Source organism: Tinamus guttatus, unplaced genomic scaffold, assembly GCF_059628265.1.
Source record: "Tinamus guttatus ecotype Peru unplaced genomic scaffold, ASM5962826v1 Tinamus_guttatus_pri_ptg000052l, whole genome shotgun sequence".
NCBI classification, from domain to species: Eukaryota; Metazoa; Chordata; class Aves; order Tinamiformes; family Tinamidae; genus Tinamus; species Tinamus guttatus.
Window position 1 is genome coordinate 9,617,123 of NW_028288586.1, and position 144,179 is coordinate 9,761,301.

The 144,179-nt window shown below is 39.8% G+C and overlaps 2 protein-coding genes across 2 annotated transcripts; both read left to right on the plus strand.

The window, feature by feature from the left end:
* The first annotated feature begins 52,579 nt into the window (after positions 1 to 52,579).
* GPR78 (G protein-coupled receptor 78) lies at positions 52,580 to 59,187 on the plus strand. Its single transcript, XM_010218376.2, has 3 exons — positions 52,580 to 53,340; positions 53,691 to 53,804; positions 57,782 to 59,187. The coding sequence occupies exons 1-3, from the start codon at positions 52,673 to 52,675 to the stop codon at positions 58,017 to 58,019; spliced, it is 1,020 nt and encodes a 339-aa protein (XP_010216678.2). The 5' UTR covers positions 52,580 to 52,672; the 3' UTR covers positions 58,020 to 59,187.
* A 14,847-nt stretch (positions 59,188 to 74,034) lies between these two features.
* On the plus strand, positions 74,035 to 106,392 carry CPZ (carboxypeptidase Z). Its single transcript, XM_010218375.2, has 11 exons — positions 74,035 to 74,135; positions 85,147 to 85,170; positions 86,420 to 86,794; positions 87,483 to 87,695; positions 89,351 to 89,547; positions 90,511 to 90,672; positions 94,816 to 94,974; positions 98,585 to 98,720; positions 99,683 to 99,822; positions 103,089 to 103,188; positions 105,844 to 106,392. Exons 1-11 carry the CDS (start codon positions 74,048 to 74,050, stop codon positions 106,188 to 106,190), a joined length of 1,941 nt encoding a protein of 646 aa, XP_010216677.1. The 5' UTR covers positions 74,035 to 74,047; the 3' UTR covers positions 106,191 to 106,392.
* Positions 106,393 to 144,179: the final 37,787 nt, after the last annotated feature.

Below are 144,179 nucleotides of genomic sequence, written 5' to 3' on the forward strand. Positions count from 1 at the left end.
GGAGTGTTTGCAGAAAAATGCCTACTGAATGCGAGAGCACCTTCTTTCCTGTTTGCATTTTGCTCCCTTTTGCAGCACTTGAAATTTAAATGCCCTAGTGACCAGGTTGGTTTTTGTTTTGCTGGAAGATGTAATTTCTCCCCACCAGCTTGAAGCAGCTAGAAAATTACAAGTAGTTTCATTACAAAAGAAGGGAGCAGTAGCTCTTCTCTCTGATACTTGGGCAAGAAGTAGCACAGACAAATGCTGCTCGCTTACACAAAATGACTGTGAGGGGAGGGCATGTCTTTGCAGCATGCAAGCAGCCTGGAACAGTGACTCTTGTCACTCCAGCACTGTTACAAGATATTCCCTCTCTGCATTGGCAGAAAGGGAAAGGAATGCAGCAGCCAAGCACACCATCCTTCATTTCTGTAACCTTCATGCTGGAAAGCATGCTAGGAGCATGGTCGCATGCACTCCTTTTTCAGCAAAGGGAGGGAGGATACTTGTGGCTGTGTTCATTCGAGACCTCATAAGAAATAAAGATTCTTTCTGGAGCTCAATTAGTGAGGGTCTCTACTCCAGCATCTCACATAGCACTTGTAAGGAATATCTGCGTGTTGTTTTTATGCTGATTCTGGGAAGACTCTTTTTATGAAAAGAACAGAGAAGCAAAAGGAACAGGAGAAATACAGAGAGGATAGGAACAAAAAAGGCCAAGAAGAACAAGTATAGGTAGGCCATGATTATGCTTGCAATGACCAAAATCAGTTTGGATAGAATTCAGTGCGCAGCTAAGTCCCTGGCATGTAGGCATCTCCGGTGAAGTAGATATTTAAATGTCCATTAATGTTAATTCAGACCTAATGGGTCCACACAGGCAGTCCAGAAGGCTGTGCAGCTGACCAAATATCAGTGTCTGGGATAAGTCTTTGTCTTAGAGTTTCACTGCCGGGAAAAAAAAAAAAAAAGCAAGTGAGTCTGCCATCTCATTGAGTACGTCCTTCATCTCCCTTTTCTCATTTTCTCAGTTTTTATTTGATGCCATATAATAAGTTTTAACTTTAAAATAATTTAAAATAATTTAATATTTTTATATTACGATTGTTATGTTTTGACTCATTCTTCTCTAAGCTAAGCAATCACATTTGCTTCAATTGTTCCTGACAAGGCATGTTTCCTGGAGCTCTGATTATCCTTATTACTGTGTTATTGACACCCCATTTGCTCCCCATCTTTCATTAATTATGATATTCCCGATGAAAGATACAGTTCTAGCTGAGACATTACCAGAAGGTGAAAGTAGATGAAGATTACTTTGCATATCTTGCATAAAATCTAGCTGCTTTCTATATGTTAGAAGGAGATAAGTACATATAATTATGGATGACATTGCTAACTCATTACCATATTCAGTTTCCAGGCCTTTTCTCAAAAAAAAAAAAAAAAAATGCTTAGCCAGTGCTTCCCTATCTTGCAATTTTACCTTCTCATCTATCCTTGCTGTAATGCATCCTGTTTATTTCATCTTCTTAAAGAATATCCCCCTCTGTTGTCCTCGTTGTTAATGGAAATGCTGAGAAATACCAGAAGCAAGCTGAATTTTTGCAGAAATCCACAGACATCCTTCCTTGCCAGTGAACACTGATAAATTTTGTTATATATATTTTTTTTTCAAGCAACTATATATCTTGAAGTGTTTTAAGCTAGGACAGACATTTAGAAAATACAGTATAAATACTGCCAGTTTCAAAGTAGGTTATATTCTATGAGATAGAGAAATGACTCCTTTGCATCTGAATTCTGCCCAGCAGAGCGTCAGGGACTTGCTGCTAAGACTGTCGGCAACAGGAAGCCAGGCTGGGGATCTCAACAGGACATTCTTCTAGCTTGTCTGAGAACATGTTATATTAGTAGGCCTTCTAATGGTGTTGCAAGTCAAAACACAGCACATAACATCAATTGCTTTAAAATATTTTTGCTCTGTGGTAGAATTAAATTATTATTTGTCGTTGGTTGTCCTTGAGAAATCCACATTGGTGTGCCTGGCTTCTAAGGGCTTGTAAATTAATGTCTTTGTTGCTTTGCTTGGGGAGTGTTGGAGTTAGGCTGACCAGATTATAGTTCTGACGCCTCTCCCCTCTTACTCCAGGCTTTGTTTTTAAAATAGATATGACACATAGTCTTTCTAAGGTTTCTGCTTTCACCTCTTCTCCGTAATTCCCAAAGACAATTGTGAGCTGCCTGAGATTGCATCGCCCAACTCCCCATGTGCCTTGGGGTGAATTCCTGCAGGTCAGCCGGACGCAAAAGGTGCAATTTATAGAATCACAGAATAATTTAGGATGAAAATGACCTCTAGAGGTCATCTTGTCAGTTCAAGCCCTTAAAGGAAGATTATAGTGGCTTTCTGCATTGTCAAATGAAGCTTAATCTGTGCCAAAAGACTTCTTTAAAAGAAGTTGTTTATTGAGAAATATTATTTTAAAAGATTCTAAACAAGGACTTCAAAAACTTTAGAAATATTGAATATCTGTAAGAAGTGTATTTAAAAGAACTCTGTTCAGGAGATATAGCATGTTAGTATGCATCAGTTATCTCTTAATTTGGCATAGTCATATGGACAAAGATGTATTTTCATATTTTTCAAAATACACAAAAGTTTTTTCCCTTAAATAAGTCACGTTTTGTTACAGGGCAATTCAAAGTTACTTATCTGTACATCTGTAAAGTAAATGCAATAAATATATTTGTCTTGTATTTGGATTCCGCCCTGCAGAAACATTTTGTTGTTTTTTTAGCTAAGTGAAAATGTGAAGGATGACTGGAAATGAATGCTGGGGTATTTTATTGTGCTGAATTCACTCAATTCAATTTTCTAAGGGAAAATATTGAGACATCAGTATCCACTCTATGCCTTGGAGTGCCATCTAGTCACATAGAGGTGTGTTCTTTTTTTTTTTAATGTAATAGAGGAAAATGTAGCTGCATTCAGATCTTAAGTTATTCATAAAACTACTTTATTTTCTAAAGCAGAAGATAAGTGGAAACCTGCAGAATAGTGGGAAGTAAAATCACAGAAAATGCCATTTTCCTGTGGTCATGCATGTCAAAAACCATCAGGGAAGCCTTGCACTATAGAAATACACCATAGAGAGAAGAGTGAGTGGGTAGTTCAAAAGCAGCCTGAAGAAACAATGATTACATTTTATCTGCTAAAGACATGTACAAAATGGTAGGTGGATTTAAACAAATAAAAGCTTATGTATGTGCTCTGTATTGCATGCTTTGTTGCTGTTGTTGTTTTCCCAAGGAAGTCAGAAGTGACCATTTCTTGACCACAAGACTTCAGCTGCTTCAACTTTAAGCATGAATACAAGCATCAAAGGAGCTGTATGAACAAAATTATCTTATTGAAACCCCAGCATTTTCAATAGGGTAGAAGCAAGCTCAATTACACACAACCCAACCTGAAAGGCTGTGGTTGAATGCAAACAAGACCATGCTTATGCAATGGCCTTGAAATTTGTGCTCAATGCAATGGTGCATGCAAATGTAGTTCCATATGTTACATGAAGCCCTGCAAATCCTATCAATTGATTTTAAACAGTTATCCCCACTGTTTCCAAGGATATAGTCTATCTTGGAACAAACAATTGTAAAGATATTAAGGCTCTAGGAACCAAGGTAGAGTAAAATGCTCTCATCAAACATGTAACTGGAGAAACTAAGGTTGAATCTTTGCCTCTAAATTTTACAAATTTGCAGTTATGACAAAGGCTCTGCTCTATCCATGACACATCTCCACTACATGAAGAAACTGGACAAGTTCCCCAGCCATGGAGGCCTTCATAAGAAGAAGAGGCCCAATTCTTCATCTCCAAAACATGAGCAACACCCACTGAATTTGAAGAGTGCTGCTCATATTGTACAATAGAAGAAAGTGCTAAGATTAAAATAAAAAGTTTTTTTAAAGCTTTTTATTTTTATAACAATAGCATAATGATTAAATTGGTGCCCATGCGTGGGAGTATAATGTTGTAAACATTACAACTATTCTACTAGCCATTCAAACTATTTTTTAATACATATCAGTGTAAACATTTTGTCTTATTAAGTTATAAAGCCATGCCTCAGGTTTTATCCAGCTGGTAAAGAAGCATTGTAGGAAGGTGAATCCAGTCTCCTGGTTGCAGCTGGAAACAACTGACAGTTTCACATTTTCTGTGTTTCAGCACTCAAGCCAACTAATAAGGTTCTTTTCTTCCAAGATATAGTAGCGTTTTTGCCTTGTGGTAAAGCGAATCTTTACAGCGTTTGCACTGGGACTTCTACCTTTTTCTTTAGGAAACTACCTTGAGTTTTCAGAAGTTGTGTTTTATTTGTGGAAGATTATTCTTGACCTGTGTGAAATTTTTCATATGTTTGTACTTCCTTTGCATTTCTCTCAATCGGTGATGTAGAAGCATATATGCTTCTATTCATTGAATTTACCCATCCTTATTCAACAAAATATGGAAGTAAGGACAGATGCTGCTGCTGCTGCTTCTTTTTTTTTTTTTTTTTTTTCCCCCTACAGTTCCAGACTTTTAGTTATTGTTTTGATTTTGGTGGTTGTCCTACAGCTTTTAATTGGCTAAGATTTTCCTGGATTTCAAATTGTAGTCTGGATAATTGAAAATACTTTTCAAAATTATCTTTTGAATGTCCTGTCACCAATCACCTCTGATTGCTGTCACTACTTTCTACTTTTCTGATGAAGTTGATTGGTTGCTTTACCATCTCTCTTGCCTATATAGGATGTTATTTAGGAGTAGCTGTTGCATTGTATTGTCATTAATTTAACTTCTAACCTTAATCAGAAACTATCAACTTTAAACAAGTCCATGTTAAACACTTTACCCTTAGCAGAATTTGACACTAACATTTACAGAAAGATGTACCAGGACAAGACAAGATGCAGCAAGAGCATACTCAGGCATGCTAATCACAGAGCATTTTGTATCAGGGATAATTTAAGACCACAAATTGCAGCTAAGTGCCTCTGTCTCCTCAGTTTTGTGTCTGTTATGTATATCTAACACTTTCTGTTAGCCTTTCATAGAAGATTGCCTCAGACTCGAGGTCTTGTCCTTGTCTTGAAGAGAGTACGGGCAGGATCCACTGGACCAGGGTTAGACTCCTACATCTGAGTGAGTCATCACAGGCTCACTGTATTGTCAGTAAGAGAAATAGGTGTTTGATGGCAGAAATTTTCCCATTCTGAGGTCAAAGCCTAAAATAGTTTAGACAAATCTTACCCAGAAGCGTATTTCTTTTGGTTGACTATATTTAGGTAAGATGAATTCTGCCCACACGCAACTGAACTCTCTGCAGCAGAGAAAACCTGGTCTGCTGGCTCTAAATACCAACTGGATGAGCATAGAAGGCACTTTACTGCAAATATTTCCCCTTTTTGGACAGAGTGAGTGAACAAGTGACAAACATTACGAGACTTAATGAATGTTAAAGGAGATTTCTGGCTGCAGGAATGGATGGATAAGAGCATGCACACTGGCTACATAGCAGGAGATACAAGAGCAACTGCTCTTCCTGGTTTGGTAATCTGCCATTTGCCTCTTTTTTATCAAAGTGTAAGTGCACTCCTGTTCAATGTAAAGATATATTTTGTAAGTCACTCACATCAGATTCCTACTCCTCTTCTAAGAACAATTAAAATATTTCATATTAAATCAGTGCATATGTTATTCCTGGTTATCGCTGACATCATTTAGTGCTTCATATAGGCCAAGAATAAATAATTGGGGCTGCTTCCTACAGTGAAAAATCCTGCTGAGAAGTGAATCTTTTAAAATGAAGACTTCTGTTTTTAGAATTTGGTTCTCTATCAAGCCTAGCAGAGTGTGTTTTCTGACTTCTGTGGCATGGAAAATGTGCTTACTGATTATCTTTCTCTGTAGAGCTCACTGTTACTCGTCAAGAAGAGATGTATGTTTCTAGGTCTCCTCAGAGTAATATTGAAAGATAGTACATAGGGAATTTCTTTCCCTACTTAAACAACTTTTGCGTACAAAATAGGATATTACTATTCTTTCTACATAAGCTAGAGCCCTTTGCAAAAGTGTGCTGCTGTTTATGAAAACATGTCTGTCAATCTAATAACTGAGCAGATATCAACTCTCATACAGTGATTCAGAAATAATGTACAGATTATGTAATGTTATATTATTTTTCAGACTGATTGAAAGACAAAAGCTGACTTCAAACTGTCCAATTTCTTTCTTTTACATTAAAATAATTTTCCGTTTAGTCTTTTTTTATTTTGGTAGTAATTGGTGCTTATGGTTTGTTACCACTGTTATGCAATCTGTGACAGTACTGGGAATTTTGTGACTTTTTATTGTTACATCAGTCTGTATGGTTTTAAATAAATGACATTTGTCAGGATACGTAAATTCTTAACTAATCATAATAATATATTTAGCTTAAATTGGTAGAACTCAAGCTCTTCAGATTTGAAATGGTAAAACTAGAAGTACTTCCATAAGATACTTTGATGCAAAACTTGTAAAAGGAAGAGGAGAACAGGAATGTTCTGAGGCTAAACTTATCTTGGTAAGATAACAATGTGTGAGGCATTGAGGCTGTTCATGTAAGAGAGCCATCCAGTGGACTAAACATGGTGAGGTTATGGTGAGCTGAATGAGCTGAATACCTCTTTGCGCTCAACACTGACTACTGGGGACATTTAGACAGCAATACCAACATTTAGGTACTCAGATTTTCATATCTACAGAACAAACTCAGTCCCCTCTAAGGATACCGAAAGGCAATGAAAGCTTTGAAGCCTGTTGGGCCATGGACCCAAACTCTTTGTTTCGTATTTTGTATGTACTCTCCTCAGTGAAAACATATGCAGGCTGAAATTTTTGAAGAGAACCATTTCAGGAAGGCAGTGATTTGAAGATGCCAACCTTCAGGAAGCTGAAGGACATGCATTTTTACAATGGGCCCTTCCATAACTCAGGGAATAGCACCTTTGACCAGGTAAGGTAAGGCACAAAGGTTGTATAAATCTATTTTATGCACTTGCCATAGTTGCTAGAAATGTTGTTGCTGTGTTTTATCTTGCCTTTCTAAGGATGATATCTTCTTTATGCTGTTCTTCTAGACCTATGCTTTTCCATTTTGAGGTACTGGTTGTTAACATCTCAGAAATAACAGCATTCATGTGCCACAAAGTGGAAACAGCCTTCAGTGAAACATTTGACATATCTGGCCGACAGTTGACTGGAGATGATGAAGGATGGGGGCAAAAATAAGATCTCCTCACCCCAAAAATGGCCGAAATGAATTCACTGCTGCACTATAAGGAAGATAGGACTCATTAAAGCAGTTCGCATTACTAGGAGTTCAAATCTGAATAGTGCTAACTCAGCCTCTACAGTTCCTATGGATTTGGAGTGGGTGCTTTTTACGTATTAAAGGAAGAAATACCTGAGAACTATAGCATAAAAATATGAGTAGGACTTTCAGAAAATGCTGCTTCCTAGTGAAGGGTAGGAAATCTTGAAGATAAACTACTAAGCTAATCGTAAAAGTGTAAATATGTGTCTTAGGTTGTTTTCCATATTTTAACTAAAATAAATCTATTTTAGAGAGAAACCTAATACAAAATGAGATTAAGGATGCATATATTTCTCTAGATATACAGCTATATGTATATTGTTTAAAATACACATGCATGATGTAATAGTAATTCCAGAGCTCATAACTGACTCCCAAGTATATTTGGGAAAGCCTATCTAGCTGACGAACATATAATATGTTCCCTAAACTTGTGAAACAACTTCTTTTAATGAAAGGATCCTAAAATTACTCAAAAGGCCCAGTACCTGTGGCAGAAAATGGGACTAGATTAGATTAGATTATAAAAAGCCTTGATGGGACTAGACTAGACAAGATTAGAAAAAGGTGTTTAACATTCTGTTATTCTGAAAGGAGTCAAAGCTGAACTTCTCTTATTGCCCTAGAACTGAGCAACGTCGCTCACATTATGTCAAAATCTGTTGATGAAAGTACCCTTATGGAGAGATGCCCTCGTAGGTGAAACCTAAATAACACCTGTATTATTCCATTCTGGTATGGGTATTGCTTCTCAGCTCCAGACCAGACAAACATCTCAGTCCTAAATTGATCTTAACCTCGAGATATTTTTAACTCCTGCATCTATAAACTTTCCACTGTGCTCTTACTGGCTATACTTGCAGAAAGAGACTGAATGACATGTCAGGCTAAATGGTTGTTATCAGATATTCCCGTAGAGCTCCAGGAATAGCTGGTGAGCGTGTCTGGTAATTGCCAAGCTTACTCTCTGGGTAGTTCCTGGTACTTCTACTGAGCTAGTCTGCTTATTCCTTGTTGCACATAGGTGTGAGAAGATTCAACTCTGTATCTCCTCATCCTTTCCTTCCTCCTTATTGGCAAAAAATAAACCTGCAGTATCAAGCTTGTAAATTCTAAACATCAGAATTGATTGTGAAGCGTCAAACATTCAAATCCAATCAACATAGTTCAGCTCCCATTCCTATTAATATGGGGTATTATATTTTAATTTAATTCTATATTAGTTTGTCATATCACAAGTATCTGTTTTTAAATTTTAATCTGTTGGCAAGCACTTTTTCTTGTCACTTACAAGAAGAAATAGCGCAGCTTCTTCTGCCCATCTCTGCTGAGGAAATATTCTTAGCTAAATCATGCCCTAAAATTTCAAGATCAGAGTATAAACACAAACATTTGAAGTGAGATTTACGCAGAATTGAAGCTACAATATCCAGAGTACCTCACTCAGCTGCTGACAAACCTATCTATTTGTAATGCTCTCTAGAAACCCATAAATCTGTTTTTGTGTATGTGCCTGGAAGAGCTCTAGCCGATTCACTGAGTCTCCAGTGAATTGGCTAGAATCCTTCCTTCAGAAGGTTCTCCTTAGCAGTACAAGGGAATGCCAGAGAGATGTGATCAGAAAATGTTAAGCAAGTCAGGGCGTGAGAAGCGGTGCTGGCATTTAGCAATAACATTATTGTCATTGTATTTCCATTGTGTTTCCTAATTTTATGTCCCAAGAAGCAGGTTTGATTTGTGTGATTGGATTTTTTTTTAAAGATAAAATAGCTGTGATGCTTTTATTACCTAAAGTATGTTTTCCTGTGTTAATATCTATGTACCTTGTGACCTGTAGTCATACCCTGGGAATTTTTCACCTCTTCTCAAAGGGACCAGATCAGCTGCTTAAAAAGTTCCTTCTTATAATCTAATTACAGTAATTTGGAAACCTGAAAAGTGACAGTGCCTTCTTTAATAAAAGCGTAATTCTTAGAGCAAATCAAGCAGTAAGACCTCTGTTCCACTGCGTCTCAAAAGAGGACCCTAGATTTGCCAGAGTAAAACCAAGGTTTTGGTGAGAGAAGATCCATGGTTTGCAAAAAAAAAAAAAAAAAGTCATTAATTGAAATTTGACTTGAATACATTCCCAGGTCTACTGTTCCCTCTTTGCACTGGAAGTGTCTCATTTTTTAAGTTGATGGTATTTTTAAGTACCTTTCTAAGGCATCTGACCTCTTCCACTCCCAACCAAGGGCTTATCTACCAACTCCATGCTGAATTCCTCTTCAGGAACCACCTTTGGGGTGCCTTATTCAGACACTAGGCCTAATTGTAGAACTTTTAGCAAAGATAGTGACTTATAAGATGGTCAACATTTTGCCTTTGTATGAAAAAGAAAGTTTTATTATCCTGAGGCCTTCATTCTTTTTTTTTTGTCCACATTATTTGTAAAGAGGCATGAAATGAGATAATCTACCGAGCTAAAATTTCCACCTTCTTTTTCCCGAGAGGAACATTTTTTAAATTTATTTATAAATTTCAATAATCTAGTTTCCTTGCCCATGTACTTCTGTCAGCTGCTGAGTTTCAATAGAACGCGTTCTAAATGTCCGACATTTAAAGCCTTTAGTTGAGCTTAATGTCTAATTGGAGAGAATTTTCTCAGCAAGTACAAAGGGGCACTGTATATTTCCTTCGGTTGTGTTAGTTTTCAGTAATAAAGACAGGTATACTAATCCTTTCTTTCCAGCCACTCTGTTCTGAAAATAGGCCAGTTCCCATTGGAACAAAAGATGCTCCTAGAAAAGTCTATAATTAGACATCTTCAACTGTTCTGCTCAAATACCTCATTAAAGTTCCACTATGATCAAGTCTACTGATGCATAAGACAGACACAAACATCTCAACTGAAAGCAGTATTTTCTTTGATTCATTCTGTAAAACAGATTTTAGTATTCATATCTTTAAGCAAATAGCTCTCTTATTTCATGCGTAACCTAAACAAATGCATACTTCAGATTATGAAGTATTTTCCTATAGTTCAGTGGGTTCTGATCAAGATCTGATGAAGGGTAATGTTTGGCTTACAGAATAGACTCCTAGTACCACTGATTTCATCTATCTCAAATGGTAGTGTAGCCTGCGGCAGTGCCTGGTCACTGACTCAGAGTTAATGAAAGCAAGATTTTTGCTTAAAGTTTATGTCATATACCAATGTTGAGCTGGATATTTCAGAAAGTAAAATGAGGCTCAATGTCTAATTCAGAATGGAACACAGAGAGGAAGAGGAGATTAAGGTAATTTTGCATGTTTTTCTAATTTATTTGCAGTATTCTGCATTGTCTGTGTTTTTTTTGTGAAACAGCTGTCTGCAAGTGAAACTAAAATTATCTCTTATTAAATGTAGATTATAGTGTCATTTGCATGGACTAGAATCTTAATCTTCAACATTAGTTCTTTATTTTACACATCCTACCCATGCACAGAAAACCTCTTCATTGAAGTCAATAAATGGTTTCCACTGAGCACAAGAATAAGCAGTCCTGGTAGCTTGCTGCTCCTGCGTGGTTCAGATTGAAAAATCAATTTTCCCCGTTTATAGAGTGATGGTGTCAACTTCTGCCACTACCTTATAACGAAGTTGCATGTCTTTCAGTCAGCAAAGAATAGAAACCTCTCTCTCTGCACTTTGGCTAAATAACCAGCAATGCTTGAACGTGTTTGTTTTTCAAGTCAGTAGTCTCTGGAGGCCCATGACAGGTAGTTAAGGAGAATATGATTTGTTTGCGTTATTTATTTTTCTTACTGCTACGTAGTCAGAGAGAAACATTTGTTTGCCTCCTAGGAAAGAAGCTGGACCTCATTAAAATGAGAGGGGGAAGATGGATGTGAAAGGTGGAGATAGAAGCTTAAAATCTGATGTTTTTCTTTTTTTTAAGATATCCAAAGATAAAACATATGATTACGTTATCAACTACAATGATTCAAAGAAATTTAGAGGGGAAAGACAAGCATGTGCGGCAAAAAATGAGAAAAAGGAAAACAATTCCATATTTTATTTTTAATACACTTCTCTCTGTGCTGTGTCTAAGCTTTTTCTTCTAGGTGTTTACCCATGATTCTTGATCTCCAAGGCTTGTTTAGAAGCTCTTTGCACTGCAGTTTGCTGTTACAGACCTGAAGACTGACAGATGCTCTGATCCTTCTTGATTTGATGCCAGTGGTGGCAGCAGGTAGTGAACTACTCTGTTGCCGCCAACCCATATGGCATGTCCACACACTAATTAGTTCTCGACAGTCAGTCCTCCTGAGCCCACCCATTTTTTGCTTTCATTGACAACTGCCTCATCTCATTAATCAATATTCCTTTCTGCAAAGTTCTTGTGAAGTCAGGTAGCAGACATGTAGCATGTAAAACTAGAAATGTGCTTTTTGTAGCATTGAAGTAGCAGCCAGAAGTCTTCCAGATAGCATGCTGGTATTTTTTCTTTATGGATTGTTTCATGGATTGTTTCAAGACAAACTTCTATCCCTTGGGGAATTTCACACACCTGGGGTCATATTTTTGCTTTCATATAAACCTTTTGGCCTAGCATGCCCTACTCTGTCCAAATCCTGAGGAAGCTCTCTCTCCTAAATCTCAGTTTCTGTTATGTGTTTCTGAAGTACCTTTCCTAGACTTGGACAACTTTCTAGACATTGTGTTTTATTTTTTTATTATTTTTACGTGAACTAGATTGTTACTGTATACAGAGGGGAGTGTTTCAAGCCTGGGACACACAGTTTAAATACAATAATTATCCACAGGGTCTCTATTCCAGTTTCATGAAAATTACACAGCAATCACAAAGCAACTGCACAGCAATGGCTCTTCAGAGCAGTTAGTTATCTTACACCTCTCTTATACGTGTGCCTGTGACAGGACAGCTCACTGGTATTATCCTTCTTCTAGGGATACCTTCTGTGAAATGAATGTTTGTTTAAATATCTGAAGAGGGATATTAAACAGCAAGATATGTGGTTTGCTTTAGCTAAATCCAGAACACATATCAGGACATCACTACTGTGTTGTTTGGGAACCATATTAGCACCAGGGCGTAGCTCAAGCACCATGCCACTAACTTAGGTATGTTCCAGAGCAGGGATGCCTTGTGTCCAGCCAGCTCTGGGTCCTGGGGAGGTGAACCGTATCTATACTAGCCATATTTACATACCTTTACAACTGAAGGGATATATACCCTATATATATAACTGAAGGGATATATACCTATATATAGCACATATACCTAGACTATCCTTCAGCCATTCTCACTGCCCAGACTGCTCTGCAGGGACAAGCATGCTGCATGGTGCAATGCAGCAAGTTTTAAATGGAAAAGAAATAACTATCAAGCTATATAAGTCCTGATGTTTTGCCAAACAAGTGGGTGTTCACAATGGACTAAGGAGAGTATAAGTGATCTTGCAGGTGGTCCTAGGAAATGGAGGAGAGCCTGGGGGTGGCAGCCAGGGAAGCGGATGTGCAGAAGTTTAGGGAACTTACTGTGGGCTTAGTAAACATAAGAAATGTTCACATGCACTCAAACATGCTAGAGATAAGTTCCATATGTTATTGTGGTTAGGCAACCACTGTAAGAAAGCAATAGCAGAAGACTACTTCCTTATTTAGAGTATTTTAAAACAACAGTGAATGTTATTGAAACATAATGAGCCCAGAACTAAAGGCTAACCGAGGATGGAGAATTTCCAGTCTCACATCAATTTGTTCTAACAGTTAATTAACCATACCTGGAAGCCACAAATCCTTTTTTCTGCCTTGAGTTTTCTGAACTTTATTTTCAGATACCAGCTATTGAATTACGCTGTGCTTTTAGCAGGTAGTGTATGGACCATCCCAGGATTATTTTTGTTTGTTTGTTTTTGTTTGTTTGTTTTCCGGTAAGTTGACCTCATGCAGTGGGTATAAGCAACTATTTCCTTCCTCTGTTTGTTTTGTGGATTTCTTTTTGTATATTTTTGTTACCTCTAAAAAGCTACTTTGTTCTATCTTAAAAGTAAGACATTTTCATATTTCTCAAAAGTGGATGGCTATGAAGCAGGGAAACGTAGAGAAAGGTTGATGTGATGTGAGCTGTATGATGATGCTTGTCATATCATATAGTACCATACTCCAAGACAGTAGGTGCCAGAAAACCTGGTGCTAGAGATGGCCCTCCACACTGTTGTGCTTCTATCTGCTCCTGGTATTAAAAGCATGATGGAGATATGAACCAATAAGAGTTCACTTTTTACCATGAGTTATGGTTCAGGAATACAACATAGGCCATGAAGTAAAAATAAAAACTCTGAAAATTCTGAACTGATCTGGATAGCTTTTGCGCTCCAGGGCTAAAGCTTAGTGAGCTGAGTGCATTTACTTGCTGAAAGCCTTCTGCTGAAAATGATTTGATGTTGAGCTATAATTCCAGATTATTACTGCAAATTCTGCCAAGAGAGGAAGCAGAAATTGGCTATTTATTTTTCACCTGGTCTAGACTAAATGAGAATGACAGGCGCTGAGAAAAGAAACATCATTTCACACACCAGGTGCTATTTCGTGGGAAAAAAAGCAGAAATAATTGATGTCTAAAAGAAAGCTACTCATTAGGGTAGACGTATCAGAGAACCTCTGGATGAACAACAGGGTTGACTTTAGTCAGTTGAGGCCATTTTTTTCTCATTCGTAGTGTGTAAAAACATCAGCACTGCATAAAATAGAACTATCCTGAAGCCAACTTCACAGGCCACCCTCTGGGTGAGATAATTTTATATCCAGGTTTTCTTGGGAACTAGACCAAGGTAAAATGCCAGAGCTTTTTTTTTTGCAGTTCCTCTGCTTGTCCTTCCACTGGGACAAGACCACTCACTAAATCTCAGCAGAGGTGAAGGTAAGGAATATAATCTCATTCGGCCCAACCAGTGTCATTTTTGTTCATTATTAGCTTGTCTGTGTCCCTGACTGTTCATCTGAATCTGCTTTGGTTTTCTTCTCTGTCTCCTATGCAGCGTCTTTGAGCTCTCTGACCACAAACAATACTGTGTGTGCCCACAGTGGAGCAAGGCATGGTACCCAGTCATTTAAAGCAAAGAGAGGAGAAATAAGTACCTACATTTATGGATCCTCTTCCTTGGCTCCTGTCCCAGTGTAGCGAAGACTGGCTGCTCCCTACAGCACGGAGAACCCACAGGAGCCCGGGGCTAGCAGGACTAGCCACGGTGCTGCTCAGCTGGCCATACACCTCAGCATCCAAACCCCATAGCATTTGATTAATGCAATTAATTTATTTTACAGTCCCCCCTATTAATTATGATGCTGTGCAAGGAAGCAGGGGCTGTAAGAACACCACTGCATGTGCCTTTGCATCCAGAAGGCAAGGGCATTACCCCACCTATGTGCACTCAACCAGGTGAAGGTACTGCTGAGATGTGTTGTAGTGAGTCCCTGTGGGCAACAGATCTACCTAGGTAAGAAGAGTGGCCACTACAACAGCCAATTGCACATTCTAGCCACTGTGTCCTACGTTTTTGCTCCTGAGGGGGGGGAAAAAAAGAAAAAAAAAAGAAAAAAAGAAAAAAAAAATACAGACAGCAGGTAACAGTAGACTAGATGAGGAACCTGAGAGCAATGTTGCCTTACCTTTGCAGGTAGCATGAATGAAGGGCCTACACACTCGTATTTCCCCTATCTCCTGTATAGGGAAGGAATTAAAGCAGTTCTCTCATAGGCAGAAGTTACAAGCCACAAAGTATGGGAATTAAGTAATTCTATTTAAGCAGAAGCATTTCTATAAACATCTGCATTTAAAAATGGCATGCAACTATTCTTTTTAATGCTCTAGCTGCCTTCCCACTCACACATGCATTTTTCAAATCCATTAAAAAAAGCTAATTGTGCACCCCTTCAAACTCAGGCATTACAGGTACAGATGGGTTCTCTGTATTTTGAAAACTGCCATAAATGAATTATGCAGGTGGACAAATAGGCACTCTTTCAGAGCTGTGATTGCTTATTATTGTTTCCAGGGAGTTTATTTCTATAGCAAGGTAGCGATTCATTCACCTCACACTCTCTCAGTCTTTCAGTAATCTCTTCAGTAATCATTGCAGTCAGATTTATATTTCAGCTTTTTTTGATTTAGGTGACTATGCAGCGTATAAATAGAATGTATTACTTTGTAATTATTAGACCCTTTAAGATTCTGATCTTTAACTCAAAAGGAAGGTGTAGAGTGTTTATTTTTTGTGGACAGGACTATCGCAAGAGTAACCTTTGTGTCACCTCCTTGGCTGTGTGTTGACAGACATGGCTGTCTATTCTGAGCTGTTGTGAGGATGACAGGAAGAGCTCGATGAAACTTCTGTTTGGAATGGAATTTCTGTTTAGTGGGAACTGTGACATTTGGAAACTTGTTTTCCCTCTAAAACAGAATGATTTGCAATGCCTTTGGAAATCCTGCAAGCATCTAGGCCGTTTTAAAAAGCATCATTCTACCTTCTAGAGAATCTCATATGGCACAGAAATGATGGGAAAATCAAAGCGTCACCAACTTTCTGATAGGGTTTCTAGGTAAAGTCCTGCCTAAACGAGCAAACATCCCAGTGTCAGCCTCAGTGGCTTTTCTGTGTCTTTGAGTGGAGAGTGAGCATCAGGGCAGCTACTGCTTTTCCCTACAAAAAATCTTCCTTATGGAGCTGGAGAAAGGCTGGCTTGTCCCATGAAGACAAAGTTCTTTCTGTTCTCTGTCTCTATCAAGGCGATACAGCCGCAGGGCAGCTGCATTTCAGCAGTGCCACTAAAGTGGCTTTAGGTTTTCTGCAGGTTCAAAGAAAAATTTCTTAATAGTGAGGCTGACAGAGCGCTGGAACAGGCTGCCCAGAGAGGTTGTGGAGTCTCCTTCTCTGGAGATCTTCAAAACCCACTTGGACGCAGTCCTGTGCCACGTGCTCTAGGTGACCCTTTCTGTGCAGGGGGGTTGGACTAGATGATCTCTAGAGGTCGCTTCCAACCTTAAGCATTCTATGATTCTATGATTCTAAAGATCCTGAGGAGCAGGAGATGACACAGGTGGAGTTGGGGTTGGGCAGAAAATCACAAGCTACGGTAGCAGATCCAGGGCTGGTAGGATGATGGGGGTAAATGAAGAGAGAAGTAGTGGAGCTATGTAGGGATGATACTTAATGGGAATGGAAGGAAGTAAAGGCAGCTCTAATGAGGCTGCTGTCAGAATGATGGGGGGTTGAGCTGAGATTAGTTGGGATATCTCTAATATTGATTAGTAGTTTCTGTCCTGTCAGGGGTCCCTGGACATGCACATTACTCTTAGGCTTCCAGGAAAAAGCTGGCTTGTCCAGAGATATTCTCACCAACTGCGACACTGCCAAGGGCTTTGCTGCTGTGGCCTCTTAGGGAAATGAATTCCCTGAGGAGACATCTGTCCTCTTGCCGATAACTTTGACAAACCAGTAGCAGATTTCAACCTGATTTGTGTCTCAAAGGCAATGGAATTCCAACAATTCTTTTAGAAATGGATAGCTGGAGGAGGGCCCTGGGGTTTCAAACATTTCCAGGTTTGTTCCTATGAATTTTTGTCATTATTCTCATAAACTCTGATTCTCAGTTGCTCAGGCGAATTGCAACCACTGACAAAATGCTCTGAGAGGGGAAGCAGCCTGTATGCAGAGACCCTTGAAACAGAAAATCCATTTTAGAAGCGACTGCATAGCTGAATGAACCCAATATTGGAAACTGGGCTTCTTTATTTTTAAAGGCTGCTAGCTGGATGCTAAATCCTAGATGATTTGTTTTGCCCATTATATCTTTTTCTTCTTCAGCGACATTACTTTGCAGAGAAGAACATTCACTTTGCCTCCCAATGAAACGAAGCCTTCTCAGGCAAAGAACATTTTGCAAACAGTTCAAGAAAAGACTGATAGATCGTCCCATCTTCCAAAGGTGAGTGGGAGAAATCATACTAGAGTTTGGCCCAACCACTATGTGAGGCAGAGCTGCTGCATCTCCTGGTGACACTTGGGAGACAGGAGATGCCTGACCACTATCTCTGGCCATGGTGATATTTCCTCTTTTACTGACTTACGGCTGAAAATTATATCCTAAAGTACTTTTGTACTTCAATTCCAATATCTCTGTTCACAATCTGTATCTGATTTTTAGTGGTTTTTTTTCCATCTGCTGTCAAAAATACATCTTTGTTATTTTAGAATAAATTAAAGCAAAACTCACACCAGGACACACTTATCTTGGCATTCTGCTCTGGGCATTTTCTTTCTGTCTTTCCTTAATCCTAAAAATATTGAAGTTTTCTTCTTCCTGTTACTTATGCAACTTTTAGTACTGCCATGTCAGGTTCTGTCGTGAAAACTGATAATGAAAGTACCACTTTTTTTTTTTTTTAAATCCTCATTCATTAATCATAGTGACATCTCATATTAACTAGTTAATGTAAAAAGGCTTCGGGCATTTATAAATCTATCATTTCAGAACTAAAATGAAGCAGTAGTATTTCAAGAAACCAAAAGAAAAATTCATCAAGAGCAATTTACTCTTATGTAACTTTTCCAAAAATATCCACTCTACATGTAGAACAATACACTTTTTAAAAGTAAAATTCAAAACACCCAAGAGAATTTACATATGAAAGCCTGGCTGCTTTCTAGGCAGAATGTCAGATCTCTATTGAATCCTTCTCATTCCGTGGACCTCTTCCATGCAATCAAAAAATCCTTTGGACTAAATAGGTAAAGACCCTTGCAATAATTTCTCTAATGTTTTTGAAGGCAGTATGCATAGTTGCTTGCTAGCAGTTATGTTGTTGAGCAGCAATACAGCATATATGATATATGAATGATATATGAATGATATATATGAATGATGCCTTGCCCAGTATTAGTCCTCAAAATTAAGTGGGGTTGGGTAGCGTAACATGAGTAAATGTGGGGATCTGAGTAGTTCTTATCAGAATGCAGACTTACTAGATGGCGTTTTCAAACTTGTGTATTTTTTGTCACCATCATTAGGGGAAATTCTGTGCAGTATGTTCAAGATCCAAATGCAACAATAAAACGTACTAAAATGCTATGTCACCAGGGAAACCCCTTTTGCCAGAAGACAGTCTGGTTGACAAGCCTGAGATAATTTTTTTGAGAATAATCAAGTAAGTGGAAATATTAAATGTTCAAAAGAAGAAGACAAATAGACAAATCTTCAAAAATTAGGGCTAGAACAGTGGCTCTAGAGTTGGACATCTCAGGTACATCTATCCTGGAAACATCTCATTCTGAACAGAGTTTTCTTGTAGAATTGCTTCTACAGAATATTTTGCTGCCATTTTTTTCGGGGACAGAGAGAAATACCTCTTTTGACTGCAGTACGTATGAGGACAGTTTTCAGACGTACCTTGCATCTGCATGTTGTACTGCTGTACAATAGCAATGTATTGTGGCAGTGAAAAAGTTGGATGCCATTAGTAACTTCCAATCCATGTGACCCTTTACCAGGGCACCTGGCTTCCTAGCATTGCTCCTTGCCTTTGCTGAATGTGCCTGTGCAGTCTCGGGTACTTGTCCAGGTGCATATTAAAGAGTTCATTACAGCATTACAGGTCAAATTAATTATTTAGTCTGTGTGAGTCTCGAATTCATTGCCTTATCTTCACTGAGAGCAAGAGGATGGCTACATGAATAAATTACTACCAGACAAGATAAGCAATGCACTTAAAAAAAAAAAAAAAAAAAGTGCCAGCTGCCTCATGGAGCTTGTCTATTTGCATGCTTTCACTCTTGAAAGATATGAAGAAAGCTGAGATAACATGCATTTCAAGGTATGTAAGCTGCCTTGCATTTCCCTTTTGGCAAAAAAGGGTTCCTGGGAATGGTTCCTATGAGGTAGCTGACATGTTTTAAATCTACAATCTTTTGATATCTTAATATTTTGTGCAATGACTCACAGAATATGGGAATGAAAAGAGCTGTACACTGTTCTTGCCCCAATTAATGACGTCTTTCTTAAATTACAGCTGATTCCTCAAAGAACTGAATATTTGGTAAGAGTAGGGCAAGTTGGTGCTAATAATCAGGATGCTCCATATTCATCTCTTTAAACTGTGGATAATAGATGTGAGTGACCTCAAAAGGTTATATATGATGTAATTCATTCCCGGCCCATAGACAGGATCAACAATAGTTTTGTCATTCTTTAATGTTTATCTAACTTTTCAATGCCCTGTGCAGTGTAACTTTCACAAACAGAGCACTGTAATTCATGGTAGTTCAGTGCTTGTAATTAAAGTTTTCATAGTGTCTGATCTGAATTTTCTTTGTCCTGTCTACCATAGATATGAAGAAGACATAACTTTTTTTTTTTTTAGAGGTTTTGAAAATAGTCTTGTGAGACTTGAAAGAGTCTATGAACTCAGACTATTTAGAGTTGCCCTTCATTCTTCCAAAGAACTTTGATTCCTTCAGTTTGCCTCACAGGCAAACAGGCAACAAGAAGCAATATTTTCTACATGCCTGTCAGTCTCATTGCTCCTCTCTGGACTTTTTCCACTTCTGCACTCTATTTCTGAACCACCTTTTTTGCAAAACTGCTACATAATCATTTGTTCCCCATCCTGTTCGCTTGATTACTCCTCTTTATCTTCAGAACCTTTCACACCGAATTTCACTCTATTTTGGGAACATTTCTCCAGCTTGTCAAGATCTTTATTAAATTGTTAGCCAGTCCTACAATCTATATACAGTCATTTCTAGTTTTGTATTAACTGCATTTTTAATAGGCATAATGTGCATCTATCATCTACCTTATAAATTAAAATGTTTTACAGCCTTGGAGGACCCTGCTTGACAGGTCTTTCATTTTTGTCAGTGAATCCAGTGAGTTAGTCTTTGGATATGATTAGCCAAACATTTTTTAGCATTTTCATTTAGACCACATTTCCTTGTCAAACAATCCCAAGGCAAAATTAATAGACTTACCAAAGCCTAGATATGCAGTACGTACTGCCTCTTTCCATCCACAGAGACAGATGGCCCTGTCATACAAATTTCCTGGTAAGATCAAAACAGATTGTTCTTGACAATTGACTGCTATTCACTTCCTTTCTTAGAAGTTGTTTTCTAATCAATGCTTTCTCCGATTGCTCTTCTTTTCCTTCCTTTTAAAGACAGAGGCACAATTTTGGTTTTACAGAGTCTTTCAGTGTTGTATCTACCCTCTCTACAGAGTCCTGTAAGCGCAGTTAGTTGTTCTTAAATTGCTTCAGACAGTTCTAGTTTCCAAGGTGCCCTTGGAGAATGAAACCCTCAACTTCTATGTTTCATTTCAAAGTTTAATGAATAAGACTATTTGGAATGAATTTGCTCTTTCTGATTTACGTTGAACAAGACTGGAAACACAAAATTTGTTTCCTTTTGGGTGGTATTGTTTTGACTCTTGTGATAAAAAGTAACAGTTACAAAAGTGATACAAAAAGCATTATTCATTTTCAAGATAGTGCCAAGATCAAATTAAAAATGAAAAATTTATTCCATGGCTCTTTCTGTGGCAATGTCCTCTTTTCCTGACTGATTGATTGTTTTTATTCATTATTTATAAACTAGTTTAGCTTATTTCTTATGCACACCAATGCCATACAAAAAAAAAAAAAAAAGGAAAGCCAATCTGTCTTTGGTATGTTATGTAGAGTGTAGTCTGCAGCTTACTTCATTAACCTTATACTGAGAAAATGTGAGAAATCGCATATAATTCCTTGATTCTCATAGCCAACCGCAGCTAAAATTCAAGATGGACTTTCTCTAACATGGTTGTCTCCTTTGTAGATCTGCTCAATGGCTCTTTTTCCAGAGTTTTCCACAACATTCATGGGCAGAAATGATAGGCCGTGTATCCAAGAGCTGATTGTGGCGTATCTGCGATAGCAGAGGACAGTTTTTGCAACTGAATTCTCTGAGGGAAATTTGGGTCTTTTTTGTTCTTGTTAGTTCCAGGTGTTAGCTTTCAGGTGGTCATTATGGTCCATCTTCTTATTTCATCTTTCATATGGTTAGTAATCACAGTAAGTCAAAAGACAGTACTTAATTTCTTTAAAATTTGTGTTGGCTTTTTTTTTTTTGTCTTTTCTCTGATATATTTCAGCATTTGAAATATTCAGGTGGTTCCTTTAATATATTTCAGTCCATGAGAACTCCTGATCAGTCAACCTGCTGCATGTATTACCAGTCATTTCTTCTTTCATGGTATATTGCCTGATTTCCTCTGTGTTTCTGTGATGGATGTGCTTACCTTTGATCAACATCCTAGCTTGAACAATGTCAGAATTTCTCATAAAGTTGTTTACTCAACATAAGCTTTAAAAATTATGAGTGCCCTCTCCACAAAAATTGATTCACTTATAGGAACCTAAGGATAGGTATCTCTATCCTTACAAACCAAGGGGTTTTTTTTATTTGGCAGAGGTGAACCTGTGGGAGATGTCATTAAACTGATGCTACAGTGAAAGACTGTGAAAGTGTTTAAATAATTATGTTGGTTGGAAGGTCAATAAAAACATAAATTGAGAGAAATCATATAGTTTTTAGTAGATCTTGTTAATCTTATGGAGATACAAATAAGCTATTTCAAATGAGAATTTCTTGTGCAGATATTCTACCACCTTTGTCTCATCAGCCAGCAACAGCTGGGTTTGCTGAGGCCTGCTCTGAGTTGTGCTTGGCTGTATCAATGCACAAGTTGTTCTTCTGATAGTAGTAGGTAGTGAATCAGTCCAGGGTCTACTCTTCTCAGTGTATCTCTATGGGTTGCTATTATGATGACTTCACTTCCATCTTGAATGGGTGCTATGTGGAGGGCTAAGTTTAATTTGTCATAATTCTTTTTCACATACATACAGGCTTTTTAATTGATATTTAAGTCAATCTTATCCAGGAGAGTAGTGAAAAACAAATTTATGACTCATGGCCTGGTTTATGACTTCAAGACTTGACTTATTTATCCTACTAATTCAACTACATAAAGATTGAGAGGGGATATTAGAAATTAGCTCAGTTTTGAAAAGGACTGTTGAATGAGATCTCTGGAGGTTCTTTCCAACTTAAATGTTTCTATGATTATATATAGTTCTCCTTACAAACTAAAAATAGCTAACTGAATAAAAGAGGTTTCTAAGGAAGCTGAGAATTTTGGCTTTGTTTTTCATTTCAAGAGAAGGAACTAGTTTCTTTATTTGTTTTCCTTTCTGTCTTTTGCATATTAGCATTGCAGGCAGATTCTAGCAGATGTGTTTGTTCTGGGAGAAGAAGTAATGACAATTATGGTCTAGTGGGGTCGTATCATCCAGTACTGACCAGAGCCTGTACTCTTGAACATGGTGTGTGCATGCCGATGCATCCCTGTAGACTTTATCAGGCTGACCTGTATACCTGAAGCTATTCCTGAGGTGATGAGCGGGAAGATAAGATGATTCTCCTGGTTTTGTGTTCTTCCAGTGGTTCATGGGCTGATTTCTAACATAGGCAAAATTCCCAAAGAAGGAAAATAGAATGAAACTTGAGGAAACTGAGGTAACGATGTTAGAAGATGAAGTTCTTACATAGTGGTGGGGACACAGTTCTGCTATGGTTACCATCTATATGGTATGTCTAAATATGTCTAAGGACAGGTAAGATGCAAGCATATCTTTACAGTACAGGTAGTAGGTAGGATTCAATTATTATCTGTCTTCTAGGGAACTTAAGAGGTAGGTTCTTGCTGGACTGACCAAGATACAATGTCAGGAAGATGCAATGGAGCTGGTAGTATTTCAGCACTGAGTCTTACTTGATTGTTTTGACAACCTTATCCTCATACTAAAACAGCTGTCTTGCTGGGTCGGGGGAATCTAAAGCAAATGTGATCCTATATCTTGTATAGTTGCTCTTAAGATCTCAAGGAGATAAACTGTATTTGTTCTGACTACATGTCTGATGAAGTTTCTGGGGGAATGTTTTCCTGGTGAACTGAGTAACTGGCACTTTCTGTGTCATGCTCGACAATGAAATTAGTGCCTTGTACTTTCAAAGTATGTCATCAGTCAAGTATAAATCACAGGTGAAGTGCTCCAGTTTATTGCCATTATTGCAATAAGATTTATTTATTTATTTATGTATTTATGCAGCTGGAGTCATCTTATTTGTTTTGCTGGTATTCAGCTCTGTTACATTTGGGGAAAGTACATGAATTTATATTTACTTTCTGGATGGAAATAAATTCATCTGTAATGGCTTGGCAAGTAAATAGCATTTCATTATTTCTACACTTTGTGTTATTACATCATGTTAAACATCTTATAGAGGTACAAATAAACATAAATTCAATACTGGAATAATATGTGTTGAACAAAATATTCATTTTGGAGTACTAGAAGTCACTCTTCTTGAAGAAAGATCTGTTTCCAGTGGACATGAGTTTTCAGATAAATCCAAATTTTATAAGGAGCTCAGCTTTCAGACTTAAATAAAGTGGGAGTTTAATAACATCCAACTTCTAAATTTCCCTCACATGTGCCAAAGGATAAACAAAGGATTTCAAATGTCAAACTCTTTTAAAAACTTGGACACTCATTTTGTTTCATGCTTTTTGAAAATTATGCCTACAATGTACATTCTTTATGGTCTGATCAATGTGCATGGCATCACATCTGTGGACTATTATTTTCATTCATAACTATAAAGCTATTCTGATAAAGAGCTTAATGCCTTTGAAAGTACATTATGTGAACAGACATTTTTGAATAGTTTTTCCAAGACTAGAAGTAGAAATTTGGAATCTCAAGTATTCATTCTCATTATGTCATTTTCTCTAATGAAATCCTCCCAGGACTGACATATTTGGAGATAAACAACAATTAATAACTCACAGTGGCCAGAGGGAAGCAACGGCCGGTTGCACTTCATTGCACAGATATAACAACTAATGGGTACCATGGACACAAAATTGAAAGAGCTAGCCACTAGTTAGTTCTTCATAAATTCAATCTCAGTTTGACTAAAATTTGTCTGCAAACATGTCTTGCTAATGTAATATAAAGATACTGATTTCTCTAACCATTAGCTTAAGAATACAATCTAGAATGATCCTGTTCTGCTATGCACATTGGTAGTTACTTTGCTAAAATCGATCCATTCTCTGACTCTTCAGTCTACAGCTGTTTTAACCATCTTGTATGTAATATAAAGAACAAAACATTCTGAATTCCAGTCTCTTCCACATATTTTTGTCTTCCTGAGACTTGTTGTGTTCAGACACACAGTACCCTCATTTTATTTCTCAGATTTTGCCATCATGCAAAGTGACCATTAGATCCATTTAGTAATTGCATATGCAAATGCAGTACTTCCATACTCAATATCCAACAACTTCCCTATAGTCAGGCTCTTTCCAGTTCCCACTAAACTTTACTAAAATGCAGCTAAGGAAATTGAAAACTTCTTCCTTTCTTTGACTGTTCTGTGTCTCTGATCTCTTAATACCTTCCAGTTTTCTAAAGATCAACTAAAAAATCCCTTTAAAGGGCATGACCATATTCTCATTGATCAATAGACTGAAATTATTGTCCTGATTAGTTCAGTCTCACAAATCCATCCAAATTTGTCCAAAATGCTCTGATTAAAAATCATTACTTCTTGGACTACTCAGGTCACATCACTCCTAGAATTGCTTCTTCTGTCTTCACATTAAACTCAGGTTTAATGATCACATTTTCCAGGTCCTTTCTATGCTCAACAGAAAATCCTATCAGAACAAGATGGACGTGCAGTGATGCTGTCATCTCCAGTGATTTGCACTGTCTTTTTTTCTTGAGGTACTGAAGTAGTTTTCTTCAATGAATTTGGATAGTGTACTCCAGCACCAAGATGCAGTTTTATCAGTTATGCTGCTCCTTTACAAGGAACTCCACAACTTCTGTTAATATTGCTTCAGAGGATTTTGATCCTGTCACCTGTACTTTTCATTTAGGCTTGGTATTTTTACTGGGGTGAAAATGAGCATCCATACTCTATTTACTTTTTTCCTCTCATTTGACATATATGCTTCTATATCATTTCATGTCATGTCTTTTCTGATTTATAGACTCTTGACCTACCTAATCCTTCTTCTTGCAGAAGCTGTACTTTGATTTTCATTAACTTTCATGATTATATATTTTCCCTGTTTCTTGTGCTTATTTTGAAATGCATGACCTTCCAGTTTCTGATATGCGATATAGATACATCCCTGTACAAAATTGGACTGCTCATGCACTTTACTTCAGCAGACTAATTTTCAAAAAATATGTCTACCTCTGAAAATGTTGACTGACATCCTTGAAATATGTGTCTATCCATGTTAGGCTATAAACAATATGGACCAGGTACTAATTTCTATTTAAGTACATCTATATTAATGTTGAATAATAATTAAATAAATATTCAACTAACATTCAAAAGGAACATTTATCATAGATAAATAGTTATCATAGAGAATAACTACAATAGTAGTCAAAGACCTCTGCAATGGAAAAATCAGTTTAATTTATTGCATATTAGCAATTTTGAGCAGTTGATGAATTTTTTTAACATAGTGCATCAATTTTTGGAGTTTATCTGGAGTTAGTCTAGTGTCTAACAATAAGAATTTAGAACATTTGGACTTTGGGAAAAAAAATGGAAACTTCTTGCAAGAGTTCAGGGGGTTGTCTTAGCTGTGGTTCTTTGGTAGCAATTTAAAGTTGATTTTTGCATGACTTGGTGAAAAGAGCTACATTTGCTCTAAATACAAAACTTCACAAAGTTATCAATGTAGATTTTTTTGATGTATAATATGAGCTGTTCCAGTTAGTAGACTATGAATACTTTATTTTGGGGTTTATGACCTTATACCATTCAATATTTGCATACATTTGATAACGAATCTTTTCCCATTTTTTTTCTTTCTTTTTTTTTTTCTTTTTTGTCGACAGGTGTTTCTTGTTCCTTGTGCATTATTTTCCCCTAAACATGCATTATTTATTTTTATTTGTCACAAATCATCTTATCTTGCAGTGTGCTGAATTATAAATACACTGGAGAGTTAGTTGAGCTGCCTCCAACTGCCGTGAGATTTTTATCTATTCTCATCCTATTTCTGGAAACTAATAGCATACAATTAAGGTGGCTTTGGTGAAACCTAAAATCAGCACCCAGGACATGAATATATTTTTGAAAAATATTGCTGGTGAATAGGCTGAAAAGTATCCCTAAAGGATGCTGGGAAGAAGAGATGGAAAACACTTTTATAGATTTTTTTTTTTTCTCCAGAGGAATGAATCCAGAGGAATGACATCTCCAGGAGTCATTGAGTGGAGAATGAATGTTAAAATAGATTGAACTTTAGCAAACTCTGTGAAATTGCAAAAGTGGGAGGGTCTGTGACCCGCAAAATAGCTTGTCTGTTGCATTGAAGTAGAAGCTTTTCTTAGGTAGTGTCTTTGAGTCTTGGTCTCCACCTGAACTGTGCATAAAACCGCCAAACAGCATATGGAGTCTGTAGTTGTTTGTTTGTTTGTTTGTTTTCCTTTGGTATTCTGACACTGTTTGCTCAGCGTAGATTTAAATATACAGTGAAAAGTAAATACTAATTTTGCAGATAAAGAACCATGATGAGAATCCAACATTTTCAGTTCTGAGGGAGTAAAATACATTCTGTCTAAAACCCCATAAATAGAATTAAAACTATTTCAGAGCTTTTCTCAGGCCATATAAAACCAAGGAAGTGAAGGGGTCACTTCTAAAATCCATTATGTAAATTCTGTGGGGCATGTCATGAAGGATGCCGTGAAAGTGCTTTAGACTGTGATAGCAGTTGTTGAAGCTTACTGACTACATGTAAAAGCCACAAGCATCTCTCTAGTGGTGGGGTATTTCCAGCATACATTTCCTGGCATATTTGTTTTAATATCTTGTAAAATTCATGCTAGTCAGTAGTTTTCAAATTTGCTATAATGTGGATAGCATCTTAATAGAGTTTGTAGACTGACCTCTTTGTAAATGTACAGTAACTCATAGCAATGACAGCTGTTGAAAATGTAAGCAATTATTATTAACTATTTTTGGGATGAAGTGCTGGCATGTTTCTGAAAAAGTATAATTTTACTCTTTTCTAACCTCCATCCATCTGCAGCATTTTCTCTGCACTGTCTTTCCTGCTATAAATGCTTCTCTGCCATTTGGACTACTGATTTGCCCACCTGCTTCTACATCTTGGTTACCAAACTGCTTTTTTTGTCTGTTAATCTAACACTGCTTGGCATTACTACTTCCTACCTCTCTGCACTTGTATTGCCCTATAGTATCTTTGGGAATAATCCCAGGTCCAGTTCTGCAGCTGGATCCCACCCCAACAAGCTCTCCATGTCCTTTCCTCTCTGTGTATTAGAGTCTCCAGGGAAGAAACTCGATTTTCTTGTTCAATTGAGAGCATAAAAACATAGGACTGAACAGAACCACAAAAGTCACCGAATTGTTTTCCTTGTATACTGATTGTGTAGCCCAGGGATGCACAGCACATCCAGTCCATCTGCCTCTACTTGCCAGAGGTGCCAGTGTTTCCAACATATTTTGACAATCTGCAGATACAGATTCCTGGCTTATCCAACCACTACACCTCAGCCCAGATATTTGTAACCCACTGAATGACAGGGAATGGTCATTTAATAGTTGTGGTTGATGAAGATTGCTTTGTAGGGCATTTCAAAATAAATGGAAGCAAGAACTTGTGGGCAGATCGATGGAGGAATAGTAAATAACACTGGTGATATTTAGATTTACTGTGCACACCGGAAAAGCAGTCCTGCAAGAGGATCAAATAAGTGTTTTCCCATTAGATGCCAGGTGCTTCTGCACCAACTGACAGTGGTAGAAGAGGAAGATGCTCAGCACCACACAAGAAACGCTCTGGACAGTTTTCCTTTGGTTTGCTGACTCTCATCCACATCAAGCTTTCAGCTTGCCTCCTTTCTTCTTTTGCAACAGTCCGTACAGAGCATCGAAGATTATATTTTGACTGCAGTCAATCTAAGTTCCTTCATTATTAGATCAATATTTTTAGCACTGTTCACAACTCTGGTTATTTTTAAATTTTTCCAGTGTGGATCTTACAGGCATACTGATTAAAAGCTGATTATAAACTGTCTGAAACTGGATTACTATAAACCAAGAGAAAAAAAAAAGGTAAAAAAGGAATGATGAAAGAGTAAAGAATCAAGCAGTTCTGAATTTCCTTAAATTTAATAAATCAACAACATTCTCCATAATATGAATGACAGCATTTATAAAAATACATATTACTTGCAACCAAATGATGCAGCTGTAAGTGGCATTGTCTGTCAAAAGAGGAGTCACCACATCTCCATAATTTGTCACATTTTCTTGTGGTCTGTAGTAGAGCTTGGGAAAACAGGGGAAGGCTGGAGAGTGGCAGACAAGGCTGGTGCTAGCAAGGAGAGTACGTGCTGACATGCTTGTCAGGACATAAGGTGTGTTTATGTGTGTTTATGTGTGTTTATGGGGGTCATGCTTTCCAGAGAGTCCAAGGTGGTATTCTCCTGTGTTTAGCATCCACATGTGGGACAGGTTCTCCAGAAAGCAACAGCTTTGCAGAAGCAAAGCAAGAGTTCCCTCAGCAAACCAAGAAGTGTCTGAAGACAGAGGAACACAATAAATTGAGCTTCTCTGTAAATCTGAGTCAGACAGTCAGCAGTATTTAATCACAGTAATCATCAAGCTAAGGAAAAAGTATGAATTAAAACACGTGACATTGCACCTGTGTATCTCTGGCCATGGCTTTCCTTTATTTATTTATTTTTCTAAGAAAGGCTTTTGTGGTACTGAATTATTTGTATTCATTATTGTTCTTATTTCTCGACTTAGGAGTGACTAGTTCATTCAGAAATTTTCTCTGAAGTGCTTTCTATGAAGCAAAAAAAAGTTAACATGTAAAGGCTTTGTTTTCTAATGGTACTGCCAGTGAAATACAGTTTAGATACATTTGTTTTTTTAGAATAATGTAACGCCCCTTCATCAGCTTCTCTTTAAATTACTTTTCCCTTGTTCCCATTACCAGTGCACTTCTGTGAGTCTCCATTTCCAGAATATATAGAGCCAATGTGAGACTGACAGAAAAAAAAGCATTGTTTTCTGAAGGAAAAGTGAATATATGGTAGTTTTTACTAGCATTCTCCCTGATTATTGTGCTGAAGGTGTGAGCCTATATAGCTGAGTGCCCAATTCATTTTTAACAGCATGACCTGTAAATGTGCAAAAGCCCCAGATCTGCTTTTTGCTGTTGAAAGTTTGGGGAATTCTGGGGCAGAATAGTCTGAAGTATATCAATATTTAAAGATAGCTAATGATGTTTCATGAGTCGAATCCTGTGGCCCTGTCATCACTGTTCCTGACCTCTATAGTTGTGGGAGTTTTACGTGAGTAAGGAAAGTGGCAGAAGATCTCTGATAAAACAAGTGAACAAGCAAGCAAACCAAACAATTTTTTTTTAGGAGATGGAGTCCAGTGAAGCATGAATTAAGGAACTAAATAGTAAATTAATCATTTTGAATACACTGATCAGTGTTCCCTGTTTTTACTGGGTTATAAGAAATATGTAGCTATTTCCTCTTCTTTTAATATTTGGATTAATTGTGCTTAAGTAGCTTTTGAGAAAAAAAGGCAAGTGTTAATTAAAAAGTGACTAATTAGATTTACTAGAAGAACAAAGTAATGGGCTTTCCTGGGAACCCAGTTCCCCATTAAGTTTTTATGGAGAGTTTAAGTGTCTGTCTGCTATTGAACTACCGAGATTGCGTTGAGAGCAGACCCTCATTAGCTAGTATCTTGAAAGAAGGTAATAATTTCTGCCAAGTAGAGAGTAGCATGTTTTCTTGAATAAAATCTTCCCTATATGCCACTTTGGCCACTGGTCTGTGGTGGCATTTAGGCCAATAAACAAGACCACCTACATGGGTGTCCCTGAGGTACCAGGACCTGATGCAAGACTTAGATGCTCTTGAGTCCAAAACAGAGTCTTAGGCTGTGCAGTGAACCCTAATGCTATTTCCTGTAAACTGTGAAAGATTAGTTTTTCAGTAGTTTATTGAAACTTAGGTAATCATTCGTTTTGAATAAATAAATTATTCTATGAGAAAATTATAAAGTGCAAAAACTGAAACATTTTACAATGACAGGAAAAAAAATGGCAAGGATTATCAAAAGGATTTAAGAGTTAGCTACTCAGAAAACATTAAATGTTGCAGTGTCTTAGCTATGAGTTTGCATTTCTTCGCCTTTTTTTTTTAAGGATTTCCATTATAATGTCAGATTTGCTCATTCCTAGTCATATCTTAAACCATGCAGGATCATCGTGATCACCTACTCTGATTTCCTGCATTAAAAAAATAAAAACAAAATGCATGCAATAAGACATTAGCAAGTAATTTCTGTATCAAGCTCACAGATATCAGAGGGGTGTTTTTTCAAGAAAGAGATCTAATCTTGATCCTAATATTAAAAAATGAATGCACAAACTAGACTGAAAAGAGGCTGTATTTACCATGCCTTTTGCAAAGCCTAACTCATTACTACTACAAAATTTGCAACTTTAGAGTGTTCATTCACTCTATATATTATAACCTGTATATAAATTATACATCTGATTGTATCTGACAGCTGAAAAATGTCTTGTCAGAGAAAAACTCTCACTGTTCTTCTCCCAGGGCATTTTTCCTGGTGAATAAGAGGAAAGGTATTAATGAGATTTATTTCACTTTTGCTGATTTTTATTAGACTTCTTTCAATAAGGACGAAAATATTCACATAGACTAGAGAGACTGCTTGTTTTTATAAATATATATCATTATGCTTTACTAATCTTTGCTTATAAGGAAATAACAATTGATAAGTAGAAGTGTGCATTGTATTAAGGGTAAAATCTGATAAAAATGTCAGACTTCACAGTACCTAGGTTTTAAGCCAGTCCAAATGCAGAGTTAGGCAGGTAGGAACATTACATATTTTTCAGAAATCCTCAGGATCATCTCAAATCAACCTGCATCTCTTCTTTTCCGATAAGAAGCTGCCTGAAGTTAGACAGTATGAAAAACTGAGAACAGGAAGGTCACACAAGTCTTCCCTTTCTTCAGAGGTTAGCCTGATTCAGGGCTCAACTGTCTTCAGCCACCTGGCCCCCTTGCTGTGTTTCCTATTGTGCAAATGTACGCACAGTGGTTGCTTAAAAGAACTAAGGAAGATTCAGGATTTTTTACTCTTTTTTCTTTTTCTTATGATACCTTTTACATCACTGTCTACGGTTTTATAATGGTAGTATCTCTTAAGTGACATGTGAGATGCACGTTTATTGTCCTTAATAAGTCTGTGGGAGAAAAAGCCCTCCAAGGCCACCTGTTTTGTCCTCAAGATTACCATGTATTTTACTGCTATTGACTGCATGCCATCTTGACAGGATACACAATTTATTTTATAATCATCTTGTGTTCATTTGGCTTCATTTAATTTTACAGTTTATTGAAGTACACAGAAAAGCAGGAATTCCGGAAACAAAAAATATATTTGTGCCTCAAATATAAACAAATGCTGCTGAAGCTCATGCTTTGGATTGATTCAGCCACGCCAAGCTTCTGCCAGGAAAGCTTGCCTATGCCCAGACTCAACACGAGCCTCGTTGTCTGGCTGCTGCTGCTGTAAACAAAGTTACTCATTGGTGAGCAGCCCAGAGAATATTCATAGGGAATGCAGGCCCTCAAAAAGAGAAAAAGTCTGAAGAAACAGATGATGAATTGGATAAACTGAAAGAATGTGATATGGATAATAGAACTGGATTTCATTTTAATCCAGGACTGTATGTAGTTCATTAATGAACTGTAAAATCACCTGAAAGGACCAAATGTATATATAATATATATTATTAAAAAATGAAAATCAACAAACATCTTTTCAATAGTTACTTGAGCAATGCAAACTTCTTTTAGATTGATAGGTTGAGTTATATGTCTTGCTCGTGGATTTTGATGAATAATATTATCTGGGAAATAAAAAGAATCAGTCATATTTTATTGGACATGAATTAGTTTTATAACTTAAATTGAATCACCAGTCCTAGAGACCCTTCATGCCTATAAGTCATTTTAGTGAAGGCGAAAGAGTCACTTGGGTGCCTGGAGTAATCACTGGTGTATTGAGGAACAGGCTTTATTCTTGAGTTTCATACCAGACTCTAGAAAAATAAATTCCAACCCGTGAGCTATTCAGACTGGTATTTGCTGTACCTAAATGAGGGATCTAGGCTGTGTAAATGGATAATGGAGTGAGGGTACATTCCTGCAGAGCAGGAATCAGAGCACCTCATTTAATAGCCTCATTTAATGGATTGGCTCATCTATATGCTCTGAATGCATCGTGGGGATGTCTATCTCTCTGTCTCTCTATCTCTCTTTGATTTGTTCTCTAAAGAGACCAGAAGGGTTCCACATGTTGGAGGCCCTGTGATAAGCCTTTCCTTTGTGTCCTTGTAACTCAGCTCAGGACTGGGGCTGTTTGGTCTGAAGCGAGGTGAGTTTGATGTAAAAGACTATTAGATGGGAGAATGGAGATGCTGTGCATCCCAAGAAAAAGTATTATCTTCATTTGGAGGAGACACTGCAAAGAATGCTTTCCAATTCTCCCTCCAGCATAGGAAGACAGTGTGGTTTAGAAAGACTCCAACTTCATCCCAGCTCAGAGTTCCAATAAAGCAAGGGGCTTATTCAGTTCTATGTCTGCCAGTCAGCCTCCTGCTAGGAGACATTTCCTCGGCCGACAGCATCCTACTAGATCTCACTTGGGTAGACGAAGGTGGAAATCCTTAAGGCAGGTGTTTGGAAACCGCTAAGGCTTCTTCAGTCTGGGCTTTCTTTGGAGTGCTGCAGCCCCACCGGGCAGCCAGGCCATAGGAATCCAGGGCGTTTCCACACAAGACTTTGACCTTCGTGACTGTAGATTACTCTCCAACTTCCATGAGATAATCACTTCATCCTGGAACTTAGATTTTGATTTGTCACATGTAGCTGTCACTATTAGAGCATCAAACCATTCATCCTCAGCAAGTGGGAGGCACTTTATTTCTGCGCTCTCTTTTCTGTTAATAGCAAAACTACATTACCCATTGTAACCTTCCATTACTCATAACTGTTCATAATAAGCCAGTGGGTGAAGGCATTATGCTTCCTTCCTTCCTTCCTTCCTTCCTTCCTTCCTTCCTTCCTTCCTTCCTTCCTTCCTTCCTTCCTTCCTTCCTTCCTTCCTTCCTTCCTTCCTTCCTTCCTTCCTTCCTTCCTTCCTTCCTTCCTTCCTTCCTTCCTTCCTTCCTTCCTTCCTTCCTTCCTTCCTTCCTTCCTTCCTTCCTTCCTTCCTTCCTTCCTTCCTTCCTTCCTTCCTTCCTTCCTTTCCTTCCTTTCCTTCCTTTCCTTCCTTTCCTTCCTTCCTTTCCTTCCTTTCCTTTCCTTCCCTCCCTCTCTTTCCCTCTCTTTCCATCTCCACCTCCCCCTCCCTCTCTTTTTCTTTTCCTCCTTCACATCTTTTAGTGAAAAAGCTTTACAGTGTGACTTACACTTGATACTGATCACTGTTGGGAAAAGTATTAATTACTAAGAAAGGGGAAAAGCATTCCTTTGCTGCAAAAAGAAACTGAGATTTCTTCTTTTAAATCTCTCTTATTTTGCTGAATGTAATGGTATGAGCCTTTTTTTTTTTTTGAGTCTATAAGGAAAAAAAGGAAAAAATAAGGGGAAAAAAAGCAATCTGTAAACCACATCTAAAGCAAAGTAATCTTTCTGGGGAGTATATTTTTTGTCTGCCAGGTTCAGCCTGATTTCTCAACAGGTCTGATGAGGACATGAAAGGTTTTATCCAAAACTTATTGAAGTTGAAGGAAATGCTCCCAGCGATGCCTGAGTTCAGCTGGTGCAACATGAATTATTAGTAGGCTAAAGTTATTTGAAATTATATTTTTCTTCCAGTAGGCAACACAAATGAATCAGCCACATTTCTCCCATTCCTGGACTTCTCTGTGATTTTTTGTACCCTTTCCTCTTGCATGACTCTTCCTTCAGGACTTCTTGCTTTTCCTGACTGTCAATGACGTCAACCATAGCAGTCGTCTTAGTGAAGCGATAGCTACAGTGTCAGACCAGGGCCACTGGCCCCCTGGAGAGGGTGGGCTACCTGTCACTGCTTTGATCCAGCCATTGCCACTGGGACCTGTGTGCTACTCCCACACGGGTCATTCTGGGTGAAAACTTCTGTGAACCACAATTGTGATTGATAATAGATATTTTAAGATACCATTTATATTTATGGCTTCAGCTGGCATCCCTGAGCAAGCAGCTGTGGAGATTTAAGACCTTGATGCCCCAGGACAACACAGCAGAGCCAGCAGCATGGACTCGGAGGTAGTTTCTGAGCTCTTCCTACCTAAAATCCTCTGTTCAAAGTGTATTTGTGCAAGCACACCTGAATCTGCTAAGTGGGCAGTAATGACAGAGAGAGGAGAAAGCCAGCACAGGGGAAAGTAAATTCTTGTAACGTCACAGAAAGTTTATCAGAGTCGTTCACCTCAAACAAGCTTTAGGCTTTCATTCTGCTCTACCACTGTGGACGCAGCGTGGTGCCAGCTGAAAGTCTTCAATGACAGTCTAATTGAGGGATCCATAAAAAAGCAAGTATTCAGGCTATAAAGAATAAACTGGAGGGTTCTAAACACTGTCCTTTCATTCAGCCCAATATTTTGTAAAATATTTGTGCTAGCACGGAGCTGCAACTTTTATGTAAAAATCCTATTTGTGTGCATTTCAAGGTGACTGCGCTCTTTATACCGAAAACTTCTGCATTACTTCATTCAGCTCTGCAAACACTTATGGAAAACATGCTCTAAAAATAAATTCCTTTTGCACTTCCCTCATTTAAATTGCTTGCAGGAAAATGCTGATATCAGGAAAGAGGCACCCACATCCATATGTTTACATTTATAGCAATTCTCAGTCACTTTTCTAATGTTAACTAGGAGATTATGTTATTTGAAAAAAAACTGTAATTACTCACAGAGCAGCACTCTGTCTTCTTATTTACTGCTCTTATTAATGTTTATGGAACCTACAAAAATTGCCCAAATGACAGGAGCTTGCCACAGCACTCGAACAGCCTGTATAAATAGCAAAAGGCGTGCTTTTCCCTCCCGGTGACCACAGGTCGGCGTGACCACTGCTGGCTGTTTATAGCACAGGGAAAAACAGGCATTGTATGGTGAAAGGTGCGCTCGTCCTGCAGAACCACACATTGTCTGCTTCCAGCAGACCTCCTGCTCTCAGGAGCAGTTACCTTGGCAGTGTGAGAGCCACTGAGGGGGTATGCTGCCTTGAAGACTCTCTGGGAACACATTTTCCCGGTCATTCGTGCTGAAGGGTAGGTCTGCGCTGGCTTGCACAGTGGTGGCTGCTCAGTAGCATGGGCAGCATCTTGGTGGCCCTCACAGCATCTCCTCTGAGGGCAGGCTGCGGGTGGAGATGAGAATTTGAAGTCCCAACAAGTTCTGAAATGGAGAACGGAGCTGGTTGTACATTGGGACCTTCCCAAACCTTCCCAAACCTCTCAGCTGTTTGGGAATAAGATTCTTGTCAAACTACTGGGTTTCTAGCAAAGTCAAGGTCACCTCTATTTTTCTTTCTTTGAAATAAGCACAGAGGCTACTGTGAAATTCAGATGCCTCCTGCATAAAAATCTCCCTAAATCCTTGTTCTCCTCAGGCTGATCAATTGCTAACGTACTTACCATAAAGGTTTCAATCTGCCAAGAGCCCTGAGTAAGACATTGTATATACTGTATGTATATGTATATAAAAATACACTCCCCTTCAGCAGGTCTGAATAGGACATTCACAGCCTCCATAAAGGCTGCTGGGTTGATGATCCTCTGCACGAAGAGCTGTTTCTACATCAGGTGGCTGTGGTCTCTCTTTCAGGTCTAACCGCTGTGCATACGCATAGTACAAAGCAACCTGTGCACCAAGACGTATTGAAGGGTTGTGTGGTGAAATTAAAATGTTTATTGAAAATCAAGACATTTTCAAGTTTGAAATATGATTATACACTTGAAGGAGGAAAAAAAGAAAAAGGTTGTTCTTATCGCTCCTAGTTGTGCGCAGTGTTTGAAATACACCTTGTATTGACTAGATGGCATCTATTGTGTCTCGGTGAGTGAGGACTTTTTACAGAGCAGCAGAATAGCTGGTTCTTGCTGTACAACCCCTGAGTACATCAGAAATACAAGGTAGTCACCTAATTACAGAGCAAGTACAGTGTTATTAGTGAAGCTTAGTTCAAAATGGAGCCATAATTATGCATGAAGATCACTCTAAGAAACACTTAATTGCATCACTTATTGCTAACAACTTATAGCTACCAGCGTGCTGCTGAGTGATAAAGGCAGTTCTTCCCCACATATTTCTATTTTATAAAATATTCTAAATCTGTGCCAGGACTGAAGTTGAAGAAAAGGGTGTACTTGTATGAAAGCTTCAGACAGTGCTTTAAGAGAAGACATTTTGTCTAAAGTGGAATGGAAGCACCCGTTTTGCTCAGAAATATCCTTTCCTGAAAACAAAATTTATCCCAATAACTGCTGGTATTTTCTTTTTTCCCTTTATTTAACAAATGTTAAGCATATAAAGCAGATTATGGAACAGTGCAGTTCTAAAGCAGATTGTAGACTTTTAAAAAGGCTTTTGAACATTTTCATTGAACATTCATACACTCATATGTTCATATTCACATATTTTTCTGGATTACTGTAGTTTCTTACCATAAGTCATATTTTAAGAAAGAAAAATATTAAAATTTTAATGTAATATTTATGCAAAATTATCATATACAAAACAGATCCGTAATTAATTTTGTTATGTTTTGAAAAAAAAAATCCTTAATTTTTTCAGTTTATGTTTCAACATATTTCAACTCTGCATAGCATACCAAGGTAGTTATATAAACCCTTGAGGCATAGGATAAACATATTTACAAAAGAGCTTGGGACTGATTTCCAAGTAAATATTTTACAAAAAATCATATCTTAAAAATTAAATGAAAAGAAATGGATCATGCATACACTCTCATTCTCTAATGAACTTGATATTAAAACAAGAAATTTCTGTAGGTGAAGCAGAAGGTATAGAATATGTATTTTTGGAAGTTCTCTTTTTTCTTTTTGTTGCATCTCAGCTCAGGATTTGCAAATGCATAACAACAGAGACAGGCCTATGTGATAAGGCGAGCTTCAGTTTCCACATTGAAAGGTAGAAGATAGGGGCTAGGCTGTATATCTGATTCAATTAGAAACATGAACTCCTTTCATGAATTTAAACTAATGTAGCATTCTCTATCTATTTTCTCCTGCTGCTTTTTTTTCTGTTATGTGCTTGCAAATGTAAACTAGAACCCTTTCTAAAGGCATTTTGCCGCACAATGGAGGAAAACAATAAGGACAGCGCTTTTGCTTCCTAGCTTTCAGAACAGGGGAATTAGACACCTTTCTTTCCAGAATTGACAGTTTCAGTTACTTTTCTTATATAGTTGATATCCAAGCCTGAAACTGAACTTTGTCGTCATGGGCCACAGCAGCAAAATTGTTCTATTTAGCTCGGTTCATCTCTAAATTCTTGCAAATTAAGGGCAATGAGACATGCTCCACAGGCCCCTTGTTGGATGCTAACTCCAGTGGGCAGGTGTCAAGCTGTGACAAATACCCACGTAGCAGCATCTGCTCCCCAGGCAGCTGCCTGCAGGCTCGGGCTTTGCCTCTGGGACTGCCAGGGGGGTCCTGTCTGCCAGATTTGCACTTGCTTCGCTGTTCCATTTGCTTTCAACCCACAAGAAATGAACATAGCATCTGCCTTATGGGAAGGGGAAGCCTCAGGAATTCTTCAGGATTTATATAGTTTTATGTATTTTAGGATCAAAGCCCACAACCCCAATTGTCAGTCTATTCTGGAAGGTAAATGGCGTCTTGAAATGATTGCCTGGGGAAATGAAAATAGATAAAGAGAACCCCAATGGCTCTGCAGATGTAGTCTGAAAAAGTCTGAGCAGTAGAGAGAAACTCCCTACACAGCTGACAAAATAAATGATCCAACGGCTGGAGTTCTATATTTAGCTATCTGGGAAAATACTGTGGGTCATGAGGCCCCACAAGCTCTAGTCCTGCATCTATTTGGAACTCAAAGGCATGGGAAATATGGGGACAGCTCGATGTTTGCTGCTGGCCTGCAGCCAGAGTGTTGGGAAAAGAACAAGATTTGAATGTGAAATTGCAGCAAATTAGCCTGGGTAATGTAAGGAGTAGCAAAGTAATAAAGTGAAAGCATTTTGAATTTCTTAAAAATAAAAAATTGGTTAATTCTCCCCAGAAAAAAAAAGATTCCTTGTGAACTATAGAATTTATTTTCATATAGCAGAAAAGTGCGTTTACAGCTAGGAGGAGGTTTCTGTATCTCTGAGGAAATGTGCCTGATGATGTATGATGCCAGGAGTGAAAAAAAAAAGTTAAAAGTGAAGCTCTATGCAAGGAACAGAAGAGCAGAGCAGCCCCTGTCCACGCTGCTGCACCAGCGTGAGCCTTTCCAAGCTCCTCAGAGTCTCCAGGTATCAGCGACCCAAGGATGAAAAGAATCAGGCAGCTGACTGGAGCTGGCAGAGGGAAAAGTGCCTTGTAACGAGGGCAAGAAATGGGTTATGGAATTTTGCTGTGGCAACGTGTTTTGGGCATTTTCACAACTAGGGGAGCACTACCTCCCAAAATGGGAAGCATTCCTTCACTGTGCTCCTTTTTATGACCCTTTTCATGACTTTTTAAGTTCCTTTTCCACTCCTTGGTGCTGGCCTTTGGCCCCTTAGTGTCCAAATGAGATGATTCCCTCTCACTCAAGGCTGAGCCGTGGGGCTCCTGGAGCTCCTCTCATGGGACTGAGCCATGGGGCCATCTTGCAAGGAGGTGGGAAACCCCTGGCTTACCTCCTTGCTTGCTTGCTTCTCCCAGCGCCTTTTTCTCTGCGGCCATCAAATGACAGAATAACATAAGGAAAACATCAAGTTTTTACAACATGTTCAAAGCAACATTTTTCCCTACTTCTGATATTTTACCTGTTTTTTGGAGTGATTTTTTTTTTTTTTTTACTAATACTAATACATTGCCTGGTTTCCTAAGGAAATGCTGTAATGCTGCTTCTTTCCAGTCCCATCTAATAACTTGTGCAACTCTTGGCCAAGTTTCTACCAAAAATGAAAGCCTCAGCCAATAATTAGGTTCCTACTCATTTTATTAAAGCTGACAACAGACAGGCTAGAAAGAGATAAGCTAAATTAATGTCACTGCTGAAGGAAAGAAGGGCAAAAGGTGTCTTTGCAGTAGATAGGAGGCCACTTGTCACACTCATACCCCCCTGACTGTCTGCAGCTTCAGCTTTTTGGGGCAGAGATTGTTCCTTACACAAAGGAGAACATGTGAGCTACCATGTACACCTAACATAGTGGGATGGATTCATAGGTAACCAGCTTAGGACCATTTGTACACACTCATGTTGACAAGCTCTGACATAGCCAAGAAAAACCTAACAGATTTTAGTATAAGTGTCTGAGAAACAAAAAAATGAAAAACCCCCCACACAAAAAGAATATTGAAATCTGCTGGAAGGAATAGAAATTAGTAGTGATATTGAGTAAGAAAAAAAAAGACAAATTAGAGAAGCAGAAACATTATAGCTACAGCTCTCTTCACAAGGCCATTCTCAAATTATTGATTTTAAAAGACTAGTATTACTATCCTAAAGGATGCATGATTCTTGCCAGTGTCTTTGAAGTGCTCTAAAACTTTCAGTCTTTGAATGACTAACAGAAATCCTTGATGCCAAAGGCTACTTTTAGAGACCAGTCAGACACCAAGGAGTGTGCTTATTGTTACAGAAAAAAAAAAAAATAAATGAAGAAATAGAAGTGCTAAGGATCTGAATATTAAAAATGTTTTCATGGAGTTTGTGATATGTATTCAATGGAGGCTTCTCTCTTTCAGGGATAATGACCACTGAAAAATATCCAGGAGTCTGGAGTCTGGATCAGTGAGGATGGCACAAACTGATTCCGTAACCCTGAGACAACACTGTCAGAAGACTCTCTCTAACTTTAGTAATGACTTTAAAACATTCACTGTGGAAAACCAACAGCATAACACAGAAGGAGAGGAAGTAAGAGTAAGAATGTGTCTTAGATTCTTGCAATAGTAAGAAATGTGTTAGGGAACTAGAAGAATGATCTCAGTAAATGTGTCACTTTTCTTACTACAGAGCAAGGCAAAAACCCCAATAACCTGCTGTCCTGGTTTGTCTGGCCTGAGAGGAAATTCCTGATTCCAAAATGAGCCGCTGGTGTGAAAAGAGTAATGGACAGATGTCAGACAAGTTGTCCACTGTGACTATTATAAGAGTGGGCAGAATCAGTATAATATCTATCAGCACACAATGTTTCAAACAAGACTAAGTTTTGTTTGAGTTATGGCTAGTCATTTCTATATTTATTGCTTTTCTTTTCCCTCAGATGGAGACTGGGCACGAGTCTCCAAGTATTTCCCCAGGAATCTATGTTCTGTGTCTTTACACTGCTGAAGCAACTAAAGTAGTAACGCGGTATTCCTCAAAGTCACCTTTATCCAAAATGTTGACACAAATGAGTAGGCTTCAGGAGTGCCATGTGCTTTGCTGAAATATCTCAAGTCTGCTGACTTTTCATGCTTGGTTTATACTAACTATAATTTTTGTATTTCTTTATTTTAAGTCCTGACTTCAGGTATATTTCTATGAGATATTAAAATTTATAATTTGATTCAAAAGTTTCTTTTTCTTTTTTTTCTTCAGCTGCGGAAATACAGAGTAAATACAGTTTATGTGATAAAAATGGGGACATGGATTCACAAAGTGAACAGATAATGCTGACCTACAACAGTTATTAAATATTGTAATGAAAACATTCCATTGAAAATGCAATGAAAATTTACTGCACTAAATATGGAGATTAAATTCAGCAGCAATTAGCATATAACATAGAGTTCTTATTTAAATGGAAAGCACAATGCCTCTAATTAGAAGGTCATGAATACAACTGACCAAGAAACAAATATCTCTCAAGCATAAATTGAGGTTTCAGTCTTTGTCTCTATTCTGGCTGGGTATGAAAATAAGTATTGTTATTTGTTTCTTTGTAAGAAAAAGTGAAAGAAAAGAACTTTACTTATGGTAGTGATTTTGACAGGTGAGATACATGATAAATCCTTATCCTAAACCAGGCAGAACAGAAATCTCCTTCTTCCCCATCCAGTTTGAGAGTACAGTCCCAGAAGGGCAGGAAGAGGATGAGCTTTCTACTCATAAGAAGTAAAAATAGTGTCTCGATGACCTGCTCAATAGGAAACTTTATCAAAACAGATACAATTCAGTAAGAAAAAAAATGCTTTAGTAAATTGATGCTTTCTGGTGGTCATATAGTTCCTGCCTGATCTAATCACCGCTACTGTCTCCATAACATTTTGCTTCCCTTCAAAAATAGACTGGTATATACAAAAATAGAGAAGAGTATTATTTCTCATTCATGTTAAAAGCTCTTTCTGAGGCTTTGGGAAACTGAAGAGATCTTAAATGACTACTTATACATTTATTTTAAAGCCCACCTTCTTCACGCTGCCAGAGTGGTCTAAAGGAAATGTAAATGAGAATTAGGTCCATTAATTACATGCCGATTATGAATCACTGATTGTAGTTAGTTATGGTAATTTTAAGAGACAGAGTGTCTTAAAAGTTATTGTTGCTTATATCTTTGTCTTCTCTATCTCTTCCTCTAAGAACATCTTTCCCAGAAGGACTGCAGGAGTTGTGACAATCTTCTCAGAGGTGTTACACACAAGAGAAAAAAAATATATTTGATTAATGGTTTCTGGCCCCCCGCCCCCAGCATTGATCCTAATATTGATTATTACTTGTTTGCACAGTAGATGGAAGAATTTTCTATTGGGAATCTTTTTTTTTTTTTCCTTCCAAAGATGATACAAATTGAAATATTTCCAGGATCTGCTTGAGAGCCCATTTTCTTCTTGTAGCCTTGTTGGAAAGGCATTGAAAGCAGAAGATTAGAAACCCTAAACCTTGTTTAGGAGATGCATTTACTTTTTTGGATGCAAGGACAGTATTTTCTAAGCCACAACAGAATATCAGTGGAAACTGTGTCCCTAAGTGCCCTTGTAAATCTAAGTGAAAAAGTTAATGGGTTCCATGCTTCAATATACAAGTCTTTGAAAATTTACCTTACCACCCATTTTAATATAATTGTGTGAAGGAAAAAAATGAGGGTGTTACATATTTAGAGTTTGGTAAAACATTTGGCACCGTGTTTCATGAAATTTTACAGCTAAATTAATTCAGATTGGCTTGGATAGCAGCATACTCATGTGGGCTGCAAACTGCCTGACAGATTGCAAACATGTGGCAACGATAAAAAGCCTTCCTTCCACAACATTAAAGGTATACGTCTAGTGCCATATACTATAGGGATTGCAACTAATCCAATCTCATTGTATCATATTAACAATGTAAACATCTTCAATAGTAGCTGAAAAGATAGGCCCAAATCTGCAGAGACTAAAATATCTTTATCTTTGCAGAGGTCTGGGGGCTTTTGAGTTTGAATCTCTAGAGTAGAAGATTTTTTTTTTTGTAAACATAAACCAATAATAAAAAGAAAGAAAGAAAAAAAGCTAAAAAGAATGCCTAGGTTAGTTCATTGAATAATGCAGCATGCATTTATATAACTACATTCCTATTTTTTTTTTATTTAATATTATTATTTTATTTTTTCCAACATGTGGGCAATAAACACATACATTGGCCAAAGAGACAATTTGCTTTTAGCCTGGGCTGGCAAAGCAGAGAGGTTTTCTGGTTGATCATCATCCACTAATGCTTAGCCAGCTAAAAAGAATGCTGAATATGACACCCCTTGCCTTCTCACACTAATGCTGCAAATTGAGAATAATTAAAGGCAATCAATGAGTGAAATAGATGCTGGGATGGTGCAGTTTATTCTCAATGTGGCCAAATATATACCTACCCTGGAAAGCAAGGAGAGAGAAGGCTTACTATTCTGAAAGTTTTTTTCTGTTACTAATATCTGTTCCAAGGACAGAGCTAACAAAAATTATAAGCCAAACTACAAAAAAAAAAAAAAAGTCAACAAACAAACAAAAACTCCCAGCTCTTTAACTAGATCAACTACACACTTTTTTTCACAAGTTAATGAAGATTCTTCTTCTAATGCCAAAATTTTAATTGGAAATAAATTTTGTTTTATTTTATTTTTATGTTTGTTTTGTTATTTACACCAGACGGAAGCACTATAATTTACCTAGAAATGATGGATTGTCGTTGTTTGTAGACCAGTTTGGAGAAGTAGGGTATGTGCTTAGTCACTCCAATTTAATCTTGCTGAGTGCCTTTGGGAATGAGGAAACTGAGGCTTCAGCAAACCTGCTGGCCTAAGCACTGCTGGAAGGAGCACAGGCAGCTGAGTCCGGAAAAGGAAAAGGGAATTGTTATGAGTTGATCACCTGTCTTTTGAAGAGGAGAAAACACTGCTTTCAGATCTGCACATTATTTTGTTGTAAACTAGAATCTGGGAATTTCATCTGGTTAAAACTTGCAAAATTGTATCAATAGAAAATTCCAGAAGGAAAAGCAATAAAACTTACAGTTCAGTAGGCCTTGCCATGCTTCCAACAGCCATGGAAATTCTTTTTAACATGCTAGTCTTATGCAATTGCATGCATTATTTTTATGAGATTACAACTCTTGCTTCTGTTACGCAATTGCTCCCTATAACCTACTAGAATTATATGATGTGTTACGTATTCAAAAATATCATTTGGGGATTCTGAACATATAAATGGCCAGATCTTGAATTGGCTTCATAAAAATAATTTTTATCCAACATTCAAGTAAGGTTGTCCATTTTTATTTCTGAGGTAAGTACTGTGAAATCAGCTTACATAAAACACAATTCTGAATTGAGAAATACCATCAAATGAGCACATTTCTTAGAGAATATCATGGAGAATTGGCTTTAGTCTGTGATATTTAATATTTTGGTCAGGGACTTGGGACACAATATAAGATCGCTGACAAAAGCTTCAGCTCAAAAGGAAGATAGAGATAAGCAAAAAACCAAAAGGAGAGGTGTATAACCCAGAGTGATCTAGATCACTCACTTAAATGAAAAGCAGTAAACAATATATGCTTTAAAACAGCCAGGATAAAACCATATCTGTAGGGCAGATTCCTTCATCTTATATTTACATTGTTGGGGAAGAAAGTACTGTAAAAGGATTTTGGGGTCACAACTTGAAATCAGCTATATGTGATATTACAGTGTGATGTAGTTTCTTTCATATAAAACTTCAGGATCTAACAGAGTTTCTTCAGGATTAATGTGGTGGGAATTACACGCAGTGGGCATGTCCGGAAGGTCGTGCAGATTTGCACAGCTGAAGATGCATGCTGAGCTGGAGAGGGCTCAAACTAAGAAGTGTGGACTTAATCTGGCAGATTTAATCTGTTAGTCTGCAGGAGAAGATTTTAGGTAATCAACTCTTCAATCTGGCAGAGAAAGGCATAAACTGAAGCTTAAGCTGCACCCACTCAGTTCAGAAATGTGACGTGTTGTTTAACTGAGAAAACAACAAGCAGGCACAAATTTGGTAGAATCTCTGTAATAGATTCCCTAACATAAGTCTTTTTTGTCCATCAGAATTGATTTTTTGTTATTTATGCTGTAGTCCAAACAAAATAACATCATAGCTATTCTCTGAGAGAATGTAAATGATCACAGCAGTTCTCTTTATTTGGTTTTATGATCTATAAATCCACTTAATATACCTTGATTATTGATTTTTAGCATTAGCTAATTAAAAAAGTACAGTACAATTTTCTGAGCAAGGCTGTCCTTTATGCTATTAAGTTTAAAAGCAGTTTAAAGTTAAAAAAAAAAAAAAACACTTGTTTTCAAATGCACTTATATACGGCAATCAGAAAGGTATAGTACATAATCTCAAAGAACAGGGAAGATTTTATGTGGATAGTTTAAAATGCATCGCTGATGCAATTTTACTTGATATATGTATTCAAAAAACATAAGAAATAGTGATTATAAGTGCCTTGGTTATCAAGGCCAGCAATTTGGAAGGTCAATATGTCGTCAGAATCAGAGACAACACTTCTGCAATGGTGCTGCCCCTTCTGTAGAGCACCAGACACTGGGACTCCTGTGGGAGTTTTACTGCACCCTTGGATGCGGAGGCTGAAGGCTGAGGAAGGAGACAAAAACTTAAAATGACCTGCAGAGGGAACAAAAATGAATGTAATTATCCCAAATAATAACTTAGAATAAATTCATAATCTTCAATGTTCCTCCAAAGAAAGTGCAAAAGCTTCTCAGTTGCAAAGCTCAAGGGATCTCATTAGCATAAAGTGGAAAAAATGCCGTTCTGAGTATAGCTGATTTCTATCAGGCATCTAAGTGGCGGTCAAACAGGACACAGGGTAAGTTTTCCAGGATTTGTGGAGTAGTGGTGTCTAGCTGGACAGAGGGAAATAGATGTGGAAAGTGTTTGGACTCTAGCGAAGTACCTCGATAGAGAGTGATGTCCAAGACTCTTGCTGAGAGAAGGAACATGTGGCATTTCTTCCCTTGCTAAGAAAAACATATATATACCTAGCACCCTCACAACCAAGACTTTTAGGAAGCAACATGCAAAAACAGTTCATGGCAAGTAAGTGGGAGGAGAGTCCAAACTCGCTCAGCCCCTGCTCCCATCGACACACAATAGGTCAGTTCAACATTAGTTAGATGTAGTGTTTTGGGGAGAGAGACACTTCTGTAGGTAGGCAAATGTAGGTGTAGAGTTGGGTGAGAGATGGTGTTATAGGGTCATCAACCCCTGGATATGGCTCAGTTCCCCGCTCCTATGAGGCTGAACATCCTGCTGATCTTGGCAGCGTCTGCTTGTGGCAAGGCTCCTGGCAAGATGGAGTTGTCCCACATCCTCCAGATGAATTCCCATCCCGAGTAAGCGTAAGACCCACAGAAGAGAGCTATAGTCTTTACTCCTACACTTCTTGGGAGAGACTGAATCTCCCTTACGGCATGATTGGAGGGGATGATTTGGGGCTCCACATTATTATTGTTCCTAAGCAACATCACTTGCTGCGGGAACCCCTGCTATGCCAGGGCACCGAGTTTGCATTATAAAGTGTCAATTGTGTCCTGGCACTTCCTTGATTCTCTTTCTTTACCCTAATGAAAGGGGGGGCTTTTGTTGTTGTTCTTTTGTGAAACACACAATGAAAAGCACATGATAATGCACGCACAATAATCCCTGCTCCGATTTAAATATCTTAGCCCCAGAGAGCATTTTTTTAATGACAGTAGCATAGCACAGACCAATTTATTACCTGTCAATTCCAGTCTCCTGGAGGGAAGTCACTTCTGAGCCAAAGCTTTCGCACAAGAACATGTTCCTGTGCATGGATGTGGGGGTGGGAGGTGGTGGGAGGCAGCAGAGGAAGAGGACGGGTGCGATGGGAGAACAGTACCTGGGTATTACAGACCTGCTGTAGAAAACGGCTTGTTATTTATTCCTCAAAGCAGATGGTGCTGGCTGGTTACCTTCATCGATAGGAGCTGCACCTGCTGGCGGGGGTGTGAAGAAACTGCCTGGCACTGATGGCTTCGGGGAAGGGATCTGATGCGAAGGCATCCAGGCAAGAGCCTGCCTCATTCGGAGCGCTGCAGCCTGGTATTTTATTGCTTCCATTGACACAGCTTCATTTTCCCCTGTAGCTTTAAGGGACTTACCTCGCGTTTGTGCAGGATCAGATTAAACCTTCTGTACAAGATGTGTAGGGAGTTTAGAGCAAGCGAGGCAGAAAAAGGAGAGTAAAACAGAAGAACACATGCTGGGGTTTTTTTGGTTTGTTTTTGTGTTATTTATTTATTTATTTATTTTCATACACTGGTTCCTGGAACTTCACTGCAATTTGTTTGCCACAGCAGGTTCTGAAAAAAAAAAAATGCCATTTAATGTTTGCTGGCCCCTGGGAGTGCTAAAGATTGTCACATTTGTTGAAAATGCCAGTAAAAGACTCCTGGGAATTTCATCCACATGCCTGCAGCTTTGATAAGTTTTATAACAAGCTGATATAGTTCAGCACTGCTAGTATGAACCACTGGGTTTGTAATGCACTGTGGCAAAATAGCAGGAAAAGAGGGACTTTAACCTTTATTCCCATCAGATAAAAATCTAACTCTATACCATATGTTTATGAAATATGCTGTTGGACAAAACAGAGCAATGAAAATGAAGGCCAGATATATATTCTGTTATATTTTCTCTATGGAATTTACTAGCAATTCAGTGGCTGTCTTATTTTTTTCTAATGGCTACAGAAGTAATTACAGATCACTGTAAAATGCTAAATTCCAGTTATATTCCACATCCTGAATATTTCTCTAAATCAGAAGTAACTCTACTGTACATCTAGTCAGAGAAAAGAACCGACCTGGCCTATGTACTTTTGAAGGACATGACACTGTGCTGTGAGGATAGAGGTTCAAGATTCAGTTCTGGTCATTTCAGGGCACAATATTCCTCCATCAATATCTCAGACCTTCCTCATAGCCATAACACTGTTGTGTGCAAAAACTAGCTAGTTTATTTACTTCCTGGCAAGAACTTTACAGAAACCACTATATTTTGCTGCTCAGTAGAACAGGATATATTTCCAGTTACATTTCTGCACTGCACTCTAGGAAAAAAAAATCCAGACAGCTTTTTTCCAAAACTGAATCTTGCAGTCCAGAATTTTGATTCTACTTTATTTCTTGTGGAATAAAAAAGGCAAAATGAATTGGTGGGAGAAAAAGAAGTCACTGACACATACGCCTACATATCTAGTTCTATAATTATTCCTCAGTAGAAACTGGTTGGAATCCTGGCAATTCTGAATTCTGTTTTCCTTTCATCCTCCAATACTTATGCATTTCCCTTTCTATTAAGAAAAATAATTAAATGGGTATTCTTGTGGTATTTTTACCTCTTTCTTCAAACTTTAGTTCCATTCTCCAAAATCACATATTTTCTGCTTGAATTATTTTGAGGTCAGTGTTGTAGACTCTAGAAATATGTCAGGTTTGCATTAGCAGAAACATGAACTGAAAGCTTTTTGCATAGTGCTTAATCTGGACACAGTTGAAAGGCTAACTGTTGAAATATGAGAGTCTTCAAGATAATATTGATATTTTCGAAGTAAGCTCAGCCTGCAGAATTGCCTCCTTAAACTTCATGTTTCCTTTGCTTTTCTCCCTTCCCAGGTAGTTGTGAAAACTGCAAAGTGCTGTTCTACAGAACTTCCAACTTGCCTTTATACCATTTTAGGAGCATTTTTAGGAGACAGAAATTACACAGGTAGTGAATGTGCACATTAGAATTTTGCAACAGGAACTGTGTAATAGAATTGTACTAAGCTGATGAGTCAAGCCTTGCATCTTTTCCGAAAGGACTAACTGCATGTCAGCTATTGCATTGCTTTCATCTATTTGCTTATTTGTTTTACTGTGGCATTGAAGCTTATTAAAGCTATGCAAGTCTAGCAGTTAAGGATGCACTGCTTGCTCAAAGACCTTATACTTCCAGGCATCATAAAGCAGGATGCTGAAAAGAAGGAATAAAATAAAATTGTGAAGCTGTTGCTGAGTATTGATAGGTTGAAAACTGTGTTTTCACTCAAGCAATCCTAAGCAACCTGACATTCACTGCTGTTGAAGTGGTAAAAAGATATTTCCATATGCTTATTGGGAACTAGGAATACCAATGCACTTTACAGAGCATACTGAAAAGTCTGGATATTAACCACTCTTGACCACTTTTGTTATCGATCATTTTTTAGCTAGTGATCTAGAAATGAAAAGTTTTGTTCTTAATATTGGTTCTGTGAATCATTCAATTTTCCTTAAAATAGTCAATATAATTTAATTTCCTGACTTCCATCCCATTATAAGACAGGCTGGGGGAAAAGTTGTTCTTTTCAGTATTCGCAAATTATTTGATGAAATTTGTTTGAGATCTTTTTCTTTCATGGTGCTTTCTTAAATTTAGAACCAAATTAAATGTGTTCCTAACTATTGCAGAATACATTGATTAGAGCTGAATTATGCCCAGCTGTGGTCTATACTGGAATTTGTATGACACATCTCTCCTGGAGTGAAACTAAAAGGGAATTTGAATCATCCCCTCCTCCTTTCCAATGAATACAGTCCATTAACCATTAAATCCAATAAGCTGTGGTCAGTATTTAGAACAGATTTATGTGTAGATTTAATGAATGATGTATCTATTAGAATAAAAGGCTCAAGCATTTACCTATCTGTGCTACCTGTATAGTCTATGTCTGTTAAAGAATATTTAATGGCAAGCATGCCTTTTTTTTCCTAATTCTTATTTGCATTACAGCAGCCTCCAGAGCCTTAGCGAAAACAGCCTGTTTGATTGTTAATGTTCTAGGATTTTGATCTTACACATACAAGCTTCTCCAATGTTTTGGATTTATGTATGACAGCATATATGCATATAAGGTAACATAAATACGTGTGTTTTCAGGGGCCGAAGTGGCCGATTGCCTACTGCAGTCCCCCAGTGGTGAGTTCCAAGTCTTCTGACCGCCTTCAGTCAAGTAAGCCATAAAACAGTATAGGTGCGATGTGTTACGGATTGGTGCATGTAGGTAGGAAGGAGTCAGCAGAGGTTCCACATCCCACAGGACGTTAAGATCATGCTTAACTTTTCACACTGGCAAAGGTTCACCAAAAGCAACAGGGAAAATCATCTTCTCTAGCAGGTTCTTTGAGCCCAGATATCGCTTAAGGGGACCATACAACTTACTGTGCTTGTGATAAAACCTAGAATCCGTTTTTCCTGCCTTTCAGTCTGTCATCATTTTTTTTTCTCATTAAAAAATGTTTACACATTGTTTTGATGTGTTCTTCTTCCATCAGTTTTCAGAACAAATTCATTCTTCAGCTGAAAAGGCTACATTAGAGAAATTATGTATAATTTCTGCACAGGTGTAGAAAAGAGAGAGAAGCTGCTTTCTGTCTGGGTCCTACAGGAAACAGCTTCTCAGACTGGTATCACAGTGAGGGAACAGCACATCTAGTATGGCTCTATGATAATATAAAATAGCATCAGTCTACTAATGACACTTAACAGACAGCATCTAATCCCAGGTGGCTAATGGTAACTCCCATAACTTTGCAGCAATATTAAGTAAGAGGTAGGTCATAGATGGATTCTGACAAAGCGAGAACTTTAATAATTGCTGCTATGGAAGAGGGAGCAATTGCAGGACCTCTGGTCTGCACGGATACAACCAGCTTCTGTTTTATGTTCAGACTTCCCTGGCCCTTTGTGCAGTTTCAGGTTCTGCAATGTTTATTCCTTGAAGACAGAAATATGACAAGTAAACTCTGAAAGAACTCGTATTCGTATTGCTTTTATAGATTTTTTTTTCTCAAATGCCTACACAGATATTAGATTTTTGTCAAGTGTAAACACTGTCAAAAACATCCAGTTTGTTGTGACTTTGGAAAAAGGCATGTTCTAATCAGAGAAAACATTCATCTTGTTTCCAACTTGTCCTGAGGAGTAATACTGCATCAGGTCTTTTCCAAATAACACATCTTATGTCTTGTTTCTTTGCTCTTTCTTTAAGACATATAACTTAACCATGGCAACCTTTTAAATTAGAGCCTGATCCAAAACTTATAGCTACTGATGGAAAAAAGAACCCATTGCCTTCAGGCCTTCGAAAGCGGTTTGATGTACAGTTATTCACACAGCGGTCACACTTGCGTGACAAGGCTACATGGTAAGGACAATATATGAAATGAAGCGTTTCCTTAGGATGTTAATAGTATAAGGCAAGGTACTTCTTTTTCTTCATGTCATTTCTGGCAATCAGCTGTAAAATCTGACAGTGATTAGAGGTGACAAGTTATTTCTGTACCAGTGCTTTAATGCAACAAAACTTATTCCTTTTTTTTTTTTTTTAACCTAAGACACATTTTTGACACCTTTGGGTATTAGCCACGTGCTCCACCTTTTGGACAGGTGGAGAAGAGGAATTTCTGGATTATTTCATGTGACGCTTTCTCACCACGCTAAGAGGACTTTAGCTTTTCAAAGAATGTGCCAACACCGCCCTAATGTGGGTGCTCGTTCTGCCCGCAGGGGCTATGAAAGCGCGGGTCTGAGTGCCTTCCTGCCCCTTATTGCCGGCCGATGGGGGTGGTGTAAATAGCCAGAGGGCGACCGCAGTCCCTCTGGACGCTATAAAACCGAAGGAGGGGGAAAGGACGGGGCAAGCAAGCCCTCAGACGGAGAGAGGGAGAGAAAAGCTTTCCCAGACAGCAGCTTTGCCAAAGGACCCGCGGTTGCAGGATCCAGCCGGGGCGCAGCGCAGGGCTTCCCGCGCGCAGCTGGCCGCCCCTGAGCCCCGCCGAGCTGCGCGCTGGCGCAGCCTCCGCGCGCGCCTCCGGGGCCGGGCGCGGATGGGCCCGGCGGAGCCCGCGCCCCGTGTGCGCATGAGTGGCGGCGGGAGGCAGCGACGCGGGAGTATTTCAGGCGCCGGGCGCGGCGGGAAGAGGCTGCGCGGCTGAGGGCGGCCGCGCGCCCGGCCATGCGGAGCGCTGCGCGGCGGCGCCCGCGGGGCAGCGCGCCCGCCCGCGCCGCTCCGCCGCCCGCCTGACGCCGTCGGGGCAGCGGCCGCTTCAGCACCGCGGACAGCGCCAACCGCTGCCGCCCGCGCTCCCGGGGGCCCCGCCGGCCCCGGGCCCGTCCCCCGCCGGACTCCGCGCCCCGTCCCCCCGCCGGCTCCGCTCGCCGCTGCCCTCCCGGCTCCGCTCGCCGCTGCCCCGCCGGCACCATGCGCGGGCGGGCGCGGGCGGCAGGCGAGGCTGCGCTGCCGGCTCCGCTGCCCCCTTGCTCGTGGCCTCGCCCGCTGCCGGCGGCCCGCTGAGACATGGACTTGGCAGGCGCGCTGCTGGCCTTGCTCCTCGTGCTGGTGCTCGTCGTCTCGCTGCTCTCCAACCTCCTGGTGCTGCTATGCTTCGTCTACAGCACGGAGATCCGCAAGCAAGTCGCCGGGGTTTTCCTGGTGAACTTATCTTTCTGCAACTTGCTCCTCACCGTCCTGAACATGCCTTTCACGCTGCTGGGGATCCTGAGGAGCCAGCAGCCGCTCGGGGGCTGCATCTGCAAAGCGGTGGGGTTCCTGGAAACTTTCCTCACTTCCAACACAATGCTGAGCATGGCAGCGCTCAGCATCGACAAGTGGATTGCCGTGGTGTTCCCCTTGAGCTATACCAGTAAGATGCGGTATAAGGACGCTGTGATCCTCATGGGCTACTCGTGGCTCCACTCCCTCACCTTCCCCTTGGTCTCCTTATTTTACTCATGGGTAGATTACAGCAGCGTTTATGCCTCTTGCACCTTGCACCTGAAGGAAGAGACAGAGCGGAGAAGGTTTACGGTGTTCACCATTGTCTTTCATGCCACCAGTTTCATGCTATCGCTGGTGATCCTGTGTTTCACCTATTTAAAGGTGTTGAAAGTCGCCCGGTTTCACTGCAAGCGGATAGACATTATAACCATGCAGACCCTGGTTTTGCTGGTGGACATCCACCCCAGGTAACGTGTGCACGCTCCTGTTCACGGTCCCGGGGCTCATGTGGTACCCCTGGGTGGAAAGGGGGTCCTGCTGTCCCTTCCTGTGTCCTGCTTGTCCCAGGCACACGGTGAGCTCCCCCTTCCCCTCCCACCTGCGATCCCCAAAGCTGCTGCTTTTGCCAGAAGATGATGCCTTGTGCATGTGTGTAGCCCCCTTAAATGTTAGTCCCAGAAGCCGGTAGCGCCAGGAGCCCGAGCTCCCCTGACTGCGGTGACAGCGGTGCCCTCGGGGCTCGCCGGGGCCAGGGCTGCGTGTCCTTCCCCTCGCGGCTTCCCGGCTTAACCCACCGACTGCTCTTTTCCCTTTGCAGTGTGAAACAGCGCTGTCTTAACGAGCAGAAGCGGAGAAGGCAGCGGGCCACCAAGAAAATCAGCATTTTTATAGGGTCTTTCGTGATCTGTTTCGGTCCTTACATTATCACCAGGTTGGTACCTCCTGCTGGGCTGGAATGGGGTGGCGTGGGGGGCTTTCCAGGGTCGACCTGACCCTCTGATGCACAGGATATGCTGTTGGGGGGGATCTGACTCGTTTCGGGCTGTCAGAGGCTGCCAGAGACCCAGGAGGGTTTTGAGGGTGTAGCACACATGGACACACAGACGCACGGACCTGCCGTGGGACCCGGTCCACAAGGCAAGGCTCCCGCTGTGAACCTTGGCAGGCTCCAGCCCTCCTTTCCTCACTGCAAGCGGGTCTGAGAGCCTCTGCCAAGAGTAAGAGGCTTTTAGGACAAGTACCAGGAATTAATTACATGCTGGTGGGAGATTAAGGCAGTTTAAAGATTCACCACCCTCCACCCTGCCTTATTAGCAGAATCCAAGCAATGGAGAGGAAAGCAGATAGCTCTTCCTGATTAGCTTGCTTATTTATTTATTTATTTATTTTTAAGGCATCAGGCCAGGCTTGCTGCTATTGGAAGCTGAAGTGATATCACTTTAAATCATCCAATTTGGTAGATATGTTGCTTTGTTTATTTGTCTGCAAATGTCATTGTTTGTAAACAAAGTGCTAATGGTGCAGCATGTCAGCAGAGATGTGATAGTTATCTCCCAGGATAGATACTATTTAAACTTAAAATGTGTAAGAAATACCATGATTTGCAGCTGGTCAGAATCACTGGCTTCCACTTTGGTGGTTTACATCTTTTTAAATAGTTATACAGCATGCTCACTCCATACTTGTATAGTCTTTGAACAGCATATGCTTATTGTTTTTAAAGCTTGCATAAATCCCTGAGTTGGAAGCCAGCATATGTATACTGAGCTACAGCACATCAGGATTTAGCCTTTCATTATGAACTAAAATGGGCTATGGTTTTCACAATTGATTTTTTTTTTAAAGTTGCACCATTTCACAGTGCATTTAAGAGAGAAGGCACTTGAGAGAACCGACTTCCATCCAGGAAGGTGCATTAGCCTCATAAAACCACCTTGGCCGGGGCTTGCTCAAGCTTGCTGCCAAGCTGTCAGGGACTTCAGAAACACCATCTCACAAAAACTAGACAGCTTTAGCACACTGCAATTACATAATTGCATATGTATTAATCATATATGACCATTCTTATTGTCCTTTTCTTACAGGGATAGAGAGATAGATTAACACACTGAGGCACAAAAAATATGATAGTGCTTTATAACCTTTAGGACATTTTTTTTTCCTGTTCCATTTATATATTGAAAAGGATTGCTGACAGGTTGCCTGGATAACTGCATTTTTTTTTCTTGCAGTTGAAAGGATTCTTACAAATATTAACATTACATCACAGAGTTAAAAGGTTAATTGATTACTGTTTAGTACATTATGAGTCATTTTATATACTTTTTTTCTATGATTAGAATACACCTCTTTATCAAGATAAAGATGGATTTTGGTAATTTATTTCCATCTGAATTTTATCCTGTTCAGCAAGTTCCAGCATCACAGCACTATTCAGGGTGAGATTTTTTTTTTAAATAAATTTCTAAAATAAAAGGTACTTTGTTCTCCACACCTTGCATTTGGCAAATGTGAGATGGTGCATTTTCCATGTGTGATAAACCAGAACTGGTACCACATACGTCAACAGAGAGAGAAGCTGGGGCCTGGTTTAGGCAACTGCATGTTTCAAGGTACAGTTTCTGCCTCAGTCACAAGGACTGAGATTTTTCAGTGACAGCAAGATAGGATTTATTTGGGGAGCACATCTTTAAAGGTTCTTTGCCTCCAAGTCAAGGCATGGACTTGATGATCTTGAAGATCTTTTCCAACCATAATGATTTGAAGGCAGTGTCCAGGCAGCACTACATAGAAGGAGGAGGTTGGGGTGAGTCTTAGGACTTGCTGCTGAACCCACTTATCCACTCTCCTCATTCAGCTTTCTATGGGGCTGCAGTGATGCAGCCTCAGTGGCGACCATAAGACAACTCTCCTCCACTATATTCCTACTCTTTGGACTGGTGACTCAGATTGTGCTGTGAGCTGGGAGTCGCTCCTAATATCAGAAATGTGGATGAGATTATGGTCATTAGCCATATATTTGTCTGTTCACTAAAAGCCAACAGATGAATTTCATCTCTGCTGCAACAGCAGTGATATCAAGAAAATGATATGAAGATGCATCCAGACAGGTCTTTCTAAAGCTGCCTTGATTTAGCCAGGCCACTTATCTTATTGAAATCAGTACTGCTCTTTTTTTTTTTTTCTTGGTGAGATTACATTTGGATCCATAATACATCAAAGGAAACACACAGGCATTTATTTCAATAACTGAAGGAAGCCTACTCTTCTATTTAGTATTTTTATTAAAACATCAATTGTTTGCAAAGATCACTTGTGTAAGTCCTATATTAAGGAGATATCCAGGATAGGATAAACTTAAAAATGAAAAATGAAATATATCATTTATGATATATTTGTCCATTCCTCAGATCTTGTGTCTTCACATATTCCGTATTCTGAATTCACTAGAGTTTTTTTTCCAAGGAACTGCAACTAGAAGTTGTCCAATTTTAGATGCATTTGCCATGGGAATTATTTCACTTTTACACAAACAAAATAGATTTTATTCCTCGGATTGGAACAGCTATAAAATTCAATACCTTACAAAATAAGAACTCCACACTTTATAAAGAGCAGAGGCCAAAAAGTTTGGAAAACTTCAGAACACTTTTTTTTTTTTTTGTATTTTATAAAGGAAGCATAGGTGTCTTTAATTGAGATATATCTGATTCTGATGAAGGCAAAATATATTTTTTTCTTCTTCTACTTGCAAAAAAAGTTGCAGAAAGTCATGCAAGTAATAAAATCTCTCACCCTGTTCTTTCCTTGAGAGGTTGTCCTCTGCAGAGGTGCTGTGTGCCAGGCACATGCTGGAATAGCCTGGTATGAAGCTTTCCTCTCATTTCTGGGGTAAAATAGTTAACGTAGTTGCAGTTTCTCCACCTGTGATTAACGCACCAATCTAAACCTAGGTGCTGAGGCTACCAATCATCTGGGAAGCCCAGACAGTGGTCTGGAGAGAGTTGGCTGGCCATATAACAATGATAAAATGTTGTCTCCTTGTTTTCCCTGGCCAAATTAGTGGTCAGAAAAGTACACGCAGATCCTTCCATAGGTAAGTTGATGCAGCTGTGCTCCTAAACATACTGTGGGATTGCCAATGCCCCCAAATCTCTCTGATACTGCCTCGATGTGCTTTGTATGACAACAACTAACATGAGGCCTCTTCTCATAGGTGATATTTCACAGTAGTCCTACAATGCAGGTTCACTGTTTTGTATCTGAGGGGGAGAATCCAGTGGTCCAGAATGGGTTTCTGACTTCGTTTGAAGGGCTACATGGTACCCAAAGGCTCTGCAAAGACCAGCAGATGAGACCCCCAGCTTCCAGGGGCTGCAGTCTGATGCTGAATGGAGATATGCCCAAACGTCTCAAGTGTCCCTAGACAACCGTATTTAGGCAAATGAGTTGAATGAGCCCCTATAGCCCAAGCTGCATGTGTCTGTCTCAGTTTTGCCATGGGAAAGGGATAATCAGTTAGGTCACCACAATTTTGACTACTGTCATTTAGCAATGTAACTCCCTAAATTCGGAAAGTGTAGCAATAAACTGCAGTTCTTTCTTATGTCTGAGATATGGGAGAATTTATTGAAAACATACTTCTCTCATTGCATAGAGGGAATTATTGTTATCTCCCAGTGATGTTGCTAGGAAAGTTCCGTTTGCATGTATTGAATACAAGGACAAATGTAAACTGTTCAGTAAGTACAGTGTCTGTCTTCTCTAAGGACCATAGAAAATGGTCTATAGAGAATGGTACTATAAAAAATAATTGTTGCTTTAGTGTTTCCTGAAGCACGAGTTGAGAACTGAGCTCCACGCGGATATAATACTCAAGTGTTTCCCTTTCTCATTGATGTTTAACAGGTTGATAGAGCTCCTTCCTTTTGTTACCATAAACTACTACTGGGGAATTATAAGCAAGTGCCTCACCTACAGTAAGGCTGCATCAGACCCATTTGTTTATTCGCTTTTACGTCAACAGTACAAGAAAGTTGTGATCAACATCGTCAATAGGATACTTAAAAGGGATCTGTATCCTTCGTCAGGCTACAACAGCTCTCTCGACACTGAGAATGATTACTGCTTGCACAGAACAAACTAACATGACAATCATTCCCCTCCGATAAAACGGCAGTTGCCGCTGCTGGAAAGGCGCCTTTTTCCTCTCACGCTGAGTAGACAAGGACAGCGACCGGATCTCCGCTGGGTGAGAGCCGCAGTGACGCAAAGCAACCCATTGCGGACTTTCATGAAAGGTCCTTCTGTGGTCTTCAGCCAGCATGATATACGGCAAAGATGGAGTAGGTCTGAGGGGTTTAGAGGCTTAGAGAGCCTTTAGAGGCTTTAGAGAAGCTTAGTGAGTCTTTAATGTCTCATGTATGAAAACTTGGTATTATGGAGCGTGCCCCACGGTATTTGACCAGCCTAGGTGGGAAGAGTCTGGTACTGCAGGAATCCCCAACATGGAAGGAATGATTCAGAGTCCTCTGTGCTGCACATGTACCCTGGCAGCCCTGGGTTTGTGCTGCTAATTTTGGACACGAAAAATAAGTCTTTTAATGGATTAATTGCTGCATATGTACTTCAGCAGCCTGGATTTGTGCTGTTAGTTTCAAACATTAAAAAAGTATTTTATTTGATTGATTTACTGTATTGGTGCCTCAAGTGAGTGATATGGGTCAGCACTTTGAATATGAGATTGTTATTGCTATTATTATCATTAGGCATCATGATTGTAATATAGCCTTTAGAAGTGGTATGTATATTCAATATGCCAGTATTTTATCAAGCCTAACCAAAGTCCACATATCTGAGTTACTAATATTTAGCACTTCAGTGGTATGTGATTACAATAATTGCAGCTAAAGTAACAAAGATATATATGGAGTTTAGTTAAATAGCACTGTAGTTCCATCACTGAGCTAGTCCTATTCAAACAAGCTTTCATTAAAAAATAATAGACAGTAGAAGTGACAGATACCACTGTATTTAAAATATATTACTTCAGAAGCTATCTGTTTTCAAAGAACAGGCTAAAATAGGTTAATTAATTTTAAGGGGTACATAATGTGTAAAATATTTCATGCAATTGCTACATTTGGTGGATTGTAATAATATTGTACAATCTTTTCTTTTTTATTGATCAATTAATCTGATGATTTTAACCGACACCAAGAGAAGTCTGGGAGATATTGTAACAGACCTGCTGCCAAATGCCCAGAAATACAAAGCTGCTTTATTACTATACGTATTTTTCTCTTTCATTTATTTTTAAATTGAAACAGGCATTGGAAAATAGTGAAATTATTTTTGAACAGTATTTGTTTGATTATATAAGTGTGAATCAAAATATTCTATGGCACTCAGTAAGCTACTATTTTCTAAACAAGTACATAGGAGAAAAACTAAAGCAATTCTAAAATATATTTTAAGAATAAAGAAATACAACATTAAAGGACATTTATTTTTATGTAACAATAGGCTCAACCTTATTAAACATTGGGAAGGCTTTTCCTCAGCCAACTAAGTACATAAGCATGTGATTAGGCACAGATATAATTTCCTTTTAAGTTATGGCCCCTAGACCCATGCTGAAAATCAAGCACACTCTTAACTGTTTTGCAAGACCAACCTTAGAGTGCTCAGCGTTATCACACCGAGAGGGCTACGCCCATCATCCACAATAAGAAAGAAGAGCCCTATTGCAATCCCGTTGAAGTCAAGGCAAGAGTGATGCTGCGTAACAAATGCTTATCGGTCTTATCTCCAGCTTTTAATCTCTGAGGCCTTTCTGATGCTTTATTTATTTATTTTGTCAGGTAAGTACCTTAGGCCTCTGTGTTTTGCATCTATACTTCTGCCTGTGTTAAAACTGAATGTACTACAATGGTTTTGTCTTCTTAGTAAAGTATTTGTACTCTAATTTTGTGTAAATACAATATTTCAGAAAAAAATACATATGTGGAATCTTTCCAGCTTTATTATCTTCCTTTCTGCCTACACATACTTCCCCCCTACTGCCATGCTGCTACAAAACCTGATGCTTTAGTCTTTCATCTCTGTTGCAGCATAAGGATCAGATATCTCTGTAAGGAGAGGAATGCTAGATTTTCAGTTATTTTATAGTCAATCTGTGCCAAAGAGTTTTGATAGACTGCAATATTTATCTGTAAATAAACGTGAGTTTAATGATACAACAGTTAACTGTTGCTAACATTGGTCACTTTAATAAAGGAATATGTTAGCGTAGTCAAATATCTTAAACGGTCACCTCCAAAACACTCCATTCAAATCAATCTTTGCTTTGTGCATCTCTCTGAGCACTGAGAAAATGGTATAGAAGAAAAAAAGTATAACAAACTTCTGAAGCCATTAAAGCTATAAAACTGAGTATAGTTAAATGGCTACATCTGCTATTAATTAATTAAGCTGATTCATGGCAGTTGAAGGCATGCTCACATTGTCATCACAATCCTGCAAAGCATAGAGCATTTCTGGCGGTGTTTAAAGTCTAGATGAAAACGAAAAAAAAAAAAAAAAGATATTGAGCCTGCCCTGGGTGTTGCAGAATCTCATTTGGGTTCAATTTCCATAGAAAATTAGACTGGCAAGCTGTACAGTGTGCTTTAAATGAAAAGTAAAGACCCTGGCATGTGAGGAAGAGCAAGGAGTGCTATGCTCTTCCTCATCCTAATTCTTTCCTCTCAATCTTCATCTGCAATGAAGCGCTTTGCTTAGCACTGCCAGAAAACATCTTCCCCTGCTGGGGATGCAGGGCTCCTTCTGCAGGCAAGGTCTTCTTTCTCCTCTTCTTACCTCTCCCCATCCCATGCCAGAAAAGAGGTTTGCTCAACTTTTGTAGAATCTACTTTCCTGAAGCAGGAAGAAATCCCACGTCTCACCTGAGTGTTCGCCCAGTGCTCTGGGTTATCCTGGGATAGGAGGGGCTATGGGGAAATGGGCTATGGGGAAACAGGCTATGCCTCCAGTTTTTCAAATGCTGCAAAAAAGCATCAAAAGATTACTGGGCTTCTGGAGATGAGAAAGTGTATCATCTTTAATGGCAAGAACATTTACCAGAGGGACCAAAACTGTGCAACACTCTTACTGCTGTTTTAAATGACACAGTCACTAGATACATCATCCTGGAAGGGTTTAGGTCTCGTCAAAAGACTTCCAGAAAAGCTGGCATGTGATATTCAAACCAACATCTTGTGATTGGTACACCCCTGCCGACTCAAAGGTGGTGTTCCAGGAAACTTTGCCTGGAGTTCCTGCCAGGCAGACCTGAGGCATAGGTTGCTATGCCTAGGAGTTTAGAAGGTGATAAACATCCCTGTGGAGCTAGAAATCCTGAGAGCTGGCTCTCTGGTAGAGATGGAACTGCATCATTGTACCACTTCCCAGAGTTAAGGAGTTGTGACTCTCTTGCAGCTGCTTAGTGAAAGCACTTTGAGTTATTATTCAGAAATATGTATTTCTGCAGTACCAACAGGCCTCAGAAGGGTCCTGGCTTGTGACATGTCAGCTCCTAGTGGTAGTCAAGATTCAGCAAAATTTTTCTCTCTGTCTCTAAACAGGCTTTTCAACCACAGCAACAGGAATTCAGAGCTGCATCTTCCCTGGGTGCCATTCACATCATGATGGCAGTCAGACTATAAAATCTGTAGCACAATAAACCTTTTATTAGCCCATGCAAACTGGACTATAACCTTTTGTCTTAATGCATCTCCGTCAAAGTATTTCTAAGCAAGCCTGCTGGTTTAGATATTTCCTGACAAGATCCCAGATGGACTTTTTAATCTATTTTTGTAGAAGAAAGAAGCTAGTGTGCCTGCCCTGTTTCCTAGCTAAGTGCTATAACATTACTTATCAAAAAGAGAGTTATCTGCAGATAGGAACACTTTTTCCCTACTGTGCGGATATTGCAGGCAAACTCTGAATTGGTCAGATTTCATTTCTGAGGCTACAGAGATAAAGCAGTAGTTGGACTATACAATCCCAAATGGTTGATTATGAATTGGATCCCAACTTTCTCAGTCTGGGCACTGAAAATATGCGTCTCTGAGATGAGATGGTAGCTGAGCAAGCAGCCCCAGAATCATAACTTTGGCATTACGTGACTAAATTGCTATTCATCCACTTTAGTAATTTTTAAGATGCTATTAAATGTCGCAGTCAGCCTGGGGCCGGGGCCGGGGCCGGGGCCGGGCAGCGCCTCCTCAACACACAGCGGCTGAGCAGGAGAGGCGGGAGCTGCAGCCACGCGGCCGGCGCGTGACCAGGCAGCTCATTGGGCGGCCTCGGCGTGGTCGGCGCGTGATCCCCTCGCTGATTGGCTGGTTCGGTGCTGGGCTCCGCGTGTTGCCGGGCAGGGCAGGGGCTGCTCCGGGGCGGGAAGCTCTATAAGCTGCGCTTAACCCTAAAAAAAGGTGTCTGGCCCATCATCACAGAGACCCTGCTCCTGCATATGCAAGTAAAGACCTGTGATCCTGTGAACTTCTGCTCTGTGACTTCCTTAGGCCCATTGCAGAGGGGCATATGCTTCAACTGGGTAAATTAGCACCCAGTAAATCCTTGTGTATAATCTGCTCAGTGATTGCTAAATACAAATTTAACCTATTTTAACATGAATAATAGTGTTACTGAGCTGAACTTTCAGTTGTTTGCAATGTTAGGATTATTAGAGGGTTAAAGCTATTTAATACAGCTGCTCTTACACAACTGGAGTGTGATCTTGGTCTTTACAACAGCAAGTTAATTTCAAACTTTGAGAAACTTAGCAGCTTTTGTTGTTGTTGTTGTTCTGGATTAAATAACTCGTGGCAAGACATTCAAGCTCATCCAGGTAATGCATTTAAAAAAGATAGTGAAGCAAGTCATCTTTCATGAGCACAGAATTTTGACTGGAAGCCACAGAGGACATGTTTTCTGATGTATGTAGGACCTTTCCCCTCCAAAGTAATTATATGCAGCTGTGTATGCAGATTGAATAACCAACTATGTGTCTACCTCAAAAGCTCTTTCAGGCCTGTCAAGCGCAAATGGCCTTGTTAGGTCTAGTTCAGGAGGACACCTGGCTTGTGTGAGGTGTTAATTGCACAAGTAAATTGGAGATTCTGCTTTTTATTTTTGGAAAGAAAGTGCAATTAATATTTAATAGCTCAGCTGGAGACACAGCAGAGATGTCCTTAAGCGAGGCTGTAAATACATGAACATCTTTCAGTGTCAAAAGCTTTGGAGAGCAAAATGTCACCTGGTAAAATATTTTCGACTAGATCCTGCTCTGAACTGAAACTGCCTTTCGTCTATGTCTCTCATAAATGTGACGCGGGCCAAATGACGCAGGCCATCTTCACATATCTCTGGTTCTTTTCCTGGGATCTGAGGGTGCATGAAGGTCCCTGAGGATGCATGATAGAAGTTAGGTGCCTTCTGCTTTTTTTTTTTTTTTAATGAGTGAGCACAGCATGACGCATGCGTGGCTCACTGCCACGCTGCTCATGTACTTTCAGTACAAATGAAGCGTAGTGTTAAGCACATGCGTTAAATATCATGGAGCCTATATGGGGGGGAAAAAAAACAACTACAACAAAAAACATTTTCACATGTCAAGAAATATTGGACCACTCCCGCCACCTGTTTTTTAACTAGATGCCTTCAGAAATATTATACACAGTAACTAAAACCTCTTCATTGCTGAACCTGATCTATTATCACATACTGTCTGTTCAAGCTGCTGAACAGCCTCCAAAGAAAAAAAATCTCCTTTGGGACACAGCTGAAGCTTATCCTTGTATATATATATAATCCATTTCACTGAATCTCACTTTTTGGATATGATACGGATTTGTACTCAGGTCCATTGTGCAAAATGTCTCTTCTGTGTTGGTGAAGTTTCCGAGTTTCCATTCATAAACTAAAGTGGATAAAATCTTGAAACACTCCAAAAACGTTCATCTTCCTCATACCTACCCCTGCTGTACCACTGTAGCTTCACATAACTGATTTTCTAACATTCGCCTTTTTTTTTTTTTTGCTTTAGCTCAAGGCTTATCACACTAATTGTATTCCAGTGAAACCTGACCTTAAGCAGCAGACTCATTACCACATTCCCTTCTCTTTTTTAATTCCTGCTTTTACATATCCAACCCTCTAGTCTTGCTTGCAGCTGTCAAACCTGAGGCACATTTTCAGCATATTTTTACTGAAATGCAAAATGCAGCTCAATGCCCTTGTTAATGGTCAGGAACTAGAGAGTAGAGCTGTGTGTATATTTTCACAAAATATTTAAATGTGTTTTAGGCCTCATGTTTTGTATATTCTTCTTATTCCTATTAAAACAAAATGTTAGTTGGTAATGCATGGCTTTTGTTCTGTAAAAAAAAGCTTCTGATCTCCCCTACCACATATATAGCTCAGGCTTTCTTTCAGTTTCAAATCTGTCTTTTCGGCTAATCAAAGCTCTTTTTTCCCCTCCCTCTTGATGAAGCCAGTTTTAGGTATTTTAAATATTTCTCTGGTCTCCCCGCACAGTAGATTTAATGCTTCATTATCTTTTTATTCTTACTGCCTTACTGGAAGTTAGAACTAAACCTGCTTTTCTTATGAAACCTGAGGCACAGAAAGATGAGAAAGGATTTCATTGCATGAAGCACACTTATAGCTAAGAAAGGAAGACAGAAACTTTCAACTTAAATACATCTGCTGATCTACTGCTCAGTGTTTTTCGGGCATTTAAAATGTGCTGTTTCTCTGCTCCTTCTCGTGTTCACCGGGCTACCTCAGTGTTGACAGTGGAGCTGAATTCACATAGAGCTCTTCAGGGTACAGAACAAGTTCCTTTGTCTGCCGTGAGGAGTTTGCACCACTAGCTCCATTTAGAAAGGGATGGGTGCCACTATCTTTTCTTAAAACCCAACTGTGTGCATTTAAATTGTCTCCCCTTTTTGTCTTCTATCTCTATTTCACTGTCTGTGACTGTAAGCTTCCAGCATCTCCTGGATGTCAGAGAGCTCAGTCTGAGGTCTCTTACCTCCTTGGAGAAAGCCACAGTGGCAGAGATGAAGGCTGGGAACAAGGGTGTCCTGCTCTTCTTTCACAGTTGGAGAGGTTTCATTGCACAGAAATGAATTGGAGATGACAGCTGTGAGAAAGCAACAGGCTCCATGGTACGGTGCTGGAGCACAGTGGACACTCACTAGAAAGGTGGGGTCATGCTCCAGTTCCTCGTCTGAGGACTCTCTGTATCTGATTTATATATGACATCCTGCTGCTTTGTTGATGGCTGAAGAGCATGTCAGGAAGGGAAATATGTTATGGGCAGGATCCTAGCCCCATTGACCCCAGGGAAAAGTGAGCCAAGATTTTACTGTAAGCTTTTCATCATTATAGAAAAAGCCTGAATTTGCAGAAATCTTTCCAAAAGACCATTTAAGATCAGCTCAGTAAAAAACTCTATTCACTGAATTAATCATAATTATTAAAGAAAGAGAAGTCTTTGGATTTTAGTATATCCTAGCAAATGGCACTTTTAATATATTTTATGGCACTGAGATGTAATTGGTGTGGTCTGGGTTTTTCTTCAAGTGATAACAAAAGGCTGTTAAGCAGACCGCAAATGCAGGTGGCTACTGGGCAAGATGCACCCCAGTCCTCTGAGAGTCACACATGTCATTTCTCGCATTCGTCCAGGGATAACCATGAGATCTTCTCTTTCTCACTGGAGACCTGGGCTTGTTTCAGAGATGCAATCTCTTCAACCAACTGTATTTGGCATTAACAAGCTTCCTTCTTCTAGAATCAGAAGACACTGCAACAGCAGTGCTGAGAAGTGATGCAACCCTATTTTTTTTCCTTCTTGCTTTAAAGCCTTGTTTATTCTTTGAACGCTACATATCAGACAAAGCGAGGAATAGTACACCCTCTACCTGCATATTTTATCTGTAAGCCTTTTTTGTTAGCCCTAGTGAATTCACTTTGCTTAGTCACCTTCAGAGATGGCTGTGGAGAGAGCTTTGCAAAGGCAGAAACAGCAGCATTTTCTGTCTGCATCTCTGCTAGCCTGTGTTTCTCTTGCAGCTACTGGAAGCTCCTTTCACCCTTATTCTTCCTGCTGCTTCATCACCTTTTAAAGTCTCTCCCTGCTCTCTGTTCTCTCACTTTGTCTGACACAGGTTATCCCCATTCCAAGCACTGTGACTTCCCACCAGCTGCTTTTTCCTTCTTTTCTTAATGCATTCCCTTGGACTACTGTGCTGTTGTTACTGCCACTACTTCTTGTATGGATTTGGTTTTCTGCCTTCATTTATTTATTTATTTATTATTAGTTTTCCACTTGGCCTCCTTTAGTTTTTAACTGCGGCTGACTTTGTGTGTGTGTATGTGTGTTTGACAATGAATATATACAAAAGAATCAAACCAAGAATCTGATCTACTGACTCACCTTCATTTTTTCCCTCAGGATTTAAGCCTGCTATAACCAGTAGCGCACAAGGGAGAAATGTGGCTACTATTCATTTTCATTCTTGTATTAAAGATATCCATTTAGGTATCCATTTATGACTGAGTCGAGAAGGAAATGTGTTCGGTATGAATTCCTTATATGAGTAAAATTTTTGGAGCTGTGAGAGGACTTCCCATCTGCTGTACCTGTAGGCTTTGTGGGAAGGAAGGCTGGGTAGAAAGCAAACCTCCCCAAAGTGAGGATGCACAGTGCAGTTGTCTGGGGCTTGGCCATGGCTAAGGGCTGACTTTCACCCAGCAGCTAATCCTCTCTCCACTTAGTGCTGGTGCTCTTGGGTTTAGCCCTCAGAGACTGCTGGTCACCTGGTGGCTTTCAATTCTACATGATATGGAACTGTCAAAAACGTAGAAATGGATCCCAGGACCTTTTGCCTTGCAGTTTCCCATGCAATAGACTTCGTGTTGGTTTGACCAGACTTGAGGGTAGCTGTTGCTTGGCAACATGAAGCTAAACAAGTCCAGGCTCCAGTGGAGGATGTAAATGGCTTGCTACGAGCAGCGAGGTTTCTGCGCATCCCGATATCCTCCTCGCAGAGGAAAGCTGGAGGTCAGGCTTGTCTCTGCATGCAATATAGTTTTCTTTCAGGGTGAAAGAATGAGCTATTGAAACTGTACCTAATACAATCATTTGTAGGAAAAGAAAAAATCATATCCTGTTGGTATTTCTTTGGATGTCTGTGCTGCAGCATTGTCCTGTTTAGCAGTGGTTCCAAGGAAGGGCCTGACTAATCAGGAAAATCTGGCAGGAAAATCTAGCCATTTGGGTGGATCTGAGGTTCCTTTTTGTTCCTGCCATGAAAGAAGAGAGCAGACATAGCTCAGCAAAGTGAGTGGCAGAGGGAAATTAGGAAAATGAGTGCCCCCTTGTCACAAGGAGTTCACAGTCACACTAGGTCTGGGAGCTGCTAGCATGACTTGGGATGAAAAGGCTGAAGCATGGGTGACCTCTTTGAAGACCCTAGGGCTATATTCTGAAGCCTTCTGGGGTGAAGGAGTGGAGAAGTAACCTCCCTCATGAAATGTATTCCCATATGTGGATGATGTGACATTTCTCATCTTCTTACAAAACCTGGCTGTTCTGGAATGGACCATGATCATTGGATCATGATATCAGTTTTACTAAATGACTTTACATTGTCAGAGGCTGTAATCCAAAATACTGGGCTTCGTCAACGAAGGAAGAAGGATTTGACTAAATGATGGCACTATTCCCAGAGTTTAGTCCCTGGCTGGTATTACAGGCTCTGGAGCTTTTCTTTTTTTTCTTCCTGACTGTCCTGGTTTTGATCTTTTGATCCTTCATGACTGTGGCTTGGCCTGTCATATAAAATTTGTTTTTTTTTTTTTTTTTTTTTTCAAAAGTGTCTTGTATGCTTGAAATACTTGTAGATGACCGGCATATTCAATTAGTCATTATTTGGCCAGGAAAGAAAAAACACAGAAACTCAAATTGCTTCTCATGATGAATCAATTCTTCACCCGCCATCCTACTCATAAGCTCCCTCCAAATTCCTTCCAATTTAAATTCCTGAAATTAAAACACTGGTGTTTTCAATGCAATTGGAAGCAGTGTAATGTGACAGAAGTATGTTACAGAGCACTGCTGCACAGGCCTGCAGCTGAACCCTGGAAGGAATCGCATGCCTGTCAGACTCCATGCCCACATTCTGGAACCAATGAGCTTCTACCAAATGTGTAGTCTAAGGGGGTCGTTGCGCACATAACTGCTTTGTGTGGCAGAGTTGTTGTGCATGGGTCTGGCTTAAGCCCATGGGTTGTGTCTTCTGCACTTTGATAAGACACTGGGAGGGAGAACAGCCCTGAGCTCGACATGAACTGTGGCTAGTTTGCCTTGTGCAGCTGAAGATGTTGGCTGTATGGGGTCCTGCGTCATCCCAAGGATGGTCTCCAAGCTGGGCTTCAGGTTCACTGTCCCTACAGCACCTCTGGTCTTGGGACATGTGCTGAATTACCCACAGAGCATAGCTGAGCGTGGCCGGTGGTGGAGCTGCTCTGAATGCCAGAGGAATACAATGGAGGAATAGGATACAATGGAATACAATGCCAATATCTTCCAAAAATTGCCAAGGAAAAAAAGAAAAAAAAAAAAAGATGTTACAACAACCAACTCATTTGTATTTGCCCGGAGAAGCTCTCAGTGGTTTCCACTGATGGTTTGTAAAATCTTTGAACAATGCATGAAAATCAAAACAGTTCCTCATGATTTAAAGGTCTGTCTCCCTAGGGGGAATTACTGCAGCACCCTGTAACTGCACAACTCTAAAGGCTGGGAATCTTGATGTAGAAATAGAATCTTTGAGACACTTTTTAAGAATGATCATAAGCCAGAGTTTTCATTGGATTTAGGATCTTAATACATTGATATGTAAATTCAAAAGTCCTGAGGGTCCTTAAAAATATCCTGTGTTAACTAATTTAATAGCCTAATTCTCCTGACTTTCAGTGAGGTTTGGGTTTTGATTTTACCCGGAAGCTTGTTTCTGAAAGTGTAGTTGAAATCCTCAGAGCTCTCATGTCAATATTATTTAAAATGGATACAGATCTTCTCTGTTCTAATTTAGCACCCAGTTTTCTGGAGAGTGTCAGCTATGAAGGGCCAGATATCTCAGAAAACACTAGGGATCTGCCTTCCAGGAATTGGGGTCTGTTGAGTATTCCCCTGTTGGGTATCTACAAACTGAACACTAAAAGTCACTTTATAAAAGTGCTGCCTAGCACCTCTGCATATGTGCAAAGCAAATCCTGAAGGACTTCTTTTGAATCTTATGGCTTCAATATTATGTGAGTCAGGGAAAAGAGACAAACTGAAATGAGTCTCAAAATGGGACTGTCAAGTTCTTTTCTGGTAGAGCTGATATTAATTTTTAATACTCCATCTGTGATCAGAAGAAAAGAAAGACCTTTAGTTCTCAGCACAAATCTTTGAGCACATTATTTTTCATTGCAGACATTATATATTCACTTCTGTGATTCACAGAGTTATTTGTATATTTTTTTCTTTCTTTATGGCAGTCCAAGAGAGTCCCCCTTTGACCTTATCTTGAACTAAGGCCACAAAATACATTACCAGCAGCCCCTCATCAGTAATCCGGTTTGGCTACTTTATCTATAGGAGTAATAAGATAATTCACTTTGGAGTCTTTGAGAGGATGAGAAGGTCCTCGTGTCAGTTCTGTCTTTTTATTGCTAAAGATTAAATAATAATGAGTGTTGATGTTTGAGTTTGGTGATTGGCATGGTATTTTGCACTTGTTTTTTTCTGTCTGTAGGACTGTATTTATTACAATTTTCTTCCCTTTGTGGTCTTGTTCTGCATTTGGTGCTAGATTCCCTTCTAGATTTGCTGTCACTTGTACCTTTGATCAGGGCTGAATTTTAACTCCATGAAACTTTCCCTGTCACCATAAACTCCAGGTAGCTTCATGTCTTACTGATTCACCTGAGCAAGCACAGAGGTCACATGAAGGTTTGGCAAAAGGAAGGCACATATTAATTGAATCTTTCTGAGATGGCAAGGCCTCCTCCTGTTTTAGCTGCACTCCTTTACATTAAGATACGATCAGTTCTGCCAATCACTTGGAAGTGCTACAAGGAGCTAATTTTGTGGGTCCATGGCTTATTCAATCTATGACAATTTAGACAGAAGATGAATACAAAATTTAATTATCACTGGGAGTACCTTTATTGAATTTAAATGAACTGATCTTTTAAGATCTATAATTTATATATTCCCCAAATATCTGTTCCTCCTAACAAATGGGGAGCTCTGAATAGCACATGTATTTTTTACAGTAAAATAGTCTTTCATCTGCATGTGTGTTCAGTTACATTAGAAATATGTTTTTGGAGAAGGAGTGTTTTGTAGCCTCCTAATTTATGTGAACAGATTTTAACACTCAGAAGCTGAACTAGTAGCCCTGGAGAGGCTTCCTCACATTTCTGCTCATGCATGAAGCTCAGTCAAGGCATAGGAGGAGAATATTGTGCAAAGATGGGTAGAACAGTTCTTTCTTTCTTTATTATTTTTTTCCCTAAATGTGTTTATACCCTCTGGAGGGCCAAATCTCCTGGATTAATTTAAATTGCTGTAAAGTGTCTTAAAACTGTACCTGCTGACTTTACACTGAAACAGATGTGATGAGTTCAGACTTCCACTCTGCCAGCTTCCCTGGGCAGGAACTAACACCTAGTGGGAGAGAAAACAGGCAATGAGGGAACATTTTCACTTACAGTTTATGTCCTTCCGAAAACTGGTAATCCGGCACCACCGCTTTTGTTTATTGATCTGTCTCACGTGAACAGAGTCTGCAGGAAAGGAGATTTGAAATGGAGGGTAAAACAGACCAACAAACCAAAAACCCAGGTAATGAAATTCAGTCTGGATCTGACAGATCTTCAAGATCTCTGCACTAAATCTCTCTGAGAGTAGAGAACACAAGTGTGTTCAGTGTACAGTATTTAATCCTACTTTAAGTACCTGCCAAACAGACATAAAAAGAGCAAAGAGTTTTGGTATTTAGTTCTGTCCAAGGATTTATGCAGGACTGCAGTAACGGAGACTGTAGCCTGGCAGAGAGGTTGCTGATCAGAAGAGGGCTAATCCATAACACAAGCTTGTAAAATTATTTTACTAATGTTGTTGTAGTGATTCAAGTGCAAATGATTAAACCCAGATGATGCTGCTGTATCTGCCCCTCTTTCCTTATGGAAGCAAGAAAATTTTCAAGAGAGAGAGACAAGATCCTAAAAGAGCTTCTGGGCATGTGCTTATGGTCTGGGGTAAGATGCAGATGAGGAAGGATGAATAAACAGGCAGAGTTTTGCTCCTCTCATCTGAGACTATGGGTCCTTAAAGACCCCACCTAGCTATGGAGAGAGCCCTGGAGAAATGTGAGGTGACTCCAATGTGTGCGCCACATTGCAGCGAGGTGTAAAGGTGCAGCTGGTCCTGGATGCTCCCCACACGGGCAGAGCCCTGGGCCTGGGCGTGCGGCCGTGAGGATTTGCCTCATGCGCTCCCTGTTCAGATCTCACCCCAGTTAGTCTGAACTTGGAGCTGCCTCGTACAGAGTGCACAAAGCATAGTGTCCACATCCTTCTGGTGAGGATGATGCCAAAGCACAAAAGCCTTTTGAACAGAGGAAAAAAAAAAAAAACAATGCATAGACAGGCTACAATTAATATTAAATGGATACAATAACCTTGCAAAAGAGAAATGACATGATATGATACAAGGCCTACATGACTCATTTCATTCCTAGGAAAAAACAAACAGGTATTCCTAAATGAATCCAAATGAGTCTTCCCAGTGTGATGCATCACCTATACCTTGTCTCACTAACTTAATTTGCAATTAAGTATGGGCACAATATCATTGCTCAGCAGGGCCAGTGGAGCTGCTGAAGGCAAGTGGCAATGGTCTGCCCTGCTGTGATTTGCCAGCATGTTTTGGGGAAGCATCACAAACTGGACTTGAGTTTGCTGCCATTCTGAAAACATGATCCTAAAGTACATGACATCTAAACTAGAACTGGTGGCCTGACTTATGGTGGAGGGAAAACACAGGATATAATGTCTACAAAAACGTAACAACAGGAGAACACAGAAAATGGGAAGCTTATTGCATTGCAAACACTGAAGAGCTGTTTCTGAGGTGGAACTCACCTCAGTGGGATGTATGGTGGATGATACTCAAAAGGACTGCAAATGATTTCAATGAAGAAGTTAACGTTTTCTGGGAATGTGGGTCAGCTTCTGTTTGTAGGTAGAATCTCCTACAGCTTTTTCCAGTGTAAGGAATGTATCCTTATCACTTAAGTAATACCTAGGTGATTATTGCTGAAGGCAGCCTGAAACCATCACTTTTTCCCTTTAATGCATTGTCCAGCCACAGAGCGAGATTTAGGGTTAAGTGCAGCTGGAATGGACCTTCAGATGTACCTGGGGACAGACTGGCATTCAGAGCAACCATCCCCAGGCTGGGCAGAAGGTGAAATACATCTGCCCTTACAGATGTGTGTCTTTACAGTCTTCCTGCTGCAGGTCTAGGCTTTTTATTGTGTGATCAGGAGGAAAAAAAAGCAGCCAAACTATGCTCTTTTACTCCTAGAATTTTGACTCCTGATGAACTTGGGTGCTGTTTGCCCCCGCTGTTTTACCCAGAATGGACTTTGAAGTCTCCAGATCTGGTAGAAATTACTAGACACAAGAGACACCACCCGCCTTTGCAGATCCTGGCAGCAGAGCGGAGGACTTCGTTTCTGCTGAGATTCCCAATCCATCCAGCGGAGTAATCCCTTCCCAGCACAGTGAGGAGCCGATTGCTTTTCGAGACACGCGGCATCTTCCTGCCCTGTCAGTCTCCTTTGTACTTCCCGACAGGGGGTTCATTTGATTGCATTATCATAAAGCACTGAGCATCTCTACAACCACTGTGGCAGTGGTTGCATGAGTCAATGTTCTGGGACAGCAGGGACAGACCCTCTGCTCTTGGGGTCCTGCCATGCTCAAAGGGACACGCACTGCCTGGAAAGGCAGCCTGCTTCCCTGGTTCTGGTCCCTGAAAAACAAAACAAAACAAAACACCACCACCCCCCCCCCCCAAAAAAAAACAAAAAACCAACCAAGCAAAAAGGACAAAAATCCCTTTTCTGTGATATGTACAGGAAAAAAAAGAGTTTTCCTGTATGTTGGTAAGAGAGGAAGAATTATTTGGTTCCTTAGGTTTCCTACCTAAGGAAAATGCCTCCCACCATACCTTTTGCAGAGGGATAAAAACAAGCATCTCTTTTTACCCATCCAGTTTCATCCAGTTACCTAATGTTATTACCTATTTTTGTTTTGGGATCTTCTCCAGGTTTTTGCGATAATATATATATATATTTTTTTAAAGAACAGACAGAAGAGATTATTAGCTCTCCAGATTTTCTCATGGAAAGCGAATCTTGTTTTTAAGCAGAATGGCCAGCCCGGGAGGAGCGTGCGGAGGGGGAGCCAGGGGCTCTCGCTGTGCTGGAGCAGCTCTGAGTTTCTGCCCTGCTGTGCTGTGCCTTAAACTCACAGTTAAGCTGGTTATAAAATACCAGCAGAAAGTATTTCTGCAGGCAGAAAGTTGCTTTTTGCCGCCTGTTTTTCCCTTGCTCTTGCACTCTGTGTCCCCTCTGTTTTTTCCGGGAAGGCACCACTTTCGGTGTCAGGAGGCTCTAATGGGACACATGCTTTCAGGAAGCTCCTGTTCCCCTTGGAAAAAGACCAAGCACATGAGGCCCTTGGTGGGTGCGTGGGCAGATCCCTGCGGAGACCCCCCCTTCCCTCCGACTTTTAGTGCAATTACAAAGCGGTCTGTGGTGGGGAGGCAGGCAGAGGGGATCTGCTCCTCCCTCCGCTCCCTCTCGAGTGCTTTTGCTTTCCAAGCTCAAATGTTCCCTGAAATCTGATGCCGGGGCTGCAACCGCTTGGAGACGTGGGCATGCCCTGGCCGCGCACCGGCCTCCTCCTCGGCTCCCGCAGTCAGAGCTGAGCGGCAGCTTCAAGCTGCTCCAGCGCCAGCCGGTGCCACGTCTGCTCTGTGCCTCGGTCCCCAGGATGCTCCCCAGGATCCTGCTCCTCCTCAGCGGGCTGCTTAGGGCCACCGAGCCGGCCCCTCGCTGCGAGCCTGGCCAGGAGACCCTAGGTAAGGCTGGCGACCCCCAAGCCCGGCTTCCTTTTGCCTCCCTTCGGCTGGAGGGGAGCAGGGAAAAGGGCTCCGGCTTGGAGGACAGGGAGGCTGAAGCTCTAGGATGGAGACCAGGGATGAGCGCTTTAGCAAATTGCAGGCTGATGGGGTTGATATTGGTGTTGTGTCTTGGAAGCGCAGTCAGGAAGATAAGCAGTGGAGTGAATCTATAACAAAAAACAAACAAACAAACCCCCCCAAACCCGACAATTTTATGATGCAAGGGGATGCAATGCTTCCCATCACTGACTTTTAAGTCCACATATGCATATGCCTATCTGGGTTTCCTCTCTGTAGGATCCCCCCTTGCTAGCTCGGGAATGCAGCAGATCATCCCAGGCTCTGGCCCATCCTTCTAGGAATGTGCTAGTTGGATTGCCGGAAGGTGAACTTTCGACCTTGTGAGTGTTTTTCTGTTGAAGAAAAACTTCTCCTTACATTCAACTTCAGGTCATTTATTTCAAGTCCAAAGCACGAAAAGATTTATAAGCGTCTGACAGCTGTAGGGTGTGTTTTAGCTTGCTATAAGCAATATGGAATTTTTGTGAATTGATTAGCTGGAAAGATAGTTTCATCTATTAGAATAAACGACTGGGTAGGAATGCTTAGGTACCCGGATTAAAAGATTTTGGTTCAATAGCCAGATGACTGTTAAAAAATATTTTTAAAATATGTGACTTTTTTATAAGGGGATTTTAATTCAGATTTCATTTACATGGGGACAGGGGAGAGAGGAATCCAGAGGAACTCCATATAATGAAAAAGTCAGTTCCAGGAAAGCAGTAAGAGAGAGAAAAACTATTTTCAGAGGGTTCAAATTCCAAATAATTTGGGAAAAAATATATCTATAAGAATACAGGAAGGGCAGAGTCAACCTAAAATTGGCATTAATGTTACTCAAGGAAGTTCCCAGTGCTTGAGTTTTTAAATACAAGCCATAGGCTGTCACGAAACTTCTACCCAGAGCAATCCGTGTGCCATGTACTGGGTCTAATTGGAGACTGCCGTTCCCATGGACATCAAAGCGAGGTCTGCCACAGCTGGCAGGAATTGTATTTTTGGGTAATGCTGCACAAAGAGAAGTGTTGTAGTCTATTTGCAGCCCACTGCAGGAAGAGGCTCTGCGGTTTGCCGCATGCCCTTTTGCTCAGGGATCTGGTCGTGTTCCAGATCAGGGCAATCGCAGTTTTGCTTTGGGGTATCGGTCCTGTGGACCACACGTATAAATATAGATATATAATGTATAGATATAGAGGGTAATTCTGGTTTGCAGAATATCCTGGAGGAGTCTGTGCTGGTCTAATGGAAGGGCTTGAGGAAAGGCAGGCAGCACAGATGCACCCTGTGCATGGAAGGACTAGACCCCCAAAATATGGCCCTAGAGAGACCCTAGAGAGACTCCCTAGGTGGTAGGGAGAGCCATCTGCCAATGTGCTTCTGTTCTGACGCGGAGTGCAAGGTGAGGAAGGGGCATCCATCCTTTGGAGGCCTGTGACCCATGGAATACGACTGGCCTGGAAAATCAGACTTCTCAAGGGTCTTGCTTTAGTAAGGGGGGAAGAATTTCAAGTCACTGCTGTGCCAGTGGTGTTTGTGGGGCCACTGTGTAGGGGGCTCCTCTCAGTGACATTGGGCAGTAAGTTACAATTGCAGCTGTTTTAATGGGAGCTTGTCCATGACTTTTTTCCCTCCAAATGCAGCTGTGGAATAAATTTCAGTGGCTCACCAAAGCTGAGGGGTCCTGGAGTAGGAGACAAACCATGAGCTTCTCTGGGGCACCAGGGAATGGGAGATATTGATGCCTGACACCCAGCTGCTTTGGAGCTGGTTTCTGAAAATTTCTGGCTTTCTTAAGGTTTCTGAGGGATGTTTGCTTTACTGTGCCTCAATCTCCTCTTTATTTTAAAAAGAATCCCAACCTAGGGTTCACCATCTGGGAACCATGGCACTGCAAGAGAGGGCAGCTGCCTTCTCCTCAGCTCCACATGTCCTGTATGCCATGAGAAACCCTGCCCATTCCAAAGATAAATTGCTACCTTGCCCTGCTTGGAGGTAGCGTGTTCCAGCCCTTGCTGAGTTTTACTGGCCTCTTTTGGGAAAGAATAGCACAACTTGGCATGTTGCCTCTGAAAGGTGGCCAACCTTTATGGGGGGAGCCAACGGCACAGATTCCATCTCCAGTGGCAAAACCTGTTTCACCTGAGCCTGTTTCATGCATGTCTCTGCCGCTGACTGAGGCATCTCAGAGGGAATGAGTTAAATGCAGCACTTTACCCACAGCAAAAGCAAAAGGAAGGTAGAGGCAGGCTGACCTCTAAAAGCACCAAAAGCAGATGACTTACTTTGCAGTTGGGGCCAACTCTATTGCTGAGAAGCTACCAGCGGTCAGGCTAAGCTTGCAAAATATCAAAGATAGCAAAATATTTCCCAGTTACTCATATTCAGCAGCTTGCAGCAGTTCCCTGGCTGCTCCCGCTGATGGGATTTCCCAGGAAAGTGTTTGAATGCCCGTGTGAATCCACCCTGGCTGTTCCATGGGTGAGCAGGGGGCTGGCAGCATGGTGGTTTCCCTTCAGCAGACGGCCTGGTCCCTGCAGAGCCGAGGTGCTGGGGTTACGGCACGGGCTGGCACAGGGACAGCGAGTGCCCGCGCTGGGGTCCTCGCTGCTGTCTGTGGTGCCACCGTGTGGGCTCGCGGGCTCGCACAGACTGTTTGGAGAGACCTCCACACCGAGGGTTTTAGAGGCTGAAGGGATGCCTGCTGCGGGCAGAGGATACTTGCAGTAAAATTCATGCCCTGGAGCATTTGCAAGCTGTTTCGGTCAAAAAGGATATGCCATCGGAGGTCACGTCTGAGGTTGTTTCGTTGGAGGGCTGCTGAGACAGGGAGAGCACTGAGCGTCTCTGCTATCTGCTTCCTTCTCCTCCTCCTCATATGCCCCTCACATCTCTTCTCCTTCTGCTCCTTAGCTTGAAATTGCCACCCCTGGGCCTTCTGTCTGAGCCTGACAAAAAGGGGGACAGCAGGGAGTGGAGCTGCAGTAGAGGGATATAGGAGAGAGAGCTGAGAAAGGAAAAATCACTAGTGTCAGTTCAGAGGAGAGACGTTTTATTCCCTCTGGGACCCAAAATAGCTTTTGTGGCACTGGTTATTCTGAGCTACAGTCCTGTGCAAGATTGATTGTATGCTGGAAAGCCAGAGTGTCTGAAAACTGGCCTCACTTATAGATGCTGTATGTTTTCCCTGTCCTCCTGCAGTGATCCCGTTTCCACACTGTGCAATGATTTATTTGGCTCAAAAAAAGGAAAAGCATCTTCAGGCTGGCCTGATCTTCACGGGACCTAAACATGTTAAGCACACATTCTCAATGTTTGTTTCTGGCAGAAAAACATAAAAGCCCATGTCTCTGCAAGCACAATGTCAAGCAGAGCCTCTCCAGCTGCTCCCATGCGCTGCAGTGACTGCCCTGGGAAGACAGAGCTGGAGCTGCTGCTCTGCCTCGAGGTCCCTGTGCTGGGCGCATCCCTTGCCTGTCGGGCTGGCAGCAGGAGAACTGTGGTCACAGCGCCCTTGGGAAAGGCCAGGCTGTGGGACCGTCTCCTGCTGTGCCCAAGATGGGTGGCCAAGTCCTGTCAAAACAAACAAAAGGCAAAATTATTGTCTGCAGTGCTCACAAGACAAGAAATTCCAAGCTTGTGAGGCCAATATCTTGTAAACTCGGCTTGTGTCCCCGACCATGTGAGTTGTTCTGGATTCCCATCACTGACTGTGAGGAGAGCTTGCCCTAATTTTTTCTGGGTAATTGTTATTTCAGCAACACTGAGCCTAAGCGACATTTAACACGGGACGTGGAAAGAGCAACCACCACTAATGTGGGGAAAGTAAGTTCATGCTGAAAATATAATGTTCAGGTATCTCTTTTTTACCACAGCTTATGACCACTCATTCTGGCTGTGACAAAGTCTCTCTCCCTCTTGAGAGATGGCCGATCAGTCTTTTGTAACATAAAAATACCTAATTTGGCTAAAACAGAGGGACCAGGTGCCTGCAGAGGGACCAGGTGTGATACCAATTACAACATCTTGTGTGCATCTGTACAAATGAAAAGATAAGGTTATGGTAGAGGGCTACATGGGCTGCTTACAGAGGATGGAATGGCCTTTTGGCAAAGGCTATCAGAGGACTGTAGTATCTAAGATAAAAACCTCAGTGTATCAGACTTGAGCCTCTGTCTTGTGAGGTGTAACAGTCAAAACAGTCAAAGGCAAGCCTTTGGCCTAAGGTAAACCTCCTTAGATCATGGGAATATATGGTAGCAAAGCAAAGCTATGCTGGAATCACTGCTTCCATCTTAGGCCAGGGTGGTAGTTTCATTCTTTTTCTCCTCTTACCCTAGCAGAAATTCAGTCCTTTAGAGATGGCAGGTGTAGAGGTTTCCTGATCTCCTCATCCCCAGCTGTTAATTAAAAGAACAGCATTCTAGCATCTTCCAGAGCTGAGCAGGTTGCTCCTTTCCTCCCAGACCAGACACTGAAAGACGGTCCCTGCATGTCTCCACCTCACCGTGGTTCACAGTGAAAGCATGTTCAAAAGCAACCCAGCCAGATGTGCAGCCAAGCAAAAGCCTTCATCTAATTTAGAACTGCAGGGTGGTTCTGTTGCTTTTTTTTTTTTTTTTTTTTGTCTGTTGTTTTCCCACCTGGTTGCCTTTATCCTCACAACCTGGAAAATATCTCATCTGAAGTAATTTTTTTTTCTGTTCAGATCTTTCAATTGGAAGGACTCCCTGGAGTGGGATCTACAAATCAAAGCCACATTTGGGGTGGCAGAGGGCAGTCTTGTTGCTGGAAGCACTGAGACTGATGGTGGGAAGAAACAGGCAGGCGGCATCATTCTTTGCCTCTTCTCAGGCGCTAGAACTGCTTGAGTTTCATCCCTACAATTAGAAATAGTGCAGAATTTCTCTGAGATTGGCTTTGACCTGTTGCTGAGGGTCTGCAGATTGTCACCAATTTTGGTCTGAAAGTCTGCAGGCTGCATGAGCTCACATCACCTATGAGAAAAGCTTCACCCTCTGCCTTCTCATGGAACCAGAGGCCAGCTCAGCAAGAGAAACATTCCTGGAAGAGCCAGGCTGCAGCTGTCCTTGCTGCAGGAACAGTGTCAAGGCCATCAGGGACTGGATAAAAATGGGTGTTTAATAGAATGCCAGGATGTGGGTGTGTTAGGAAGAAGGATGATTAATAACGGACATTGGCTTCTCTTTTCCCACTGTGATCTTGCTCTTCAAAACAAAGGCACATTAGACATTAATCTCTTTCAGGTGCTTTCAGAGCTCTTCATGTGGCCACTTCTGTTCCTGTTTGCAATCACATCGCTTGCTTGGTACAGCTAGAGCAATTGCTGAAGAAGATTAGTAGCAGGAGCACAGTCTTGTACTAACGGTATTTGAGGGGTCCAGAAAAAGAAGTTAATCACATGGGCTGCTTTTTGCTATCTCTTTTGCATCTCCTCCCTTCCTGGGCTACCCCATCACATCCTTCCTCTGCCTTTAGCCCTGTCTCTTGTCTGCTCCTCCTGCACCTGCTGTTGGGGTTTTGGATACACCAGGGTGTTCCCTGTGCCCCTGTCAGGCTGTGCTTGTGCCATGGCCAGGAGCAGCCTTTGCTGTCTCCAGGTGTTCTTGCCTTCGTTTTGCAAAGGGGGTGCATACCTGGGACATTGCATGTTGTCCCTTACAGCAAATTTTGCCTCATCAGTGTTGCAGGGTAGATTTTCATTGCAAAGACTAACTCAGTGAACCCTGTAGAACAGCAGAGAGAGAGTAATGCTAACAGGATTAGAAACTGAAATGCTTTGCTTGGAAAAGCAAAGGTTTTGTCTATAAACCATCTAAAATTAATATGTATGTCCTCCAGATTAACGTAGTATCATAAGAAACCCAAGAATCTGGTAGGATGTGCATTTTGTACATCATAGATGATCAAATCTAGTCCAATCTGTCACTCATAACAGCACAACTGTATAAGCCTCACTGAATAGTTTACATATTTTGAAATTAAGATTGGCCCTTGGGCTGATGCCATATCCACAGGCACTCAAGTCTCCTTTTGGCCCTTGAGATGGCTACCAGCCAAACTGTGGCACTGGTAGTAGCTGTTGAGCTCAATTGTCTGATTTAGGGTTAATCACAGCAGCCTGGTTCTTTCAGTGCTGAATCATCAAGGGGAAAAAATGTAAGCTTGGCAGTAAAATATGTATGTCCTGCATTGTAGATTTTTGAGCTTGCTTTTGCAAATTAAAAGCAGAAGTGTATATAATAGAGAAGACTCAGAAAGCTTGAAATGGATTTTCTCCTCTTCAAGCAGTGATTTTTATGCATAATCTTAAATAGAAACTATACTAGTGAAAGGACTTTTGTACCTCTGGTAGAATAGAGAAAGCATAAAAATTGAAAAGATTGTTCAGGATGAGGAGGAAAAAAAAATCTCTCTGGATTAACCTGTCCATGGATGTGACTATGAGACAGCAACACTATCATCCTCTGAGATCAGGGAAATGTCTGCTCAAAAAATGGAAGAGGTTTAGGTTCTGCCAAGCACTCCGGAAGCAGGAGCTGTCAAGGAAATCTGAAGTTCTGAGAAACTCTCTGAATATCATTGCCTGCTGTTTCTCTTATGAAAGAGAAGGGGCTGATGAAGCTCCTGCAGCATGCATTGCTGGAGCTTGCACAGAAGCGGTGGGCACGCTGCGGGTTGCTTTGGCAGCCCCAGGCCTGTGAAGTTGAGCGTGCAGCTCCACGAAAGCCTCGCCGAGGTCCCTGCTGCACAGGAGGCAGGCTCTGGCCCAGATACGTGCATTTATAAGCTACACTTACTTATAAATAAGTACAGGCGCTGGAGAATTATCTTTGGCCCTTGCAGAGCCGCACCCTGCAAGACATATGCAAGCATTGGCATTAGGAAGCAGGAAACGTCCAGACACCACATCAGCACACATGCACATTTAAGACCTGCTTTATAACAGAGCCTTCCCCTCCTGCTTTTATGTGCATTAACTCCCGATATCCTGAAAGCTTGAGTTGCTTCATTCCCGCATGCTTGCATGGCAGAGGGGTGGCTGATGTGTGGGTTGCAGTAGCTCGTACGGGGCTCTGGTGGGGGTGGACTTTCTCATGGGTCTCCTCTGAGCACGGGATGCAGATTGGAGCCCCATCTGAGCATCATTGTAGTGCTAAGGCTGCTCTGCTGCTCCTTGAGGACACAGACTAGGCATTGCTGGCAGCACGGTGGCATGTTGCAAATATAGAGGACTTGGATTTAGCAATAAGAGGAGGGAGTCTACAAGTGGGACTTGGTAGCTTCAAGCTGGTGAGGAATAGCCCAGCACAAAATAAATGGCTAAGCTTTATCCTTTGACTTCTGTAGAGCTGTGTCAGTTTATCATATACCAAAGGATGTACCTTAGGTTGCTATGGAAAAGACACCTGCATAATCAAGTGTGGATTTGAGTTCCGCATCTGAAAAATAAATCTGTGATCTCCAAGCCAAAGTGTTGTTAGTGGGTATTAGCCTTTTGCCTAATGAATTGCTTCTCCTTACAAATATTGTAAAAACAGACTGTAGGGGATAGGTAGCTGACAGTCTGAAACCAGAGCTGTCTTTACCTCTCACATCAATGTCTGTTAATGTCTGTTCCTGCTCACAAAATGGTCTAGCTTTCTAGTGAATCCAGCTATGGCATATGACTTAGTAATTTTTTGTGTGTCTCTTCCATCAGCTGTCCATTCCTGCATGGCACCTTTCCTTCTAGCCAACTGGACAGAATAACTGCTGCTTTTTGGAGAGCCAGAGCAGAAAGAAGCAGCAGCACCGTGCCCAGTTCCAACCTGCTGTATTTTCCCTTTGGTTTTCTCTGCTTGTTCCAGCTGTTAACCGGAATATGTTTTCCTCCAGCTGAATAAGCAGAATACTGAGACACCATTGGGAATAGCTTTATGCCACGTATCAAGCTGACTGATGGGGATAGCACTCCTGCACCATAATAAGATCCTGGAAAATTGTGTATGCCTCACTTGCATTATTTGATCAGTTTATGTCAGAAAATGAACAAAAAGGACATTTATATCAGAGCCACAGAGCCAGCAAGAGTCAAAGGTGGCTCTCATCTTAGACAGGATGTGAGAAGTCACAGAAAGACCATTCAGACTCCCCAGATGAGCCCACTGATAATTTCAATAAAAGCACATGACCCCATAGCAAAAATTAGAGTAGTTTCAATACTGTCATTTTCTGCTGAGGAGAAAAAAAAACAACATTTCTTAGCAACCCTTCAAGGTAATGAAGGGGATATATTGCTAACAACTCTGATTACAGCCAGAGATAATGTTGCCGTGATGATTGGGATTTAGCTTAGCTCCAGGCTGTCCCATCCACGCCAGTTTTCCCCCTCTGTATGAAACATTTGTTTGGATCCAGAATGGGGCAACATAAAGTTGTAGCTGTGACGGTGCAGGCATAGCTGGACTCAGGGAAAGAGTGACATCCAACCTTACGAGCAGGAATAATTGGTGGAACTCTTACTCATAAGTGATCACTCCCTTCTGTGTCCAAGCTAATTCTCTACAAAATATTTTCCTGATTATCCTCTTGTGTAAAAGTAGATACAGTACCTGCCAGAGTTGAGGCCTTTTTAGACCTTAATAAGTAGCTCACTGAAGGGATTGGGCCTAAGGGAAATGCATTGAAGTCCTATGATAGAAGGCACTATTGATGAGCTACGTATTATTTAATACCTTTAGCATGATGTACCAAGTCGTAAAATAAATCTGTATGGATATAATTCTTTAGAGCTTGCTCATTACCAGAACTTGCTGGGGTTGGAGATGGGATATTTCTAGCAGTTCTGATCCCTCATACATTTTATGAGGTAATGTGGATCAATGACAATTCAGAACACAGAACCAGACTGATTTCCAGTTAAACATCTCTCTCCAAGGTTCCAAGGTTAAATTTGTTTGCATTGTGATGATTCTATTTTGGCTAGAGAATGATCAACTCATTAGCAACAGCCATGAAGATGATTACATTTAATATATTGAGATTATAAGTTCAACTTTCTATAGTGCAAATAATGGAAAGCATGCCATTTTTCAGAGTGTTTTCTGAGAACAAACGCTCAATTCACTGAGCAAGAAGCTAGCTGCCTGTCCCTCCAGTGAGAGTCATTAAGAATCTCAATACAGCTACATCTCCAATACAGCACAAGCAAAACAGACCCTGCAGCGTTAAAAACCTTGCACGTAACTGTTTAGCTCCAATGACGCATTGATGAGAAGAGCTCCAAAACTTATTTTAGCAGCAGCATTTTTCTTTAGCTGCCAGAATTAGAGAAAATCAATATAGAATCATTGGCTAAAGGAGTAAAAGAGGCCTCTCCTGGGTCATCAGTTCAAGCTCCTTCAAAATTAAAAGAGCTTGCTCTATTTGGCCTAGTAAATAAAAGGCTAAGGGGATCTGACTGTTCTCCGTAACTCATGAAAAGGACATGCACCAGGGAACTCAAAGAGCTATTTAAGCTAAGGAACAGTGCTCGTACAAGAACATTTGAATATAAACTAACAATGAATACTTTTAGGCAGGAAATTAAAAGGCAATTTCTAGCCATTGGAGGAGTGAGCTTTTGGAAAAGATTTCCCATGAGAGTAGTTGGAGAGAAAAAAAATATTTTGAGATGTTATTAAAAGGATTATGAAATGTAGTTACTAGAGAAAGGATGAAACAGGATGGGGAGGACATATGTCCCTCATACTCACCAAAAGCCTAATTGCCTCAGAAAAAGGATACGCACAGAGTAACATGTAACTGATAGATCTGCTAGACCAAGATCCAAAAAGCATGTTCGTACATACAAGAGGACTCAGGTGGGCTTTTAGATTAAACTATGTTCCTGAAAACCTGTACTCTCATTAGAGAAATTTCCTAGGCACCGACCTTACCACTTGCAACCATGCCTAGAAATGTTGTCAGCACTGGTCACCTGTCATTCTCAAGCAGGAATCAACTGACCATTTCCTCAGACAGCTGTACATACACTGCAAAGTCCTCCCTTTTTAAGGTGGGCCAGATCCTGTTTTATTTGTTTCATTTCGTTGCATCACATTGCATTGCAATGCATTGCATTTTTAATAGAGAAATAAGATGTTTGGAGAAGGACCTTTGTAATACAGTTACAAAGGATTAGAGTTGAGTTTTCATTTACTATAGTTTTTAGATTCTCCTCCAGCCAAAAGACTTCAAGTATGTCTCCATTGTCATTAACTCAACAATATGTGTTTTGAAGCTGCCCAGGGAAGCTGCCCAGGGAAGCTGCCCAGGGAAGAGGAGGGGAACCCAGCTTCCAAATCGCTTGTGGAAATGGAGCCGTTTTGGAAGAACAGTTCAAGATATTTCCAGCCAGAGAGAGAAAGCTTCTGTCATCTGGACTGGAGACCCTTATCTCAACATCCTTGTGCCTAAAATCTCTAGTGGCATCGGGCCTCCTTTCTCAGAGTGTTCATACACAGTAAAAATGATTGTGAGGAGCTGCTAGTCTCACTTCTGTGCAATTTCAGTGACACCTGTGGGATACAACAGATTTCAGAAGCAGGACATTGGAAACTTCTGCTCTGGTTATAGATATAATATTTTGGCTATTTTCTCTTTCTTACTGAAATCTAATAGTTGGTAGACTTTCCTCTTGGTTTGCATTTAATTCAAGGTCCATATGACATGAACCAAGGTGTTAGGCTGTGTGCATGTGTGGTGTGTATGTGTGTGCCTTTAGATATGTGCTCAGCCACGCTGCTTGTTGGAGCTGGGACACGGAGCAGTGGCAGCCTGGCCTGCTTTGGGCTGCAGGGATTGTCAGTGTTTAACAACACGCAGATATTGCTGTCCCGTAATGCTTTTGTTTTGTTTCTATTTTCAGGACAGTGCCAAACTGTGCAAAAAGGTATGATGTGATTTTGCTGTCTCTCTTTGTGAAATCTCAAAGCCTTAAGTATTCCTTCATTATTGCCTGCCAAGTTTTTCAATATTGATACTGTAACAGGTCTAGTCACTAGAGAGAGATTCTCCCTACTGCAAGGTAGGATTTTACTGTTGTGACATTAGTACCATTTATTACTAGCCAAAGACTAGCAAGAGAATGCGGCACAAACAGGGGCCACTACTGTAATATCCAGTACTTCTGCAAACAAGAGACGTATCACTATTACTTTCTTTTCACATTTGACTTGGTTAAAGGCATTACAAACATTTTTTGTTCCTAATGGCTCTTAACCTGATTTCTTAAACTACAGTTATGAGATGTATATATGTGTTTAAGGGTCTACTGTTTAAACTCTGTGTTTAAACTCTTTGTGTTTGAACACTTTTTAAACTCTGTGAATTTTCAAACTTCACAGTGGAGCTAAAGTTTAAGAGCTATTAAGTTCTTATAAATTTTGCTCAGGCAAGCAAAGAAGACAGATATCCTCATGATATCTTACCTACTAAGGAAAACGCATCAGCATGATCTCATGTCTTTAATATTAGAGAACCCCTACTATGATAGCACAAATGCAATTTATTTGGGCATCTGAGCTTTTACCATATTAGACACAAACAAATTCTCACCTCAACAAGAGATTTTTTTCTCTTGTGATTTCTCTGTTTTTTAATAAGCTCATACTGTACTCTTAATTTTAATCAGATAAGATTTAATTAAGCATGGGATAGTAATCCATTGGACACCAGGATTCATTCATTTTTCTGCTCTCCAACCTACATGTTAAATGAACTTCCATGTGGACCAGGTCTGCTTGTGCTTTCTGCCCAGGGATCTGCCCTTTCATTTGTGTTCAGGTATTGAATTGGCAAAATAATCTGATTTCAGGAGCTGTGCTAATCAGTTTGAAATTCTTGGTGCTCCATAAAATTGTCAGATATCATTTCGCTTCTGAATGGTGTCTACTTGCATCAAGCCATTCACACTCAATCTCCAAACCAGGAATATTTTCTAGATCTTTTTAGAAATGGTTTGGGGCATCCAATGTATTTGGGAATATATTAAACTGTGTATCTATCAACAAAAAGAAAAAAAGAAGTTTATCAATCAATCAAATGTGTTATTTGCAAGGTTGACTTTGTTATAATTCTTCCATTCAGAATGTCTATGAAGCAAGTTGTTTTTCCTGTTTTTCTTCTTACCTTCTTCATAGCAAAATGTGTGGACATCTCCTTAAGTTCTTGCACTGATGTTGCCTATACTCAGACGATGTATCCTAATTTACTGGATCAGAAGTCTCGACAAGTGATAGAGTATAGCTCTGAGTATATTCTCATAAGTGTCCTGCACAACCTGCTCCAGGGAGAGTGCAATCCGGATCTGAGGCTCCTGGGTTGCTCGGTGCTGGCCCCGCAGTGTGAGAAGGACAAAGTCATCAAGCCCTGCAGACATGTCTGTGAGCACCTGAAAAAAAATTGCCTCCCCGCTTTTGATGCAATAGATATGGCTTGGCCGTATTTTTTAGACTGCGATCGCTTTTTTGCTGGGGAAGAAGAAGGATGCTTTGACCCACTGGCAAAGCTGCGAGGTAAGAATGGAGCCTGTGCTCACATCTCTGCTTGACTCAGATGGTAAAATCTTCTCTCACTGAACTTGACCTGACTGCGACATGAAACCTCTGAACTTATCATCTTTATGGACACCTGTAAGGTGGTATTCATTTTGTCACCCTTATTTGAGACACTTATTTAAACTGTACTCATGATGTGCCTGTTTCTCTCCCTGAAAGGTGCACACAGGGTATCAAGATGAAATTTTAAGGTGCTTATAAGTTTGTGACAGCTTAACAACCTTAACAGCTCACTAAAATAATCTCATTTGTGATTAGTGCAGATTTTTATTTAAATGAAAAAGATATAGATAACTGAAGGCAGTTGAATCATATCAAAAATAAATTTGTTCCACGGAATTCAAAGGCAAAAATCCATACTTTTGTCCCTGAAATACACTAGACATTTTTATTTAAATGCAGCAACTGTCAAATTACAGCTAGAGACTAAAAAAATAAAAATACATAAGTCTATTTTTTGGCAAGCAAAGTATGTTACACTAAAAGATGTAGAATGAATTACATAGATGCAAGATTTTGTTTGCAGCTGTAATTTCTATAATTCCACTATTGGAGAAGCATACTTGAGGAAAAGTACATGCATTTTTGCAATCCTCTTTCTGAGCACCATGGTCTTTAAACACTGTGTTATAATTTTTCCTCATAGGAGAACCAGAAGTTGAGGAAGATTTGCCTTCAGACTTGCCAGCAACTTTTATTCAGTTCAAACACCATTCATATTCCCAAATGGTGAGCGTTTTGAAGAAGACTGCTTCTAGATGCTCCCATATTGCAACAACTTACAGCATTGGTCGTAGTTTTGAAGGGAAGGATCTTTTTGTGATTGAGTTTTCAACCAAGCCTGGACACCATGAACTGCGTGAGTTATATCAGTGTTGATGAGGTGGACTGCTAAACTACACATCCTAAATCATTTAGAACTTGGGAGAAGGTCTCATATACATCGGAAGGATGTGTCCTCAGAAGGACACTTCAAAAATGGTTATGCGGGGCAGAAAACAACCTTCTGGAACAGATCTTCAGGTCCATGCAATACCTGTCAGATAAATATCAGGATTTTATGTGAGCACGCCACCTGAGTATCTTTAGGATAGGAGTCCTTGCAACTTTTCTGTGAAGACAAATAGTGTTATTGTCTGATTTTGCAGATTCATCACTGAGACAGAAAGGGCCACATTTTTAAGTGTAGTAAATCCTTCAAAATGCAGACAGGTTTCCTGGGGAATATTAGATGCTATTTTCTAGTTACCAGCTCCCAGCTCAAACACCTAACACTTGCCTAAATCCAGGTGGATTTCTTGGAGCCATTTCTACATACCAAGAGCCTCAGGTTACTTTTCGTCAAACCAGCTCCAGAATCAGAGCATTCTCAGCAGTGCAACAGAACAGAATTAAATGTGACATTTCTGAGCTTATTATCTGAGGCTAAGCTTGTTGGTCCTCTTGTTGCTCTGTTTTGCTGCTGAAGAGACTGATGTTGATTTATTTACCACACTTCCCTGCCTGGTATAGAGATATTTTGAGATACATTTAAAATTGATCAGGATCATGGAAAAAGTCTTTAACAGAACTGAGATTTACACTCATATTTTCTGGCCTGTAACTCTTCCTTTTCTGCTTGAAGAATAGAAGTTGCAGGATTACAGTTGCAGTTGTTACATGATACTCCATTTCACACTGTTGGAATCAGTGTGAACCTCATGAATTAGCAATATTTAAGTTTTAAACTAAAACTCTGATATGGCATAAAAAAAGATTATATTTTAACATATCATCTAGCATCATTCAGAGCTTCATGCTGCTTTGGAGAGCAGAAAGAAAGGTGGAAATACCTCTAGAACCAGACCTGGAGTAATAGTTCTGTGGTCTAGGCTGGGCAGGATCAAAGGTGGAGATGAAAGTGTGTACAGAAAAGGGTGTCTTCACAACTCATCTATTTTCTACTTTTCATTGGTCTCTGTGGAACAACAGAAATTGAGAGAATTGCAGGGAATCATGAGGTCATCCACTTCCAGCAGTTGTCTTCCAAGGCTATTTGGCCTGAAAGCTGCTTTTCTTGCATGACCTAATTTCTGCTCCAAATGCGGAGATTACTCATCTGCAGGTTATTTCTAAGATCTCTGACAAGGGAAGGCACCAAAACCCTAGGTAAGTGGGATGTATTTTGTCCCTTCCCAGCCATGCACTGGGACAAAATGACATTTCTGTTTACAGCATTCCCTGCTCAGAGTTAATGAGTTCAGCTGAAGCTAACTGCAATTATTACTTTGTGTGGTTTGGGGTCCTGGATTTACTTAATTTCATGCATCCAGAAAGCCACTTAAGTTGTTGCTGAACTGACTTGAAATGGAGGGAAATTCATCTGCAACTGACATGCTATTTACAGGAACGTATGTATTAGATTAGTGTAAATAAAACTCTCTGATTCATCAGTAAACCAGCTGGATTGCTCTGTTTTTGGAAGCTGTTCAGGTATAATCAATTTAAAGCATCTCTTTACTTCATATTTCACAGTCAAGCCAGAATTTAAGTACATTGGCAATATGCATGGAAATGAAGTTGTTGGGAAAGAGCTGCTGATATACCTTGCACAGTATCTGTGTTCGGAGTATCTTCTTGGGAATCCTCGCATCCAGAACTTGATTAATAACACCAGGATTCATCTCTTACCGTCACTCAACCCAGATGGGTATGAACTGGCTGCAGAAGAGGTAAAAGACATTTTTTATAAAGAAATGCTCAGTTCTTCCTCCTGCTAAAATTTGCCATGGAAAAGGACAAAGGGAGAGGTGATATTTTGGGTGTAGGAAGGATGCTAACAGTGGGTAAAATCCCACTCTGATCTGATGGCAGCTTGATTTCCAGTTGTTATACGAACAGAACAAATAGGAAATTAAAGCCACATTGGCTCTTATTTCTCCTTGCATACAAGATCGACCATGACACTTTTTCATACATTCGGTGGTCTGTGCTATGTATCCTAGAAAAATTGCCTATTGGCTCACTTTTGATCACTCTATAAGGAAATGGAATAGTCATTCTTCCTCCTGCAGAAAATGAGGTACAATAAAACACTAATATTTTCTCTACTACCAATCCTTCATAATGGATGACAATTTTTAGAGCCCTGTTTGTGTTTGAAGAACACATATGAAAACAATATTTCTGTTACGTGTTACCTCATGTTCTTCACCTCAATTTTATCATTTGCTGCATTAGAATAGAAACAGGACCTTGCTTTTGCTGAGCTTGCTCCTGTGGCAAGCGGTATCTGTTAGAATGAGTTTGGGATTTTTGCACTCTTCCTGATCTTTCCTTTGAGTGTCAGCTGTATTCTTTTTTTCTTCTCCTCTAACACACTCTGCATGTTGCTCTGTGCTGGGTAAGAAACTGCTGAGGTCCTCTCGTGAGTCCCACCACTGGTGAGTGAAATGGTTCCTGTGTCCTAGTAAGTGCTTCAGGGACATGGGGGTAAAAATGATTAATAAAAAAGGTGTTTTTTTTTAACTGTATAGATATTCTCATCAAATCTCTAATGCCTTTCAAAATTTACTGGCATTTTAAATTTTTCCCTTAGCGATTATGAAATTACATTTTGAATACACTTTTTTCAAAAAAAAAGGATATTTTGAGAATGGAAATATACTGAAACTGCCTTCTGTGTTGTAAATTAGGGAGCTGGTTACAACGGCTGGGTCATTGGACGACAGACAGCTCAGAACTTGGACCTGAACAGAAATTTCCCAGATTTGACCTCCGAGGCTTACAGAAGAGCAGGGATCCGTGGGGCACGCCTCGACCACATCCCCATTCCACAATCTTACTGGTGGGGTAAGGTATGAATTACACATTTTATAAATCACACATACGGCAGAGCAGGACACAGATTAAGAGCCTGTTCTCTGGCAACCAGGTATTATAAGTAGGACTAAATTGGACAGACTCAGTATCAGCATGAAAAAGTCTTGGGGTGGATTTGGTCAAAGGGACAGGGATCATAGATCATTGGGAAAATTTTTGCAAAAATTGAATTCTGATATTTTAGATAAAAAAAAAATAGTAACTGTTTGGAGGGGTCACCAGTGTGTAATGACTGTTTGCTAATGATTCACACAGTGGTAACACGTTGAAAGATTGTTTATGGACTTGGATCTGAATACACTGAGTTCTGTACAGATTTGATGCAGGGTTCCTATCCTAGAAACTGGGCTTCCTGTGAAGCTGTTTGCCATCAGCTTTCCGTAAAAAAGAAGGTTAGAAGTGCTCATAAGTAACCAGAGCAACTGAAGCACCTGCTCAGACTCCTGTAGTGCTGGAAGGATGACTGAAGATCTGCTGTCATCTCCCAGCATGGGGAGTGGGACAGAAACAGCATTGCAGGGGCTCATGTTCACCCCATCACTTGGTGCCTAGGGATGCTCAGCGTGGGCCCCCTGACTGCCTGGCATCCCCTGATGCTGGCAGCTCACATGGGAACTGGATTCCCCTAAAAAAAGAAACACAAGAAGCTCAGTCAGTAGCTCTGATAGTGAGAATACCTCTTTTCTTTTCCTTTCCCTTGAAACCATGGTTTTAAACTCAAGGAGTTTTGTTTTGGTTTCCATTTCAATTTTGTTTGCTAGCAAAAAGCCTCAAATGAGTAGGGAAAAGGAGAGTTTCAGCAGTTGGTGTATTAGCAGGTTTGGGAGCCCACACTTGCATTTTTGCCTCTGCCCCAGATGACCTCATGCCAGGTCTAAATCCCAAAGGCATCTCTGATACTGCCTCAGTGCCCTGGTACCTTGTTTCACAGCACGAAAGTCTGGATAAAAGCAGTGCACTGCCTCAGGACAATGTTGCAGGTAAGGAATGCTGAGAAAAGCTCAGTATTGTGCAATAGAGCAGACATTGCTGATTTTCAAAGTGACTCATCCTAAGAAATTTATTTTATACTTCTTATCGTGCAGTTCCCAATCACGTCACTAGTTTTCTGTGCAAGATCACAGACTTAAAATGTTCCAAATTTTGACAGAATAATGATTGCTAATAGTAAGCTGGTAAGCAAGTGAAGAGCCTCAGACATGAGAGCAGATAGGAAAACGTGGCCAGAGGTCAGAGGCCAAATGAAAACAGCCCAGAAAAGGGATGTTAGCAGAAAAGTCAGCTAGACAGACTTTTGCATGCAGACAGGCTCTAGTGAGGGCCTGACATACCTGGAAAATGCCTTTTGGTTTTCCCTGGATGTATTCGGCTGAGCACTAGTGAGTAAGGATGCTCCATCAGCCTGAGCTCTGCTTCAGCAGGGAGCAGGGCACCATGGCATCAAATACGTCCTTGCCTTTGTAGAGGAAATAGAAATGTGGTGATGAATCATCCCTCACAGCAGCAAAGGGCACAGGGAACCTCAATATCAGCCTCTCACCTACCATTTTCTTAATAGTGTTTATTACCTGCCTTATTAAAGTAATTATCTAAGTATTGCAGAGGTCACAAGAAAATAGAGTGAGCCCCTGGCCAGTCCCACAGACTCAGGAGAGCTCCAGGCCTCTGCCTAACTCCTGCTGAACTAGGCATTTTGTTATTGGTTTTTATGAATTATTGTAATAGGGGGTCTGAGGGCTAAAATGAAGTCAGTTAAATTGGCTTCATTCAAACAGGATTTGTGGGCTGACACAGGAGGCTGGCATAGTCTTTAGGAGAATGAGTCCTGTTGGTTCTAAAAGGGAGAAAATCGTCTTTGAAAACTGTGGGTGCCTAAATACAGTATAATCAACAGAAATGGGATTCAGGTTTCAAATTGTTAAAGGCCATGTATAGTATTTGTAGCCAAATAATATAACTACTTTCTAATTGTGTCCTAAATTGCTTTTGTGAGATAGATAATTTAAGATTGACGTCCTCTGACTAAAAAAGTAAGGGCTCTGGTGAAAACAAAACAAATTAAACAAACCCACATTAAAGGAAACATCTATGAATAGCCAAAGGCCATGGTAGCACAAGTAGCATCTGATATCTTTTCATTGGGTTGAACCAGGATAAGGAGAGATGCACACATCTCAAAGCCTTAATCACTGTGCGTGATGTCACTGAAATGCTACTAAGAGAAAAATAGTGACATTGAAAGATTTTCCACAACATTTCCCTCAATAAGATGCTGAATGTGTGACCCAGTGCTGTCCTGTGGGTTGTGCAGGTACCTAGCCATGCGCTGGGTTAACCAGGGGGAGAAGCTGGTTATAGGAGCACTCTGAGTAAAATGAATTAGCTCCTTGCCTAATGAATTGCAGGAGCTACTTAAACAGAAATTTTCTCATTGAAATATGAGAATCCAGTTTCAAAGGGATCTACCCCAGACAGGACCTCATTTGTTCTGTCTCTTCAGAAAAATGGCCACTCCCTGGCCAGGAGTGTCCTCCAAGCCCTGGCTTGGTGTCACCTGCCGTAGTGCTGGCAGGCACAACCCAAACCTAGTAGGGTGCAGGTGACCTTTCCCATGACACTGCATGAGGTTTTCAGGCCATTACATGCTTCCCACATGCACGTATCCTGCCAGACACTGGATGGAGCACCAAGAACAGACAGACTCATCTGGATCCCGCTGGCCTTCTGCCAGATGAATAGATGCAGAGAGGGAAGACTTCGTCTTGATGTAATTGCACTAATTTTTGTAAATCTCTCTCTAGAGATGACCTTCCATGAGGTCCTTTGCTCTCTGCCTCTGTTCAGAGAGTTTTAATATCCCATGGTGAAACACTGCTCCATGGAGGTGTTTCTGCTTCAACCTAACTTAGTGATAGTCAACATTCCCAAAGTTGTGTTTTATTTGTGGAACAGACTGAAGAATGATCCAAAGAAAACAGGAGTTAGTATTTTCACAATCCTGATCTACAGCCTTTTATTATTATTATTTATTTATTTTCCCTACGTGTTGCTGTTTAAGCTTTGGCAGCACTCAGTTCAAGCTTACCAGTTCTTAGCCACTCCAGGCTCCTGACTGGATAATTTCCAAACAGCTCATGGGGTTAAAACAGTGAGGGGATAAGTAGTGTTAGCAGCTGTGGACAAAGTCCTTCCTCTTTTTCTTTCTTTTTTTAATTTATTTTATTTTTTTAAATGCATATCTGCCCTTGTGCAAAGCAGCCTGCACTGTGCAATCACTCGCTTGTCCACTGGTGACTTCTTAAAATGCAAGTCACCGGAGCATTGCCTGTGACAAGAGCTGGCTGGGTGTCTGGGCTTGCAAGGAGCGACCACCAGATGACACTGTTGTCCCTACGATATAGCCAAGGCCGGAGCAGGACAGAGAAATTGGTGTTCTGGGACAGAGCGGGGTTGTGTTTTGGTGCTGGGGTGCCAAGGGTCTTGGGAAGTCCCGTCCTCACTCCGTTAGAACCCATGGCTCGATTGACGTGACAAATCCTGAGCCTTGTTTGTGGCGATTTCTGAATTTTCTATTCATTAATCTTCATGATTTGCCGAGGAACCTGGGCTAAACTACCAAGAGGGAGGAAGTGCGTTTTCAGCGAGTGCTAAGCGTGAAAAATGACTCCACATATTCTGCTTACCCATTCTGGGTTAATCCCACCGATTCAGGAATGGAATTAGAATTGGAAAAAAGTGGCTTGCAAGTGATGGTGCAATGCCAGAAATGTTCAGATTCAAAAAAATGACGTCATGACACTCAATTGCTGAAAATGGCATTGCAATAAAATGCTAGTCTTTTGTCAAAGTTTCTCTTTCTTTTTGCAGTTTTTCCTCAGTGATTCCCTCTAGTTTATGGGTATCCAGAAGTAAAGTGCCTCACTTATTTGCAAACCAGCTCTTTCTCCTGCTGACTTTTGGGATTGAGGGCCTGAGGATCAACATCATCCTCCTTTCTGACACACTCCCTTTCCCACTGGGCTTTATCCTGCCCTGGACCAAATCCTGTCCACACTACATGAACACTTATAGCCTATCTTTTTTTTTTTCTTTCTTTTTTTTTCCCTCCTGTCCTTCAGGTGGCCCCTGAGACGAAAGCAGTGATGAAGTGGCTGAGGTCTATCCCCTTCGTGCTCTCTGCCAGCCTGCACGGGGGAGAGCTGGTGGTGACCTATCCTTATGACTACTCGAGGCACCCGCTGGAAGAAAAAATGTTCTCCCCTACACCTGATGAGAAGGTAACATTCCTTTCACGGGGTGAATATATTGTATGCCTTCCACATGTGGAACCACGAGAACTGCTTTTAACAAGTAACAAGCTTGACTAACTTTGATTTGTTTAGATTTTATACGTGTTATATATGTATGTAAGTATAGATATATGTTATATGTAATTATTTAATTTTCTTTCCAATGTAGGATCATTTGCACATTAGCAGCTTGATTTGTAATGATCTACTGATGTTTTGTGATGCCAAATGTGACACCACAAGGCAAGGTTAGGAAAAAGGCAGGGTCTTACACTTAAGGAGCCAAGAATCTGATATCTTTATTTCTAGGTGCCAGGAGAAATGGAGCAAGTCTGACCAACAGCATTATTTTCTGTTGAAATCCAGGGCTGTAGAAATAAAAAGAGTGGCTGCCATATGGTGGCAGCGTTGTCACATTTATTCCAGGTCAGTTAACGTCAGTGGCTTTCCTGTCTCTCTGTCCCTGGAAAGTTTCTCATTTGGGACTCACTGTAAATCTTCTGTGAAATTTTTTGCCATCTTTCCCATCTCCCTTTGATTTTCTCAATCTAGTATTCATCGCTGACATGCCCACTAGGAGAACAGCTAGCTTTTTAGCCTTTTAGTGTATGTTGAAGATATTTCTGGCCTTTGAAGAAAGAGTAGTTCTTTATGTAGCCAAACAGCAATTAAAAATACATAGCAGTTGCTCTTTAATTTGGTATATCAGTTATCTTCAAGCATATCTTTTGGCTGAGTCTCTTATGAAGAGGCAGTTCTCAACAGGAACTATTAAATATTTCAGTATTTATCGCTATTAAATAATTCCTATATCAATACGTTTCTTCTGAGCTGCACAACACCTATTGATTATGTGAGTTAGCAGTAACCAGGGCCAGACTTGGCACAGCACAGAGCCTGCAGAGCAAATGTTCAGCGAATGGTAATGAAAACTGCAGAAGGTCTGGGTGAGGACTAGGGCATCAGTAATGTGAACACACATACGTATCAGTTACATTTTTCCCCTGTATCCTTTTCATCTCGTAGCCCTTGCTGGAGGCAAGGGGATATACATTTAGATATCAGAGGAGTGCGGATTCACTTATGAGACCTGAACGACTGTAGACCCTCTACTACAAACCTGGAGTTTACAAACCTCTGCAGTATTTTTTTTACAAAAAAAAGATACTGTGAAATTCAGTGAGGTAAAAGTGCCACCCGAGGAATGGAGTTTACCACATTTTACCAAATCTCATTCTAAAGTCACAAGAAGTTTACTTTTTATTTATTTTCTCTCTTTTGATACTCTTCATTATACCAAAATATGCAAGTTTTTTGAGGTCTATATCTACTTATAGCTTAGCTTCTAAGTGACACATAGATGTATTGCTGTCTGAGCAAATTTTAACTTGTATTTAAACTTAATTTTTAAATCTAGTTCCCTTGATTTTGGATTTCTTGCTTCCTTTCCCCACTACCACCCATCGTTTTTTGCTTGCATTAACACCCAGACAAAAGCCTTATACCACTTGCTATGAACCTGGAGAAGAGAGAATCGGTCATCAGAAATAAAACATCTGTGAATGTCTTTGAAAAAAAAATGAGAAACATATTCCTGAGGCAGATAGGCAGAGAGGCTTTTTTTTTTTCTTTAATTACTAGCAAGCACCTTCTACAGACGGCCCAGAACTGACCACCAAACTCCCTTAGAAGTTAAAGATGTGAGAGTCTGGTCCCTAAACTACTGGCAACAAAACTTCTTTTTAACATGTCTAATTAACATCCATCTCTTTTCAGCAGAACTTTCAAGGAAATGTAACAGCGTGGGGCTGAGCAGTGCTTAGACATATGGAATATCAAGGGAAGTACAAAAATGTTTTGCAGTTTGAAGTTAGGATTTTTAGCATCTGGTCATCAGGAACATTTTGGAAAGCTTCCTTTAAACTTTACATAACACTTTGTCATTCTTCCTTGGTCAGCTACTTGATCCCAGAATTAGTCCAGCTTTGTGCTTATTAGAAACATCCCATTATACAGACCATGTCCAAATAGTGTGCTTGGTCATTTCAGGCTTCATGCAGCATCAGTGATAACATTTTATCCTTTTCATTCCCTGAAGTCAAGGAAAAAACACAGTATAGTCACTCAGTGCTGTGTTAGAAAAAAACCCTCTGAAATGAAGATTAATGTTTTATTCTCTGTGCACGAGGCCAAAACCTCACCTAGAGTGACCTTTTACCTGAACTGCCGAGTGTCTTTTTCTAATATGTTCCAGGCTCTGATGGAGAAGAATATTTAACACCATTAGTGGCAATTAGTTAGAGTTTCATCATCATTATCATCAAGAGTTTCAGCTTGTGCCTGAAAGTATCAAATGGCCTGAAACTGGAGTTAGTTAGCAAAATCTACAGGTACTTTAAAATAAAATTGATAAGCCCTTCAATTCCTGCCATAAATGACAAACAGTTATTCTTTGCACTGGTATGAGTAGAGACTGGGGGTGATATCATTCAAATCACCTTCAGGCTTTGGAGAACTTGATTAATTGCACTGAGGATAATTCACATAGTTTTGTAAAGCATTTGATTTAGGATACCAAGTGTTTGGATTTAACTTCTAAGTCAGCCTGCTGCACTGTGAGGTTTACCCAAGCTCCTTAAGTTGCTTTTAATGCTGGGTTGTTATTGTCAGGATTTAAACTCTTCATCATCTTGGACGTGTTTTCTTAAACAAATATACAATATACAATATGCTGAGCTGAACCAGTAGCATCTGACTATTGTATCATTTTAGTGTTGAAGACTGAATTTATAGTTTATGCAGATGAGGTCCAGATTAAAAAAAAAATGTGGAGTGGAGGGGAGGAAGTTCAGTACAAATTTGGATTTAACATCAGAGAAAAAGTAGGAAGAACCTCATTCTCCACAGATCTCTGCTGTTTCCTCTGTCTTCACTGCATGTATCCATCACTTCTCTTGTCTGAGTGGTGACTCATCTGCTCTTCATCAGCATTAATGCTCCATAGGAAATCGGTGGTGACATCCTCCATCACCACATCCTAGTCCTTCACTTTTTAGGAATGCTTTCTGCCCCATGAAGAAGCAACAGCCATTGAGATCAAGCTGACAGGTTTTCCTGTGTGAGTGATAAGTGCAAAGCAAATCGACAATCTCTTTTTTAAATACCAGTTCCCTTCTTAAAGATATATAGCTGGTGTAGGGTGTTTTTCAAAGGATGAAGAAAACATAAACTACAACATAACAAGGAGAGCTAATATTCACTTTTAAGACCAGGACTTAAAGTGTAACCAAACAAAGCTTTTACTCTCTTCTCAAATGATAAACCTGAGTCCAAATACTGCAAAATCCACTTGTATTTAATATCATTCCTAGGTAGATACACTGAAGTGCAGAGAAGGACATCAGAGAAGATAGTTCAATACTCCCTGGAGAAATATCCTTGCCAGGAGGCTCACCGGTGTTCGCAGCCCTCGAGGATGCAGGGTGGCTCATAGTTAGGTCTTACAAAAGGAAAAGTCACTATGCAAAGCGTTAATGACTGAACGCTACAGGGTTTATAGTTTGCATAATTGAATATATGACAAATTCTTCTGTTACAGATGTTTAAAATGCTGGCTAAAGCATATGCAGATGCACACCCGGTCATCTCCGACCGATCGGAGCTTCGTTGTGGTGGAAACTTTGTGAAACGTGGAGGTATTATAAATGGTGCTGAGTGGTACAGCTTCACTGGAGGTAAAACCACTTTACCATCATATCAAGTGAGGTAAAACCTCTATGTGACCTTTATGAGACACAAGGGCTTGAAAGAAGCAATTTTATTCAGTTCAGTTCACTTTAGTTGAGACCCCTGCAAAAAATAATTTGAGAGGGATTTAAGAAGTAAAATGTATGTTGCTACCATTTTTATTTAGATATTGTGGGAGGAAGTCAGCCCTGATATAGTCTGAGGGAAGTTAAGTTATGCAGGTGTTGAATTTGTTATTGTATCTAATGTCATCCTACTTTTAAAATCTGAAAGGACAGTTTATGAGAAAATAAATGCTTAATACAATGTTCCTATTCCTTAACAGCAGCATGAATTTTAACCCATTTTCTGGACTCAGTTCTACTTTACACATTCATACCCCGTTTTTGATCTCTTTAAATAAAGTTTAAGTGTGCTAAGGAAAGAGTGTTTAAGAGTGTTTAAGAGCGCTAAGGAAAACAACAGAGGCAGATTCCATATTCATTTGTGTTTAGGTAGCTAATTTGATTTCCTCATTAGTGTTATTTCATTGTCTTTAGGATTGTTGAAATTGACATGGATGAAATATCAGTGTTCATAAAATTTTCAGAAGTGTTTATTTTTGCTGGTGACCTTCTGAAGTCACCTCTGACACTTGCTGATTATTCAGTTATTATGAATTGCCAGTTCTTATCTTTCTACTGCTGCTTCTGAGTTGGGTGAAAAACAATTTAAAAGGAAGGCTTTTCACCTGAAAGAAGTGTCACAGTCATTAATTAATTCATAAGTGAGCTAAGGCCTCTTAACTTCTGAATTTGCGGAATATTTTTTATATATTAGTTGTACACACTCATGACAATATGTTGAACCACATTTGCAGGGATTACATTCAACTAAGTGTCAAAGTAAAGTTCTAGTTAAGGGTTAAATCTTAAATGGGTTCACAGTCCTTTATTTTTTTTGCCTGTAGGTATGGCAGATTTTAACTACCTTCATACAAATTGCTTTGAAATTACGGTGGAGGTAGGATGTGAAAAGTTTCCTTTGGAGGAAGAATTGTTTACAATCTGGCATGAAAACAGAGACGCCCTTCTGAATTACATGGAAATGGTACAGTTCTGCTTTTATAAACCTTAGCACTTACATTTTTTTCTTCTTCATTCTTTATTAATATTCCTTTCTTTATTGTTTCCCGTTTAGTTATCATTGAGATAGCACTGAAGTAATCTCCTTCCCTCAGGGGCCGCAGTTCCTCAGTTGGTCTAGCAGGACACACAGACACTATTTTCCCTATCTTGTGGGAAGAATGGACATTGAGGATTGTAAGGACCTTGAAAGCAGTGCAAAAAGGACTATTCTGCAAATACTTTGTACAGCATTATGAATCCACTCCTGCAAATTCAAATAACACAGAAAAACTCATATCCATAAAAATGTGAATCACCCCTTCTCTTGACAAATGAACCAACAAGGTTCTTGGTCCAAGCCCTCACTGTACAGTAACAAGAGATTTAAAGATTGAGATGGAACGGGGAAGTTTGAGATATCTTATCAGAAATTCTGCTTCTATGATTTTCCACTCTTTTTTTTGGACACAAGTGGTTAAGAATCATACGAATCCTGATATTTTAGAGGACCAACTTTATGGCTGCAAGCCTGAAAATACCCCTTTTAAGAGTCATTTTTGATAATACGTTTGAGCTCAGCAAAAACAAATACCTCATTGACAATAAGTAAGTGAACACAGAAGCAAAAGTTGCTCATCTTTCTCTTAGCCATTAGCAGATTAGCTTTCTGTCATGCCTTATTTTGATAGAGTATGCAGTAATCTAAAATTGTTAGGAGTGTTTTTATGGAGTTTCTAAGCAACCTCTTGCTACTTGTGGTAAGTATTATCATTCAATAAAGTCTACAGTACAGACCACCAAACTCATTTCGTTTTACAACTGTCTGATGAAAATGAGTTTTAGTGAATCCAAAAAGAGCTGGATTAAATCCATTTATATTGCAGTTGAAGCCTTCAAGATGTAAAGATTTTTACAGTGTGAGATACTGTAGAAGTCTATGCTGGAAAAGCATTTTGAGTAAATGCAGGACAGTAAGCAAAACAACTTTGTAGATAAGGATGACTGAATTACTTCTGATAAAGAATAAGTCTGCCATAACCAATTTAAACTTTTCTTATTCTGATATATGCCAGGATATTTAGTGTGTGTACAAGTCTGCTTGGCTTAACTCACAGAAGTAGAATTCATTTTCATAAATGCTGACTCTTCTTGCCTTTGGAAGTGGTATCAAAGCACTCTCCAAACCTCTGTATTACAGATTTGGGGCTGAAACAAAAATTATATTACCTAAAGCAAAACAAACCCAACACAGTTAAAGAAATTTCAATTTTGTCATTTTTATATCATCATGTTATAATGGTGAGGTTATTATGGTGTGGTTGGATGAGGTCATTCTCCTTTGAGTGTGTGTACACTGTAAATTAAATTTGGGTCTGAGATGACCTTCTGACCAGATTTACCCACTATCCATATGATAAATCCTCAGGTCCATGCTGAAAAGAAAATTGCAGTTATTCGTCATAATAGCTCTTAAGGGACAGTTTTGAAGTCCTTATATTGAGGATTACCTTAGTCCTGTCAATAGCTCCAGTCAATATGGAATGAATATTTAACAAGATTGGCGATACACAGTCTCACCTTAAATTAAAAACTGCTGTTATTAGACTAGATCTTTTTTTTTCCAATCTAATTTCTTTCTAAGAATGACTCTGAAATTGAATATTTCAGTGCTTTTTTCGAACTTTTCCATTTCTCACCAGAAAAGTAATCTACATTATTTTCTCTATTGTTTTGTTGTTTTATTATTTTTCCATTCTTCTCTTTCTGTGACATATAAAAAAGAAATAAGGAGGGGAAAATGAGAATGAGAGAAAGAAGAAAGAAGAAAAAAGGAAAGAAAAAAAGAATAGCTCAAGTAAATTCTACTGATTGGGGGAAAAAAACTGAAAATGTGATTACTACTCATATATAATTCACAATAGAATAGCTCTAATTTGAAGGTTGTACACACACTCACACAAACTTGGCCAAACCTTTAAAAACTGGGACTTTTTTTTTTTAATATCAAACTATGAATATAGTATCCTGGTTGTGCACCTTCTAGTATGACAGAATTCCCCTTGCCCTTCAGTTTGTCACCCAGCACATTTCTCATCAGCTCAAGCACAGCTGAGGTCTCTGCTTGTAGAGAGAGGAAGATGAATACGGTGCACACTGCAGTCGTGACAGTCTGACACGCAGGGACACACGAGCAGCAGAAAGATGATGCGTTAAAAGTAGCTGAAGATTTCACTGCACCATTCCTGTTAACTGATATTAAATCAGAACATGAGTCAATTAATATTAACAATTACATCTGATTAATATCAGCAGTTGTGTGAAATATTATATATTAATATTATGCGTTGATAATGATTAATAAATATTTTAAAGCTTGTATTAAATGAAATATTAATATTTATATAGAATGATATGTATCATATTACAAACATTTGTTTTTCTAATTTCTTCTTAAATTTGAAAGAGTCTTTTTTGTTCTTATTTTATTCTTATGCTTCTGCTCTATTTTAAAATAGTAACAGCATATCTATTATAGGATAATTGGTCATTTTTATTTTTTTATCTTGAAGCATTTTGGAATGTTTTAGTATGGGTTTGGAAAAAAATGAAAAGTATGTATTACAACTAATACTAAAGACCCAATTTCAACCTGCATTAATTATTTTTTCTGATATGATGGCAATGTATTACTTGATAAGTGATATTATCTGAAAGCAAATGATAATACTGAAAGCTAGTGATACTACTTTATTTTGATTTATTTCACCCATCTTTTAATGTGGCACCTTAGGTAGATTAAAGGGCCATTGCTTTGTGTTGAACTGACTTTGGTCATTCCACCAGATTTGTGCATAAAATATCAGCCTGTTTTTTAAAAGCCCTAATATTTCACTTCTTGGTAGTTCTGGGTCTGGGACAGACATTGGAAAACATTCTTTAAATACAGTGGATAGATGAGTTGTAGTTGCTGTGCACATAGAAGGGGCCCTTGGTGCATGGCCATGTACTTAGTCTGCAAAAGCTGTTGTCCAACTCAGCCTTTTCTTCAGCTCTCTCCAAGAAGGAATCACCTTTGCAGAGCTCAAAAAATAGAGCGTGTGATCTGGAGGCGTCTTGAGCACCTGCGACCCTCCACAGTGTGTCGAACCTTGCAAAAGTCGTTTCCTCTCTAAATGGGTTTCCTGGGAGAAGATGAGGAGCAGCTATCATAATAATTAACATCTATCTAACTGTGCTTTGCTTTGTCAGGTTCATCGGGGGATAAAAGGAATTGTGTCTGATAAATTTGGCAACCCAATAAAGAATGCTCGGATTTCGGTCAGGGGAATCCAGCATGATGTCACCACAGGTAATATTTTTAGTTGGAGCTTTTTCCTGTGATAAGAGTGAAAACTCTGAGGACTGAATATCACATTACTGGAGAATTCGGCTCTCTACTGTGGGTTTGTTTCTAGAATAGCGACAGAGAAGACACATCAAAGTTCATCGTACATACGGTGTTATACGTATAGAGAGCTACCAGAGGTAATGTAGCTACATGCATGAAGTAAAGACCCACTTTTCGCCATTTAGATTTAGAGTTGCACATAACATTTACTACAAATTATACCAAGTGTCCTTTGCATAGGCTAAAATTAGACCTTTATATTATTGCCATTTTTCTTTTTATATGTATGTGTGTATGTGCTGCTGTAGGTATGTTAAAGCCTTGTGTGAATGAAGCCTTGCTCCATGAATAATCTCCTCTTCAGGCCACATATATACCCTAAACCTCATCAGCTTCCCAAACCAGGGTGTAAAGATAACACAGTGGCAATCCCACCTCATTTCTCATGTGTTTATTGATTTAGGTTTCTTATAGGCTTAACACCAAGCTGGAGAAGAAATTCCTCATTTATTGTTCTTTTAGCTTAAAAAGAACAAATGAACATAGGAAGCTTGTACCTTCCAGTGATCTTGTAGAGTAAGGCCAAGGTTAATTACCAATACACTGCCTTCAAGGTTTAATCCTGCTGTAGTGGTCTCATTCTCCTACAAGACAAACTCAAAAGTTAACTCTGCTGCTTCTCTCATGTTCTAAGGGCTGCCTTGTGGGTTGTGGATGCTCAAGAAAAAAAATACCATCCCAGAACCTTCTTGCTATTTTTGTCAGGCCTCGATAAAATACATTATATCCCTATCATCTCCTAATACAAGGAATGTGTTTTTCAGAGGCTAAATCTGCATGACTGTTCAAGAACCTCACATAGATACCACCAGTTGTAGTAGGCAACATGCGAGCAACCTGCTAGCTCACAAGAAAGGGAATGCCCACTCATTTTTAATTCATGAAATAATTGAATTACACTGATCTTGAGAACATCACCTAACAATAACCTGACTTTCTATGAACTAACAATAACTTCTTATTTTTTTTCTGGCAAGAGAGTCAGCTGGCCATAAAAGACAGCGGGTCATTACACAAATTCCACGGTTCATCATCAAGGACATGTTTCACATTGGGGGAATGTGGCAATAGCTCTGGAGACATGACAAGGGTTACTCTGGCCATCTTGTACTCACATTCAGCTCAGGGTATCGAGGCATGGAGCCCTCATAAACAAACTTAGTTGAAACACTGAGGCATCCATATTAGGGTGGAAACCACACTGACTTTAACAACCTGAATAACAGCATTGCTTGAGGGTAAGCAACCTTTATTGTTAATATGGAAAAACGTGAATAAACATACATGATTTGTTGACAAAACTTATACCAAATGCAAAGAGACTAGAGCACTGAATTACAATCACCATATACCTGTCATCAGATGATAAGCGTGTATCAATGCATATGCAATTGTTAATCTTCACAGACATAAAGTTCTGAGCTTTTAGGCTCTCACTGAAATCGATGCTCTCATTTTATTATTGATTTGAGGGAGAATAGGTTGCTGTACGAGTGCTAGATAGAAGACACGAATGGCAACGTTTTGCTCTAATGGTAGCTGTTGAATCCATTTGGAAAGCCAGAACAATTTATAATATAGTGGATGCTTTCCAACTTTCAAGAAAAAAAAAATGACATTAGAGGGGACACAATAGTGGAGATGATGCAGATTCTTGAGGTTGGTGGGAGACTCTGGCATGAATTAGGGTCTCTTTCAAACTTCTTCCCAGACAATGGCTTTCCATTGGCAGTGGACCTTTAAAGAACTAAGAATGAAATAAAAAATGTGTTTACATACGAAGGAAAAAGGAGCATTTGTTCTCATTTTAGGTGGAGTTAAGAGTGTCATAAGACTGAAATGTCTTTTAACATTTAATGTTAAAAAAAGGCTGAGAAATTCCATGAGAAAACAACATTAATGCAACATTAACTGTGTTAAGAAACCTACTATTCAAAATAAAGGAAATAGAAAATGAAGAATAAATATTTCACTTTAAAATGCCCTGCTTTTGCCTGCAGGCTCAAATCTTCAGCTGGTGGAAATTTGCACCCATTTTACACTATTGGCAATTTATACCAGCTACAACTCTGACTCCGTCGTCTAATTCTCTGTAATGTCTGCAAAATAATAGAATGTAATATAAGAAAAAAGAGGGATTTCTTCGGTCCTTAGAAATATATACTGTAGATTGGATTCTGCTTGTGCTTTCTTAAGTTTTGCATGGTTTTTAATTCATTTCATTTCTTTGGAGTTGTTCCTTGTACCATGCATGAAGGAAAGCTTCCTTTCCTTGTGATGTAGATACATCAGTTCCTGAAAATTTTGCATGTGAGTTTTACTGCTTTAGCTCCCAAAGGCCACAATTTCACAAGAAGAGTCCTTTTTCATAGCTCAAGGGTTTATATCTAATATATATGTATATATATTTTTTTCCAAAAACCTGATCTGACTAAATCTCAGGATTTGGTCAGAACGCTTGTGCTCTGCATGCATGGAGGTGGATACAAATACATATCCCTAAAGAACAGAAGACTAAAATATAAGGTCTGTTTTATTGTGTTTGCCTTTTTTAAGCTGTGGATGGAGATTACTGGCGCCTCCTGCCTCCAGGAACATACATCATCAGTGCCCAAGCTGTGGGCTACAGCCGTGTGATGAAGAGGGTCACCCTGCCCACCAAGATGAAGCAGGCCGGCCGCGTGGACTTCGTTCTGCGCCCCGTTGAGGCCTGGCCCAGCAAGCTGCTCCGTCGGCCCATGGAAGACGCGTACGATCTGTACGACCCGCTGGAGCTGTTCGACCCCCATGCACAGCCCGAGACACGAGGGGGATCGGCACAGGCGAGGGAGAAGCCGTGGTGGTGGTCCTACTTCAGCTCCTTAGACCTCCACAAGCCACTGTGGCTGCTCAAGCAACACTAAAGGGTGTCCTCACTCCGCTCGCTTCCTTTTGCTTCCTTTCCACCAAAACTCCGGGTGCCCTGGTTGCTCTTGGCGATATTTAAGTCAATTTCACTTGAAAATACAATGTTAATTCAAGCTCACTTACTTCTCCTGTTTTTCCTTCACACACAACTGACTATATTCAAGTGGTTTTATGCATTAAATATAATAGTGCACTCTTGTTCAAAGGCCAAGTTTTATGTATTTTTTTTCCTTAGTAATGTACTGTGCTTATGCCCATGTAGTTAATCACCACATTCATTATTTATTAGGTTCTAAGTACCTGCAGGAAAATATTCCTGATCCTTTAATGCATTTTCATACTTGTCTTAACACATTAATGACTGCATATACTAAAAACAACTTCTAGAAATATTTAGAAAACTCTGTTGCTTTTTGTCCACTATTCTAACATATTAAACTCAGTGTGACGTTAGCATTGATTCATCATGTGATATTAGCATTGATTTTCAGAAAGCAAAATTCTATTCTAAGAAGTTTGAATATCCAACCCCTGTGATATTTAAATATTAACATATTTTGAGATTATTTTATTAAGTAAAAAATAGTAATATGAATTTCTTTCTAGAAATGTATGAAGTAGAATGCTAAAGATATTAACATCATTGCTGCTTTAAGTTCAAACTTGAGTTGTTAATGGAATTAGTAGATATCAAACAAATCTTACATTTTTTTTTTCCAAGACAATTGAGAAAAGCTGTGTGGTCTCGTGAGATATGACCCTCTGTTAGATGTCAAATGCAACTAGCTTTTGGGGGTATGATAAATATCTTCAATTTTGATGAAACACATAGACCTACATTTAGTTTATAACTGGTTAATGGATCTTTATATATTCAGGGTATTTCCTCATCTGTAAATATCATGGTGTGTGAATGTGTCTGCTGTTTGGAGTTGACATACTTTCTGCAAGAACTGCTATATTTGTTGTCTGGATTGCCCTCTGATTTCTGAAAGCTAGTTTCCTCCTCTCAGGTAAAGGAGCCTGTACTGAATGAATCGTATGTGCACATAACTCATATTATGATTACATAAGAAGACTCTAGAGATGAATGATCTTAATTCTGCCACCAGATGCTGGATGATCTTAATTCTGCAACCAGATGCTGCACGTGCCTAACTACCCTATTCCCAGTTGCAATCTGATTGAAGTTAGGAGTCTGTTATTCTTGTGTTTCAATGCTTATTTGCAGGATCAGGGACTGCTTAAAAATGAAAGAAAACAATCTCTTAGCATTAACAAAAATATGGAAGTAAATGTTCCGCACATCGATAGGGATTTCTTGCATGGGCTAGCCAAGTTAAAGAAATCCTGAATCCTAAACATGTGAGCAAGAGATTATACCTCCTGACTTTATTCCCTGTAATAGGCATTACTACTGTTTATTTTGGTCGTCCCCCCCCCCCTTTTGTTTTTCAAAGCCACTATCCTGTGAAAACAGTGGTAAAGCTGACAAAATGAGAACAACATGGCGAACTGCTGGCTATTAGCTGGGTTTTTTTATGCACTTAATGTCTCACACACTTAGAGAGATGCTTTCTATAAGTATTTACCAAATTCTCACAGGGCTATTTGGAAAATTTTCAAGTAATCACAGTAAACCCAAGCCAGCGGAAATGCAAAACAGAATGACTGCGCAGAAAAATGCACTTCTTTCCTCAAGCCCCGTGTTGAAATCGCAGGCTCAGCCAAGACTGTAGCAAGATGATTTGCTGAGCAGATTGCAAGAATGTGCCGTGTTTGGGTGTGAAAAGAAACTGTTCTTCACTATTAAGCTATTGATGTGAAATATGCTATGAAAAATATATAAGGTATGAAACAGAGCAAGAATAGCTTTTTCATCCACAAGAGGGGTTGTCTAGCCAAAAGAAAGGTAAGATCAGGCTTCTGATGGTTCATATATACATGGGATGTAATCTAGTCTACTGAAGCTGCTCTAAGAATTTTGGAAAAAGGTCTTCAGTCTTCTGCAACTACTTCATCTTTCTGGGACATAAAATCTTCAGCTTTTAGTTTTAACATTACTCCTTGGGGGTAGAAAAACTGTGAGAATTCTCTATATGACTCAAAACTCCATTTACATTTAGTAGCTTCAGGACACCTTCACTGGTGTTTTGAGCTAAAAACAAATGAAAATATTGGTCAACACCAGCCAAATAGCAATGCCTTGTACAGTCAAAATCAGTATTGCCTTCCTTTTTTTTTTATTTGAGATTAATATAGATTCAATTCTACATGTATCTGAGAAAGAAAATAGTGGATTACATTTGTGCCCTAGACTGGATTATGGGAAATTTCTTCACTTCTCACTTCCATCAAGAAATGTGTAGTTAATCTCAGATTAGATCTATAACTTCTGTTCAGAAAAACACTGAAATGTGCTTTAAAAAGATTGTGGGTAATTGTGGGATTTAAGCATCATAGAACCTTTAGGCATGTCTAGCAAACGCATGAAAATCAACACAGTGACCAGCTTCCTCAGGCACCTCTCAGGAAGCTATTCAGATGCAAGATTTAATGGAATATGAAATTAGGTGCATATTTAAATATTCTTTGAACAGGAACTGATTTAACATACATTGAAATACTTCAGTAAACCATATCCTCCTACTCTTCAGTGCGAGTAATGTAGGATAGAAGTGAAAACCAACCAAAGTTCCCTGGTAGTTTCCACTGTGCTTAACCTATGCCTTATTGGCTTGGCTTAGCTTTTCTCCAATTTATCAGTATTACTTTGGAGTGTGACATATTCTGCAGCCAGACTGTATTGTCAGGCTAATTGTTGCTTCTCTGTCTAGGAATTATAGCATGTATTCATGAGACTCTCTCTCCTTTTAAGTCAGAGTCTACATAGTTTTTTTCAATTACATTCCATCCACATATTGAACAGTATTGACATATGTTTTTGTAACATCCTCCTTAATTATTAAGTTCCTAGTCTCCACAGTCTCTTCAGAGAGCATCTTCTCCACCATGGAGCCAAACTTTTTCCATACAAAACAATTGCATTAATAAATGTTCTGACCTGGCAATTGTCTAGAGAATCTTATCTGTGAGCCAGTAATGAATCTCCCCAACAGGCCAAAGTTTGCATATGTAATTAACAACATTGCAAAGAGAAAGAGCAGGAAGTAATGGCTACATATATCATACTTGCAATGTCTTTCATTCGTATAGCAGAAAAAAATCAAGAACACACACAAAATATCAGGAGGTAGATCACAATGCACATGTGTACATGAATTATTACAGACAAGTGTGAGGTCTGTTTGTTCCATTCATAAAGACTTCTTAGAGTAAAAAGACTCATAAACAATGGGACAAAAATATACATCTGTCAACATTTTCATCTCCTGTAACAAAACGATTCCCCAGCCCTCGGCCAACCAAAGAGCATCTTTTCTTTCCTTAAGGATGGAAAAGGAGAAAAAGATACCTGGTTAAATGCCTGAAAAGACAAATGAGAAGTGCTAAATTCACTTAGTAATGAAACTCTCCCTGGCATCGTTTCTCACAGTGTTTAAATGGCTCTTCTCCATTTCATGCCACAGTTTAAAACACTCCCAAACAATATTGCAGGCGGTTTTGAAGCGCAGCTGTGGAGCAGAGCTTGGGAAGCTACTGCTGTTTCTTTGTGCTTGTCACTCTAGCGTTGCCCTGCAGTTGGAAAACCAACTGGAGGCGTCTCTGCTGGTCAGGAAAGCTGCAATCAGAGTGGGATGAGGCCACCGGTCTCTGTGGCAATGCCAGCAGACGAGCTGAGCAGCCGATGCCCCTCTGCACAAAGCTCCTGACTCATGAGAGAGGGGCTCTCAAGCCGCCTTCCTTCGCTGCACAGGATCCATGTGCTGAAGCTACCCAAGTTCAACAGGAGCGGATGGGGAGGAAGCGCTGAGCTTACCTGCTGTATTTGCTTTCACAGTGTGTGAATGAGAGACTGCATTTGACATTTGTCTTTTCTGACTTATTGTAGTTTCAAGTCATGCTGCCAGAGGGTTTCACGTAGGTTCCTTTAACAGGGGATCTAGAGCTCTGCAAGGAAATGGGCATTTTTTTAGCCACGGATTGTACACTGAGAGTGCGCAGGGACTCTGCAAGTAGAGCTTTTGGGTGGCTATGCTCAGCCCCTGGCTCTCTGTTGATTCAAACTGAGTGCTGTTGAACTAGGATGCCTCATCGCCTCATCAGTCCCATCAGAACAACCTGAGGGAGCTTAAACACTTAAAAATATCTTTTCTCAGGCCTAGGCCACTTGATCAGAGCTGGGATCGGAGGAAATCCCACGTGTGACTGTGCACACCTGGATGGAACTGTAGTCTCTGCTGAAAGAGGAGGCTATCCCAGTCATGGCTGCTGCTCTCAGCCATGGACCTTCCTTGTGGCACTTCTGAGATGGGTCCCTGCTGCCTGTAGATCCTGCAGCGTGCTATAAGCAAGCATATTGCTTTAAAACTCTACCTGTAATACAGGTGTATGGGTCCCAATTTCAGAAGCAGAAGAGAAGGAAGAGATCATGTACACCTGTACACCTGTAATTAGCTTCTTATTGCAGTGTAGTTTGAATGATGGGAAAAGAGACTTAGAAGCTAAGTAGTTCTTTAGGATCTATAGCATATTCTAACAATGAAAGGAAAATTCATTAAGGCAAAAAGAATAGTGATAGTTGTTTGGATGTTGTTCTTTTTTTCTTTTAACTTCCTTCTTTCATAAGCTATTTTGTACATTTGTTAATGCAAGGCACACTCATGTCTTTCAGCTTTCTTCTTCTTCTGCCACGAGACACATATTCCTTATTTTCATGTAATTAGTACTGGCATTACTCTATGCTGTATCTGATTAGGGATTTTTATGATTTTTTTTTAAATACTAATTCATTGAAATTGCAACATGTTGTTTTAACAGAAATTTGCAAAAAGGAGGGAGTGGAAAGTTCTGTTCTGATGAACTGAAGCTATTTCACTCTTCCTGGTGTGAGTAACAACACCAGTCTGAATCTGGTTCCGGCAGGATGGAAGCTTCATTTTTCATCTTGAGCCTGGTTGTGTTTTACAAAAGAACTTTATTTCCGCTCCTTTCCTTTTATGAACTGTGATTCAGCGAATTGAAACCTAAGGGCTTTTTTTCTTTTTCTCCAGCATAAGTAATTGTTATTATGAATAATCTGACTGAAGTCTTAAATTTAGTTTCTTTTATTCTTTTAAGGAAATGTTTTTTTCCTGCCATAATGGAAAAGCTGCATTAAAATTTCACTGAGCAGTCTCAGACCCATCCATATAATATATACTATGCACTATATACTTAAGTACTACAATTTACATATATAACTGTAGGATAAGGATAAAAATGCCAGCAATGTTGCACTTAGAAATTAAACCTTAAAAAAATTAATGGGTAAATTCACAAGAAAGTTTGAGAACATGTAACTTTTGGCAGAGAAGTTCAACGTGTAAAGGCTCTGAACATCTGCCTGCCTTTAAAGGCTTTACATTTTTTGTTAAAAGTGGCAGGTTTCCTGACCAGGTAACAGGCTGCTCCACATCATGCAGCCAGCAGCAGTGGGTGCAGATGTCCCACGGCAGCAGCATCACCCATTTTGGGTAGTGGCTGACCCGTGCTCAGGGTCCTTCTCTACCCTATTGCCTTTGAATAGGGGTGATGCAGTTCCTTCTGAGAGTGCTTCTGCTTGATGGTGATCTGGCTCTTCTACTCTCTAGTTTTAAAGTTATTGCTGTTTCTTCACAATTACATGCTTACAAATGTGTGAAGCAGGGCCCGTAATCCAGTTCTCTCCAGCTCATTCAGTGCATTTTTTAAACACTCAAGTAAAGACTTGGGGTCTTGCTTTTTCCTTCCTCTTACATTCTGCATGGCTTGACGAATTTTCCACTGAGTGCAGCAGTCTGTATATTATGGGCAGGTATATAATTTGGGAGTTTGAATTCCGGAGTTTGAATTCCCCTGAGGAAAAGGTCCTTTTTGTGTGTTTGAGTGTGTGTGATGTAATGATGAGATTAAAGTTTTCTTGTGAATCTACTTCTGCAGTTCAAAGATGTCTCTTAGTGAATTGGTAACGTTTTTTTCAGAAATTGTCACCGACAAAGCCAAGAGAGTATTTAATACTATGTATGAAGTGCTATTCAGGATTGTTTTTTTTTTTTTTAGCTTCTTTTTCTTTGCTGCATCTGCTGCAAAAAAAACCCCTCTAATTTTCTAATCTAACGCAATGTAAAGACTCTCCTGGATGAAACCTGGTGACTGTTCATCCAGTATGTATTTCCTTTAGTTTTTGCTTGATTATAGATAATTGATAGGTTAGCTGATGTACAAATTGATAGGGTAGCTGTGTCTCCTGATGTATAAAATGGTATTAATTCAGACCAACAGCAGCAATCCATTTTAAAGTGAGAATTTGTATTAAAGCTACATAAATAACAGCTAATGCAGGAGACAAACAACACTTGATTAACAATGAATAGACTGATGAAACCTGCATTAATTGTATTAATAAAAAATGACTTCAGAAGTCACTGCTTTATTCATTTTAAGAGGAGTAAAGATAACATGTCATCAGAAAATAATATTTTGTAGATAAAATTCACAGACAAGTATGCAGCAGTATGTTGCAGAAAACAACGTACCACTAATTAAAGAAAAAAAAAAGACAGGATAGCTCTTACATTAAGTAGTTTTTTAGGCTTGTACTATTGTTTCAGCTAAATATTTATTTGAGACATATAGTCCAATATTCAAAAGAATCTTATTAAGTCATACACTTGATGTCTCGGATGACCTTAATATCAGTCACAAATATAATTATAAATTTAAACTGCCAATTAAAAGCCTTTAGCCTATGGTAGGAGTACATTTATGGGAGACCATATACATGTCCAAAGGAATAAATATGAACAAGGCATCTTACACATGAACATAATTCAGGGAGAAGGTGACTTTTTTAAAAAAATGCCATGTGTATTGGAGGGCTGGATGAGATGATTGCTGCTCAGCTTGGACAATACTTTTCTCCTGCACAGTGCACTCTGAGCAAGTACCGTGCAATCTATCAATAACTATGTTACAAACTTCAAGGAGAAATGAAGAAACTGGAGTTTGCTATGAAGGAGCTGTTTATGGACATTAGCAGAAACAGGTAGAACAATTTTTATTAGTTTTATTTTTTCTCTTTTTTTTTTATTAATTCAAAATATTAAACTTAGTTCACCAGGTGTAACCCATCAGCAAGGATTCCTTTTCCTCTAGCGAAATCATAGAAGAGAACTGAGGTTAATATGGCAGCAAGGCTTGGTGTTTAAGGCTAGCAGTAAGCAGGGATACATAGCAACATAAGATGACATTATTGCACAGTAAACATGATGCTTCAGGACAAACTGCTGCATCCAGTAAAACTGGCAATTTATTTTGACAAAATATATTTTTTTCTTTCACTAACTTTAAGAAAGAATTGGGAAAGGGAGAAAGATTTGTAAAACCTCGAACATTAACTATTGTCTGCCAAATAAATTGGTGCAGTTGGCTAAAATCACTAAGAATACTTTTATTAGTCCTGTGTGTGCAGAGGATATGTAAAAAATCATTTCTGATCAGAAAGCTATTTAGATAGACATAGGAGATAAACAAGTCCAGCTTTTAAAATCCCCAAACCTTTGCTCAGCAGCTCCAGTCTCTGTACCAAAAGACTTCTGATGTCAAAATTCCTCACTTAAATGTCTACATATTTGCTTGCCCAAAAACACCAGTTTTGGCTGTGCTCAGGGATGTGGCTCCTTTTTCAGTCTCTGCTGGGATTCACAAACTGTTTTTTCCTCTGACTAGCTTCCCTGAAAGGCTTGGTCCAGTCAGCACTCATGTTGCTCATCTGAAAAACTCCAGCGGCTGTGTCAGCTTTCATGGACAAACCAGCTAGAGAAGGCAAAGCCCTTTATACAACAGCCTAGTGTTTGCAATAGAGCTGCTGCATATTCAGATCCTCTCTTCAGGAAAAGTGTTCAAAACTATAGTTTTCGTCCAACTAGACCATTTTCTCATCAGTAGGCTATTATGGGTAAAGCTATTAGATTAATATATTTCTTATGCTGTTTTTATAAGTATCTGTCAATAATAAAGTCTTAAACAAAAGCAGCAAAAAGACAAAATAATCAAATATCATAGGCACACTCTCTCTTTTCAGGGGTTGTCCACTTTCAGTAAGGTGTATTGACCACATATATGGATTGGAGAGGAGTATTGGTGGAAGGATTCATATCACTAAATGTTAGTGTAGATGTACATGCCCAAGATAAAAGCTTTAGGCTCAGTTTATGGTTAATGTAGGGAATTAGGCTCTTTCGTGTCACTATTCCTCTAACTTAGAGGTCCGTTTCATGTCTGCTTTGAAATAGGGTGCATTGTTCCCAGAAATGCACATATTTCTATCCACTGCCTATGAGGTGACTACCTCAGAGACCAACATCTACATACCAACTTTAGTTGGATCCCAAACGGGGAACGAAATATGTTCCAACATGGGGAATATTTTTGCCACAGTTCTTGGTACATGAAGAAGCAAGTATGTAGGTGACTGGAGAACTTTAAAGACAAAACTGAGCAATCTGTTATGTTCAAATGCACGGGGCTAGTTTGAGGTTCTAATTCTTTAATGGATACTGTCAAATTCTACCAAGGACCTCTTCATATTCTTTCTATACGTTTTTATCATATGTAGAAACTCAAAATCAAAATGCTAGTGTGAAGCATATATGCATTGTTAAGACAGCACAGCTATTCAGGAACATTTTACACCCTTGTCTTGCTTTGTATGAAGAGCAGCTATCAATCAACTTAAGAGAAGAAGCCACACATCTTTTTGGGGGAGTATGGGAACAGTCACTATGAGGACTCAGATGTATTTGCTAAGATACTCTAATAATTGACTAAAATAGCTAAACTGCCTTATCTTGCTAAAGAGTAGATTACTTTCTTGTTCCACTTAGAGCAACAATGCTGAGCATATTTTGTTTTCTTGTCCTTTATATTATCTTTTTCCATCCTTAGTCACGTTATATAATTCATTCTTTAATTTATAAATAATCACCATTGTACCTGTTTCCACCCAGAACTATTAGTGTATCCTTTTCCCTTAATTTTCTTCATTTAATTACAGATAAATGGAGTTAGTTTATATGAAAGAGCAGAGAAACCAGCAATAACCCCAGACACCAGGACAGGCTGGGGACCGACCTTTTGGAGAGTAGCTCTGCAGAGAAAGACCTGGGTGTCATGATGGACGACAAGTTGACCATGAGGCAGCAGTGTGCCCTCGAGGCCAAGAAGGCCAATGGGATCCTGGGGTGCATTAAGAAGAGCGTCTCCAGCAGGTCGAGGGAGGTGATCCTGCCCCTCTACTCAGCCCTGGTGAGGCCGCATCTGGAGTATTGTGTCCAGTTCTGGGCTCCACAGTACAAGAGGGATGTGGAGCTGCTGGAGAGAGTCCAGCGCAGGGCTACAAGGATGATCAGGGGCCTGGAACATCTGTCCTACGAGGAGAGGCTGAGGGAGCTGTGCCTGTTCAGCCTGGAGAAGAGAAGGCTGAGAGGGGACCTGATCAGTGTCTATAAGTACCTCAAGGGAGGCAGTGACGAGGATGGTGCTGGCCCCTTTTCAGTGGCGGCCACTGACAGAACTAGAGGAAATGGCCACAAACTGAAGCATCAAAAGTTCCACAGGAACAGTGAGGGTGACGGAGCCTTGGAACAGGTTGCCCAGAGAGATTGTGGAGTCTCCTTCTCTGGAGATCTTCCAAACCCGCTTGGACACAGTCCTGTGCCGCACACACAGGTCTAGGTGACCCTGCGTGTGCCGGGGGGTTGGACTAGATGACCTCTAGAGGTCCCTTCCAACCTTAAGCATTCTGTGATTCTATGATTCCTCTGTGGCTGACCCCATTGAGTTAAACTCCAGCATAATAAATACGATGGTTTGCCATGTCCTGGAGCTATTCAAGTACCTAACTGGCTACATCAACATTGATCTTGGAGAGCTAATCCAAGGCCCTGGCTCAAGTCTTATTTCCTTAGACAATAGTGGAAAGACTAGGATGCCTACACTGACTGATGTGGCGGAGTGCATTGCATATTGGCAAAGGCAGTCAAATCTGCATACTCTGGGCTGAACTAATAACATAGTCAGTTTCTAATAACATTATTAGTTCTTCTTTAGCAGAACTTCTGCTTGTAAAGATTTTGATGAAAAGAGGCCTTTTTTTAGAGCCAAAAGTACTCACCCTGTCACTGTACAGACACAACAAAGACACTTTATAAATGTTACGACTTTAAATGCCTGAGTCATATTTGGAGACTTCTTTTGAAAATCTTCTTTTATGACTGCACAATGACTCCTGGAGAAGCATCAGCAAAGCAAAAATTCTGTTGGCAGTAGAAAGTTATCACAGTACAGTGTAGCAGCAGTGAAAACAAATAGATCCATCATCAGAGGAATCGAGGAGGTTAGGTTCCCTCTTGATCTATGTCTCGAGGCTGAGTCCCTGTGAGAATCCTCTCATGTCCAAGAAGGGCTGAGCTCACTGCAGATCAACCTTCCCAGTAAGACCTTAGTAGGATTTCTTTCCTGGGAGCTCTTTATCTCTCTGTCAGATTTGACTGCAATTAACCAAAAGTCAGTGGGGAGTAGATAGAATGACACAGATGCACACAAGCCTGCATATCCCAATTGTGTAAGTTATTTTTCTTTAGAAACAAGACTGATCTTGCAAATGCAAATATATCTGTCCCAAACTAACGGGGTGAATTGTTCCCTCCTGGGTACAAGGGTGCCCAGTTGCCAGGAATCTCATACTTATCATGATGAAGCCATATGTCCTAAACTGCTTTGCCAGTGATAAAAATAAAAAGCCAGAATGAGTTTCTTCAGTTTATGAGCACTGATAAATGCACTACGGCCCACTTCATTAGCCCATGATAAATTGCATGCCCAATTAATTATGATGCTTGCCTGGGGGGGGGGGAAAACAAATCAAGGCAGACTCTAAACAACAGAATAATGGCACACTTTAGTGATCATTGGAGAATCTCTTTCCATGTCCTTCCTGCAGTTGCCTGTCACTGAGTCACAGCAGTTAACAGCCACGGATGTATTTGCTTGTACCAGCTTTGCCCTTATGTGCCCTTTGGTTCATTTTATGCTGGTGTAATGAATCAATATTATCTTAATACAGCGTTTCCTTTCCTCGTACCAGTAGCAGAACGTGGTTATGCTGTGGATTTAAGGTCAATTAATGAAATATTAAATGAATGCAATGGTCTTCTTTAGCCCTCAACGCTGCAGGTGGGAATTAAGAGGAAGCACATTAAAGGCAGAAGAGCTACCCGAATGTTAAATCAGCACAGGTCTGAGGACCATGCTTCACAAATTCATCTATGGAGCCTGTGAAGCATGGCCATTGCAAGCAGAGTCGTACCAGTTTAAGCAAAAAGGTGGTTTTAAAATGATTTTGTTAAACCAGTGACAAAGACCATGCAGACATTGCTCTTTCCATTTTAAAACAGTAAATGACTTCACAGGGCAGAGTCAGGTCCCAAATGTGCCATCTGCTTGTTTGCGGTTTGTTTACTTTATACATGATTGAGTTTAGCGCTCCTCTTGGTTCCTTTTACATAATGATGTTATCATAACCACATAATTAATGTTGTTAATGTGTAGCAGATGAATGAGATGCAACCAAAGAGACAAAAATATCTGGTGTATAAACAAGATTTTTCAAAAAATACCGTATGTAACCAAGCTCTTTTCCATAATACTTAAAAATAATTTAACATTTTTTTTTATTTAGTGTTCTTAGTTTACAGAAATAATAAAGCTAACTTAACATTCTACTCCCGGAATGTTAATGAGTGATAGAAACAAATCTTTTTGTCTATTTGTTTCCTAACACAGTGTTTCTCTGCCAGATATTATTTTCCAAAATTTTGCATAATGTCAGTAAGCACATATAATGCCGCTCAATTAGGACAGACAAAAATATTTCCCATTATTTGGGGAACAGTCAGAAGGATCTCCTGGAAATCTCATGAAATGCCTATTCTTGAAATTCTTGCCATTTTCCGCACATTCTATTCCTGCAAACATCTAAATGTATAGCTGAAAAAATGCGAAGCTTACACTCTTGCCCCTTCATCTTTGGCAAGTTTACCCTCCTGTGAATGCAACCAGAAATTGAGCAGAAACACATGGAGCAAGTACGCGTTGTTCTGTCTCCAGGAAAAAATTATCAAGTGGAGGTGAAGAATGTGAGGTCAGTGAGGAAGAGGAGGTCAATAAGAAATTTGTTGCTGATTTAAATGTTTGCCAGTCACAGATTAGATTAGGTGAAGTTCTTCCCATGTCAGGATCATAGAAACATATCTCCAGTATGTGATTCTGTACTAGCCTCTCTCCAGGGATGGGTTTCTGATGGAAGATCTCGTAGAAATGCTTTAAATTGTGGACATTCAGATAAAGTTTTATTTTTGCTTTTACAAAAATCTAGCTTTACTGATTTCTGTAGCCACGCACAAAGTTGATCCCTGCTATGAAGGAAGTGCTTTATTGAAATAATTTCTGAGTGGAGTTATGTATTATTATTGCAGACAGATCTGAGAGTGAAGCAAACAGCCTTTGACAGCAAGAATATTTAATAAAAAAAAGTCTTTAAAGAATTTAGGCTGTATGCTACCAAGTATTTTGTAACTCTCTCCACTGACTTCTTGGCCTCTATTTTTCTTTCATGTCAGTTAAGTAACACGAAGTGATTGCTGAACGCTGGAACTGAGGAAGTCTGGCTTCTCCCTAATGTTTGTCTAAAGGTTTGTTGACTTTGACACCTAAGAAGAGACCTCTACGCCAGTCTGTCACCACGTTCAGTGCTGTTAGAGAGTTCCTAAGGATTTTCTTTCACGTAGATTCTACAGTGTCTAACAAGAAACAAGGTTTTTACTGTAAATATTTCTTCCATAGAGCTGCGTGTAGGTCTTTTTTATCTTTATTAGTGTCAATTTTCACGATTGAGAAGCTTTGAAATCTCTTTCAATCTCCTCATGGCAGACTGAAATATATAAAGTTTGATTAATGTTGCTAAAATTTGACAGCAGATTATTAAGAGAAATGGACAGTTGAGCAGACTTTAATACTCAGAATGATACCACAAGACTCATTTCCTTAGAAAACCCACTTTAAAAAAAAAAGCCATATTGAGCACATTTCATCAAGCATTACAGTTATTTTTATCTTTTGGAGAAAAAAGAAAAAACATCTTATGAAGATTTTTGATGTGTCACCTCTGTTAAAAAGGCTGTGAAGTGAAGGAAGTGAAATGAAGTACATAGGTCTGGAATGACGTGCAGCATCAAAGAACAGCAAACTGGGGCAAGAAATCACAGTCCAACTGGCATGCACAGAAGCAAGTCCAGATATGGAGTCAACCCAACCTGAATCGACACCAAGGGCTGTCTGCTGATTTAACATATTTACTACTCGTTTTCGGGTGACTGAGGAGCAAAAGCTGCCCCCACACTCTGCAGACTGAGCTGGGGTTCCCCAGCTTTCAAGTGGCACAGCCAGACCTGCATCCAAAGTCAAGGTGCTTCAGGGAGTTTGCAGGAGTAGAACTGCTGGTGCTTTAGGAATTGTGACAGAGTTTAAATGTCTCCAATATTAGATGACCAGAAGGTAGAGGCTTTAAAGATTGAAATTTCAGTTTGAGTAACTCATTCCAGTCCACAGTCATTGCAGGAGTTAAAATCCCCTGTGGATATTGGCCTGTATAAAAAGCTGCTGGATTGTGTTTTTATGTAAGATCTTGGATGACTTTGTAAACAGTCAGCAGCATCAAATCTTTCTCTTTCAACAACAGAGCTCTTTGTACTAAAGCTTTGGTATATGAAACTATATCATAGACTTGGGCCTGAAAACACACAAGTTTTGTGTAATGGCAGCTTAGTGCCTAGACAAATGTACAATTAATATCCTGGAATTCTTCAGCAGCAAAAAAAAGAAAGGACAGTAAGCTTTTTATATTTTTTTTAATAGCAAGCTCTATTTTTGAGACAGGCACGGGAAAATCTTCTCAAGCTGTAAGTTCAGTGTCCCCAGAGTGAATAGGGTTCAATGTAGCATGGATAATTTGTTTGCTTTGCAATTATTTTCCGTCAGTGGAGACAAATTGATTTGTACAATAAAATTGACGGTCACTGCAAGGCAGCTGGCTTTCTAAACTGTAAGAGGATTTGACTGGGTTAAGTGAGTACCAAATTTTTGGAGTACTGGGGTGTCCTTTTGTACCAGTAAAACTTGTACCAATTTTAAGACTTGCCAATGGTTGCTATGTGAAATGCAGCATCACTGAATGGCTATTTTACATGCCCTGGTGAACAGGACTAAAGATCTGTGGTCTGCTTTGAAAATGATTTTCACCAAAACAGAAGTCTAAGAGAAAGACAATGATAGCAGATCAGATGTGTAGGTAGGAAGGAAACAGTAATAATTCCTAATTGTTAAGGGAAATTGGATATTCAGCAGGAGCCAGAGCAGAGGATTCTGTGCAGTGAGAGTTTCTGCTGCAGGAAGGCACACAGCAAAAGCCTTATCTGAAACACAGGTGAATGATCGGCTGGCAAAGTGCATCTCCCCAAAAAGCTGGTGGTGGAGACTGAGATATGCTGACCATTTCGAACACCAGCTGGAGTATTTGATCAAGTTCAAGCAAAAATATCTAAAGCTCATTGGAAGTAAATGCAGATGGGCATCCAATTCTTCTCTTTTTTTCTGGCCTGCTGAAAGCCCTGGCAAACATTAGCAATGAATGGACAAATGCTAAGGGCTGTGAGGAAGACTGTAATACCAGCCTATTTTGTGATTCTTGGAATGAAGCTTTGGTTCCACTTTTCACAACATTAGGGATAATCGAGACATTCTGTCATATTCAATCTACAAGCAGAATATGACCCAAAAATATACCGGACCTAAAAGTTCACTAAATTGCTCTGGTTAAACTCCATTTGGATGCTGCAAGCATTAAAGCTCATTGTGGACATCAGGATTAGATTAGTGATACTGTCAGTTTTGCAAAAGTCCAAGATCAGCACTAAATACCACAGAACTTTGGTAGTTTTGCTCTGCACAGACTTAAAAGATGAGGGGGAAATGTCAATACTGTACAGTTCAAGCACATTTGACTGCACTTAGTGCCTAAGGTAAACAAAGTCCTCCAAGCCCTGATCAAAGTGCAGTCCTCAGGGCCACTGGCATGATCTCTAGGTGTGAGAAAGAACGTTTTGGGGGAGAAGGTCACGTGTTTGAAGGCTCAGACGAGCAGGCTTCGGCGTGACCTCGCCGGGAGCCGCTCTCCCCAGCCACGCATTGGGAGACGGGTTCAGAGGTGACCAATTACTTGGGGAGGCTGAGAAAGCTGCACGGAGCGGCCCGCAGCTGCCGCGTCGCGTTAGCGTCAGGGCCCTCGCAGGTAGGTTCACGCTCCGCTTCGGCGCATCCATTGCGCGCTTGGCCACGTCGGCAGCCGCAACGAGCCCTCCCGCTGCCGCTCGCCTGCCGGGCGCGCTCGCACGCACGGGGCCTGCACCCCGCTGCTTGGGCGCTGCTCTAATGGCTTGGCTGGTTGCGTTTTTCTCCCCTTTTCTACATGCCCCATCCTGCAGTGAATGCATGGACGGCAGCCGCAACAGGGTTGGGTGCTGTATATCACAGGAGAGGCTGATGAAGACTGACTGCAGCCTTTGTCAATTAGAAGTTTGCTTGCGCATGGTATTTGCCAAATCTGGAGAAAGCTAATTAGTGCGCGCCATATCCACTACGTTTCTGCTTCATGTTTTCACTGAGTATTCCAATCATCTGCAGAAATGAGAGAAATGACTTAATTTATTGCAGATATTTAGTAGATTAGAGTCATTACTGACATCTTTGTCTTATAAATCTTAAAATAATATGTGCATGAGTGTGTGTGTGTGTGTGCACATTTTGTTGCTAATAAATTAAGCAAGCATGATATAAAGCCTTATGATAACAGATGTATGCAAAAATACTTCCAGTAGAAGTCTTGGAAGTTACATTAAATATTTAAAACTTATCCTGAATTTTTTAATTGAAGAGCCTATAACATTTTCCAACTTTAGAAGTTAGAATTATCCTCAGAAAATATCTAGGGGGATAAATTGTGTCAAATGAGCTCCCTGAGGAGGCTCTTAGACCTTCTTCTGAAGTTGCTCCCTACTAGTGACAAACAGGATATTGAGCTAACCAGGCTGCTGGTCTGATCCAGTATGGAAATTCCTATTCTTTCTGTTTCACAAATGGGATTTAGAAGTTTGAAGTTTTTGCTTTGGGCATGTCACAAAATAAGAATAATCACACTTGCTTAACACAAGACATATTTTCATTCTAAAAAGCAGCCAGTTTCCTTTCAAAAATAAGCCTGTTTTTGATTACACATCCTTTTACTTTCCCTGGAAAACGAGTATATTTCTTTTTGGAAATGTTTGCATAAACGAAGAAATTTTCTAGGAAATACAGTGAGCCACTTTTTGAATTTACAACAAAAGGCAAAAAGAAACCAGCCTTAGATTTTGAATATACTATTTCACACGCACTGCCATCACATGTATTTATAGTTGCTTATTGATAATTTTCTTTATTCAAAGCCTCCCAGAATATCTTGCAGAGGGAAATAAACTGCAGTTGGGATCATTTTATCCTTTATTTATACTTTGTTATTTTATTCTTCTCTCATTTACCTCCAGAGTGAAAGGTGGTAACTGTTAAATAGTATTCACCAGAATTAAATGTACAGTCCCTGAAACTTCTGGTATGACATTTGCAGCTACAAGCTTACTGGAAGGTTTATTTTTCATAAAGCAAGCAGGCAAATGTAAGTATTAGTCTTTTTTTTATATTTGAATAACAGGATTCTAGCATCCTGGCCACGTGTCATGCTGTGTGGTGCAGATTTGAGCATATTTGGGGAACCCTCTGCAACATGCCATGTTTTTTTTCAAAAGCAGATCTTCTTTCTTTCTTTGAGATTAACATTTTTTCCCTTAATATAAAACCTTTCCTTCCTTGTAGGCTTTTTCTTCCCATAACTTTATTATAAACATAATCATAATTTTATCATCCTTTTGAATTCTCCTTCCTTCTACCACCTTGCCTGCTAATTCACTGTAGTTCCTCATTTGCCAGCAAGTGCTATTTGTTTTGCTGAAGAAATTATACATGCACTATTTTATTTGCTTTTTAACAGCACGAGAGAGCTGATCTCCATGACCTTATCTTGTCTGTAAAGCCTGAGAATTACAGACTAAGATTTACATGAAAAATGGAAAAAAATGAATAATCTATTGGTGACAGTTGAGACTTTCAGTCATTTCCATATTTCCAGATGAATGTAGGCAAAACTGCATAGTCACTAAACCTTTTTCCGCTAAATGTTGCTGGAATTTCCCCACTGACTTAACTGGTACCAGTGACTGATAATGCAAATAGAAAATTTGAAATTTGCAAAGTATCTTATACCATGAATTTAGTAACTGGCAGCTCTCTCTAAATACACCAAGTATGTGTTTGAATTCTGTCTCTGACTCAAACCAAGGACGGAGGTTCTTATTAAATATACAGATGCACTGCAAATGTTCCAGCTTGTTTGGTTTGACATTGTTGTACAGACTTGCCCAGGAAGTTTGAATGGGATAGAGCCACGTGCTGGCCCTGCCTTTTCAGGCCTGGCATGACCACTCATTGTCCCATGTGCCCTAAGCACATGCCTCAAATCTTGTTTTGGAGAGTTGCAATTGATCGTCATGATGCTGCCAATAGACATGCATAAATAACTTTTATTATGCAAAGCCTCCCATAGAGTTCATTGGGACCTGTTAAGTAGGCCCTCTTATCCCTGGGAATGAAATGTTTCCAGGTTTAGATACTAAATATACAAACAATTCAAGACATTGCATGAATTTCAAGAAGATGTGTGTGGCAGCATTAGGGAGAAGAATAGCAGGAAAAGATTCCTAGAAGAAAAAGGACTTGCAGAGATTTCTCAGCTCATTACTCATTACATCTGGACAGAAGCCAGAGCAAGCAGATTTCTGCAAGGAAGGAGAATGGATGGGAATTAGCATAAGATGAGGGTAAAAAGAATCAAGGATGGACAATGAGGAGGGAGAGCATAGGAAAAAAAGAGGAAGCACAGGAAACCAAAGTTGAACTATGAAGCAGTATTTAGAGGCATAGACCATAAAAAATAATAAGCAGAGATCCAGTTTAGATGCTTGACAATAAACAAAAGACATTTTTCTACCTTTTATACATAATCTGTTAAACAGAATACTTATAGCTTAACACCCTATTATGCTAGAGCTCAAATACTGAAAGTAATGCTGCTGTAAAATACCCTTCTCTAGCTAACAAAATAATGTTCTTTTGCTCCTTTACTTATAGTTATTCTGCATATAGGTGAAAACTTCTAATCCAGGCTTCTTTCCGAATTGCATGTGAAAAATGTGTAGCATTATAAATACTATACTATTAATTTTTAAAGGTAACATTGTCAAATGATAAAAAAAATGTCCTGTGTGAAATTCAGTGTGAACAAGAAACCTCAGTCAAAAATCCCAGTACAGTGCATATGCAGAAACATGTATTTCAGAGAGAAATGTTTCTAGATCAAGTATCAGGAGTACTAATTAGGAGAAGATTTGGAAATCTACTGTGATATAGGCAACTGGTACTTATAAAATAAAAGGACAGAAGTTCCTAAACGTACTACTAGAGTACAAGGAGTTCCTAAATGTATCGCTAGATGTAAATGCAAATGCTAGAATCAGTTTGAGTCTCATAAAGGTTTTGTGAGAGATGGATGCTCTGGATGGCTGAAGAGAAGCCCTAGCGCTCAGTGAAAACTGAGGACTCGACTTCTTGCAATACTTATTTGATATTTATTTTCTTCCTATTACTAATAATACTAAAGTAAAAATATTTAACTTATATGCATTAAAATATCTGGAAATCTCCATTTTTCCTCATTCATGGTTTTTTGATTTTATTGTTTCATAAAGTTTTACAAATCATATCATATAAGTTGTTTTTGTCACAAAATCCTGCTAAGAAAATATTCAATTTTTTCACTGTTTCAAGGATGCAGCTTATTTCAGAGTGTCTGAACAGCACTTATTTCAGGGTATCTTTGGGTTCTGAAAGGTGAACAGGGGACAGGATTTTGGAAAGGTGGAGGGTTTTGATCAAAATATGATATAGAAAATATGCCATACATTTTATGGTAGACACCTTAATTCTTATTTTCTTCTTTAAATAATATATCTTATACAGATAAGAGCTTGATATGGTGCCACTTTGGATAACCAGCCAATAATGGCCATTGTAATAAGAAACGACAACTAGCTGAAGTAACCTGCTTCTGAAATATGTTCCCTTATTTATTTAGAGTCTTCTTTTGAAGAATAAGCCCTTTCATAGAAATCAAGGATTCCCTTTGTGACAGGTCTATGACCAGAGTCAACAGTCTGCTTTGATCTGTGATGTCAGTCCACAGTCACAGAGACCAGTGCCCAAGATATTTTAGTTAGCTCCTGACACAGAGAGGTGCCATCTCAGTGGTCAATACAGAAGAAGTGGAGGAAGAAAAAGTAAGTTTAAGGTGGTAAAACCCAAGTAAGAAGCCAGGGATAGAAAGGGAAATAGAAATCAAGCCTCACGATGTTACACTATATAAATATAAATGTATATGCATATGCATATGCATTTGTATAGTACCCATAATTACAATGGATAATACCCAGGCATCACAGGCTGTTACTCTAAGTGATGCACTCCTGAATTGCGCCCCATCTTAGATAAGTAAGTGGTAAATGGTGTTGGGAGTCAGAGAAACTTTTGGCTGATTTACCATCATACAACATGGGGAAGCCAAATGCCATTAAACTTCAAAAAAAATTAAAGATTTTTGAAACAATATTTCTACTTTAATTGTTGCATGGGTATGAGCCACAGATTACCTTTCTATAGTGTTATATATGTACAGCTTCCAGAACTGTGTGTGCAGTGCGCTGACTCCATTTTCTAGAATCATGAAAAATGGAGTGCAGCTACACCAGAATGTGGAAAGCAGCATAGTGCGAAAAAAATCATTTTTGACATAAATTGTCAAGAGAGACTGAGCGGGCTGAAGCTCCTCTATCCCTATACACATAGTCCTATAGCTCCTATACACATCCTGTACGATGTGCATAGAAGTGGTGAGAAATAAGGTCGTGACAGTCAGGTCTTTTCAGTCACATGCATGTATAGAAAAGGCATCAGTTAGTTGGTAACATCTTGTTGGGTTTTGAAGGTGAATGCAAGAACAATTTCATAGAAACTTGCAGCTGTTGAACAACATTGTATTACTCTGATTTCTGTTATTTCCTATAAACATTATGATGACAGGAAAACTTATTAAAATGGATAAACAGATCCAAAATAAAGCCAACTTTTCCGCTACAAAATTGGAAATCAAGACATCTGGGTTCAGTTCCCAAGTCTGCTATAACACTGAATGAATTACAGAGAAGTGAATGCTTCGGATACTAATCCATCAAAGCGGCTTGTGGTACTTCACCAGTTGCCTTTATTTGTTATTTGCCTTTTAAGTAAGATATTTTTGTTAATTGTCAGGTCTTTAGGTAATTTACAGCAGTTTTTTTAATCTACTTGCAATGCTATATAATACAGAAAGCAAGTTTGAAAAGGTCAGTGTCCTTTGGTATTGTTTATATATTTGTTTGAACATATGTTAAAATAGAGAAAAGCCTAAAAACTGGTATGATCAAAGTTAAAACCAAGCTCTTCTGCATGCTTCACCACCCTAAAGAAATTTCTCAATTGAAATATCAACCCTCCTCATGACACAGAAGCTAAACTTACCTATTTAAAACAATTATATAAGTCTTTTTTTTTCTATGAGTAGCTTTATATTTCATTGTATTATTCAACAGTAAAATCATTTTGTTGTAAAATCTTTTTAAAGATGTGGGGGCTGATTTCAGCCATGTGCTGTTCCTTTTGCCATGTGAACTGTTTCATCTCCAGTATGCTGTATGTGTCATATAGCTTTTATTGTCATTTCAGTTGTTTCTCGCTACTAGTAATTAACTACCAAGAGACAGACCCGTGATGACAATAATCTATTTCAGTGGATACTATGGAAGGCAGGAAAGGATCAAAAGGAAAGAAAGGTCAAAATAAGCATATATAACAAAACTGCTCTTTTCTGGAGTACTGCCATGACCAGAACTGTGCGATGGGATCCATTTTGTGACGCCCCAATTTTTTTGGCCCTGTCCTAGCCAGAAAAAAAAAAATGTCTCACACGTAGTCTTATGTCTCCTAAAGACACATGAGAGAGTTGCAACTGGTTTCCACAATCTCAGCACGGACCTCTGGACACCTGCAGTGGTGCACAGACCTTCAGAGGTTTTTCTTCTGGGCATTTGCTGTTCTTCGGTACAGCTTCGTACACCTGTGCTAACATTTCACTTTCCCTCCATTTGCACCTTCTTGTATTCTTCTTCCTACCATCTTCCTTTCTATATGTTTTGCCATCCCTCTCTCTCTTTCCAGCTTGCCTCCTCCCAGATGTGATCTCATTTGGACACAAAGGATCAGATGTATCAGGATGCTAAAATCACTTGGGAGAGGGGAAGATGAAGTCACATAGTGGAAAATCTGACCTCATTAGCTTTTAATAGCATTGATTGCTCCCACCCTGCCATTTGGACATGCTGCTATCTTCAGCTGCACGACATGACCATCCTCCTGGACATTATCCTCCTGGTGCCAGCAAGCACTTTGTGCTAGCATTGGCTCTTCTTCCAGCTGAAAGGACCCAAGTCTGCAAGATTGGTCAAAAACCTCTTTTTTTAGCCATAGCTGCCTTTGCCATGCACGATTCTCCAGTGTGCTCCTCATGAAGCCCACTCTGGCTTTCTGCTTCCCACAACACTCCTCAAAAGCCACCCACCCCAGAGGGTGACTGCTCATTCCCTGTCACACAGACTTTTAAGGATTGTCTTCTCCTCCTGATGCTTAGGCCACACATGAGGACAGTTGTTAGGAATCGCTATCTCCTTCTCAACTGATATGTTGTGCTTGCTTTTTCTTTTGTGTGTACTGGCGTAACTTGCAAAGCGTTATTTTAATGCAGTAGTAACTAAAGCTAATAAAATGCTATTATGGTTAATTATATTTGCTAGCAAGCCACTTAAACTTTACATGAAATGGCATCCCCATAGGCTTGAGTTTTCATAACATATGGCAGTTGGAATGGCAAGGTTTTAAAAAACATGTAATTTCATTAGAGTAACAAGACAACCACTTGAGCAGTCTTTTTATGACATGTTTAATGGTTCTGCCATATGGATGGCTTGTAAATGGAAAAAAAAAACAACAAGGAAGGCTAGATGAGGTAAGGGAGGCATACATCTGGCAGAGGATATCCCAGCATGCTTCAAGCACTTACTGCTTTAATAGGGATGCTCAGCACCTTGTGCTCATGAAGAGATGCAGTGAGTCTGTGTTCACTCTTGCTCATTTCCACAACTAATTTTTATGCAAACAAAAGATGCTGTGTAAGGCTCTTCCCTTCAGGCCTTTGGGATCTTCTGCTGTATACCAATTAGTTTTTCTCACTGGTTTTAATGACTAAAAAACACTTAATCCATGCTGATGTTTATACTGCTAATCTCTAAGCAACCTATGCAGTTTAGTGGTAAATCATGGAAAGTATCCTGAGAGACTAGTTTTAAGGATCCTGTGGTATAAATGGGTTGACCTTAAAAGTATTTATCTGAAAAAGGTAAACTAGATGAGTTTAGGCAAACTAGACTAGTTTTATAAAGATGGAAGTGACAAAAAGCAAAATCATCTACTTGACCATCTCAAATCCCCCTCCATGCAAGCTGGGTAAGTTTAGATGTTCTTACATCCCCTAGCATCAAGGACTCTGGTCCTGCACACTTTCAGAGGATGTTTACTGGGGACACTGCTAGTTGGGAAGTGTACAAGGTTTCATATGCTCCTTTTTGCTTGGGTTGGTTAGAGTGTCCATGCAGGACTATATTTCCGCCCCTGCCCCCCTTCACAGATTACTGAACTTTAATTCTGCAGACAGTTTTGAACTTGTAGATGATCAACTTTCCTTGCTTTTGTTGGAAGTCACTAGCATCATCTTGGCAATGTTTTGAAATAATTCTGGCAGTTGCTTACCCTTTGAGAAGTAATGTACATGTTTGCACCTAATTAAGTAATTTGCAAATATCAAATAGTTTTCATTCAGTAAACCACATAGACCACACAAACATTTAGTTGACAACCATACCTTAACAGAATATAGACTACTATTGATCTGGGCTGAAAATTTGTATGACAACCACTATGAGGTCTTAATTGCTGAAGACCCATGACTCCCTCACATTGTCTTTTTCTTTTTTTTTTTTTTTGAGATATGCCATAACAAAAACTTTCATATATATTTGCAAGTGTTTAATTTACAGTTGCCTTATCAAATTTATATCATTTGGCCAATCTAACTTATTAGTCACCCTTAGCATTTAACGCTTTTTCTGTCAGAGCTCAGAGTGTTCCTAAGCAGGCTTTATAAACAGGACTGCTGTGCAAACGTGTTTAGAAAATGAGAAGAAGGATTTAATAGTCTGTGGATACAACTGTGTTTGTAAGGAATCTGGAAATGCAGCATTAGAAAAATACATATGTGAAATGGAGGAAAGCAGTAGGTTTTCTCCAGGGGCATTGAGGGTCTGGGAAGGCAGACCCTGAAATAGCTAGAACATGGGATGGAATTTGTAGAAATAAATTTGTAGAGAGACAAAAAAAAAAAAAAAAAAAAAGAGGAATAAGAACCCAGTCAGCACAGCAGGAACTGGTGAGGATGAGAAGGCCTAAGAGCAGTAGAAGAGTTATGGGCATTGACAGCTTGGAGACCTCAGAAGGACTGAGACGGTCATCAGAAAAAGAACTTGTGAGTCATGATAAAGTAGGAATTCAGGCCACTTCTATTCATCGTGGGATAAAGCAAAGCCATTTTGCTTTTGGTTTCCTTAAGCTACTTCTTGCCCTTTTAGTGGATAACTTCAGGGCTCATTAAAGAGAAAAACTAGTAACACTGACTCAAGCAATACAAAATGCGAGCAGATGTAATACAATCTCTCGAGTGTGTAATTCTACCCCAGTACCTGCCATGTCAGTTGTGACCTATAATAATAACACCTCTGAACTTTCACTTCTGTGCTCCCTTTAACCACAAACTGCAGTAGTTTGGGACCGTGTGATGATTTTGTGATGTTGACAACTGGAGAGTAGGATTAAACTACTAAATTATTTTTAATAAGGACCAAATATAGGATGCAAAGTCTCTAGAGGCATCCTAACTTGCCAGGTCTGCTTTTTAAAATATAATTTGCCAAGAACCAATCCACAATTTACATATCTATTTTCTTTTAAAACAAGTTTAAAAAAATAAAGTATTAAAACTTGGCAGAGGCTTTTGGCTAAAATGCCATAGATATATTATGAACAGATTTTTACAGTATGTTTTCACTCTATTTTTGTTATACCATTCTAAACCCATGCAAAGGCTTTGCTGTATATTCTCCCCTTATGAATGGAAAATATTCAGCAATGTTAGGGTTTCATTAAAGTTGGAGAAGAAGTAAATTTCCAAAATATTTCAGGATAATAATCCTAAAATGAACAAAACTTTGTGTGTTGATATTAAGAAGCTGGCATTACCCGTGACTGCCATTGACACACACACACACACACACACACACACACAAACAAGCTTAGAAAATTGAATCTTTCACATACTTTTGCACATTTCTAGAATGTTTTAAAATTATCTCCTTTGCAAAGATCATTGCAGGGTCTTGAAAGCAAATCAGTTCAAGCAAAGTTGAGTTCACCTTAAGCTCTTTGCTTTTTTCCCACTACAAAGCCAGTTCACAATTGAAGACCAGCTGCTCTCTGCTTGCTTCATAATTCTTATCTGCTGGTGGGAAATATGGATTTTTGATGTGATTTTAATCATTAGTGGACAGAGATTTCTTAAGACAAAAATGATGAAGGACTGTGTGGTACAGCAAACAAGCTGGACATCCAGGGACAAGGGGATGGTCGCTGGCCCATTACATAATCAATCAGAGATGTATCATGGGGCATTTGTGAACCTTTTGAATGTGTTCGTCTTTGAGAGCCTTCCTGGTTTGTGGTTTGCTTTCTTTTCTGTTTTGCTGAATGATATGGTGCATCACTCATTTCAGGTGCATATGAATCATAAGCAATAGGGACACTGATTGCAAAATATCTGTTTCACAAACAAATGAAGCAAAGGCAATGAAGTTTTTCTCATCAGCTGCATAGAGGGCAAATTATAGAGGCCAGACAAGGATAATAAAAGTATGTGACTGGCAGCTGACAGAACGCCAGTGAAAATTTCTCTTCCCCTTAGGATATTGTTTTGATAATCTTTGACGATTTAATACTTTATGGAAGTAGAGATTTTTATTTTGTCTGTATGGATTTTTTTTTGGGCGGTGGGGGTTGAACTTGTCAATTGAACATCAAAACAGGGAGAAGTGAAATGTAAACAACAGCTCCAGGTTTGTTTTTCTCATTGAGCTGTTTGGGGATGTTTGTGCACAGGAAGGTTAACAAAGCACAGTAGCCTTCACCAGTTCTTAAGGACATGTGGCCAACTTCAAATGCTCCCATACGACTCAGCTGATTTCAGTTTTACTGACTGGTTCTGTGTCTGCGAGCCAGAAGGACATCTATTTTGAAGCGTGAATCTATAACTGGCTTCCTCATCTATTATATTTAATTACTACATATTTGCATAGAAATCTGTTTTTTCTATGAAGAGTCCATCATTTTTCCATGAGGTCTAGCAGTCCAGTTGGCTGTGTGCAGTAAATACAGCCATGTATGCACACACTAGCACATGACATTGCTGCTGCAGGTGTCAGAGGCACTGGCTCCGTGTCCTGGGGCTCCTGCAGCTCTGGCCCATGGCTGCCCATCCACCTAGTCACCCAGTGCTGCTTTCCAAGTGGCAGCAGCAGATTGGCCTCCAACGTCCTTGCCTCCATTTGGCATCATGTTGAGTCACACTGTGTCAAACGGGAGAGCTCCCCAAGTCTCCTCTTCTACAGTTATGCTGAGCCTGCAATGCCAAAGAAAACAAAAGACAACCAAAACAAGCCTTTCGCACAGGAGTAAGGAGATATGACTCTAAACACGCTGGGATCTATCAAGTTAGTTGATGCCATCTGTACATACATAGTCAGTTTTCTGACTATAATTGTATTTTCAAACAATTTTCTACTCTAGCTTCAATGACTCCATGTCAAATTTGCTTGGTTTACAAGTAAAATGTAATGTTCGTCTTACAAACAAAGCCATCTCTGAACATTGCGGCATATTTGCTTGGTTTTCCAATATTCATACCAGGAGTAAGGGTGCTACAGGCCAAACTTAACATGTAGTTTAAACCAGGTCGGTTAGGAAAGGGTGGATGCACATCTGCCTAACTAGGGATATAGCAGGGTCTTGAGCCTGAGCTCCCTCTTAATTTATCTACTCCAAAGCTGAAGAAGGGGTAAAGAGATGAGGACAGTTTCACTTTCACCTGTACTAGTCAGCCTCAAATCAAAATTTTGATACTAAAAGGGGATTCTTATTAAAAAAGGAAACTGAATAAGCTATTTTCAAATATTTATGGAAGTAGAGAATTCCTGCAGAAGTGTGCTATTTGAATTAATTTACTTGTGAAAGCAAAATGGCATGAAAAGAATGGTTTCAGAGGATTTTAACTCATTTTGGGTTTTTTTTTGTTTGTTTGTTTGTTTGTTTGCTGTTGTTTTCTTAGATGATACTGCAAGTAGGTTCCGGAATACATTAATACTGGAATTTACTGCACTCTTGGAGTCCATGTACCTTTATTTATGTGAAGGTAAATAATAATACTTGTTGTCGATTTGTTTGTGACATTCTCAGCTGCATAGTTAATACTCTTCTGCTTGATAGGATGTTGTTCCTATCTGCAATTATAGATCTGCTTATGCCCTTGAGGAAGAACATCTGCCATTTCCCACTCATGAGTTACATTCCATCCTCTCATTTCCTCGGCATTATCCAACAGAGCAGTGATGTATTCTCCTGTGCCCTTTGCTGTGCTTTTCCTTGGAGCTCAAAGCAGCAGTGAGCTCTACCATCCTCTCTGCTGTGCCTTTCCTTCACCAATCCAGTAAGTCCTGCCTTTGGTTCGCCCTGCAGCTTGGGCTGTGTCTTAGCTTCCCTGATTCCCCTAGGAGAGGAAGGGCAGAGCCATGCAGGATGCTCCTAGGACATCCCACCCAGGCTGGGTATTTAGTGGCAGACTGGCAATAAAATATGTTTTATGTCAGTCATGTCAGCACTATGATGCTGTTACCAAAAAGAACTGCATAGGATCGTGCTCAGAAATTGTTGCCTATGAGTGTCAGGATACGTGACCACCCAGGTGGATTAGAAGGCAAGAAGAGGGAGAAAAAAAAACACCCTCTGTTTTTGGATACTTAGGAGCAGAATTGTGCAGATATTATTCCTACCACACTGGTTGTAAATCAAATGAATGATCCTCTGCTAGTCCCTTGCTCTTACACACTTGTGTCTTCCTCTTACAGTGTGATTTCAATATTAACATGAAATAATGTAACTTAATAGGTAAACTTTGAGGAATAATGTTTCTATTTTTGGATTAGTCAGCATGAACTGGTTGGATTTTTAAAGATTTTTCTAATATTTACTCTTGCATAATAGTTTTGCACATAATGAATCATTTTAACTAATAATTAATACATGAATTCTACATGATTAAAATTAGGTGCAATGAATCTCTACCAGGAGACTATGTCAAAGAATTTGATGTATTCAGACTTTAACAAGTGCTGGGGACAAGACAGAGGTCATAACTTATAACAGCCAAAGGGAAAAGAAGTAGAAGACAGAGTATTATAGATCATGCATATACATATACCCTTGTCCCTGTCAGAATAGCTAATGTGGTATAGAACTGGCTGAAGGTTTACTTGCTTGAAAGAGTGCTATCCTCCCTTAACAACCCTGCCAGTGCTGTAGTTTGCAGAGCAATCTAAAAAAGGTCAATCTTAGTTTAAGGAAGAGGTTAGCGTATTGAACTTTTGGGGAGTTCTTCCTTCTCTGACTCATCAGTTCTGCCTGGTGACCTTGTGTTAATGTTATAGCACAAATGTAATAACAGCTATTGCATCAAAATCACTAGGGAGGGGTGTGTGTGTGCCTTTGAATAGATAAAATGGGAAATTCATATAAACATATGGAGGAAGAATTTTCTGTACAAGGTATTTAAGTATAGAACCTAATTATTAAAAATATTATGCAGAGTTGGAAGATTCTTGTGTGACTATAGAATTAATTATTATGTGGTCTATTATATAATTATTAGTTATAAGTATGAACTAAAGAACCCTGTGTTGCAGGATTAAAAGGATTATGTAGTATCCGGTATTTTCTTTTTTTTTTTTTTTTTTTCTGAAAGAGGATGGACATAGAGCTTTAAGAACGTGTAAGATACTTTTTTAAAGAAAAGCTTGTATGTATAATAAGAGGGAGGAAAAATGGACTGGATGGCAGCAGTAGTAGAAGGAAGGCGAAAGAAGCAAAGTGACAGGCAACAAGACTATTTTAGTTGTGGTACATGGTACATATTCATTTGAGAATGACGAGGCTAGAAAATAGCTAATTTGGGAGAAAATAGGGCCTTTCCTCATCTGACATGCTCCAGTCCTTTCCTCATCTCATTGACCCTTGGCTGGACTCACTCCTGTATGTTTATGCCTTTCTTGTACTGGGGAACCCAGAGGTGAACACGGCTCCAGATGTGGCACTGGCCATCACCTGCCTGGCCCTGCTGGCAACACTCCTCCTCATGCAGCCTGGGATGCCGATGGCCTCCTTTGCCACAAGGGCGCATTGCTGGTCCCTTCCAAACTGATTCTGAGGTCAATACTCCTAGGAATATGCAGCAAACTCAGTTTTGGAGATGGGAAGGAATGAAAGGCAGGAAGTAGAGAAATGGATTGAAAACATGAATTGAAAGCCTTCCCCCCTTGAAGAACAGTAATGAAAAAAGAAGAGTTCCTCAAAAGTGAATGCTGCTGTAGAGACAAAGGAAAAAACCAAGGGTGAATTTTGGGCATCAAAGCGGTATGTTTCTTGCTTGACCTGAGACATGAGAAAATGAAAATACATCAGTTATTCAGGCTTGAAGAAAAAAAAAAGAGACAGAAAGGCCTAAAAAAAAAAAAAAAAAAAAAAAAGATTAGCTGCTGTGAGTTGTGGACATGATGATTAGAGAAATGTCATCAGCCAGACTTAGAACCACATAAGCCAGACTTAGAACAAAGACCAGGGATGAGCCTGTAAATCATAAGGATGAGGAGGTGAAGGGAAAAATAAAGCTGAGGCAATAGTTAAGCTGAGGAAAACAGACGAACAGGGACTAAAGGACTAAAGATTGAGGAGACAGGAGGGGAAGAGCACAGAAAATGAAATGAGGGGCAAAAGAGAAGCAAAAAATATGTTGTCAGCTCTACAAACATGCTTAAATATTAACAGCGGCTTGCTCCAGAGTAATAGCATTGCCCTGAAGTTTTGCTTTCAGCCACCAAAGTGAAGCATGGAGATGTTGCAGCTGGCGGACGTGGGGCTGGTTTTCCATATGGGGCAATGAGGGGCAGGGTGTCCTGTGGCCTACCAGGGACATCGGCCTCCAGGAGCATCTGATAGGCTCTGCTGTGTGGAGTGGGGAGCAAGATCCCTCCTTCCTTCTCTTCAGCCCCTCCACTGCCTTTCTGGGAGAGAAGGGGGTTGTTCCTGGACAAAAACAAAGATTGTTTTTTGTACACAGACATGCACACATACATGCATGCACATATGCACTTAGTCGCTCACACTGCTTTCTGAGGGGGGACATCACGGGAAAAGACGTAAGCCCAAACAGATTCTTTTTTTTTTTCTTTTAGAGGAGGAGGAGGAAGGACAAGGAAGAGGGCAGTGATGACATCTGGAGAGCGGTAACATCTGTGAAGGCCTCAGGGCTGGGGACTTTTATTTCTGACTTTAGGGAGAAAGCGGAGAGTACTGACCACATGGAATGGTTGCAGGGAAGAGCGAGGGCAGAGGGGAGACAGAAGTGGCAGCCCCTTATTTCTGTACCCTGGAGCCTTGGTAATATATCTCCCTAAAGAGGCCAGTATATGTCCATATGAGAAGTTATTCCTTTCTGTCTGAAGTCATGTTAAAAATAACTCTATTTGGGCCTTGGGGCATTGCACTGTAATGAAGTTAAGAGGATAAATGCTATTAAATGTCTGAATAATGTTGCTAACATAGCTTGTCTTCCTGATCATTTTGTTAAACTACAGTAACATACAATCATGTCACCATTAATACTTCCTGCATGTGCAGGAAAGAGGAATACAAAGAGTATGAAATATCAGTTGATTCTAGGATGGTTTTGTATTGAAAACAGCTGGGTAACTTATCCTCTCATATGGCTAGTGGCGGGTACTGGAAACATCACACATTTTTATTGCTGAAACTGAGTGCAAACTGTTTAGAGCGATACACCTCCATCTGCACCATATTATATTGCGTGCCTGCTGCCATCTTTTTATTGACTCAATATCTGTCCACCTATTATTTTTATTGGGTCTCATAACTCTGTAGTTGGTCCACCTGTATAGCCTGTGAGTTATAAAGTTAGAGTGTTTTGCCATTGTTATGTGTCCAGTTTTCAAATTAGAGCAGTTTCCAGCTGAACTACAAAGAACCAGAACAGCTATTCTTATAGCTATTTTTATTTTAACTACACTCTTTCCTATTTATCATTGCTGTCTGCTGGCAGAACTTTCCACCAGACGGGTGGGATTCTTTTTTTTTTTTTTTTTGATGGGTAAGGGAAAATGTAATGTATTTTTCATCTCCTTTTACTATCATTTAATTGTTCCCACACTTCATGCTTGTTTATCTCTGTCACATTAAAAGCAGGAATGGTAGTTCAGTTCCTGGGCTGTAAAATCTCCCTGACCTATTTCTGAGGCTCACTTAGACAGTACATGATCGCTAATGCATCAAAGGCAGTTGGAATCCAAATTCTCCTTTGAAGATTCATTTCCACTCTTGAATTCTGCTCAATACAGCCTCTGAACAATCTCATTTTATCCTGGTCCTCTCACTTATGTATGTCCTTCCCCATCTATCTCTGCCCTTCTACATGTATTGTCACCAAGAGTTACAGTCACTGAAAGATGGTATACAGAGGCCACCATGCTATTGGGTTTTCCTCCAGCTTGCTGTAGTGCTTTCCCAAGTGCTGGATTTTTCATCATTGTAAATCCACTCATTTTCCATTCTGTAAGGAAGACCTCCTTCTCTCTCTCTCTCTCTCTCTTTCTCCCTCCCTCAAATCTTATTTTTTTATTAGGAAATCTTGTTTTCTAACTTACAGACATTCCCTTAGATCTCAGTCTTTGAACTGTGAGTCCTAAAGTCCGCCCTAGACGTTCCAGTTTCTCAGCTGCAAGGCAGAGACAACCCATGACAATCGAGTCATTCTGCATAACCTATGCCACAAAACATACAGTTAGTGTGAGACTGGACAGTCCAAGGTTCTGCGTGTATTCAAACTCCAGGATAGTCCCCAAATCTGAAAAATCCAGTTCTCAAGTACAGTCTATGTCATCTACTAGGAAATACACCTTTCTTAAAAAACACTATAAAATAACCCTTAATGAAACATATTCTCCAATGAAGCAGGCATTTCCAGCTAGCTCTTCTCATCAAAAGTTCTGAGAACTTGTAAATGCCTGTATTTCTGGTTGCACCTTAGGAAATAGCTTCCTACAAACAAGATTTTCTTGGGACTTTTTGATCTTCATTTACTGGTTACTTCATGCTGTCACGCTCATCACAGCTTTATATTCCAAGACAACAAAGTAGTTGTCAATATGTCCTTCTCCATGTTGGTTCCTATTAAATGTAAGATAACCTTTAAATGCTAAGATCACAGTTTCTGATAGAGCTGTATTTTCAGTCAGAAGAATGGCACACTGACTCATTCTAGTTTACTTATTCTGTTCTAGTTTCTGTATCGGGCTGAGTAAGTAAGTGTTTATAAAACAGCTTCAGAGGTTCCAAAATATTTTAGTAATTTTACGGACTATAAGTATAATGCTAAGCTATTCAGAGAAGCCTATGGGATTAGGTCTTTTAATAAGACTTTATGAGAACTAAAATGGGCAGGTTCCGTAGACCACCACTGTGTTATTATGCTTATTATGTTGTCTCTAATGTACCCTGTGGTCTTTGCAATCTAGGAAAAAAACATCTGGTCCGCGAAGGTTTCCATTTGTATCTATTTTGTTAACTACATTAAAACAACCAAATAGAAAAAAACATATAATGCAATGAAAACAAAACTACTTAATCTAAAAGAATGTGAGGTCAAATTAGTCACACAAGTATATACAATATCACAAATATTACAACCAGCAGCTACTCTAAGTTTTAGCTCAGAATTAGGGATGGTGATAAACCTTATCCATCTACAACTCCCCAGTAACAGATCATTACCCCTGCAGTAACCAGACATGGGTTCAGGTTGTCCATGGGCCCCTTCTGATCCAGAAGATTTTTAATTACGTTACTAATGGATTAGATCCAATTCATTCTAGTCTGCTTCTCACTATTTTTTTAGGATATGAGCTTTGTTCTATGCTAACATCACTAGCTTCATATTTGGAGCTATCTGGATATTCAGATAGATTGAAGAAACATTCATGTTTGCTCATAACCCATTAGATAAATGTCTTATTGCCACAGACAGACTTATGTTAAGAAGAATGTGTGAAAGAGTAGAGAATCAGGTCTCATGGAGATCAATTTTAATGTGATAATCCCTTATCATATAAGATACACTTACCAGTCCTAGATGATTAATAGTTAGCCTTTTTTTTCTATCATTAGTAAAGAGCTAAAGCAAATGGTACTGGGAAGAGTGTTTTACTTCTGTAAGCTGGTGGATGGGCTTCTTCTTGTTAAATATAGCTGTCTGAAACAGGCAAACAAAATTCTAGAAATGCCTATTTCACTTAAACTGACTGTAACAAGAATATACAGTGAAGGGCTAATTTAGGCAAGATGGATGCCCTCCAGAGAGCCCAGACTCCTGAAATATCCAGTCCTCTATATTAGAAGTGAGAAAGAGACTCTTCTGGCTTAATTTTTGTTGATATGGCTTTATTCTAAAATAGCTGTCTAAACTTCCTCCATGGCCATGTAAAAGAAGTATTTTTAAAGGGTAATTAAGGTCAATGTCTTAGACGACTGGAACAGAGCTCTGGAGATTCCCATCTTTTTGCTGCACATCATGTAAGGCTGCACAATTAGCTTGCACAGACACCTAGTTTAAGCAACAAACAGCCCTTCTAATGTCTTTCTAATGTTAAGCTATCATGCTAAGGTGTATAATATACGAAATGTTTTCTATAAACACTAAGAAAAGGCACAAGTCATAGGTAAGTGGATATGCAGGGGGTAAAGGAAACAGGAACCGGTAGAGAGGAACTCCAAAGAAACTTTGTCTCATGCGGTTGGTATGAGAGTGGAGAGAGAGGTAAGGCTCCGGACAAGGAAGACCTGGGGATTCTGCTGGGGGCAGAGACATTGGAAAGGGATGGGGTGAAGCTGAACAAATGCAACTCTATCATGTTGCATGTGTGAAACAAGGCTGCCTTCACCCTAGGGCTGGAGCTGGAAGAGGGGCTGGGCAAGGTCATCCTGGGAGCCACAGAAAAAATGCACATAGTTCTTGGGCAGTAAAAGAAAGAAGAAAAGCTTTTGTATGTTTTTAGCACTGCCCAAAGTTAAATAACTTTACCAAAAGGAAGTATTTTCTACTATGTATAGTGAAACTGTAAGAAATGCATTTGACACCAAGTATTTTTCTAGTCTCAGTGTCTTTGTATAACCCTGATTTGCCAATTACAGAAATGTGTGTATTTGTGACCTGTATTGCTCTGTGATTTTCATTATAGGAAAAGCTCATGCATTTGACGTTATAAGGGTTACTGAAGAACACAGGCATGAAATTTTTTTCTAAGAAGAAATGACAGAAACCCAGGATTGCAGGAAGGCTCTGGAAAAAGATTTGCTAAGTTAAAGTTAGATGCAATCTGTGTTCTCTGTAAGGGGACTTACAGTTACAAGTCAAAACCATTAGGTTTATACTGGGATTGGAGGAAACTGAGGTAGTCACCAGAACACCTGGAATAGATATACTTCCCTGGAAACTTCATTTCTATTTTAAATGGTCAAGTCATCAGTCTGGTGTGTTACTATGTAAAAATGTCCAGTAGACTTGGCTGCCAATTTGCACAAAATGTTTGAGAGACTCAGAGTAATAATATAAGAGTGTTTAGCCCTGAAATGCTGCGAGTAATAGTGGAAAACTAAATTCTCAATAGTGATGAAAGGTATTGGAATAGTCATTTTAACTCAGCACAATAAAAACTGAAGGCAATTCTGTGTGTATGTATCAGGCTCCAACAAAAATGGCAAGCTAATATTCTCAATTAGAAATGGAGTCTTTGGCATTAGTCCATAGGTTTAAAAGATTTCAATTCTTCATTTATGGGAGGCTCATTTTAGTTGAAACTGACTCTTAAGCCATGTATTACCATTGTCAACTGAAATAAATATCCATTAGAATATAAAAAAAATCTTTTCAGTTCCAATTACACAATTTACAAATTAAATACATGTCCACTAAGATCGATAGTGCTATATAGCAGCTAATTGTTAAGCACAGTTTACTGTCATCCCAATCTCTTAAATAAAACAAATATAAAATGACCTCTGCCTTTGATGCTTCTTTTATTTGTACACCAATGATTAGATCGATACGATCTTGTTATATTATCTGCTTGGTGTTCTGTAGACTCAAAGCTTGGCTCAAAAGTCTGTTTTAAGTGTCTCTCTTGCACACGGCAAGATCTGAAAAGTAGATGCCTGGCTTCTTCCGGGATGCTTCAGATCCTGCGGCTGCTCCAACTCCAATCTGGGGAATGCAGGGCAGGTAGGCAATGCATTGCCTTGGCTTAGCTCCTAGAAAGTGAGGAGCAAAAATGGAGCAATGTTGGGCTGCACGCCAGCAGCATCCCTTTCATGGGGCTTGCAAGACCTAACCTTCTTTTGAAGATAAATGCTTGACTGAGTCGGACTCTGTACTTGGAAATGAAGTACACTCCATTTCTTGGGTACAAAGTTTGGTAACTTCAACACTGGCTTAGATGGTAGCCTCTCCAGTCAGTTTTCTGCTGTGCATTGCCCCATGAAGTCACAATCTTGATCCCAAGGATGTTACATGAAACATTTTAAGTCACTGCAACAAGAGTGGCCAGACCTCATCCATCAAAGTTGGTGTTTTCACTTCCCTGGGATAAGAAGCACCAAACATGAGTGCTGGAAAAGAGGTGTGAGAACCTTGTGACAGGTGAATCTCAGTTAGGAAGAATGGAGGAAAAGGTAAACAGTCATTGTGTGTGATTTTCTTCACTTCTAGGAAATGGGAATTGCTTACATGTTCTCATCTTGCATGTTTAACATGTTAGCAGGTTTAATATATTTGGTGGCTTATTTGGGATATATCAGCTTAGATCAGAAATGTCTTTAATTACTTATCGGTGGGGAATGCAGAGCTGTAACAAACTGCACCATGGAAATTTGTGCAGCTTGAACATCAACTACATCAACAGCAAGGGGAAGCAAAGTGCCCCAGTGTCCCAGCTCCGGGCAAGCAGCTGAGATCCCATCGCCATGTATATATCTGCATGTGCTTCCGCTCTCTTAATAGCAAAAGGGAGAAATGGAGCAGAAGGCCCCATGCACTGCTGGAAGAGGCACAGGAATACTTAAAGCCTGTCTCAGTTATTTACAGACAAAACCTCCTGCACCTCCACTCAAGAAAGGTGACTTCCAGGTACCTGCACTTGCAGATCCTGAACTTCAACATGGTCATCAGTTTTCCTCTGAAGAAGATTTAGCATGCAAAATTAGTGCAAAATTTAATGTGAACATTTCAAGAGTAAAGCTATTATTTAAAATTTTTGGTGAGACCTGTCTATCTCACAGTTTCAGATTTCTTACCTGATTTCCTTATTTTTTAAAATATAGATGACTACTACTTCAAAATTAGTTTCTGCCTGAAAATTTTGGCTTGAGTGTTTACATTATATAACTCTAAATCATGGACAGAGAAATGAAACTCCTTACATTTTATTTCCACTATTTTGAACTGAGGTAAGCAAACAGCAAAACACACACACACACACACAAAAAAAAAAAAAAAAAAAGGCAGCAGCAACTTAATGCTCATCTCATTTAACAGATAGCAGTAACGATCTTGAAAGTGATTGGCTTATTACGGATACTTTAAGCCTCTACAGAGAGCAGCTTTCCATGCGTAGGATAAAGTCATTAGTGAGCAATGGAAGGAAGGATGGAGAGAGTTAGAGCTGATACCGCAATAGTCGCTCCTGCACAGACACTGAGCTGGAAGCTCCACATTTTCACAGGTTACTCTCAAAAATAAAGATTCTTGGCACCTTAAGGAAGGAAATGCTACCTGCAGAGAAAAAAAAAAAAAAGAAAAAGGTAGGGGGAAGGCAAAATCATAGTGTTTAAGAATTGGCTAAATCTAGAGCCATGCATGTGTGGATTTAGTTCCCAATGTAAGAAGTAAGTTCAAAGAGATATATTGCTACTGCATATGACAGCAAAAGTAATATTGCCACTATACTCCATTATCATTCTGTACAAAATCAATATCAAAACAACCCAAGTCTAGACACATAAATGTCAAACTATTTAACAAGAAGCAGTTAGTGCAGAAAAAAACACTTAAATGGCAATTGAGGTAGTCTGATGGGTCTTAAAGTAGCTTACCAGGATTTATGTAAGATAAAAACAGTTTAACTAAGCATGTAGAACAAAGCCTGAGGGCTTATGGCTAAGAACAATATCAGAAGAACATCTAAGCTCTTTATCGTACCTGTCAGGTTCTAGTATTTGGCTGTTTTGTCAAAGATGGAAGGCCTTCTAAATCTCCTAATCTGCTTCTTGTTTTTAGATTTTAGGTTACTTAATAAAATTATCATTCACCTACCACTCACAGGATAGAATACCAATTTTACAAAACCAAGTTTGGGTTATTCCTGCTACTCATATGAAATAATCTATTATTTTCAGAGTTTTATATTTCATTTCCTTTTTGAGATCTGATAATGATCTAGCAAATAATAGCCAAGTAAATAATATATCCTGAGAAATGGAATTTTAGACAAGTAACTGAAATTTACAGAGAATTAAAACACTAAGCTTATTTCAGCCAAAGAAATAGGTGCAATGAAAGAATTAAAAAAATACAGAGGCATTTTCTACATGAACCATTGAAGTTAAAATATTTGGGGTTTTATATTTTAAAGATCATCTTCTAAAATCAGGTGACTTTTCTGGCTTTCAAAATGACCTAAAGTAAGAAAATAAAAAGCAATTCAGCTTAGGTTGAGCACAGCAATTTTACTTGGTTCACAATTCATTTTTATTGGTCCACTATTCATTGTTTCTCTCTGTGGAATCAAAAGTCATCTTAGTTCTGACATGAATCAATTTTGTTTTGATGTGGTTACAAAACAGCAACAGCAAAAATCTATCATTTGCCCATCCGTAACAGGACTAAT

What these genes read in the sequence shown, in the direction of transcription:
- GPR78 (XM_010218376.2), top strand. Translation starts at nt 52,673, where the DNA reads ATGGACTTGGCAGGCGCGCTGCTGGCCTTGCTCCTCGTGCTGGTGCTC. An exon ending in CTGGTGGACATCCACCCCAG is followed by an intron (nt 53,341 to 53,690) that starts GTAACGTGTGCA and finishes TTCCCTTTGCAG; the next exon opens with TGTGAAACAGCGCTGTCTTA. An exon ending in GGTCCTTACATTATCACCAG is followed by an intron (nt 53,805 to 57,781) that starts GTTGGTACCTCC and finishes GATGTTTAACAG; the next exon opens with GTTGATAGAGCTCCTTCCTT.
- CPZ (XM_010218375.2), top strand. Translation starts at nt 74,048, where the DNA reads ATGCTCCCCAGGATCCTGCTCCTCCTCAGCGGGCTGCTTAGGGCCACC. An exon ending in GCCTGGCCAGGAGACCCTAG is followed by an intron (nt 74,136 to 85,146) that starts GTAAGGCTGGCG and finishes TTCTATTTTCAG; the next exon opens with GACAGTGCCAAACTGTGCAA. An exon ending in GTGGTACAGCTTCACTGGAG is followed by an intron (nt 98,721 to 99,682) that starts GTAAAACCACTT and finishes TTTTGCCTGTAG; the next exon opens with GTATGGCAGATTTTAACTAC.